At 39.2% G+C, this 135,801-nt stretch overlaps 4 protein-coding genes and 1 long non-coding RNA gene across 7 annotated transcripts; 3 read left to right on the forward strand and 2 right to left on the reverse strand.

Annotated features, from left to right (window-relative positions):
* Window positions 1-1,729: 1,729 nt before the first annotated feature.
* On the forward strand, window positions 1,730-41,148 carry LOC6048879 (putative metabolite transport protein HI_1104). Of its 2 annotated transcripts, XM_038262898.1 has the most exons (5): window positions 1,730-2,008; window positions 2,225-2,396; window positions 34,416-34,659; window positions 39,484-40,385; window positions 40,449-41,148. In XM_038262898.1, the coding sequence occupies exons 3-5, from the start codon at window positions 34,433-34,435 to the stop codon at window positions 40,856-40,858; spliced, it is 1,539 nt and encodes a 512-aa protein (XP_038118826.1). In that variant the 5' UTR covers window positions 1,730-2,008; window positions 2,225-2,396; window positions 34,416-34,432; the 3' UTR covers window positions 40,859-41,148. The 2 variants fall into 2 exon arrangements, with proteins under 2 accessions (XP_038118826.1, XP_038118825.1); XM_038262897.1 differs by having other exon boundaries at window positions 1,730-2,396.
* A 6,055-nt stretch (window positions 41,149-47,203) lies between these two features.
* LOC6048878 (dynein light chain 1, cytoplasmic) lies at window positions 47,204-120,308 on the reverse strand. 2 transcript variants are annotated; one of them, XM_038259336.1, is made up of 4 exons: window positions 119,625-120,308; window positions 107,839-108,070; window positions 95,037-95,214; window positions 47,204-48,569 (listed from the first exon to the last, which is right to left on the reverse strand). In XM_038259336.1, the coding sequence occupies exons 2-4, from the start codon at window positions 107,892-107,894 to the stop codon at window positions 48,408-48,410; spliced, it is 396 nt and encodes a 131-aa protein (XP_038115264.1). In that variant the 5' UTR covers window positions 107,895-108,070; window positions 119,625-120,308; the 3' UTR covers window positions 47,204-48,407. The 2 variants fall into 2 exon arrangements, with proteins under 2 accessions (XP_038115264.1, XP_038115265.1); XM_038259337.1 differs by lacking the exons at window positions 107,839-108,070; window positions 119,625-120,308 and adding an exon at window positions 107,236-107,570.
* Window positions 67,807-68,458, forward strand: LOC119768705. The gene is made up of 3 exons (XR_005278162.1): window positions 67,807-68,002; window positions 68,059-68,275; window positions 68,332-68,458. It is a non-coding gene; the product is annotated as an uncharacterized LOC119768705 (long non-coding RNA).
* LOC119768704 lies at window positions 70,841-71,766 on the forward strand. Its single transcript, XM_038259334.1, has 3 exons — window positions 70,841-70,990; window positions 71,048-71,389; window positions 71,450-71,766. The coding sequence occupies exons 1-3, from the start codon at window positions 70,927-70,929 to the stop codon at window positions 71,683-71,685; spliced, it is 642 nt and encodes a 213-aa protein (XP_038115262.1). The 5' UTR covers window positions 70,841-70,926; the 3' UTR covers window positions 71,686-71,766.
* A 1,049-nt stretch (window positions 120,309-121,357) lies between the features above and the next one.
* LOC6048880 (60S ribosomal protein L17) lies at window positions 121,358-127,044 on the reverse strand. Its single transcript, XM_001865691.2, has 3 exons — window positions 127,020-127,044; window positions 126,475-126,569; window positions 121,358-121,949 (listed from the first exon to the last, which is right to left on the reverse strand). Exons 2-3 carry the CDS (start codon window positions 126,553-126,555, stop codon window positions 121,470-121,472), a joined length of 561 nt encoding a protein of 186 aa, XP_001865726.1. The 5' UTR covers window positions 126,556-126,569; window positions 127,020-127,044; the 3' UTR covers window positions 121,358-121,469.
* Window positions 127,045-135,801: the final 8,757 nt, after the last annotated feature.

A 135,801-nucleotide genomic window follows, 5' to 3' on the forward strand; every position in this document is an offset into this window, starting at 1 on the left:
TTCGTTAAATTTCAACGTGCATTGCCGCAAAAATGTATATTTTCTGCAATTTTTGTTCAAAACTAGTACCTAATTTGTTTAACCTAATGATTGAAAATCAACTATACTGGTGTGTTATGCATTTTACAAAACTTGTTTTTCATTGAAATGTTGATTCCAAGTTGATTCCAAAGATTCATAGAAATCGTTCGAAAAAAAGAACCTGATAAATTTATGTTTTGAACTGGTTTTGCTCCCTAACTTTATGATGTGAAATGCCTTAGTAGGTCATAGTAAAGGCCATAGTAACACCATAGTACACAGCTAAAAAAGTAGTAATCCAGCTGCGTGTAAAAGGCCTGGGTGTAAAATAAATATTGCTTTATTTTATGCAATTTTATGTGATTTTACACCCTGAAATATGTAGCCCATCAGTATGGGAAACCTACTTAACCGAAATGTCAAGCTCATATATGCGTTTATCCTTTCAGCTTTTCATCGGTCTGATGGCCGAGTGGGCTAAGGCGCCAGCACTTACTGTTGGTGCTGGGTTTGAGTCCCGGTTGAAACTTTTTTTTGTGTTTGCAAAAATTGTAGATGCAGTGTGTGATATTAAGTGTTTATTTTGACGAAATTGATGTGCATGCTTTTGCATGCGATTTTACCATCAGATTTTTTGCTGTGTAGGTCATAGTAGGTCATAGTATTTTTTCAAGGTAACTTTAGAGTAGGACGTAACCTTGAGCCTTTTCAAGCAAGGTAATGTTATTTTGCAAAATTACCTCAGAATTGCTTGAATAATTTATTTTAGAATGTTAATACACCCAAAGGAAAAATATATCTCAAAATCTGCAACATTGGATTTGCTGCAGAAAATGTCATATTTTATAACATTTTTTGCAGCAAGCCCGTAGATCATTTTTGCCCACGTGTAAAAATTTCAGCGATCTGCAGTTCTCACCAACACATATAAAGCTGGCCCGTCCCCGAGCAACACTCCAAAGAGAAGCATATGTTGGTGCTCTTTCACTCACTTTTCATCAAGCGTCCATGGCGCGGTGGTAGCGTATCGGATCAATAACCAAGAAGTTGGTGGTTCAATCCTCGTTCTGCTAAGTGTTTTTTTTTTTGTGAAATACAACCAAAAAGTCGTCGGTAATGTCGATAATTGTCGGTAACGGGCAAAAATGTCATACTCCTATATCGCAAAAAATGCATGAGGACAGATTTCATGCAGATTCTGATATACTTTCATGCCGCCATGCATCACAATCATGCGACTGCCAGTTGGGTGTAGTCATAAATAATATCAAGGCATTGCATTGTAAAGGAGATTTAAAATTTTCATTAAATTAAAAAAAATCACATTTCACGATAAAAATCAAAACATAAAACCAAATCACTAAACTAACACCACACTATTTGCATGAAAGCATGCGCTAAACAACGACAACACATCGCACAAAAAGCTGCCGGCTAATTGAGAGGGGCATCGAGGGCAAACTAAGCACCCACCAACCCAACAACCTGCCAACCAAGAACATCCAATTCGCTACCTCCCTATAGTTCTAGCAACTATCAATTCTCTTGCGCTCTTGCCTATTCCCGTTCCCAGTTTCTACACTCCGTTCTGTTCTGTTCTGTGCTGTGTTCTCAGCGCGGCCAAGCGTCAGGTCATCGTGCCGGGTGTGGCACGACGTAACACGGGGTATGAGGGTGGGAGAGAGGGTTGGACAAGTCGTGTGGTCCAGCCAGCAACGGCGGCAGTCTTCGAAGCACACCGACGACTCAGGCCGGAGATCGCGAGCGCAAAAACACAAAAAGTGCTTTTGTTATTTATTGAAGTGCCCCGGACTGATCCAAGCTTAGTTAGTGGCTGATCGGCACAAGATTCGGTTGTGCGTCCTGGTAGGAGACAACAACAACACCATCAACAGGACGGAACGAACAGAGAAATATTAGAGGACTCGGGAGAGGAAGCCCTGATTGCAGCAGACTCTGTCGAGAATAGCAGAGTGGAGCAGCTGAGGTTTTTTTTTAGTGTTTAAGTGTAATACAAAGTAATAACTAGGAAATTAGGCTGAAAATTTGGAGGTGTCCGCAAAATTTGGCACAGTAAATTTAGGCCCGAAATTGAAAGTGAAGCAACAATCGAGAGTTTGCGCGCATGTTGACTGGGAATCTCTCCTGAAAACAAAAGCAAAAGCTGGTATATTGTTATTGATCAAATCAATTGTTGCCATAGCTAAAGAAGTGTGTTCAAAATTCTAACGAAAGTGAACTGAGCTAGAAGCTAGTGTGTGAGCGTGATTGTTCCTGGTGAGAATACTTGTGATTGTGATTTCGTGCAGCAGCAATCTTGGATAGCTGGGGAAGATACCTTTGTCGAAGGTGTAGACAATTACTGGAGGTTAAAGGTGAGTGGTACTTGTTTGCTCATCGTCTCGCGTATTTAGTCATTATGAACGATTAGTTAAAAGTTGTATTTGTGAAAATGATATAAGTTGTTGATAGATTTATCCTTCTCGCCGTTTGATTTGTTTCAATTGGTTTCAAATTACAGTTTTGCTTTTTTTGGCTCTAGCAGCATTGTTCATATTTGAGTTAGATTTTTTCGTAATTTTTTTATAAATCTAAGTTATAGTTATACATCTTAGTTTAAGTACAACTTTATTTAAAGTTGTCCCTCGGTTCTGAGCGATGTCGAGGAGGTAGCAAACAAGTTAAAAAAAACTATGTAAATTTGAAATTTCAAGCTTAGTTTTCAAGAAAAAAAAGTATCGCAAACTGCTTTGTAACAGTTATGCTATAAACAAACATTTTCATATCAATAAATTCATGAAATTCATGTTTCCAGAAATTCAAAATTTGTTAAAAGCCTCAAAGTGCTCTGTTAGATTAAAAGTTGTTAGTTGCTGTTTTTAAATAAAAAATAAATCTTTCAACAATAATTAGTTTTGCCCCCTATTTTTTCAGGAACATTTTTAATGCGGACAAAATCTTGAAACAAAATTTGCAATAGCCTTATTATTATTTACTGTCTTACAAAAATAATTTTTAACAAAAATGTCAAATTCAGTTCCGTCTTCAATTCTAAAAGTATATACAATATACATACGTTAACCGTCATCTGGGCAAACATTAGTTTTTAGAGCACTTGAAAGCATTGCACTGTGCTATAATCAAAACAATTCAAAAAAAAATTGTTTAAAAATGGCAAACAGCTGTCCTAACTCGCCTCATGTGTCCCGATTCACCAAAGACCTATTCAGACTGATGTCTCGATTCGCCCCAGTTGATGTTATCCTTAAAATAAAGAAAATCACAATTTTTGAGATGAAAATATTTTTTTCAATGAAAATATAATTTTTGATGACAAAAATGTCACAGATCTAAATATCAATATTTAAACAAAATTGTGCTTAATCATTGACAAAGCTGTATTTATTAAACTTTTTTTTTAATCAGTTAAACTTTTATCAAATTTTAGATTGGGCATCGAGAAAATCGATAATAGTTATCAAAATATTTTAAATTGGATAAGACTTTGTGGAACTAATTTCTCCGGCTAAACCAGCCGAATATTTTTATTTTTACAATGTTATGTTTAGAGCCAAGAAAAGGTAGGGACATTGTTTTGCACGAAGCTCTATTTTTACATTAAAAAAAACTTTTTTAGGCAACTTTATATTCTTAACCCTCTACAACCTAACCCCACCTCCTAGGTGGGGTTTGATCTAATATAACGATAAAAACCAATTTTTCAACTAAATTTTGGTTCTTCAAAAAGGATTGGAAGGAAGAACTCTTAAAATTTATTTCGCAAAAAACCCTCTACAACCAAACACCGCCTCTAGGCGGGCTTCGATCTAAAAATTCGGCAAAAATCCATTTCCAACCAATTGTTGATCTTTAAAAAACATCGGAAAGAAGACCTCATCAAATTTTATAATTTTTGCTTTGTTTTCCCTAATATTTTTGATATTATATGTAAAAATAAGTATGAAGACAAATTTGTATTGTCCCAGATTATGCCATTAAGCATTTTTAAACAAATTAAATGATAATGGTTTCATTCTAAAGTAAAAAAAATGAGCAAAACATGAAAAAAAATAAAAAGTGGCTGTAAAAACATGAAAAAAAGTAAATAGACAAAAGATAATGATAGGAGGTGGAAGTACAATTCAAATACTATCAAAAACAAACATAAACTAAACAAGATAAAAGCATATGGGTCATTCCACCCGAAGCGGAACAGCACTTGAAAATTACCATCTCCGATTCTGCTCAAACTTGGCAGAGCTGTTGAGACTATCAAAACATGCAAAAATCCCGAATTTCATCCAAATCGGACCACCCCCTCCATTTTTGTACCCTCCCAAAAAATCGACTTTTTGGCGATTTTTGAGCAAAACCCCTATCTTCAAACGACGATAACTCAGGAACCGCAAATCATAGAGGGTCGGTCTTAGACTCAATTTTGAAGGAAATTGGACGTAGAATCCATTTCCGTGGTCAAAATTTAGATTAAAATATGTTTTCTACCTGTATTGCGCAATTGAAAACTTTAAATGGCCGTATCTCAAAACAGCCCTATTTATTTTTTAAATTTGACCTCACCATCATATTCCCCGGCCAATTTTACATAAGAATCACTTATCGACAGAAAGGAATATGTTTCGTTCCAGAGATATCGAATTTTAAAGTTTTGAGTATTTGAGATTACCTAAATTAGCTACACTCGCCGCATCTGCTAGAAGCACTTGGGCGCGTTGATCAATAATTGCTACCTGGTGTTCTGTATGATGAATTATTTTTATTTTTTTATACGATTTTGAGATAATTATTCCCTTGAACAATCTTTTTTTTGTTTAAGAATTATTTATTGGGTAATTTTAAATGCATTGTTTTTGCTGATCTCAGTGTCTTTGAACCATATTAAGTAAATTTTGAACTTTTAATATTTATTTGCAAATGCTACAGCGTTTTTACAATATAATTTTATCATTTTCATATCATTAGGAAAAATATGAAAATAATATAATTTCATATTTTTCCTAATTCCTAATTTCTTCTTTTATTTAAAGCAAGAATAAATGTAGAGCTGGCTGTAGTAGATGAAATAATTCTCATGGGTTGCCATGTGCGGTAGCGAAATAGTGCCATTCAGCAAAAACTTCAAAATCTGCCATAAGGTTTGAAAGATTGATCATATAAAACCGATTTTTTATATTGTGAGCCAGTTTCATCTGAATAATTGATAATTTTTTTTCAATTCTGATACATTTAATTTCAAAAACAAAAACATATTTTTCTGATACATGTGGACACAGCTGCATCGTCTTCCAAGATTTCGAAATGATTGACAAACAAAAAAAATCAAAAACAAGAAACTAAAAAATTTGATCTTAATCAGATCATAAATCAAATTAATCTTTGTGACTTTCTCACATTTTTCAGTTTTATACTTTGGCGTCATCCATAAAGTATGTCACGCTCTAGGGGGGGAGGGTCTGAGCAAGTGTGACATTGAGTGTTTTAAGTATAGGAAAAGTGTGACAAAGGGGGAGGGGGTAAATTTTGGCTGATTTTAGCGTGACGTACTTTATGGATGCAGCCTTTCTTTTTTTCCAGAAATCCTCCTCCTTAATCATGCTTCACGAGAGTTTAATTCATGTTAATTCATAATTTTTAACACGATAATGTATCGTACACTTTTTCTTAAGAAGTGTTATTTACAAGATCAATTGCAATTTCCTGCTAGCTCTGTGTGAATTCCATTCTGCCCTGTATTGCGTGTCATTCTTGCTCTGTCCTGTGGGCTAGCACATAAATGCACCGTATACTTTTTTTTTAATTTAAGATTATACAGCAGTTTCCTACTAATTAACTAATGATTATTTGGGATGAAATCTTATTTCAATAAATAAACAGGTATCAGTTATTGATCAACGCGCCCGAGTGCTTCTAGCATATGCGGCGAGTGTAGCTAATTTAGGTAATCACAAATACTCAAAACTTTAAAATTCGATATCTCTGGAACGAAACATATTCCTTTCTGTCGATAAGTGATTCTTATGTAAAATCGGACGGGGAATACGATGGTGAGGTCAAATTCAAAAAATAAATAGGGCTGTTTTGAGATACGGTTATTTAAAGTTTTCAATTGCGCAATACAGGTAGAAAACATATTTTAATCTAAATTTTGATCACAGAAATGGATTCTACGTCCAATTTCCTTCAAAATTGAGTCTAAGACCGACCCTCTATGATTTGCGGTTCCTGAGTTATCGTCGTTTGAAGATAGGGGTTTTGCTCAAAAATCGCCAAAAAGTCGATTTTTTGGGAGGGTACAAAAATGGAGGGGGTGGTCCGATTTGGATGAAATTCGGGATTTTTGCATGTTTTGATAGTCTCAACAGCTCTGCCAAGTTTGAGCAGAATCGGAGATGGTAATTTTCAAATTTGCATTTTTTCTTGCACACTTCAGGTGGAATGACCCATATATAAAAATGAGACAAGAAAAACATAAAGCATGAGAAGTAAAGTTTTTCGTTGAACAAAAGTTGCTCAAAATGACCTCCTAAACAGGAAAAAAAATTGGCAGTAGAGGGTTAACTTCTTTACTGCAATAAATTTCGTCGATTCAAGATGTCGCTAAACAATACATCATATTTATTGTTAACAGTTATCTGGGGAAGAAAATATCAACATATTGTGTAAAACATTACTTAAACAGTTAACCATATTCATCCTACATGACGGAACTTTATTAATGATTGATTTTCTTATACATTTTGTGCATTTGTTATTTTTCATTATGCCAAAGATCATTAGATTTTCCTACAACATTTTTAATTAACAAAAAATACCAAACAATAACGCTTTTTTAAATATATTCTGTTCATTTCTAAGATTTAAAAATAATTTTCTGTGAAAAATCATTTTTAACACTACAAAACAATCTTTAAAAATCAACAATAAAATAAATGTGTACGTAATTTTGATGCACGTTATTCAGTAACTGCATAACTATCTACCAAAAAGAACCACTTCGAAGATAATGTCCACCGTCGTCCAACTATCGCCATTTTGAAACCAAACAAATTCTTTCCGCATTCCTCTTTTATAGTTTCCCAACGAAAAATAAAAACAAATCCCATAAATCTCAGTGCCATTCGCACTACCCACCACAAGACGCAAGAGTCGCAAAAAAAAAAGTTCTTTAGAACCTTCCTCCAAAACGTTACAACCATCATGTCTCATTAAACTTTTAATATCCGGCGACGCGAAGAACAAGTCACCAACCAAACCTTCCAGTTTGATGTGCTCTCCTGGAATTCCGTCCACATTGCTTTGGATGATTCCTTCGATCAAGAACTCTTGCGAAGCAACTTGTTTTATTTCGCCACGGCGTAGTTGGCAGCTTAGAACAAATGGATTATAGATCCCCAGATCGGCGGCCTACTTCGATGCCGTACACGGACAACTTATGGCCATTAAACAGGATGATTAATAATGTGATTTTTTCGGCATAACACCTCCCAGCTTGAAGAACAGTGTTCCGCCTGCTATGATCTGGAGAGTTGAGATTATTAAATTTCGAGTCTTGGTTAGTGTGAACCATTAGTTTTAATTATCTGACTGATTGAATTTAGTTGTGAGGTTTCAAGAATGTCCGCACCTTAGCAAATACTTTAACTTAACCTTGCCAATGAATTTCGTAATTATTTAATCAGCAATAACTCGTTGCAGGTAAGACAAATGTCTAATGACCTCGGGCAATTAGAAAGGTTCAACTTTCCACAACCTTGCCCTACGGCTGACCATGGCGGGTGAACAATTTAACAGCCCACCTAATGAACCACTTTTGCCGCTGTCATGCCAAGGCACATTCCCACCGTCTGTCACCGATCGTCCGTCCAGTCCAGTGCCCGTACTGGATACACTTACAACATCGCTACCTGTTCAAAAACATTGACATTGATCTTGAATCGCGCCATTTACCATTACGCACAGTAGCGTCGTTGACAAGCGTTAACAACGTTTTTTTTTTATGGCAAGTGCTGCGTCACTTAACGTCACGCCATTATGGCGATACTTCTGACATTTGCACCGTTGGGACGTCCGCTTGTTCTCTAACAAGGTGGCAGAACGTTTGTGTCCCAGTGCAAGTGTGCAAAAGTAACAATTATAATGGCAATACGCGCATAGATTAACCCCGAATATAGGCTGGGTTCGCCCTTTGCACCGCCGTGTGACAGCTCATTAAGTGACGTTTGCGCAAATGAACGAACGCGCGCGATACCATTGATGTGGCTGCTAACAATACCACAGATTTGTGCAACCGGAGCCGACTTCAAACGGAAGTTTAAACTAGAACAACAACATGATGCTAACCTGCTCTTAAAGCTATGCTATACGGGAAGGCAGCTAGTTAACCTGCCATTGCAGAAAAATCAGCTTAAACTCAAAACTTGAGCATAATTTGTTTAGCGTGTAAGGCGCAAATTTCAAGTCAACACATTTGACAGCTCGGCGTCTTACACTCTCACTCAAAGTTGATTACTAGCTTCCCAAACCTATCGTATCATCCGCAGAGAGAACCCATTAAAAAAGGTGTTTTGTTACATCATCTACCCATCTCTGCCGGCCGTCCGACTTCATTTTTTCATTAGATTACTGCTGTACGTACGAATCTCTTTTTGCCGAACACAATTCTTGGCGGATTAGGCGGGCTCGGAACTGCCGTAGACCAAGGTCGTCATTTTTTTCATGATTCATTTTCTCGCACTGAAGTTTATTAAATATGATGATGGCTCAGGTTCTGGTGTACCAGTACAGTATAAACCGGCTTTGGGCGGTTATTATCGAGGTATTTAACGCTGGATTAATTTCCAGCAAAGTACAGAGCGAAGAGATCTAATCGATTGGTCGTTCTGTTCCGAGCGGCCTTACTGCGGATTTCCGGAAGAAATATACATATTATATTGTGTTTACCGGAATCAGTAATTAAAGTTGTGTTCGGTAAACCATCTGTCAAAATAAAAAAATAAATAAAAAATAAATGCTTCAAGACAAGAATAAGCTTTATTACAGATTATGGTTAAATGTAACTGAATTCATTAATAATTGATTTCAAATGACGATTTAAGAAAAGTTGCAGCAGAATTAGTTAATAAACTTCAGTTTGTTGAAAAATCATCAAAATCGGTTATATTTAGATTGGTAGACCATTTGTAAAATTTGAAAAAAAATATAAGTTACTAATTAGGCAGTTTTATTGGATCTCCGTTCAATTTCCCGGGGTTCCAAAATTTCCGTGAAACGGCAAATTTTCTAAAAAAAAATCCCGGGAGCATTTCCCGGGAAAAAATATTTTTTCAGAAAATTGATCTGATACTGGTTCTGATTATTATGTTGCAACAAAATTGTATAGAATACCAATAAAAATGGTCATAATATGTGTGAGGATTAATTGATGACTTGCCTGCTTACGAAAAAACCATACACAGAAAAAAATGTGTTAATTTACACAGCCCGTAATTACTGTTTCTTATGTAAACTCACTCAATGTAATGTTGAAATATGATGTAAAGAGTAAAAAGTCATGTAAATTACTCCAATGTAAATCTAAATCTAATGTTAATCATGAATCTAATGGAAACGTTGAGCATGGAAACTCAAATCTGATGAATTTCTACCTACCCGTGTTCGGCTTCCTGTAAATTGCTATTTAATGTAAATCATATATCCAATGTATTTCTGCCAAACGTTGACTTCAAAACTACCCGAACTAAAAATAGTTATATTTGGTTCTCTTTCTATCGCTCTCATACTTCGCTGGCCCACTGCCTGAGCTTCGACCTGAACAAGTCGATGCTTTAGCCGCTCGATTATAAAATGCGAAGATGGCTCAGTCGGCAGCGGGTAGCAGCAGTAACACCGAACATTCTACCCGTCGTCCATTCGATTCTAGTCCAGCGTTATTCCACTTGGCCGTCGTCGAGAAAGCGTCCCCTACCTGTGAAACAACTTTTTAAAATCATAATTTCCTTTTGCTGCCCGCTTCACTCATTTTAAAATAGAACATAGGCCACACTCTTTTCCTACTGCAATCCAAGTCGAGCTTCTCATTCCCATTGGCCAATCAGAATTAGTTGATTTGAACTAATGTAAATTCCAAAACTAATGTCAATTTTCAAAACTAATGTAAATTTCCAATGAATCTAATGTAAATTTCCAAAGAACCTAATGTAAATGTACATCATTTATCATGATACCTTTTGGTACATGATAAATAATGTAAATTTACAGGAATATTTGTTTCTGTGTAATTTTGATTGCCCAAAAAACAAGATCTATTCCCAGTTGTGAATGCTTCAGAAATTAATATCATCTCGTCGCCATCGTGCTAACTTGTCGTACGTGCATTTTGGGCCAAATTGAGTTAAGAACGCAATTTTGTGCAGCTCACAATGCCTCACCTTTTGACCTTCACAGATCCACAAAATTCGATTTCAATCCTGAGATATTCAACAAAAACCGAAAAAACTCCGTGCATTTTTGTCACTTTACATATGAAAGTAGTTTCAATCTTGTCGTGCTATCTTGTCACTCCATGAAAATTGATGTAAGTGCGACAAAAGGCCAAAGGGATTTCAGGCCAGGAAAGTCAGGATGCGTTTGTCGCACGTACAAGCTAGACTACCGTAAACATTTGTAATTATAACTCGGGACTCCAGCAACCAACTTCAAGCAAACTTCGGGACAATGCACAGAATGGTGAGCCAAACAAAACGTGTTTGTTATTGTTTACATTGCGTGCTCTCGTTTTTGAATATTCAAGGTCAAACATTAAAACGCGTTTTTCTCGGAACGTCAAAATGGCGGGTGCGACAAGATAGCACGACGACGTCGATCTGGGATAAACCGTGACTTGATATTTATAGACGAAATTGTGGGATATAAGATTGCGCTATCCCTGTACCGGTGCTACTGTCAATGCTGAGTGACGCATGTGACGTTCGCAGTCAAGCTGTGGGCCCGCCACATTGTGGTGTGTGTGTGACACAAGCTGGCTCGTCCTCTTTCATCTGTCAACCGCCTGAGTGAACGGTCGTGTAAGCGGGGGCTTCTCGTCGGAGCGGAACGCACAAATGGCGATCCTGCCAGGTTTCCACTGATTTTTTTTCAGTTGGAAGTAAATTTTCTTAGCAAACCTTTCTGCCCTACGAGAAGCCCCCAACAACAGTAAAATAGTGTTTTAAAAGTTTTTGTTGACGAGAGGTGAAAGTGAGAATGGTGAGTAGAGTGATAACGGAGCATTTTGGAACCGCAAAATAGAACGTGATAACAGTATAAAACGGACCTCTGGTGAGATGCCAGAGGTGGACACTCCTTGAGTGTGCAGACGCCAGGGGTGGACACTCCTTGAGTGTGCATTCCGGACGGGAATGCCGTCAAGGAGGAAACTGTTCCGAGATGAAACGGACCCCTGGTGAGACGCCAGGGGTGGACACTCCTTGAGTGTGCATTCCGGAAGGGAATGCCGTCAAGGAGGAAACTGTTCCGAGATGAAACGGACCCCTGGTGAGACGCCAGGGGTGGACACTCCTTGAGTGTGCATTCCGGAAGGGAATGCCGTCAAGGAGGAAACTGTTCCGGTGTTTAACGGACCTCTGGTGAGACGCCAGGGGTGGACACTCCTTGAGTGTGCATTCCGGACGGGAATGCCGTCAAGGAGGAAACTGTTCCGGTGTTTAACGGACCTCTGGTGAGACGCCAGAGGTGGACACTCCTTGAGTGTGCATTCCGGAAGGGAATGCCGTCAAGGAGGAAACAGTTCCGAGATAAAACGGACCTCTGGTGAGATGCCAGAGGTGGACACTCCTTGAGTGTGCATTCCGGAAGGGAATGCCGTCAAGGAGGAAACTGTTCCGGTTTTTAACGGACCTCTGGTGAGACGCCAGAGGTGGACACTCCTTGAGTGTGCATTCCGGAAGGGAATGCCGTCAAGGAGGAAACAGTTCCGAAATAAAACGGACCTCTGGTGAGATGCCAGAGGTGGACACTCCTTGAGTGTGCATTCCGGAAGGGAATGCCGTCAAGGAGGAAACTGTTCCGGTGTTTAACGGACCTCTGGTGAGATGCCACTCCTTGAGTGTGCATTCCGGAAGGGAATGCCGTCAAAGAGGAAACAGTTCCGACTTCCGAGATAAAACGGACCTCTGGTGAGATGCCAGAGGTGGACACTCCTTGAGTGTGCATTCCGGAAGGGAATGCCGTCAAGGAGGAAACAGTTCCGACTTCCGAGATAAAACGGACCTCTGGTGAGATGCCAGAGGTGGACACTCCTTGAGTGTGCATTCCGGAAGGGAATGCCGTCAAGGAGGAAACTGTTCCGGTTTTTAACGGACCTCTGGTGAGACGCCAGAGGTGGACACTCCTTGAGTGTGCATTCCGGAAGGGAATGCCGTCAAGGAGGAAACAGTTCCGAAATAAAACGGACCTCTGGTGAGATGCCAGAGGTGGACACTCCTTGAGTGTGCATTCCGGAAGGGAATGCCGTCAAGGAGGAAACTGTTCCGGTGTTTAACGGACCTCTGGTGAGACGCCAGAGGTGGACACTCCTTGAGTGTGCATTCCTAAAGGGAATGCCGTCAAGGAGGAAACAGTTCCGGCTTCCGAGACAAAACGGACCTCTGGTGAGATGCCAGAGGTGGACACTCCTTGAGTGTGCATTCCGGAAGGGAATGCCGTCAAGGAGGAAACTGTTCCGGTTTTTAACGGACCTCTGGTGAGATGCCAGTGATGGACTCTCCTTGAGTGTGCATTCCGGAAGGGAATGTCGTCAAGGAGGAAACAGTTCCGAGATAAAACGGCCCTCTGGTGAAACGCCAGAGATGGACACTCCTTGAGTGTGCATTCCGGAAGGGAATGCCGTCAAGGAGGAAATTGCTCTGGTGGTTAACGAACCCCTGATGAGACGCCAGGTATGGACACTCCTATAGTATGCTTTCCGAAGGAAATGCTTCCAGGGAGGGAACGGTTCCGTTGTTTAAAAAAAGAAACAGTTCCAAGATTAAACGTGTGAGAAGATTCCGGAAGGGAAAGCCAACTTGGAGAGAACCGTTTCAAGAAAGGGAGCCAGGAGCAAACCGTGAAAGTGGCGATCACAAAGAAAACATACGAATATAACAAAATAAGAACATTTCCATTTGACTCGACAAGCTATAATTATCGAGGAAAGAAGATGGTGCGGGAGAGACGCTTAAGTAATCCGCTGGCTAAATACATTCGATTCAATTCTTCATCCTCGTCGTTTGCGGAATGTTCTGTTTCAGATGTCGTTGTCCTGTTTAAGACACAATAGATGTTTGATGTGGTACTACTTTTATAGTGACCAAGGGACACTACATTCGGAACAGTTGAATTTAAAAAAAATCGAAACTAGAGAACGTGCAACGGATGCTGGTCTATAACCGAAAACTTTATAAGTAGCTGCTTTTCGTAAAAAAACCCATGCTACCAGTTCAGCGCTGTACCAACTAAATCCAATCTCAACGAGCTTGCGACAAAGCAAGATCAGCACCATCAGGGCATCGGAATGGGCTGTCATGAGAAGTTTGCCAGGTGCGTCGGGAGCTTGGACTGAAGGTGCTACGGCGCAAGTGATGATAGAAAAGCTTTTGACGAAGATCCCAGTACGAAAGCGAGCGGTCCTTCACAGTTGATGAAAGTGATGCCAAGCTCTGGTCCAGTTGTCCCAACATCGCCCCTGTTAGAAGCTATGGTACGGGTTGAACTGCTCCGGCAGACTTCTGGTCAAAGTAGATCAAATAAGCGAATACGATTCTATCAGGTGATCAAAACTTGAAGATTCAGCTTTCTGTTGATTGTTCAAGGATCGAGGTTATGCTGGACCGTCGGATGTTCTCTGAGGTGTTTTGACGGTTTTCTCAGCTAGTTTTGCTGATCGCGAACTTGTACTGATACAGATGACAAGAACAGTATAACGGAGAATCTCTCCTGCAGCGGTGGACTTGGTGTTACGAAGACTGCATGTGGTCTTCACTGGTTCACATGCTTGCGTGTTGACACAACACGGGAGACAGCCACGTTTGGAAAATGTGATGCGGAACAAAGTTGCATGATTGTGACCTTTGGTAATGCTGCTGCTGCGAGCCATGTACATGTGACGTCATCGATGCAATTGAGAGCGATCAACGGCGTGTCCACAGTTTGCTCACTCGATAATCTGGAAGCTCGGCTTCTTCCGTTAAAAAGGCTCTGGTGTTAACGGTGGTTGTGGTTGTCTGTCTTTGGCTGACCTTGTCCTCCGGTCTAGTACCGTACTTTCCTAGTCGAACGAATACCATCACCTCCTCGTTATGAAGGCTTGCTGCAAATCGCTAAAGGATTGCTAGGTAAGGTGAAACGTCTTTCCGGAGAAGAGTGAGGACCAGTCGTGTTGCGTTGAACGCCCAAAAACCACTGACATTCGACCATGAGTCCCAGGCGGTAGTTGAGCTGGAGATCGGCCTGATATGACCGGTCTGGTGAACAGACCAAAAACAACCAACTTTTCTGGGTTTTGCTGTTGTGCCATGGTGACAAACAAGCTGTCAACGAAGAGCCTAGCGGGAAAGCCAGCTGACCTTCACAGTGCTGGCAGCGGACCCCAAACTCTGGCACAGGTGCCCCAACAGAAGGTGCAAGTGTTTTCAGCTAACTTAACCTGCGCCAGCTTGCCATGGAATAACTGTGACATCACTCCTCTGCGCAGTTTAAGTCGAGTAGCTAAGCTGTTGACATTTACAAAAACTTTTATTTTTGATTATCGCCGGATAAAATCAAACTCCTCCTTCACTGTGAGTGACAGGACATTATAGCTGCGTAAAAACCGCGGTTAAAAAAATCAGCAAGTTGTGCTCAATAATATTTTGCTTACGAGAATCTGAATGTTTGGCTAAATGTTGGGTACTTAACCGGAATGATATTTGTCTCGATAGAATCGGAGGCGCTGTTGGACGAACGCAAACAAATTTTGGGTATGTCTTATTTGAGACAAATTTGATGACAAGTCTGTCAGACAATAATTGCTAATTGGCCGTTCAGGAAACTTTTTTCTGTTCCAAACATAGGTTTTATCTAGAGTTTTCTTGCTATTGGCCGTTCATCTTTGGGTTTGTGTTGGAAGGATGCAAACATGGTACTACTAAATTATTCACGATTTAGTGGATTTAGGTGCTGTTGTCAAAATTGCTATTACTGACTCCGTCACTCCGATGGAAACTAACTTTGTTTATGTATATGTTTTCCTGGCACGATTCATTGTTCGTTTGTTGTTGTTTAGGTTTTCGTGGCACGGGTGATATACTCGCACGAATGCTAACCAAGATAGCGCGTACCTATGAAATACAGCTTTGGGATGAGATTACTTTCTAACCATGCAGAAAGTTCCTGAAATTACTCAACTACGAATGCCTCGGGATTGGTTTCTTTTTCGGCAGCTGTAGAATAATTGATTTGATATAACTATTTTGCTCGACTTAAAACATTTAACAGGGTGTTAAGTGGGTAATGAAACGGTATGCCTTTATATGATAACCATTGCACATTCTGATAGTGAATGTTTTGTCAAACAATTCTTAGTTTTGGAAAGAAATATGACCGTGGATATTTTTTAATGTAGAAGGAGGATGTGGGATATAAGATTGCGCTATCCCTGTACCGGTGCTACTGTCAATGCTGAGTGACGCATGTGACGTTCGCAGTCAAGCTGTGGGCCCGCCACATTGTGGTGTGTGTGTGACACAAGCTGGCTCGTCCTCTTTCATCTGTCAACCGCCTGAGTGAACGGTCGTGTAAGCGGGGGCTTCTCGTCGGAGCGGAACGCACAGAAATGATAAGTTCAATAAGAACAGTAAATTGTTTAATTCAACTCACTGGTAAGTTCAACTTATCAGTGAGTTGAGTTCTTTCACAATTTTCTTTATTAAAAAAAATGTGCCAAAATTTGAGAAAATGTACACGTTCGCTATAATTTCGGTTTTTTTTAATTTCCCGGTAAACGAAAAATATTTTTTTCGGAAAATCCCGGGAATTTCCGGGATGCGAAATTGGACGCTCTATCTCCGATGAATGTCAGCAATTTAAAAATGGTTTAAAATTTGGTTGAAAAAACCATTTCTTTGTTATAAATATACATGTTCAAATGAACCTCACCAAACAGTTTAGTGAATACAGTCGAATCTCTGGTCGTCAATATCCAAGGGACCGCACAGTGGGCAAAAACGGGTGAAAAAATTGATTTTTTGATGCCGTCAGTTTCTGCCTATCGAAAGTATCATTTTTAATGTAAAAAATACGAGGAATCGATTGGTGGTACTCTCAATAGCGGCAAATGACGGGAAGTGGTCCATTTTACCCCATTTTGCCCTTTTTAGGGTGTTTTTTTTCGAATATCTTCAACTGCCGTAGTTTGCCGCTCTTCAAAAGTATCTTATTTTATGTAAAAAATCACGAGAAATCGATTGGTGACACTCTCAATAGCGACAAATGACGGCAAGAGCCCATTTTGCCCTATTTACCCCTTATTTATGTGTTTTTCGTTAATATCTTGAATTACTGTAGTTTCCTACAGTTTTAAAGTATGTTATTTTATGTAGAAAATCGCGAGGAATCGATTTGTGATATTTTCATTGGCGGCAAATGACAGCAAGGACCCATTTTGCCCCAGTATCCCATTTTATGTGTTTTTCGTCAATATCTTTAATTGCCGTTGTTTTTACACTTTGAAAGTATACTATTTTATGTAAAAAATCACGAGAAATCGATTGGTAACACTCTCATTGGTGGCAAATGACGGCAATGGTCATTTTGCCCCATTTAACCCCTTTTAATGTGTTTTTCGTAAATATCTTGAAATTACATTTTTTCTTACAGTTTCAACGTATATTATTTTATGCAGAAAATCACGAGGAATCGATTGATGGTGTTCTTATAAGTGGCAAACGACGGCAAATGCTCGTTTTGCCCCATTTACCCCATTTTATGTATTTTTTTAATATCTTGAATTGCCGTGGTTTTCCAAACTTTAAATGAACGTTATTTTGCATAAAATCACAAGGAATCGAATGAGAACTTTCTTATTAGCTGCAAATGACGAAAAAAGCTTATTTTGCCCATTTCATGTGTTTTGATTTCCAATACAGTTTACAAGAATGTAGACATGTAGAATGCACAGTACGTTCAAGATATTCACGAAAAACATCTCAAAAGGGAGTAAATTGGGTGAAATGGGCCCTTGTTGCCATTTGTCGCAATTCAGAGTGTTCTCAATCGATTCCTCGAGATTTTCTGCATAAAATAACATTTATTGATAGTTTGGAAAACCACGGCAATTCAAGATATAAAAGAAAATACATAAAATGGGGTAAATGGAGCAAAACGAGCATTTGCCGTCGTTTGCCGCTTATGATAACACCAACAATCGATTCCTCGTGATTTTCTGCATAAAATAATACACGTTGAAACTGTAAGAAATAATGTGATTTCAAGGTATTTACAAAAACACATTAGAAATGGGTAAAATAGGGTGAAATGGACCCTTGCCGTCATTTGCCACCAAAAAGTGTGTCAGCAATCGATTTTTCGTGATTTTTTACATAAAATAGTATACTTTCAAAATGTAAAAACAACGGCAATTAAAGATATTGACGAAAAACACATAAAATGGGATACTGGGGCAAAATGGGCCCTTGCTGTCATTTGCCGCCAATGAAAATGTCACAAATCGATTCCTCGCGATTTTCTACATAAAATAGCATACTTTAAAACTGTAGGAAACTACAGTAATTCAAGATATTAACGAAAAACACATAAATAAGGGGTAAATAGGGCAAAATGGGCTCTTGCCGTCATTTGTCGCTATTGAGAGTGTCACCAATCGATTTCTCGTGATTTTTTACATAAAATAAGATACTTTTGAAGAGCGGCAAACTACGGCAGTTGAAGATATTCGAGAAAAACACCATAAAAAAGGCAAAATGGGGTAAAATGGACCACTTCCCGTCATTTGTCGCTATTGAGAGTACCACCAATCGATTCCTCGTAATTTTTTACATTAAAATGATACTTTTGACAGACAGAAACTGACGGCATCAAAAGATCCGTTTTTTAACTCGTTTTTGCCCACTGTGGACCGTCGAGGAAAAGAAGCATCAGTTTACAGAACGCTGCAAAATGAAGACTCGATTGAAATTTGTTTTTTCTTGCTAACCAGCTATGGGAGAGAATCATGACAACGTCCAGCAAACATCCGTTTTTTCAACACAAAGAAATGTCAAACTCCCTTCAAAGCTTCGTCTCTCAAAGAAAAATGTCTACACAATCCATGAGAAAGTGTAATATTGAAAACCGAAATAGATGTTTAAAGCAAATTGAATCCAAGGGACCGTCGAGGAAGAGACCAAGAGAAAATATCGAGGAATAAAGACAATGGAAGTATGCAGTTTCAAGGGACTGAAGAATTCATCGATACATGGAGCAATATTGATATCGAGAAGATCGACAGCCAGAGAGTCGACTGTATAAGCTATTTGTTTCAAATCAAAAATATTTAAACAAAATAAAATCAGCTAAACGTATCTTGACAGATACGTAATTCATCTACTACTAGCAGACTTCATCAGTGGTCTGTTCTCGACTTCAGTCGGCTGTAGTCATGAACAGAACACTGATGAAGTCTGCAAGTACACGGAGAAAAATCAGTTCCCAAAACCGTGAACAAGCGTTTATGAAATTCGTAACCACGAACATGGGTTTCCAATTCCATAATACGATTTTAAAAACGTATCATGTATTTTGAATACTTTGTTCCGGATTTCATGAACGCTTGTACACGTTTTGAAGAACAGATTTATCTCCGTGTAGTAGACGAAATACGTATAGTGTGAGTTGGTGGAGGATTACCTCTCAATTAAAATCACTAAATTTTAGTTTTGTGGACTGAAAAAAGCTCAGAAACCATTTTCCATTCATAAGTTTTTATGGGCACCCTACTGCGTAGTTTTAAGGCGAAAAACATCAAACAATTCCCAGCAAGTGTCCTCAGCGCGCTGGCACGCAAATCAATGTTTGCTCAAGGAAACAAAACAAATTCCACCTTATTCCAACTATTGCACCATTAGCGGCGGTCCATTTGTCACTGGCTTCCCTCGTCAATTGAAGCGCCGCGCGTAAGACGCCACTCCATTCATCGCGATTGATCACAATCGGCCGCGTGTGGCACGCACGAAACGATGAATTACATTTGATTGGCGCGATTCGCACATTTTGCCAGAGTCCAGTCCTGTCACGATGCCTCATTCTCGAGTTTATAACTTTTCTCGTCAATTTATGCAATTGGCGGTGCCACCATAAGGGCACACATGAACTGCATGCGGGATTGGACTACGGGAGGGAAGATTCTGAAAAGCTAATTTGTTGATGAAAAGGTTGACTTTGATATTTATTCTTCAAAGTATTTTGTTGATTCAAAATGCAAACCTTTTTACTTACTTTGAAAATTCTGATAAATTATAAGTTTCAAGATAACGCAATGTAACGGTTTCTTTTGCAAATCTTGACAAAACATCGATCGAAATACCTCGTTCAGTGACGTGCGTTGCATAATTAATTCACAAGCTCCACTATTTGCATATAATTGATACAAATTCCTAACCATTTGGTCAAACGTGAATTGTTGCACTTGACCATCGCGAATTCAGCAAGGACTCGTAAATTGCAAAAATGAAATTCCAGTCTGCTTTAAATATTTATTGAATATTTTTCAACGCCCATAAAGTGGTGTAAAATGTTCCATGTTGACATTTTCAGCCAAGTGACACGAAATTTATGGTTCACTCGCTGATATGTTGGGGAGAGCAGTTCAGGGCACAATTTAATTGGTTTTGCCATCAGTTTGATGATGTGAGCGCACGGCGGGAGGCTGGGAGTTTTACCCACAATCACCCACATCGTTATCGTAAATTTGGTAACGCTTGGACTCGAAGTGCAAATTCGAATTAAATATGTAGCATAGTTGCATTTGATTATTGCTTGTAAAAAAAAGGCAATTTGCAGCGTGACCTTTGGAACGCATGTTGGCGATGGAGTTTCAACGCAAAAACAGTGCAAAATGAACCCCCGTAAATCAGCTTCATTGGGCAGTGTGTGACGTTGCAATGTTTTCTCTCTGTTTGCATTAAATTTGCTTGCAATTTTAAAATAAAGCATGCTTTAAATTTAAAAGACTCGCAACCCTCTAGAGAATTTTTAATGTTTTCAGTGTTTAGGAGGTCATTTTAAGCAACTTTTGTTCTACAAAAAAAAACTTTACTTCTCTTGTTATATGTTTTTCTTGTTTCATTAGGCAGGTGCAAATATTTTTTTAATGCAGAAATAAATTAAAAATTGAAATATCTAGTCAAGTGATTTAAAATGCATTTAAGACTAGTTCAGTTGTTTTGCAATCAATAGTTTTCAAAAAATTGAAGGAACTTACGAAAAAAAAATCACGAAAACAAAACTTTTTGCGGTACTGTACATAGAAAATTCACAATAATTCAAGAGATTTTAAAATAAACCCAAACATGCTTAAAAATAATTTAAACGTAGGGAGTGCATCTTAAATTAATTTCTGCCGATTGCACTTTAATTTCCGTTGAAAATTTGAACAGCCTTATTAGTATTCTAATTTGAATTCATGATGTTTAGTTTATGTTTGTTTCTGATAGTATTTGGCATATTCTACTTGCTTTGACACTTTTTAATTTTTTGCTTGTTTTCACATTTTGTGCTATAAGACATTACAAAAGTTACTGCATTATTATTGACGCATAAAATATTGGAAAAAAAGTAAAAAACACAGCCAAGGTTGACCCCTGGAAAAAAATTTTTTTGAAAATATTGGCAAAGTCGCATCAAACAAGTCAAACTTATAACTTTGATATTTTATAAAATTTTAAAAGTTCTTCTTTCCAATACTTGTTAAAGATCAAAACATAGCTGAAAATAAATTTTTGGCGAATTTTTAGATCGAAGCCCTCCAAAAGCAACAAAAGTTGCTCAAAATGACCTACTGAACATGAAAAAAATGAAAAAATAGCCATTACAGGGTTAAAAATAGTTCAACGAAAAACAAATTCCAAAATAGAAAAATATGTAGTCCGATCAGCCTGTACGAGGTTTGCTTCAACAAAACTTTTTGTTGAATAAATTGTGTCTTCTCATTTCCACAAAAGTCTTTTGCTGTCACGAAAACTTGCTTTGACGTTTAGCGTTGATCCAACAGAAATCCTGTTTTTAAATCAACCAAATGTTTTGTTGACTCAAATATGCCTCATTTTTCTGCGTTAGTAGAAAGATCCAACTAGTTCATTTTTTTAGTTTTTAAACTTTTGTCAACTACACCCAGACTGGGCATCAGCAAACGAGAGGATAAAGAGCACGGTTCGGTAGTAAAGAGGTATGTACTGTGAACGGACGGAGAGGGTAAATCTCGGAATGACCTATGGAGTATTATCCTCATGGGAATCATTTAATGGCGTCATCCATAAAGTGTGTCACACTAAAATCGGCTAAAATTACAACGGCCTGTGCATGAATGAACGGCTTGTGCATGAAGTTCTTGAAGATTCTGAAAAATAACAAGATTGAAAAATAAGTGTTATTAAAATGAAACTGGATTGAAATTCACCAAAATTCAATAATCTGTCGATTAACTCGTTTTTCCAAGTATATGGTTATCCCGACTTAGATAAATTTCAACGTTTTTTAAAAAAAATCTTAGTGGGTATATCAAAAATATTGAAAATCAGCTTTAACATTTTTGGGTTTCAAGCCATTTTAGCGCAAAATTAATTATCTCGTCAAAATTAAAAAAAATCCCATAGTTTCAGAGGAATTTGATGAAACCTTTCAATACCAAAATGTGGCATCCTAACATAGAAAATTTTCCACAATTTCAAGTCATTCCTTTAGGGGGTATATCAAAAATGTTTAAAATCAAGTTTGAAATGTCCGGTTTTGAAAGCATTGGTTTTGAGACATCATTTTAGCGCAAAATTAATTATTTTGTCAAAATTGGTCAAAATTTTCCCATAGTTTCAGAGGAATTTGATAAAACACATTAATACCAAAATGTGCCATCCTGATTTAGAAAATTTTCCAAAATTTCAAGTCATTTCTTAGGGGGTATATCAAAAATGTTTAAAATCAAGTTTGAAATTTCCGGTTTTCAATGAAAGCATTCGCTTTGAGACATCATTTTAGCGCAAAATTCAAAATTGGTCCAAATTTTCCCATAGTTTCAGAGGAATTTGATAAAATATTGTAATACCAAAAGTCGACCATTGACAAATTCTGCAATTTTGCAATATCAAAACAACACCTTAAATTGGTATGATACCATATTTTGCTCTTGCATAATCCTTAAGACAAATTTTAAAGAGTCCAGGAATACCAATTGGTATTCCTTGGTATTGATACCAGAGAAAGGTATTATTACGCATTTACCTTGTTGTTTCCCCATGCTCGGGTAGATTAAATTTCCAAAAGGTCCTATCTGGATAGAAAATCCATGATTCATAGGTTGTTTTGTAAATTTATTTTAGCAATTTAATTTATAAATGTAGGATTATTTTTTATTCGGAGTTCAATCGAGGAAGTTTTTTTATTTTTGCAGGTTGTGTTTGGATCTTTTTTAATTTTTTTTTCGAAATATGATTTAAGCATACTAAAACAATTATGAAAAAGTCTGTTTCTTAAAACCTTGTATCGTCTTCATTAGTAAAGTCTCACTACAATTGAGTTTTCTCACGCAATTCATGCATTATTTTACGAAATTCACTTTTCGTAAATAAACAATGTAGCACAAAACAAAACTAATTCTTTTAAAGTGTGATAATCGTGGAAAACGGTTTTCTGGCAAATGTGTTTTGGGAGTTCAGGAGCGATTTTTTATCGTGTTTTAAGGTATCTTTCACTTTTGGGGCAATGACTGTCAATAATGGTTCTGAATTCGGAGTCCAGAAATAGTAAATTGAAATGAAAAAAATAATCACTATATGTAAAAAGCTTCTACAACCAACACAAAGAAACCCAATTTTCGATTGAAACATACTGAATCAAGATTTGAATGTTTTTCTGAAACAAACATGGCCGCCAAATGGTCGATCGGGAGTGATGCCTTTCAGAGCCTTAACTCCTCTATTTTTTGTGAGTGAGCGAAGTTCACTAGCATTCAAGCGTAACAATCTGAGTGGATAAATTTATGTTCAAACACAAAATCTAGAGTTTTTTTTTAAAAAAAAAGGTCTTATAAACATATGAAACACAATAGCTTATAGGACCTTTTCAACAAAAAAAAACTCTTGACACGATTATGTTCCATATGACAAAGGTATAACTTGTTTCACCAAACATTGTCTGAGGTATGGCAACATTGAACTAAGCATTAATGTAATAGTTTTATGACTCTGTATAATTCCACAAGTTAAATCTTTCAAACAGCATTAATCATAAAATAAAATCCTCACTGGTTTCCACAATAACAAGCCTCTTAAGCCAGCTCATGTCCTGGATTGAACCACCCAAAACCGGTATCTCTCCCACCACGAAGGGGTCAGTGATTTTGCGACTATTTGCGCCCCCTGGGAACCCCACGATTGCTCAGATCCTATAATACACGCCCGTCCCAAAGTTCCTTTCACTTTTGAGAACCGGCCAAACCTGCTTCCTCCTCCCCCCCTGTTACCTAGAGGGGGTAGTTTAAGCGCAAAGAACAGATTCCCCACAACACTTCCTGGGCTGATTGGTTTCAATTTTCAGCCCACTCACAGTTTATGACGAGCCAAGAGTTCTAGAGCTGACTTGAAATGCAACACCACTTCGGTTGAGTTGTTGTCGGACAACGTGAACTTGCAAATACGAGCATTACGAGAACTGCACTAGTTAGCACCTGTTTGGCGTGATTGAGACACACCTGCTGTACCGCGTATAGGGAGATCCTGTATCACCTGTCCGGCATTGCTATCGAGCCTCCACGCTGCCAACTCCAGCATCACCTGGAGGAATAATTTATTTGCGAGCAGGAAATCCACTCTATAAAGGGGGCGAGATTTTTTTTGCTATCATCACTAAGGAAGGTTTTTTTTTCTGTGTTCACCGAGTGGTTGAGCGACATTCTCTAATTGCTCAATACTGCTGATTGAATCATGGAAGCTTTTGTGTGATATAAATTTATCGTTTTATGATTTGCATTAATTTACGTTTTTAGATCCAGAACGCGGCAGACTAATTGTATTCTTGTGTAGCTAAGTCAAGTTGATTAAATTAAATAAACAGCCGTCAATTGGAAATGATTTACTATCCGGATCTGGTGTCGAATGGTAATGAGTGCAATGATCGATTTGTTTCCAAGTGTATTTCAGTAGGATGCTGAACGCTTATTATGGAGTTTTTTACTACCTTTCTGTTTTTTTTTTATTTTTTTATTTACATTCCTTGTGAACTTTTTCATTTTTTCAAGCGTTCTTGAAATTCTGTAGAGATTATCTAATTTTTTAAGAAGTCACCGGGCATTATTTTAGAAGCAATACCAAATACCAAAAAAATAAAGAGGATATTAAATAGTTAACTGATAACTCCTTATCATCAACACGCAAGTCTAGCCCTCAAATCCAATTCACGACTGTGGCCGACTCGAGCTGGAAATCCTTCGCCAAATCCTGCCAACTCATACCGTTTGACAGTTGGACCGCCGATGGAAATGATTTCCGCATGTGTTTTGCCGCCTAATTAGTCTCAGTTTACTGCAAACAAAGTACGCTTTAAGTAAGCTCACCGCTGCTCCGCCTCCGTCGGCTCTAATATGTGTAAACAATTATAAAAATTATAACAATTCAATTCACTTGACACTGACTGGACAGTTTTGCCAGGCTGCGGTTAGATCGTATGGAGATCTCGTTAACCTCTCCGCACTGTGAGACACTTGAGACACCGATGTGATCGTTAAGTCGCTCAGACCCTTAACAAATCACACTCTAATGGCTAATGGATGGTTAGTTGAGCGACTTTTACGCCCGTTTTAACTATAGCCTGCGAAATGAACTGTATGCGTTGTTAACTGGGGAATTAAGTCCACCTTCAGTCCCAGCTAAGCGTGCGATCTGAAGTTATGAATAAAACACGCGACACTGCTGTTCCGGCCCGCACAATGCCAGGTGGTCAAGTGTCCAGATCGAATTTTTTTATCGCACCCGATGCCAGCCACCCAGGTGTGGACGGATTGCAGCTTGATTAAGTCAGTTTAGTATGTGCTCTATTTGCAAACGTGACCGTTCCCTTTAACCCTCAATTGGTGCAACACTAGAAAAAAATGTTAAAATTAATTAATTAATTAATTATTAATTTTCTTATGATATACCAAAAATACTCTGATTGAAAAAGATGTTGGCAATACTGAAAATTAAAATTACTTTACAATCCTAGAGAAACTAGGAAACATATCCCAAGGGTTCAAACATTCCTGAGTCAGATTGCTCTTGCACTTGACCAGCTAGCCTGTTAGCAATGAACTTAAAGGGTCGTTAAGTCGCGTAGATCCTGTCCAGATGATGTAGGTAGTAAACAGTAGTTCCCGGTAATCTTAGTGACCGAGTTTTTTTTATAACTTAAACATACTAGGTGCATGAAATTATTTTTAATTTTTCGTTAGGTCAATAGGGTGTTCCATGGACGATGAAAATTTTCTAAAAATCATATTTAAAAAATAATCTCACGGGACCTGTTTTTTCGGTCCGATTTATTATGTTATAATATGAAACATTCTTGAAATTGTCCGATCTTTTCGAAAACAATAGTTTTAAATTTTCAAATCAAGACTAACATTTCAAAAGGGCCACTGTTCACGCCCAGTTCACTCATTTTTGACGATTAGTAGAAAAACACTTTCAGACAACACTGTAGATTATGTAACACCACACACACAATCTCAGTAGCCCTTCGTGTACCTTTATGTTCAATGTTTGTAGTCGTTTCAGAACACGAAGTGGTTTGTCTTTTGTAATGTTTTGTAGACTTCCCGGTCACAAAGAACTTGACGAGCTTAGAACTAGACTAGACACTTTCCACAAAATACTTCTGACCAGATGGTCGACCGGGACAGTCACCCCTCCTCAGGGGCCAGTTAAGTAGACACAATAAACCGTTGTTCAATCCCTGATTTTGTACCCTTTTGTGCAATAAAATTGTCCCCAAGTAGATCGCGTTTCACTCACCGGATCATTAAGTTCTCCCCCCGACACACAGGACCACATCCGCTACGATGTGCGTTAACATTTTGGTCCTTCGAGCCGGATTGTGTGTCGGGACCCGCGAAGTAAAGTCAAATCCGCCGGTTTGTGAAGTCCGCGATGGCGCCGTGTAAAAGCCCGTCCAAGTTGCAAATGGCCCGAAAGCCATTCCTACAGCCGCGGTACCCAAAACGCAGAAGTTCCGTCCACTTCTCACCTGCAAAAGAAGATTCCTGTAACGAAAACCGCAGTGCAAGATGAAAGAACTTCCCGGGTGTGCATCCAAAATCCCGCGTCGAAAAGTGCATCAGAAGTGCATCCAGTTCTGTTGGAAGGATTCGCCATCTTCCAATCTTGTCCACCAAGCAGAAACCCGTCCAAACCGCCATTCTGTCCAGGTGATCAAGAAGCCAAGTCCGCCATCGTGATATGGCCACTACACAAGAAGAATCACTCCGCCGTGAACTTGACCGCGAAACCGTTCAAACCGTCGAAACACTCCGAACAAACCGAGACGAAAAGTGTACCGCGAGCCGTAAAAATGAAAACCAAAACAAAACGAGAACTGTCAGTGCGTTACAACTTTTCGAAGTTGATCGAAGAAGGTGTGCCAGTTTCGAATGAGAAAGTCTGCACGAAGAGACTGAAAGTCTGCAAGGCCAGCGGACGCACGTAAAAAAAACTTTCCGTGAAAATCATGTGAAGAAAAAGTGGAAAATTCGTGATAGCGGACGCCATTTTGCGCGAAGAAAATGGTGCCCTTGTAAACAAAATGTCGAACGTTACATTGTTCGGCACACGATATTCCGCCAACACAAATCCTGCAAATAAAGTCTGCGCTAACCCATGCAGCAGAACAGTGTTTCCGACCAACTCGTCAACCTCACAATCACTCTTTACAAACAAACCTTGCTTTCGGAGAGAATAAAGTGAGACGTGAGAAGTGAGCGAAAATGAGTGAGAAGTGCAAACGTAAACAAACCTCGTTAGTTCGCGGGTGCATCGATCGTCGGTGCAAGTCGCGGAAAAATATCTCGATTTGTCACGAAAAGTGCATTTTGTGCGTCGAGAGTCCAGTGACAACACACTTGTTCGTTCGTCGTGTGTGCGGTAGTGTTTGGTCTGCCGTGATTAAAAAACGGCAAAGAAATCGTGCCTCCCAGTGCTGAAGAATGTTGCAAGTGCACACACATCCACACGTAGCTGACCACAGCTGCGTCTGCTCTCGACAATCAGCAGAAACGTTCAGAGGCGTCGCAGAGGCGCCTATTCGGTGGGCTTGCGGTCCAGTTTTCGGTGTTTCGAACGGTCGACTCAGCACACAATACGCTGAAGGCAGGATCCAGCTCTAAGGCCTGAGGGGCGGCGCGTTCGTGGTCGGACGGGCCAGAACAGCCCCCCACCACCATCCTGAGATAAGTATCTTGCTTTTTTGTAGTTTGACCAGTGATTTAGTCGCTTCAAACTCTCAGGATCGGTGCTGCTGGATTCCTTAACTCCTCTGATTTGGACTCGCATCGCAGTCAACCGGACTGCCATCGCAACTGTGATCAGACGGACCGCAGCATTGGACATCCACGGCCTGGCGATCAGACGGATCGTCAACGACAACCAGCAAGTACTGGGCAGCGCCACGAGCTGCCATCTCGCACCTCGCAGTCGGACGGACTAGAGGTCACCACACTCTCCGCAGTCGGACGGACTGCCGGAGACCTTTCACGACGGAGAAGCAACCCTGCCATCGGACGCGGCGAGCGTTCCCCCAAGAAGTGGCTCACTCGGAGCGCCGAGAGCCAACCAACCCTGCTGTCGGACGCAGCGCGCGTCCCCGAAGAAGAAGAGGCTCCTCGGAACGCCGAGCGGGAGCATCCCAGTTTCCTGCGCAAGTAAGGTCAGCGCACCATGGCGCTGGAAGTCAAGTTGGTTAGCGGCGGGTAGAACCAGTCTACCGCGTTGTTCAACCTCCCCCACCGACGTCACCTACTCCCAGTCTGCTCACCTGGAGCAGATTCCCCATCCAACACCGGTTGGAATCCCGGCCATGCTGAAGTGTACAGCAGCATCGGTCCGGCCGTCTTCGGCCACCTTCCTCTCTGGGCTCGCGGAGATGGATTGAAGTCACGAGCAATCGGGTGACGTCATGGTCAACGGGGACACCTGGTCCCACACTCCAGCCACAACATGGTGGCACTTTCCAAGGCCTCAACGGAGGCAACCAACGGCCACACAGCTGGCACTCAAGCCCTCACTGGAGGCACCAATGTCCACACCTGGTGGAACCCAAGTCGGCCACAACGGTGGCATCCCACGTTGAAGCGCGGACGGCGCAGCAGATCATGGCGGGCGGCACCAAGGCCCGGGCACTCTTCAGGGGCGGCACCCAAGCCGCAAACCACCACACCACGGTCACGAATCTGCACAACTGGTGCAGCAAACGGCGGGCGGCGCACAAGCCGCAGTACATCCACACACTCACATACAGTCCACACACACACAAGGGCAGCACAGTCGCTGCACTCTCAAGTGGTGATACAGCCACGACGAGCGGCAAGAGGCCGCACTCCTACGACCCACGATGGGCGGCGCACGAGCCGCTGACACCAGCTCACCCGAGCAACGACGGCGATGGTGACACGATCATCGCACGACCGCAGCACAGCGGTCCCCAAGCGGCACGCAAGCCGCTGAAACACCACGCTTACCCCTACGTTAGAGCGGTGCACGAGGCACCAGTTCAGCGAGCCAAATGCTGAAAGCGGAGTTCCAGCACCGAGGCATTTGGGGGTGGCGCGTTCGTGGTCGGACGGGCCAGAACAGCCACCCCGCCACTTCCCCAAGATAAGTACCTGTCGATTAGTTTTTCACACAGTAGCTCAATCACCACAAATCACAGGTCCTGCTGGAACATCCCTGGAATGCTAACCACTGGCAACGAACCCGGTCGAAGGTTTCGGCCAACCTCACAACATCAGCAACAAGTTCAACGATCAACGTCTGCTCAACGAGGAGCGGAACCGGTGGCATCGCGCCTACCAACAACATCGCCTACGACCGCGCCAACTAGGCGCCGAAGTTTTCAACGGTCGCACCTACACAGCGTGGTAGCGACATCCGCCGCGCCAGCGCAAGGCGCGCAGCATCTCCAGCAAGTGAGCGAAGCGATCGCTCTTGCCAAAGTCACGGCAATCGAGGACACAGCAACAAGGCACGAGGAGTGGCGCGTTCGTGGTCGGACGGGCCAGAACTGCCGCTCCACCACCACACCAAGTTAAGTACAGCAACAATTTTAATGTTTCAACCAGAAGCTCAGCGCTTTCCACCCTCAGGTTGCTATTCCTCCTCGATTCGGCCCATCGTCAACAACAAGCAGCAGAACATCGCCGGCGTGAACCCAGTCAACAGCCCAAAAGTCAGCAAAATACTTGACGAAGAAATTTAAAAGAAAGAGCTGAGATAGTAGTTTTAAGAAAAGTAGGGCTGTTAGGATTTAATTTTGTTGAAAGCCTTCGGCCTTTCAAGGCGGGCGGTATGTTCACGCCCAGTTCACTCATTTTTGACGATTAGTAGAAAAACACTTTCAGACAACACTGTAGATTGTGTAACACCACACACACAATCTCAGTAGCCCTTCGTGTACCTTTATGTTCAATGTTTGTAGTCGTTTCAGAACACGAAGTGGTTTGTCTTTTGTAATGTTTTGTAGACTTCCCGGTCACAAAGAACTTGACGAGCTTAGAACTAGACTAGACACTTTCCACAAAATACTTCTGACCAGATGGTCGACCGGGACAGTCACCCCTCCTCAGGGGCCAGTTAAGTAGACACAATAAACCGTTGTTCAATCCCTGATTTTGTACCCTTTTGTCACATCCGTGGAACTCTGAACAAATTTCTGCTCAAAAAGTGTGACGAGAAATCAGTTCATTAGTGTTCTACGATAAATTTGTCCTGGATGATTTCTCAGCTCACTACGATCTCATAAAAGAAAATGTATACCAGTTAGACTGACATTCGTGGCAACGAATCAAAACAAACGAGCTCATCACGATTTGCACCTTTTTATCAACTAAAAATTGAGTGAAAATGTGTTTCCGTTAAACTGGCCATCACACGCAATGTTAAGCGTTATGCGTTTTGCGTCTTCCATAAATAACCATCTTAACAAGAGTACAGATTGAAAGTTAAAAAAAACTTGGCCTGGTGACATCAACTAAGACAACAGACGTGATCACTTGGAGGCACATTTAAAATTGCTTCATTGAACCACTTGTTTTCAAATAACTACCGTACCTTTCAAGCGTAATGTTTATTTCAGTTCAACTTATGTCTTCTTTGTACAAGATTCATAAAAATAATGCTCGTAACAAATCCAACTATCCCCAACCACTGGAAAATAATCCATTCAGATGGCACTTCTCTGGTTCTCGATCAAGCGATGTTCACACTAAACATTTTTCATCAGATTTTTTTATGGAAATCCGTTTCTTCTAGGACGCAATGGAATATGAACGAAAATGGTTCCTGAAGGTGGACGGAAATTTGTAACCATTAGAAAATTGCTTTTTTGCATGGCCAGCTACGATGTTGTTTTCTTTTATGTGTATAACAGTTTATGCCAGTTTCTATCAGTCAAGGGGTTCTAAAGTTGTGTTTCGAGTTATTTGCTCAGGCTGGAGAAAAAATCGTGCTGTTGATCAACCCCTCGGTTAAATCTATTATAAAATCTGTTATAAAAGTTGGAGCTCTCCACCGCTAGAGGCAGCACTGTATAAATCCCTCTTTTTGAATCTCAAGTTCTACCGATGTGGTGATACTTAGAAAACATCAATTTTCCTGCTTTTTAAGCCTTTGCATGGCAATATCTCAGCAACTAAAGGTCGTATCAACAAAGTTCAAAAAAGCAAAGTATAGAGAATTTTCTCAGCTTATCAAAAATATTTTTTGCAAGAGTAGGCAAACATGTGCACTAGTTTAAAAAAAATGGAAAACTGCGAGTTACCTAAAAATGGCCTTAACTTGAAAACGGTGCCTCTTATAAAAATTTCATTGAAGTACTTTTTGATTGCAAATTCGATTTTACATCGAAAAATGAAGTTGAAAAATTTTTGCGCCCAATTTTTAGTGTTGATTCAAAAATGTATAACTCGGTCCAAGATTTTTTGCACAACCTGCAAATTTCTGAAAAGTTGGCACTTGATGTCCCCTTAAACATATAAAAAATAAAAAAATAATATAGTGTTTTTTTGCAAATCAAGTTTTAGTGATAAAAAGTTAAATTAAAAATCACCAAAAAATTTTACCGTGTATCATTTTTTCAGTGTAGTCCTTATCCATACCTATAACTTTGCCGAAGACACCAAATCGATCAAAATATTCCTTCAAAAGATAGAGATATTTTATTGTTCAAATATCATTTTTGTATGGGCAGCTGCCAAATTTGTATGGGAATTTATATGGACAAACTAATGATGCAAAATGGATTCTTTGGGCATACCGAAGGCACCAAAAAAGTTTCAGCCGGATTAAAAAATACAAACATTAAAATTAAAAAAAAAGCTCGATTTCGTAGAGAACTGCTTATAAGCTATTATGTTTCATATGTTTATAGGACCTTTTAAAAAAAAACTCTAGACTTGTCGTTAACCAAATAAATGTAGCTAGCGACCGTCACTATATTTTGTGACCTTGTGAGATCTCTTCGTGTGTCTCGTGATTCCCAGCGATGTCATTCTCTCTCTCTATCACTCATGTGCTCTCACTGCAGAGTCTGAAATTTGCAATGAAAGAAGGCGAGACGGTGATTAGGAACCGATCACGCATGACGTTCCGTTAAACTGCGAATGTGAAATTGGTTTTTTGGCGGCTTTTGTGGTTTACGCTGCTGCGGTAGGATGATCTTGGAAGCGGGAATGAGAGAGAAAACGAGAATGTCGAACGCGAGTGTGAAAACAGAAAAACGTGTTCGGTTTCGTTCGCCGCTGAGAATATTAATACGGAAAGAAGAGCAGCTGTATTTGGGGTGTGAGTATTCAGGCTTAATAATTGTGAACTGATAGTTTGATATTTTTACAACACTGGTTAAAACCAAAGAAACTCGAGCTTTTTGTGATTTTATTATTGTTAGGATAAATCCAACCAACAAATTTCTGCACAGGCCCAACTCAAGGGGAATCATGAACTGTGAGATCTCCAGAATCACGTGCACCTTGAATTTCAAAAATATTTAAACAGGACCGAATGGTTTTTCTCCAACATCCTACAATTATGAAACAGATAATTTTGAAACAGCGTTTTGCTTCTCTAGAAAAAATTGTCTTGCAATGCAGTATTTAGTTAAAAAGACATACGAATCGAAAACTGAACAAATGTCTGTGTGTATGTGTGTGTATGTATGTATGTGACCAAAATTCTAACTGGGTTTTTTTTTCAGCACTGGCTGAACCGAATTTGATCAAACCAGTTGCAATCGAATTGGTAAAGGTCTCATACATTGCTATTGAATTGTTTGAAGTTTCGATAACTAGTTCAAAAGTTATGTATAAAAATGTGTTTTCACTTATATCCGGATCTCATTTATATGCATGTAAACGATGTCCGGATCCATCATCCGACCCATCGTTGGTTAGGTAATCGAGAGACTTTTCCAACGAGTTCACAACATTGAAGATCTGGCAACCCTGTCACGAGTTAAGACCACTTCAGTTATATCTGTGTACTATTTTTTCTGGATCTTAAAAAAATGCTCAAATATGTGTCCAAACCACTCATATTAACCATTGTTGGTAAAAAGTGAGGAAGGCATCAACCACATAGGTGGATTAAGTTAGTTTTTTAATGGAATTTGGTACAATAATTGAATATAAAGCACCATGCGTTGCCAGCAAAATTGACAGGAAACTAATTTCGATGGAGAAGCATGGTACTTTAAGTTTGATTGATGTACCGAAATCCGATTATTTTTATCAAGAGAATCTTGTAAATGAATATTCACCATTTTTGGATATGTTCGGTAAACGATCACTTCTAGATTATTTTTTTCTGAAATGGTTTATAGGACCTTTTTTTAAAAAAAAACTCTAGTCTTGTTACTTAAAAATAGTTTCAAAAAAATAATGAAAGGTTATGTAAGCCTGCTCCAAAATAGATCTTCAATTAGATTTATTTAATCAGTCAACAGCAGCTTCCTCTCTCTTCCGCTGAAATCGTGATTCGCGTGCCGCCAAAAACAGTCACCGTCATTCTCCATTCAACAAACTGATTTACAAACTTAATGAAGCAATAAACCGTCAATAGTTAATCGTCATGTAATCAATTGAACTTGCTGAATGCACCCAGCCAGCCAGCGTGTGAAAAGTTCGCGCCATAAACTTATAACGGTTGGCGTTGGCGACGGCGGCGCGCGTGCTCATCTGGTAGCTCTCTATACGGGAATTAAAATGCTCTTTACATTGCAAATCAATTCACAATCGATAAGAAGACTTACCGCTGACTGACGACGACAACTGTTTCGATTTCGTAATTGATGCCCTGCCCTGCTTGGTGCGCTAGGTGTCGTGTCATGTCACATCAGTTCCGGAATGGCATTAATAATTCATCGGTCACGATATTCACTTTAGATGTAATTGATCGATGCATTCTGATGAATACTTTTGAAAATATGCATTGTCAGTGAATTTGGAATATATAGGCTTGAATCAAATAGAAGCAATGGACTTAGAAATAATTTTAAAAAATCTTTTACAAAATTAATATTGGTCTCGTAACACTGCAATAAGGTTCATTAGCTTGCACAGCTACTCATGAGAATGTGAGCTCAGACACGATTTAGCCATGCTGGCAGCTTACGACTAGTAATTAAATCGTTAGTGGGCGAGTTAATCGGATCTACGCTGTGATCTCCAAGCCGACCATCTAATGCAAGTTACGCCTATTAAAAATGCTAAACAAGAAGATTCCACACCTGCGATTAGACCTAATTGAATATTATAAAACAAAAATCTGATTGTGTAATATCCTCATAATTACAGCTTTGATAACACCGTGACAGCACAATGACTCATCAAATGTCTTGCCTTTTCCCGACATCTTCCACAGATAAAGCCACTTGAAAAATGCAAACCCTCGCGGATAAGCTACGCTTCCTGTACAAGCCGTACGTCCTGGCGGTGCTGACCATCGGCTACATAGCTGGCGAGCTGGGCCACTACCTGATCGGTGTGACGTCCAAAGCGACGGCCATCGAGCTGGACTATGGAGATCACGCGTGTCAGCAGAACCACACCGAAGTCGAGCGGCATCTGCTGTCCAAGCAGTGTGCCGACGTTATCCTCGAACATGAGTAAGTTTAAAAAGAGGCAGAGCGAGGGAGAGAGAGAGAAAAAAAAGAGAGGGAGTGGATATGAATAAAAGCTTTCTTGAAGAACGCGAATGCTTTGCGTGGGAGGGAGAGCTTTTGGCGGAAATTAGTTTAAGCTTTTGGTAGAAAACGCAGTGATGCGAAAGGTTCAATAATTTCATTTTTTTGCTGTTGTTATGCCTATTTCGTGATACCTTAAAACACAGAAAAAAATCAATTCCCGTAATCGTGAATTAATTTCACGAATTTGAGATCCACGAAGGAATTTATTCATGAGTATGGTGCATTTGCACCATAAACGTGAATATATTCCTTCGTGGTTCTCATAATCGTGAACTGACTTCACGGTTTCGAGAATTGATTTTTTTCTGTGAACGGGGTGACTTTGATAGGTTTTGAGATTTCATCGCAGAATGAAGAGTACAAACAAAAAAACGGAAATATATAGAATAGAGTGCAACAAAAATTACTTTTTGGCGGGCATTCAGGGGTTTGTTCAGGTGGGCATACTGAGCCTAAATCCCAAATATGAGCTTGATTGGACGTAACAGGAGCTGGCGCTCCGCCCTTCAATTTTAAATGGGATTTAACCCGTAAAAAAAGATTTTTTCAAAAATGTCACTTTTTGAGGCATTTTGGCCACCAATGCGTTTACCAAAAACATCACTGGCGTGTAGGCCAGATCCTTGCGCATCTTTTGGTATATATAACAATGAAGTTTGGAGCATCCTGGAGCTCGGTACAGACCTTCAAAGTTTGGCATTTTTTTCGAAAAATCGACCCCGGCAAAAAAGATATGCGTCGCACCTCGCGACGCCCGAGACGCCATTTGATTTTGCTGGGACCGATTTTTCGAAAATATGCCAAACTTTGAAGGTCTGTACCGAGCTCCAGGATGCTCCAAACTTCATTGTTATATATACCATATTCATTTACAAGATTCTGTTAAATGATCACCACGGTCCCGGGTTAAATCCCATTTAAAATTGAAGGGCGGAGCGCCAGCTCCTGTTACGTCCAATCAAGCTCATATTTGGGATTTAGGCTCAGTATGCCCACCGGAACAAACCCCTGAATGCCCGCCAAAAAGTCATTTTCGTTACATCCTAGTATGGAATCATACTGACCGAGATAGAGAATGGTTCAAGATACTTCTAGAAGAAGTTTTCATTGAATTTTGAAAAGTTGAAAATGTAAGTTAACTATAATTAAGAAAACGTTTTCATATTCTCAAAGTGTCATGATTTTCTCATTGAACATGATTTCAAATCGGAATACGGAATGCATTTTCGGATTCTTCGGACAATTTTCCACTAGGAGTTAAGGTAAACGAAGTTAGTAATTCGCAATTTCGCAATTTTCAGTGTAAGAACGGGCCTTGACCGATCTTATGCTCTAGGTTTCCAACGAACACGCACTGCCCTTACACCTACATCTCGCCCTTGCTCTGAGTCAGTACGAGCAACACGCTAGAACACGCTTTGAGTGTTCGTGCCAGGCATGCACACCTTCTTTTCCGGTTACGCATTTTAACTCGGCCGGGGGTGGTACATTACGTAGGGTTTGATGTAAGTATAAGCGCCTAACCATTTATAGTGTGCCTATCAATTTTCATTAAAGCAAGAACTGTTTTATTTTTAGTTTGAATTCAAAAACTAGTTGTTTTTTTTACTGGGCGTTGTTTTTCTTCTGAAATCTTTCCTAGTGTTGAGTGGTGTTTATCTGTTGCTATTTCTTTTGTCGCGGTGTTTTGTTACAATTTTTGGGCTAAGCAAGTTATAAAAGTTTACCAAAAGTACCGTCAGTGGGGGTGACTATGGGTCAAAAAACGAAACACCTCTCGAAATTTCTTAACAACAAAAACAATTTAAATAACATCGAAAATCTTTTAACGTAGATTTGTTCTTAGATAGTTTACTAACATTTTCCCAAAATATGGTCGATTTTGATGAACACTACCTTAAATGCCAATTGTTTGAAAATTGACCCAATCTCACCCCTTAGAGGGGGTGACATTGAGTCAAATGAAACTAAAATGATGCTGAAATACAAAGATATGGTAAAAACAAGTCATCCAACAGCGTTTCTTGTTCGAGGGAATCGTATTGACACGCTACAATGTTTGAAGTGGAGATTTTCAAACATTTGGGTAGTTTTCGAGCAATTCTAACAATAATATTAGAAAAATGATTTTTCGAGAGGTCATTTTTGGCCAAAAACGTACCCCAACTTTAGACATCTGCCAAAATAACAGGATATGTTCTAGGAACGAATTTATACTAGCGAAGTCATCTTAAGATGTCCCCTAAACAACCCTTTTAACAGAATTCAGTTTCATTGAAAAGAATCTGAGAAATGGTAAAATCCGTAAAAAATCACTTTGACCCAATCTCACCCCCCAGACCCAATGTCACCCCCACTGACGGTACAATAGTAATATTTGTGTTAATCCTTTAACCATTCCATAAATTTAGTAAGGGCTCAAGCCTCACTTGTTTGAAAAAAAAAAAATAGACAGTAAAAGAGAATATATTTTATAAAAATCAAGAATCAATAGTAAGAGAATGATGATTGTATTTTAATGAATAAAAATGAGAAGCTGGATGTAGTACATATAAAATTAGACAATAGTTAATAAATAGAGATAAAAAACAAGCTTAGATTATAGTAATGATAATTTATAGGACAGATAAAGAATTATTCTAATAAATAAATTTGCTATAAAATCAAAAAAGATTAGGCAAATGATGAATAGACTTGATATTACTAGTACATTAAGAAAAAGTATAATTTTAAGGGGGAAAAAACAAAGATTGTTACAGCAGTATCAATTGGTAAAAAAGTGTGGAAAAGCTTTGAGAGATAAAAGAATCAAATGTTAGTAAAATCAAAAACAAATTATGGATATTAAATAGAAGAATCAGTGAAGAAGTCAGAATCAGTAGAGCAAAATAAAAATAAAAAATAGGTGGTAGCTGAGAATGAAGAGAAGAGAAACCCCCTTTATGCGATGTTTCAGGTACATCCACAGCAGTTGACTCAACATACTGTGAATCAAAACAATACCGTCTACAATCACCCTTTCCCACATTGTCGCGCCCCTTTCTTTCAGCCGTCTCGACTCTGACCCGCGGTGGTCAAAGGTTTACGATCCGTTTCCACAAGGAACCAGAGCTATACTGTTCTGATCAAGATAATTCGGATGATCTAACAGAACTACGGATGTAGTTTGTTGCGCTCCTTCCAGGATGTTCCTTACCTGGACGTCAACCGAAGAGCACGCAACAAGATCAGTGCCATTGCATGCTCTTAGGTATCAATCCTTGGGCTGCAAGGTAAACGAAGCTAGTAAATAATAAAAATTGAGTATTTTTGAAACATAATTTAATAAAACATCCAAATTTGAAGGCATTTTCAGCAAAACAAATTTCATACAAAATGTGAAAACTTTTGATTCGTGCTTCGAATTAAGTTTAAAATTCAATATGAATCGATAATTTTATAAACAAAACTATTTTAACAAATTTCGGGCAAAATTCTGACTATTTAACAATTTTACCTAACATTTATATGTATTTTGTTAAAAAGCTTATAAACATTGTTAACTAAATATTAGGGTGGCTTGAAGTTGTATGGGAAAATTTCAAAATGGACTAATTCAATCAGAACAGGTATTTTCCGGTTCCATTTGGGCCCCCAAACAACCCTCGGTAGATATTTCGAAATCTTAATTTTTAACCTAATAAGGAAGCAACCTAGCAAAATGGTGTCTTTGGAAGAGTTGTTCTATATGAAAGTGGTTTTTATTTAAAAATATTGACATGCAGGGTGAAAACCAAGCCCTAACTTCTACTGGTGACCTTTTTAAAGCATTGGTATCTTAGGAAAAGTTGTTAAGCTACTTATTCCAAGAAATTTTGATATGGTTGGAAGACAGGGTAGCACATCTACAGGGTGTCAAAACATTTCAAGCTTCTTTTGAGACACTAGTTAGGGCTTTGTTGACACCCTGTAGGTGTGTCACCCGCACGTCAATATTTTTTAAATAAAAACCACTTTCAAATAGAATAACTTTTCCTAAGACACCATTTTGCTAGGTTGCTTCCTTATTACGTTAAAAATTAAGATTTCGAAATATCTGCCGAAGTAGGGGAAATTCTCGTATGTTTGGCAGGTTTAGCTTTCGCTCCTAACTCCATCCAATTTGCTGATTTTCACTGTTTAAACAAATAATTTTGCAAAAATTTTGATAGAAAATTGCTTGCTCACTTCTTATTGAGCTATTTATCACTCGATTTCAGTTGAAAACGCTTTTAATTAGCTTTAATTGAATGTCAAAGTCCTGACCTGCCAACATTAGAGGCACGCTGGAATTAGATGCTGTTCCCCTACTAGCAGTGTTGGCAAGAAATATAATTTTCAGCACTTATTTTCAAATGCCTCTTTTAAAAACTCTATTTCCAGAAGCAAGATAGGACCAAACTTTCTTTGGGAAAGTTTTAGAGGACATTCAGGACTATAATTCAACGGTGTTAATTTTTAAATTGAGTGAAAAATGAAAATTATAAAAATCAAAATGTAAAAAAGAGGGATTTCTCATAGAAATTTTCATTTAAATTTGAACCTTTTTTTCGGAAAGCCGGGTCAAATTTAATCGCTTCCAAATTTTGGGGGGTTGTTTGGGGGCCCAAATGGAACCGGAAAATGCCTGTTCTGTAAAATCGAAACATGATGGAAACGCATGATGTTTTTTTTTTATTTATTCAAACAATTTTTTTAATTTCCATGCCTTACCGTTCGTTCCAGATGCCACCAGCAACTTCACAACGGGACGCTGTACTGCGAATGGAACTACAACGGGCTGGGCCTCGAGTACCAACTGCTGGCCGGTCCGAGCTTCATTGCCGTGTTCACGGTGATGGGCGTCGTGTTGGGCTTCGCCGCCGATCGCTTCAACCGGGTTCGCATGTTGACCGTCTGCACGCTGGTCTTCGGGCTGGCCATCATCTTCCAGGGTACCGTCCAGGAGTACTGGCAGCTGATTCTGCTGCGTATGGTGATGGCAGCGGGCGAGGCTGGCTGCAATCCGTTGGCCACCGGAATCATGAGCGATATCTTCCCGGAGAGCAAGCGCGCGCTGGTGATGGCCATTTTCAACTGGGGAATCTATGGCGGGTATGGGATTGCTTTTCCGGTGGGTCGTTACATTACGAAGCTGGACATTTGGGGTCAGGGATGGCGCATCTGCTACTACGGAACCGGAGTGCTGGCTCTGTTGATGGCCGTTTTGACTGGGACTACGCTGAAGGAACCGGAACGGCAGAGTATCGGCGAGGAAAATGAAGCGAAGGTCAAGGTTCCGCTGGTGAAGGTGCTGATGCAACCGCGTGTCATCCTGCTCATGATTGCGGCCTCGATCCGGCACTGCGGTGGAATGACCTTCGCTTACAATGCTGATTTGTACTACAACATCTACTTCCCCGACGTGGACCTTGGCTGGTGGCTGTTTGCCGTGACGATCGGAATCGGCAGCATTGGTGTGGTGATTGGAGGCATCGTTTCGGATAAGTTTGTGGCCAAGATGGGAATCCGGTCGCGTGTTGCTTGCCTGGCCATCAGCCAACTGATTGCCACTCCGTTCGCTTTTGGATCCGTGTACTACGAGCCATTGTGGGCAATGATCACGCTTGGAATCAGCTACTTCTTTGGTGAGTTACCAAGCGTCTCCACCGAGTTTGAACTTTTCTAACTCCTTTTTTTCTCTCTTGCAGCCGAAATGTGGTTCGGAATCGTGTTCGCCGTGCTGGTGGAAATCGTCCCGCTGCAGGTCCGCTCGACCACCATCGGCGTGTTCCTGTTCGTGATGAACAACATCGGTGGCAACCTGCCCATCCTGGTCGACCCCCTGGCCAAGGCAATCGGCTACCGTGGCTCCGTCATGTTCTTCTACGCCGGATTCTACGGCCTCAGCACGATTCTGTTCTTCATCACGATGTTCTTCATGGACGGACCGGTCAAGGCGACGGCCCCGGAAACGACCGAGCGCAACCAGGTCGAGATGGGCCACGAGAACAACACCTTCCAGCCGGACGACTTTATCAACGGAATCAACGGCGGTGCGCCCAAAACCAACGGACACAACATCCTGAACGTGAGGCCCTCGGAAAGTAGCAGACTGTAGACCAAATCGCAGCACGGAGCGTAGGATTAAGGCTAGGATATTGAATGCGATGAGGACGAATCTCGCGCGGCAGAGAGCCTTAACACGGACGAAGCTCATGTTCAATTTTACAGTGGTACCTCGAAAGTTTTTTTTACACAACAATTAATGTTAGGAATGAATCTCGTGCAGGCAAGAGTGCAAGACGACGTGACTTTACGCGTAGTTGATTTTATTTATAACCGGTGATACATTAGACGTGTTTTAATTAGAGACGAACAATTCAAGCAATAAATGCAGCCATTTTAAATAAGACTTTTTTTATTTTTCGAATTCATCTCCCAAAACAGTAAATTTCAATTATAATTGCTACTTACTTTTCCTTTCAATGCAACTAACCAATCGGAAAGCAGTAAACATTTCAAGTGTCCTCTTCAACCGACTGCTTGCTTGCTTGTGTGTTTAATTGGAAAGCGCACTCGCCCTCAGCAGAACCGCCACCCAACAATTAGCATCAATTTCCTCCCCCGCGTTTTCCGTTCTAACGGAACCCACTTCAATCGAATCAACCGGTGGAAACCAAATAACCCTTGCTGGACACACACACACACTTTCCCCGAACTAGGTCCAGCCTCCTTTGCAACAAGAGAAAACGAGAATGATGACTGAAAAAGGAGAAAAAAGCGTCGAGCGGAAATCGAAAACCAAACCGGTGCCGATTGCAAACCAAGAGTCAAACACGCCACGTGTGATGGTTTCTGGGACAGACAAACCAACGTTAATCTTTTTTTAACGTTCAGTTTGAATGATCGGAAACTTGGATGCACGTGCTGATTTACGTCTGATTATCTGTGGCGGAGAGGAAAAGCAAAATAAAAACTAACTTAATCCACCTATGTGGTTGATGCCTTCCTCACTTTTTACCAAAAATGGGTATATGAATGGTTTCATCTTTTTTTTATATCCAGAAAAAAAGAACACCATGTATAACTTATGTGGTCATAACTCGAGACAGGGTTGCCAGATCTTCATTGTTTTGGACTCTTTGGAAAGGCCTTTCAATAACCTAACCAACGATGGGTCAGATGATGGATCCGGACATAGTTTACATACATTTAAGTGAGATCCAGCTTCAAAAATGTACATGAATACCACTTAAGTGGTCATAACTCGAGACAGGGTTGCCAGATCTTCAATGTCTTGTACTCATTGGAAAGGCCTTTCAATTACCTAACCAACGATGGGTCGGATGATGGATCCGGACATAGTTTACATAAATTTAAGTGAGATCCGGCTTCAAAAAAGTACATAAATATCACTTAAGTGGTCATAACTCGAGATAGGGTTGTCAGATCTTCAATGTCTTGGACTCATTGGAAAGGCCTTTCAATAACCTTACCAACGATGGGTCGGATGATGGATCCGGACATAGTTAACATACATTTAAGTGAGATCCAGCTTCAAAAAAGTACATAAATATCACTTAAGTGGTCATAACTCGAGACAGGGTTGCCAGATCTTCAATGTCTTGTACTCATTGGAAAGGCCTTTCAATTACCTAACCAACGATGAGTCGAATGATGGATCCGGACATAGTTTACATACATTTAAGTGAGATCCGGCTTCAAAAAAGTACATAAATATCACTTAAGTGGTCATAACTCGAGACAGGGTTGCCAGATCTTCAATGTCTTGGACTCATTGGAAAGGCCTTTCAATTACCTTATCAACGATGGGTCAGATGATGGATCCGGACATAGTTTACATACATTTAATTGAGATCCGGCTTCAAAAAAGTACATAAATATCACTTAAGTGGTCATAACTCGAGACAGGGTTGCCAGATCTTCAATGTCTTGGACTCTTTGGAAAGGCCTTTCAATTACCTAACCAACTATGGGTCGAATGATGGATCCGGACATAGTTTACATACATTTAAGTGAGATCCGGCTTCAAAAAAGTACATAAATATCACTTAAGTGGTCATAACTCGAGACAGGGTTGCCAGATCTTCAATGTCTTGTACTCATTGGAAAGGCCTTTCAATTACCTAACCAACGATGGGTCGGATGATGGATCCGGACATAGTTTACATACATTTAAGTGAGATCCGGCTTCAAAAAAGTACATAAATATCACTTAAGTGGTCATAACTCGAGACAGGGTTGTCAGATCTTCAATGTCTTGGACTCATTGGAAAGGCCTTTAAATTACCTAACCAACGATGGGTCGGATGATGGACCCGGACATAGTTTACATACATTTAAGTGAGATCCGGCTTCAAAAAAGTACATAAATATCACTTAAGTGGTCATAACTCGAGACAGGGTTGTCAGATCTTCAATGTCTTGGACTCATTGGAAAGGCCTTTCAATTACCTAACCAACGATGGGTCGGATGATGGATCCAAACATAGTTTACATACATTTAATTGAGATCCGGCTTCAAAAAAGTACATAAATATCACTTAAGTGGTCATAACTCGAGACAGGGTTGCCAGATCTTCAATGTCTTGGACTCATTGGAAAGGCCTTTCAATTACCTAATCAACGATGGGTCGGATGATGGATCCGGACAGCGTTTACATGCATATAATTGAGATCCGGGTATTTGTGAAAACACATTTTTATGCATAACTTTTGAACTACTTATCGAAACTTCAAACAATTCAATAGCGATGTATGGGACCCTAAACCAAGTCGAATGCATCTGGTTCGATCAAAATCGGTTCAGCCAGTGCTGAGAAAACTCAGTGAGAATTTTGGTCACATACATACATACACACACACATACACACACACATACATACACACATACACACACACATACACACACACAGACATTTGTTCAGTTTTCGATTCTGAGTAGATATGTATACATGAAGGTGGGTCTAGGAGCTTTTAATAGAAAGTTCATTTTTAGAGCAGGATTATAGCCTTACCTCAGTGAGGAAGGCAAAACTGCTGTTCGCACATTTGCTACATCTGGATCGAAATGTGTGTTTTTGACGTTTTTTAAGTTTTTTTATTTCACTTATACGACTCAGTTTTCATTTAATAGCTTCTATCTCCAGTGAGTGTTCGGCATGTTTGAATTTTTTTGTTCCATTTTCTACTTTTGTTTTTTTTTGTCTGCAATTTTTGCTTCCTTTTACACAAAAATACTGTAATATTTCCATTTATATAGCTAATAAGAAGTACATAAATTGATTTTTTGTTTTCATGAAATTTAAATCTGCTGCTTCATCTACATTTTTGTTTCTTTCACTTCGCTTTGTGTTCGTGAGTGCGTGCGTGCCGTTGTGTCTGTCTGTGTCTCTCTTTGAGTAGTAAGTTAACAAACTAGTCGTTGGACCTTGCGGCGTGTGCAGTCCAGTTTTCGTCTCCGGTTATCAACTGTGATGCGTTTGATTTTTTTTTTTGTCTGTGCTCTAATGGAAAGAAATTCATGCTTGCGAGTAAGTTTGGGGTGAGTTGTAAAGAGGCATTTTTTTTTGCTTAGATTTCCGCTAGAGTTTGGACGTGTCATCATTTTACTATTTGTTGTGATTTTTTGGAGCTGTTGCTGGGAACTTAGCCAAACTCAGAGTGAGAGCAAGTAAAAGTTTTGAGAAATTGCCTCGGTCTTCAACGATTTTAAATCAATTTTATAGAAAAGAAGAAATCATCCAAATTGTTAATTCGTTCGTTCTGTGTGTTGAGTATGAGAATGATAATTATCTTAGTTTCGATTTTTGCAATCTAGTGACGATCGAGCCCTTTTTTGCGAATTTCCCTAAATATTCACAAATGTATTTTTCAGGTTATCTGAGAGAGACGATTTTATCGTTTCACCTGAAAGATCCTGAAAGAGGTGCGTCATTCTCATTCTCTCATTTAATATAAGATCATTTGATTGGCTGGCAAGTCAACCAATTGACACCCAGGATTCTTATTTAGGGTTAATTCTCACCGGTAGATGTCTCTACCCCAACCAGCAGAGATTAGGATTTCTATAATCTAGAAGACTCTGCAATCGGGGTACTCAATTTTGACAAGTATTTCGAGGGATTACCTACAGATATCGGGTCTCTTGAAGATGTTTCTATCATAAGAACACAGTAATGTTATTTTCAAAATCATTCAAATAATGATCACAGAATTCTTTGAGTTCATTGACTACGGCACGGTTTGCTTGTCTATTTAACTCGGGACGTGCTCTCAGGCAAGGCACTCAAATTGCCATGCCACTTACAGTTGACAAGGCAATTCAAGTTACAACAAGCGTCTATATAGAGAAGAAAAGCAACTCGCGACATAATTTTGAGGCTAGGAATTTTGACAGGTATGATTTTCATAAAGTATTCGCCTCCTTTTCTCTCCCACAGAAAACTGGGGACAATATAGCTGTCAAACTAGGCCAAACTGTTAAAGTCACTCACAAAATGAACTTTGAGTGATTTGAGTTCATTTCTGACGTCACGATTTTCTTCTCTAATAGGTTTTACAGCGTGACGTCACGAGCGCACACGCTCACACATTTTGACTGAGACACACGTGCAAAAAATGCTGTCAAATTTCTAACCTTAAAATTGAGTCGGCGTAAAACCTAATAGGCAAGGAAACCGTGACGTTGCAAATGAACTCAAAGAACTCAGTATTCAATTTGTGAGTGCCATTTCAGTGGTTTGACAGGTGTCAAATCGGGACTTAGCATTTTTTTTTTTTTTTTGAATTTGAATTTGCTTCCGATTGCCGAAACGTCATAAAGAAATTTTCCGTATTTTTGCCAGTGGCCTTGTGCGTGCTTCTGGCCGTGTTCGTGTACGTGCACCTGACCACGAAGGTGCCTGTTCCTGGTCGTTCCCGTGGCCGTGTCCTTGCCGTGCTCCTGACCGTGTTTGTGTCCATGCGGTACAGAACAATTGGAACAGAATTCAAATTTTAAATGAATGACACCTGTCAAAAAAGTTTATTTAGTTTATTTACCTTTGAGGTTAAGTTCCAAGCTTTTCTTCTGTATAGTGCAGCGATTCTCAACCTTCTTCTAGGCTGGTACCCCCTGCCATGTAAATCAAGTAGGCCCGGTACCCCCGTTGAGAATCGCTGGTATAGAGGAGTAAAGCAACTCGCGACAAAATTTTGAGGCTAGGAATTTTGACAGGTATGGTTTTCATAAAGTATTCGCCTCCTTTTCACCCCCACAGAAAACTGGGTACAAAGTAGCTGTCAAACAAGGCCAAACTGTTAACATTTTGGCCTAGTTTGACATTAACATTTTGGCCTAGTTTGACAGCTACCTCGTTCCCAGGATTTCTGTGGGAGAGAAAAGGAGGCGAATACTTTATGAAAACCATACCTGTCAAAATTCCTAGCCTCAAAATTTTGTCGCGAGTTGCTTTTCTCCTCTATAGAGGAGAAAATCGTGACGTCAGAAATGAACTCAAATCACTCAAAGTTCATTTTGTGAGTGACTTTAACATTTTGGCCTAGTTTGACAGCTACCTCGTTCCCAGGTTTTCTGTGGGAGAGAAAAGGAGGCGAATACTTTATGAAAATCATACCTGTCAAAATTCCTAGCCTCAAAATTTTGTCGCGAGTTGCTTTTCTCCTCTATAGAATGAGAACTCAGTAAGCCCAAACGAACACAGTGTTAGAATTCAACGAAAATTGAGTAAAATTTACTCAGATCTGATTTAAATTCACTCAAATCTAACAGTTGACAAAAACTAGGTATTTTCCCCTTTTTCGTAGCCGTTTTGACAGCTCGCATTATTGCGCCAAAGTTCTTTGTCGTTTTGGTCATGTCTGTAACATAACAACCTCCTTTTTAAAAAAAAAAACTTAATTTTCCCAAATTTTAAGTGATTCACGGACTAAAGCTATGAACAGAAATCGTCCGTCGAACGCAACGTGGGACGCAGAACTTTGCGCCGGTCAGCATAGCTTGCCTGACATCGACCATTGCAAAAAGCAAACTTTGTAGAATGTCGTGCTGACAGGAAAAATAGAACTGGCGCAAAGTTCTACGTCCAACGTTGCGTTCGACGGACAATCCTGTTCTAAGGTTTAGTCCTTGGATTAGTGCAAATTTGGGAAATTAAAACACAAAGAAAAGTGCAGGTGATTATGTTACAGACATGACCATAACGACAAATCAGTTCTGTAACAGTTTTCATTATCATTTTTTTTTTCAACTTAGAACATAAGATGTACAACAACATGAACATTTAATGTACAAAACTACACAAATTTGTGTAGATGCAAGATGAGAAATCTCAAGCATGTGCGACCGTCGATAAACAACGCTGTCTTAAAATGGGAATTCATTTTAGTATGTCTCTCGTCATTACTAAAGTTTAAAAGTGTATTTTTTTTAACTGTTTGCATTTTTTTTTTTTTTTTTCAAAAGAGAGTTGTTGTAAATCATCACCGATGATCCTATCGCAAAGGAAGAAAAATCGCTGATCGAAGACGATAACGATAAGATCGTCGTTGACGACCTTGACCTACACACCAACGCCGATTTACATTGTACACACACCATTCAAACGGACAGGGGCACAGCGGGGACATTTTCGCGCGAGAGTTATTCCGATTAGTAGGACCATTCCAAATTGATCGCACGAGCAAGCGGAAGGACGGGAGATTCGCTGAGAGTGTGAGTGTATGTGGGTGATGCGACATGAATGGTTTGGGGTTTCAAGAAAGACACCAAAGTTTACGCGATGTGAAAAGGCGGGGAAGGGAAAGATGAGAGTGAAATGAAAAGTGTTTTTTCTTTGTGTTTGTGTCCTCCAGTTATCGTTATTTTTTATTAGTTCAATGTGGCGACTAAGAAAATTATGAGAAAAAAAAATCAAAACAGTTACCGATCGTTTACGCAGCTTTCAACACGCATCACACTTATTTGTAAGCCTGTGTGTTTACAAAACAAAAAACTATAATATGGTTCAATAAATTTGCTCTAAACCCAGGTATTTCATTCGCAAATTTTGCTTGGAATATAATCGAATCCTCTTCTGAAAAAACTACTACCTTTCCCACTGGCTGTCTGTGTCTATACATAATGTGCTCCTAAATCGTTTTTGTTAAAAGATCTATAGCCGTCTCTCCCTCTCTCTCTAACGCTGTCTGTTTTCACCGAGTGTGTAGGTTGGCTGGTTCTTCTGTGTCTCATTCGAAAGGATTTGCTTAAGTTTGAGTTGAGTTGGTTGAGAACTAGACCCACGCGTTCCTTCCGGAAGCCGGAGCGCCATCTCACACACAGCACAGCTCTCTCGGATATCACATAGCTCCTGGCTCACACCATCCGGGATGTTGTTTGTGGAGTTGTTGTTGTTGGGCATCATTAATTGTAGTAATAATCATTAATAGTAGAAGTAATAGTAAATAGAATGTGTTCCTGCTCTGCTGCTGCTGTTGCTTTTTCTGCTTTTGCTGCTGTGTTTGTTTGCTACCCTCCTGACTTCTGCTGCTTCTTCTTCTTCTTCTTCCTGTATACACACAAAACGCGCTACGCTCCCCTAAATCCTTGTCTTGTTAAAGCACGCGCTTCCTTCACCTCCTCACTCCGCGTTGACCGGCGCCGCTTAACCGCTCTTAAATAAAAGGATGGCCACCTGTCCCAGGTAGAAGTAGATAAAGTGACGCGTTTCGTGCGTGACGTACGAGCCAAAGTTCCGGCCGACGATGCAGTGCCAGGTGGGGTTGTACTTTTTGTCAAACTCCTTCTTGATATACGCGGCGATGTCCTGGGGACGAAAAATTCAAAGGTAAGTTATGTGAGTTTCAAAAATGCTGACCCGTTTGTGACGACCAACGGCGGCTAAGCCACAGAAAACAGAGAGGCTCCGCGTCTGTTTTCTGTGGTTGGACCTAAAACAAAGAATGTTGTCCTACATTTGCGACAAGGAATAGCTTCATACCAGCACTTCCGGTTGCCCACACAGACAAATTGGCAAGGGAATGATTTGAACCTCTCCCAACAGATAGACAGAACGGCTACAGTCAGGGTCGGTAATTACCGCCCGAGCCCGAGTGTTACTTTTAACCCGATTTGCCAATTTTCCGTTAGCACGATGGTTCTGGGAGAGACAGCAGCAGCATCCGGCGTCGCCGCGATGTCACGAGTGCCTTTTTGTCACCCTGGTCAAGTGGCGTGCAGAGGTGACGTTCGTGATGTTTTTTGTACCGTCCTGTATGTCCTTTCAGGCCCGGTTGCCATAACCAGGCTTTGCTTTTTTTGATGCTTTTTTTTTAATTCAGCGAAATGAGTGGCTTTTGCGCTGCCGCGCTGCTTGCCGTATCGCGCGCTGGGTCGGGCCTCCTCTCCACAGCCTGAAGAGGTCGTTAGAACCGTGATTATGACTTTTAATGACATTCATCAAAGAGGACAAAACACGGGCACGGGCAGCGTTTCGCTTGGGGCGTTTAGCATGGTTCCAAATTATGTTGAACCTAGTTGCTTGCAGATTAAAGGGGAAAAGTGGATATTCCAGTTGTGTGATTTGAATCCAATACTCGCGGAACCGCGGATATTCGGGAATGTTGGCCCTCGCGCTGCCTCATTTCAGAATTACAGAGCTCTTGCGTCCCAATTTCGAGGTCACTGGTCATTGTCTGGCCCCGCCTAAACATAGATGCTTCTCCAACGACCCCCTTACGCATCACACTCGTTTAGTTTACGGTATGTCCACGCTTCCTTCCTCCTTCTGATAATTTATTGAAATGGTCCGTTAGTAAAGTCTGTCTCATGCCATTGTCTGTTTGTCTGTGGTCTTAAAATAATTGCTTTTAAGTGTTGTTCTTTGGCATGAAACAACGAAAACAAATTAATATGAAAAACTTTTGCTTGATTCCTGAAAGTTTCCACTCAACAACTTTATCTCCTTTCTTTCTCGCGCCGGAAAGGGCAATCGATCACGCATCACCCTGACATCGTTATCAAACAGTCCTATCCTTCTACCCCAGCCTACCACATATAACCAACCTGTACCTACAAACTATACAACCGTACGAACCCAACTGCCATCATTCTTCATCCTAGCGATTGAGAGACAGTGAGTTCAAGCTCCGTTACGCCACAAGAATATAGAGCAAAGAACTCCAACGGCGAAAGACTACCACAAAAAAGCCACCCACTCACTCCCGCGCACTCGTAAAAATGGATGGCAGTTAATTTGCATAAAAGAGTCGATATTGTAACTTTCACGATAAAAAAAGACTCTGCACGCGGTTATATGGAGCAGGGCGCGTGATCGATCGATCCCGGTGTGACCAACCCCCACCTACTCGGGAAATGCGGTCGTCTTCCGAACAATGTGTTGAAAAATGGAAAGATAAGCAGCGGCAGCTGCACCGTTGAGCAGCGATTCGTCCTTGACGTTGTGCGCAACTGGTTCCCTTGGCCCAGCGCGCAAAACGAACATCCCGGTGCACCACAGCATGTGCCGGCATCGAGTGGCGGAAGCACTTTCCCCTAGCCAACGAAAATCCACTTGTCGGAGGAGGTCATTTGAATACATGGAAATCATGCTGAACCAGGCAGCGAAAGAGACTGAGCTCCGAAACTTGTTATCTCCCTGGTTTGGCTCGACTAGTCGACGAATTCCGGGAAAGGTCTCCCCATTCAGAGGGTGGATTGCTCCAAGCAGTGCACACAACGAGCACATCATGGTTCCAGCGATGAAGTGCATTGCCAGAAACACATATTGCCACCCGGAGCTACAAATGGAAATTATCGAAAAGTCAAACGGAATTCCCGGAACAAATGATGACCAAACGAGGGTCAGTCATAGATTGAAGCACATGGTGCGTTGAAATGGAACACGACGTACTCCAACTAGCATCGGCATCGCCAGATTTACTCAAAAACTTAGCTGATGAGTTGTGTAATTTATTTGTTTATGCAAGCAAAACAAACTCATCGTTGTTGTTATGCTTTTTGGTAGTACCACCCTCAACGCGGGGGATGGGGTGTGGCGCGCTCGTTTTTTATTGTTTTTCGTCAACCTTCATCCCCACCACCCATATCGTCACTCACTTTCCGATTGATGGCCAACTTCACACAGTCCTACCGAGGCAGGATAAATGGAATGCAGTATGGCAGCAACTCCATTTGTTTTTTTCCCGGGTGAAATTGCCGACTTCTGAACCCAGACTGACGGCTTACTTTTGTTCACTTTGTGCGGCACGGCATATACTTGCTCTTGAATTGTTGTGCTGGGTCATGAAAAATTCCATAATCGATTCAATTGGGGGGGGGGGGGGGGGTAAGGGGGGATGGATTGTTTTTTTTTTCTTTGAAGAATTTGATTGATGGGGGACTTTCAAGGTCAGCAAGAGTGGTGTTTGTTTGTTAAATTGTTTCATATGTTATACAAAGAAAAGATCACATAAGCTACTGTGTTTCATGTGTTCATAGGACCTTGTCAATGAAATAAACTCTAGAATTCTTGTAAATGAGCAACATTCAATCTCATCAAGCACTTAAATTTTTCTAAACATAACATACAGCAATGCACTACAGTCCAGACTCGATTATCCGAAGCGTCTGGGCTGTATGTTTTCATGATTTTTCCTCTAACAAGTAATTTTTATATGGGGAATCGTTTGAGATTTATTTGGCAAAATTTCAAATGACTGGCATTAAAGGTAGGGGAACAGCATCTAATTCCAGCGTGCCCCTTATGTTGGCAGGTCAGAACTTTGACATTTAATTAAAGCTAATTAAAAGCGTTTTCAACTGAAATCGAGTGATAAATAGCTCAATAAGAAGTTAGCAAGCAAGTTTCTATCAAAAGTTTTGCAAAATTAGTTGTTTAAATAGTGAAAATCAGCAAATTGGATGGAGTTAGGAGCGAGTGCTTAACCTGCCAAAGATACGAGAATTTCCCCTAGTTCTCATCCAATCAAACCGTCCACTTTAACGACTCCCAGGTCTTTTGTGGTCTCTATTGCAAGTTTCTGCTCGAACCTAGGAATCCGGAGGCTTAAATAGGGATAGCACCCAAACCTAATTTTTACTCCAAGGAACCTTCCACACTAAAGCAATTCTCTCAGATTTCGGTCATTATATTTTTTTTGTATTTTTTAATCCAGCTGACACTTTTTTGGCGTCTTCGGTATGCCCAAAGAAGCCATTTTGCATCATTAGTTTGTCCATATAATACAATTGTAGGTATGGGTACGGACTACACTGAAAAAAATGATACACGGTAAAACATTTTTTGGTGATTTTTAATTTCACTCTTTGTCACTAAAACTTCATTTGCAAAAAAAACACTATTTTTTCATTTTCTGATATGTTTTAGGGGACATCATAAAATACCAACTTTTCAGAAATTTCTAGAATGGACAAAAAATCTTCAACCGAGTTATGAATTTTGGAATCAAAACTGATTTTTTTCAAAAAATCGAAATACTGATCGCAAAAAAAATCAACTTTATTTTTTGATGTAAAATTCAATTTGCAAACAAAAAAGACTATTTTCTAAAATTTTAAATCGAGAAAAACATTTCAAAAGGGCCAAACATTCAATATAACGCCTTTTTGAAATGCTAGTCTTGATTTAAAAAAAAAGTATGTTGTTTTCGAAAAGATCGGAAAATTTCACGTATGTTTCATATTTTAACATTGAAAATCGGACCATTAGTTGCTGAGATATCGAATTTAGAAAATAGTGAGTTGTTCGGGTAAGACTAAGAAAACATCAATTTTCCTGTTTTTAAACCTTTGCATGGCAATATCTCAGCAACTAAGGGTCGTATCAACAAAGTTCTCAAAAAAAAATATTGAGAATTTTCTCAGCTTTTCACAAATATATTTTTATATAGTGAGCAAACATGGGCATTATTTAAAAAAAAAAAAAGAAAAACTGCGAAAATTTAAAAAAAAAAAGTTACCTGAAAACGGTGCACACTTAATCAAAATTTTACTGAAGTACTTTTTGATTGCAAATTCGATTTTACATCGAAAAAAAAAGAAGTTGAACAATTTTTGCGACCAACATTTCGATTTTTAGAAAAAAATGTAATGTTTCGAAAAATCATAACTTGGTCAAAGATTTTTTGCCCATTCTGGAAATTTCTGAAAGTTGGCATTTAATCTCCTCTAAAACATATAAAAAAATAAAAATAGTGTTTTATTGCAAATCAAGTTTTAGTGACAAAAAGTTAAATAAAAAATCACCAATTTTTTTTTTACCCTGCATCATTTTTTTTTTTTTCAGTGTAGTCCATTAGGGTGTAATATGGTTGTATGGAAAAAAATAAAGTTGTCCAAATTTAGTGAGCACAGCACTTTTTTAGTTCCTTCTGGTGTCCTAAACAACTCCCCAAAGTTTGGGACCTATTGGTTTAGTCCTCACTTTGCGCAAAGCGATTCAATTTTCCATATAAATTTGTATGGGGAAAACCATTTTTTTGGATTTTGGTATTTATCAAATCCACGTTTCATATTATATCAAAACCGGACTCATATTCGTATGCTCCGGAATGTCCTCTACATTTTTCCCGAAGAGAGTATGGTGCTAGCTTGCCCCTAAAAAAAGATACAACGTGTTCAAAACTCGTCTAAAACGTGTTTTTTGCTCGAAAATCACGTTTTAGACGAGTTTTGAGGACGCTATATCTTCTTTCAGGAGCAAGTTAGCACCATACTCTCTTCGGCAAAGTTGTAGAGGACATTCTAGAGCATCTGAATATGAGTCCGGTTTTGATATAGCATGAAACGTGGATTTGATAAATACCAAAATCCAAAAAAATGATTTTCCCCATACAAATTTATATGGAAAATTGAATCGCTTTGCGCAAAGTGAGGACTAAACCAATCGGTCCCAAACTTTGGGGAGTTGTTTAGGACCCCAAAAGGAACTGAAAAAGTGCTGTGCTGGAAAATCGATTTTGATATTACACCCTAGTAGTCCATATCCATACCTACAACTTTGCGTTTTTTGTTGCAAATCAAGTTTTAGTGACAAAAAGTTAAATAAAAAATCATCAATTTTTTTTTACCGTGCATCATTTTTTTTCAGTGTAGTCCATATCCATACCTACAACTTTGCCGAAAACACCAAATCGATCGAATTCGAATTCGATTTTCGAATTTTCATACATCATTTTTGTATGGCCAGCTGCCAAATTTGTATGGAAAATTCTATGGACAAACTAATGATGCAAAATAGCTTCTTTGGTCATACCGAAGGCACCAAAAAAGTTTCAGCCGGATTAAAAACTACAAAAATTAAAATTCAAAAAATAGATCGATTTTGTAGGGAACTGCTCATTTCTCTTCGTATTTTTTTTATTTTTTTATATGTTTTAGAGGAAATTAAATGCCAATTTTTTTAGAAATTTCCAGGTTGTGCAAAAAATCTTTGAGCGAGTTATAAATTTTGGAATCAATGCTGATTTTTTCAAAAAATCGAAAAATTGGTCGCAAAAATTTTTCAACTTCATTTTTGATGTAAAATCAAATTTGCAATCAAAAAGTACTTCAGTAAAATTTTGATAAAGTGCACCGTTTTCAAGTTAAATCCATTTTTAGGTGACTTTTTTGAAAATAGTCGCAGTTTTTCATTTTTTTAAATTAGTGCACATGTTTGCCCACTTTTGAAAAAAAATATTTTTGAAAAGCTGAGAAAATTCTCTATAATTTGCATTTTTGAATTTTGTTGATACGACCCTTAGTTGCTGAGATATTGCCATGCAAAGGTTTAAAAACAGGAAAATTGATGTTTTCAAAGTCACACCCAAACAACACACCATTTTCTAATGTCGATATCTCAGCAACTAATGGTCCGATTTTCAATGTTAAAATATAAAACATTCGTGAAATTTTCCGATCTTTTCGAAAAAAATATTTTCAAAAATTTTAAACCAAGACTTACATTTCAAAAGGGCCAAACATTCAATATTACGCCCTTTTAAAATGTTAGTCTTGGTTTAAAAATTTTGAAAATATTTTTTTCGAAAAGATCGGAAAATTTCACAAATGTTTCATATTTTAACATTGAAAATCGGACCATTAGTTGCTGCGATATCGACATTAGAAAATGGTGTGTTGTTTGGGTGGGACTCAGAAAACATCAATTTTCCTGTTTTTAAACCTTTGCATGGCAATATCTCAGCAACTAAGGGTCGTATCAACAAAATTCAAAAATGCAAAATATAGAGAATTTTCTCAGCTTTTCAAAAATATTTTTTTCAAAAGTGGGCAAACATGTGCACTAATTTAAAAAAAATGAAAAACTGCGACTATTTTCAAAAAAGTCACCTAAAAATGGATTTAACTTGAAAACGGTGCACTTTATCAAAATTTTACTGAAGTACTTTTTGATTGCAAATTTGATTTTACATCGAAAAATGAAGTTGAAAAATTTTTGCGACCAATTTTTCGATCTTTTGAAAAAATCAGTATTGATTCAAAAAATTATAACTCGCTTAAAGATTTTTTGCAAAACCTGGAAATTTCTGAAAAGTTGGTATTTAATGTCTTCTAAAACATATAAGGCTGGTACAAATATTTTTAAAAGTTTTTGTCACCCCCCCCTTCAAAATTGGCCCGAAAAATCAGGGGGCAAAAAAATATTTTTACAATAAACTTCAAAATTTCAATGAAAATTCAAGTGCAACCCACTGAAATCAAATTAAAATACATTCTCCTGCGTTTAAAATCATTTTTAGCATGTTTGGGTTTATCAAAAAATCTTAAGATTTTTTGAAAATTTTCGATGCAAAATCTTTTTTTTCGATACAATTTTTGTTTTTGTCAGATCTTAGATTTTTTGAAAACTAATGATTGCAAAACAACTGAACTAGTGTAAAATGCATTTTAAAACACTTTTTTCATTTAAATGTGAAGACTATGGCTTGTTATTTAAATTTTTATATTTTTTTATTTTTTTGCCCCCCCCCCCCTTGACCGCGGCCAGGGCCGAGGGACAAAAACTTTTTTAAATATTTGCATCGGCATAAAAAAAAAATAGTGTTTTTTTGCAAATCAAGTTTTAGTGACAAAAAGTTAAATAAAAAATCACCAAAATTGTTTTTCACCGTGCATAATTTTTTTTTTCAGTGTAGTCCATATCCATACCTAAGACTTTGCCGAAAATGCCAAATCGATCAAAAAAATCCTTCAAAAGATAGATTTTTGAATTTTCATACATCATTTTTGTATGGCCAGCTGCCAAATTTGTATGGAAAATTATATGGACAAACTAAGGATGCAAAATGGCTTTTTTGGGCAAACCGAAGGCACCAAAAAAGTTTCAATCGGATTAAAAAATACAAAAATTAAAATTTAAGAAAAAAGACCAATTTCGTAAAGAATTGCTCATAGATTACATGCAAAGTTATATTTTTGTTATCGATGTCTCTGGTCCTTTAAAACACCCTTGAAATCTAATAAAAGTTTTAAAAATACACCCTTCAAAGGCAAATCTGGAACCTTGCGTTAATTATTTTCCCAACAGAGCCAAGAAAAAGCGTCCAAAAAGGGGGGAGCAAATGAAAACGTGCTTCTGCGAGCTTTTCCTCATTTTGTGTTAAAAGCGCGCAGCTCTGTCACACACACACACAACGGGCAGAAAAAAAATGTTTAGATAATTGGGAGTTTATTCATTCCCACCCACGCGTTTCCGCCAGCCATCCCACGCGACCGACTTCCAGCCAGCGTCGCGCTGTGTCAATTTCTCGTGCTTTTTCCTTTCATTTCGTGTCCCAGGTCGCTTCCGGGAAGCCTCCCGCACCGGAAGTGTAACGGTCCTACGAGAGGAGGTTGAAGGAGGGCGGAAATTGTCCTCCAAATTGATACGTTTCCGCGAAGCGCAAGATTCGTTGTTGATTTATTTGGTCCGCCGTCTTCACCAAAGGCAAACAATGAGCAGATTTTTAGGAGGAACTTCAGAGTGCTGCCCCGAACTCGTCGCTACCCAGAGTGTCTCCGTTTCAGAGTTAGCGAGAATTCAGTACGGTATCCATGGTGCCGAACATCCGGCGCTGTTTCCACGAAAGAGTGTATCTTGGTTGAAAATGTTTTCACAGAGTTCGTTTTAATTTTTTTTTTCTTTTCTCTGAAATCGAGCTGATGTTTTATGTTAACGAATGATTTCATCAATATTTGCTGCGATCTACCTTCTGCCGGCGCAAGTGTTCGTAATGGAATCATAAACTTCACCTTGTGATTAAAGTTAGCTGGGACAAGTTCCTGCTGGCCGTGCCAGACTTCGCCTCCGTCACCATGCCTCCCTCGCATAATTCAGTTACAAAACTGTTACGATGTTGTGTGAACTTTGTCTCTCGGCAATCAAATTATCCCCGTTGTCGTGTGACAATACACCGCCGGCACACGAAGGAAAAGGACAACTTCCCGTCCCGTCTGTTCCGGGTGTTTTGCGTGACAAAGAGTTCCCACATATAATTACACGACCGGCGGTGGTGGTGGAGGCTTCTTTCTCAGCCATCATCGTCACTTACCGGGGAGCCACGGCGCGCCGTAGTCCTGTCAAAGGTGTCAAAACGGAGCAAAACTTGCAAACATGACTAACAGCCAATTAAAACTAATAACGAAGTTGACGGTCGGTGTTTTTATCATACCCACCCTCACACCCATCTCGGTGGTTATGATTACTTGGGGTCCAGGGGACTTGAAAGAGGGGGTTCGTCACGCACGGTTTCCGAGCGACACGTGGAGCAGGATCCCTGCAGGCAAGGGGTTTTCCGCAAAAAGTGATAAACTTTTTCCCTTCGATTTTGCACGCACCAAGTTGGAAAAACGGTTCAGGTGATGTGACCAGGGGTACAATGAATTATGTTTTATTTAAGATATTTTTAATTAGGATTTTGTTTACCACAGGACAATTTATAAATTTACCTATTTTCTGAAAAATTGCGCGGAAATGTATGCTTTAACTTTGGTTGGCAATTGCAAATCAACAGTTGCTCCTACTCGTCAATAACTCGAAACCTGTGACTGGATACATTTCTTCAACCGTGACAAATAAAAATTCATTGCGTAAAGGCCACATCGAGCGGCATCCAAGTGCCTGTCACATCTGATATGAAATTGTTATTATCACATCAAAGAATCACACTCGCAAAACCACAGCAGAGGCGCACTCGAGTGGAAAATTAAATTCGAGCATGACTTATGTTCATCATCGTCATCTTCATCATCCTGTGCGGCGACCTCTCTCTTCAGTCTGTGCCATCAAGGACGGATAAAAACTTCAAGCCTAACGAACCTGGAAAATGCACCGGGAAGCATTTCCTCCATCCCCCCGACTTTTGTTTCGTATTTGGCACGTATGACCTGCTCTTGCCTTTTTTGCGCCTATGCTCTGGTGGTTTCACGGGATAGTTTTCCCGTGCTGTTGCTCACCAACCGCCAGGATCACACCTTCATGTGCCGCCTCTGCCAAAGTGAAAAGTTTTTCTCCCTCGACAGAACGCCCTCTGTGTGACGATGACACTTCACTTTTTGCGGACTGGACACTACTTTTTTCCTACTTTCGATTTTTTTTCTGTGAAGAGGAATGTAGAGTAGACGACCTTAACGTAACATAACCTAACCTTACTCAAAGTTTGTAAGGAAAAAGGTTGCCACAGAGAAAGCTAACGTGCGAGAGATGGTACATCGTAACACACACACAAAAATCGAACCTGCGCATGTCACCTCTTTGCAGTGTTTCTGCCAGGTGAGTTGTAGAGTCGAGCTTTCAAACATACAAGGTTGTTACGGGAGAGTCGAAAAAAAATCCGCGCCATATCCGCGCCGACTTAAAATCCGAAACCGCGCAAAATCCACGCCATATAAAAAAATATCGCGACCAACATTTAAGACATTTCCTTTTTTAATGAAGAAAAACTAATTCAGAAAGTATTTCGCAATTCGCAATTCGCAATTTCGCAATTTTCAGTGTAAGAACGGGCCTTGACCGATCTTATGCACTAGGTTCCCGACGAACACGCACTGCCCTTACACCTACATCTCACCCTTGCTCTGAGTCAGTACGAGCAGCACGCTAGAACACGCTTTGAGTGTTCGTGCCAGGCATGCACACCTTCTTTTCCGGTTACGCATTTTAACTCGGCCGGGGGTGGTACATTACGTAGGGTTTGATGTAAGTATAAGCGCCTAACCATTTATAGTGTGCCTATCTACTTTTATTAAAGCAAAAACTGTTTTATTTTAGTTTGAATTCAAAAACTAATTGTTATTTACTGTGTTTTGTTTTCTCCTGAAATCTTTCCTAGTGTTGAGTCGTGTTTATATGTTGCTATTTCTTTTGTCGCGGTGTTTTGTTACAATTTTTGGTCCTAAGCATTTTATAAACGTTTTTCAAAAGTACAATAGTAATATTTGTGTTAATTCTTTAATCATTCCAAAAATTGAGTAAGGGCTCGAACCTCACTTGCTTATGAAAAAGGTGAAGTTTCAAAACAATGGACAGTGAAAGAAATATACTATGTAAAGAATCAATAGTAAAAGGAAGATAGTAATTTATGAAGTAGATATAGAAATTAACAATAGTTAATAAAATGAGGTAACAAACAAGCTTAGATTGTACTCAGGGCAATTTACAGGAAGATGAGAAATTATTCAAATAGATAAATAAAGAAAAGGCACATGATAAACCAAATTGACATCGCTGCCAAATTAAGGGAAAGCAGAAAGTTTGTTACAGCAGCATCAATTGGTAAAATAGAGTGGAAAGCGTTGAGAAATAAAAGAATCAAATGAGGAAAATCGAAATCAAATGGAGGATAGTAAACAGAAGCCGCGTTAGAAAATCAGTGAAACAAAATAAACAGAAGATAGGTGGTAGCTGAGAATGAAGAGAAGAGAAACCCCGTTGTGCGATGTTTCAGGTACATCCACAGCAGTTGACTCAACATACTGCGAATCAAAACAATACCGTCTACAATCACAAATTACTTTCCTTTCCAACATTGTCGCGCCCCTTTCTTCTAGCCGTCTCTACTCTGACCCTCGCTGGTCAAAGGTTTACGAGTCGTTTCCACAGGCCACCAGCTAGGTTACACCTTGTCATCATGATGACTAAACCAAGCCAACGTGGAGGTAAGAAAATAGGACACTTGCAAGGAACCAGAGCCATGCTGTTTTGTCCAAACAGCACTACGGATGTAGTTGGGCTCTTTTCGGGATGTTCCTCGCCTAGGTGTGTCAACCGACGAGTATCATCAGTATCATGTACACCCTTGGCCTGCAAAAAAAAAAAAAAAAAAAAAAAAAAAAACTAATTCAGAAAGTATTTGATAAAAAAACTCGTTTTATGGTTAAAGGCTCCAAAAGAATGAAAGCAATAAATCCATTTAAAAAAAAATCCTCAAGAGACGGTCAAGGCAAGGGTCATGAAAAAAAATCGTGGTTTGTGGATGGTCCCAAAGAGAAAATACAATCTTTAAAAACCTAAAAATTTTACTTCAAAAATATAACCTCAACATTCGCAATTCGCAATTTTCAGTGTAAGAACGGGCCTTGACCGATCTTATGCACTAGGTTCCCGACGAACACGCACTGCCCTTACACCTACATCTCACCCTTGCTCTGAGTCAGTACGAGCAGCACGCTAGAACACGCTTTGAGTGTTCGTGCCAGGCATGCACACCTTCTTTTCCGGTTACGCATTTTAACTCGGCCGGGGGTGGTACATTACGTAGGGTTTGATGTAAGTATAAGCGCCTAACCATTTATAGTGTGCCTATCAACTTTCATTAAAGCAAAAACTGTTTTATTTTTAGTTTGAATTCAAAAACTAGTTGTTATTTTACTGTGTTTTGTTTTCTCCTGAAATCTTTCCTAGTGTTGAGTCGTGTTTTTATGTTGCTATTTCTTTTGTCGCGGTGTTTTGTTACAACTTTGGTCCTAAGCATTTTATAAAAGTTTTTCAAAAGTACAATAGTAATATTTGTGTTAATTCTTTGATCACTCCAAAAATTGAGTAAGGGCTCGAACCTCATTTGTTTGAAGAAAAGGGTGAAGATTGAAAACAATGGACAGTGAAAGAAATATACTATTTGAAGAATCAATAGTAAAAGAAAGATAGGGGAAATTCTCGTATCTTTGGCAGGTTAAGCTCTCGCTCCTAACTCCATCCAATTTGCTGATTTTCACTATTTAAACAACTAATTTTGCAAAACTTTTGGTAGAAACTTGCTTGCTCACTTCTTATTGAGCTATTTATCACTCGATTTCAGTTGAAAACGCTTTTAATTAGCTTTAATTGCATGTCAAAGTTCTGACCTGCCAACATTAGAGGCACGCTGGAATTAGATGCTGTTCCCCTAGTAATTTATGAAGTAGATAAATAAATTAACAATAATTAATAAATAGAGGTAACAAACAAGCTTAGATTGTATTGAGGGCAATTTATAGGGCAAATGAAAAATTATTCAAATAGATAAATAAAGAAAAGGCAGATGATAACAAAATTGACATCGCTGCCAAATTAAGGGAAAGCAGAAAGTATGTTACAGCAGCATCAATTGGTAAAATAGAGTGAAAAAGCGTTGAGAAATAAGAGAATCAAATGAGTAAAATCGAAATCAAATGGAGGATAGTAAACAGAAGCCGCGTTAGAAAATCAGTGAAACAAAATAAACAGAAGATAGGTGGTAGCTGAGAATGAAGAGAAGAGAAACCCCGTTGTGCGATGTTTCAGGTACATCCACAGCAGTTGACTCAACATACTGTGAATCAAAACAATACCGTCTACAATCACAAATTACTTCCCTTTCCCACATTGTCGCGCCCTTTCTTTTAGCCGTCTCGACTTTGACTTTGGTCAAAGGTTTACGATCCGTTTCCACAGGCCACCAGCTAGGTCATCATGAAAACCAAGCCAACGTGGAGGTAAGAAAATAGGACACTTGCAAGGAACCAGAGCTATACTGTCTTGATCAATTAGATCTAACAGGACTACGGACGTAGTCAGTGACGCTCCTTCCAGGATGTTCCTCGCCTGAGCGTCAACTGAAGAGGTATCATCAGCATCATTCGCACTTGGCCTGCTTCAAAAATATAACCTCAACATTAAATCAAAATCTAAAATTATAATATGATAAAATTTTAAATTTCGAAAGTCTAAATATTTAAAATCTAAGATTTTTTATGCAGTTTGTAATCCAAAATCCTCGCTAAAATTTAACTCCAGAAGAAATTTAATTTCTGATATTCAAAATAATGTCTTCTCATAATTTCAAAATCTCTAACATGAAAAAGGACTTAAAAAATTGTGGAATTCAAGAATTTTAGAATTCAAGAACTAAGAATTTAATTTTAGAATTTTAAAATTTTAGAATTTTAGAATTTTAGAGTTTTAGAATTTTAGAATTTTAGAATTTTAAAATTTTAGAATTTTCGAATTTTCGAATTTTCAAATTTTCAAATTTTCGAATTTTCGAATTTTCGAATTTTCGAATTTTCGAATTTTAGAATGTTAGAATTTTAGAATTTTAGAATTTTAGAATTTTAGAATTTTAGAATTTTAGAATTTTAGAATTTTAGAATTTTAGAATTTTAGAATTTTAGAATTCTAAAATTTTAGAATTTATAAGCTTAAGGATACTGAAATCATTTTAGATTTGATAAATTTTGTTCTATATTGTTTTGAATTTGATATATTTTAGTTTTTAAATTTTGACTTTTTAATTTAGATTTTTTTTAATCTTTAAATTTCCGATTACCCAAATTTTTTGCATTTTGAATTTCAGATTGCTAAAATTTTTAATTTTGAAATTTCAGATTTTGAAAATTACGATTTTAGAAATTTTGAAAAAAAATATGTATTTTGATTTTTTTTTTGTTATTATAAAAACTATTTAAAATTTTTTATTTCGAGTTTTTGAATTTCTGAAGCTTTGAATTTGGAATGTTCTAATCTTTTTATTTTCGCCAAGAATGTTTAAATTTAGAAAAAAATTCTACCGATTAAATTCTATTCCAAAATTCGAAAGTGGAGGCCAGCTTCTGTTACGTCCAATCAAGCTCATATTTGGGACCCACCAGAACAAGCCCCAATAAAAATTTTTGTTACACATTCTAATGACTATATCTTTGGGAAAAGTTTGTAATATTTGATACAAAATTAAAAATTGAATAAATTCAGTATTAAATTAAAAATAAATAAGGTTAAAAATCATTACTCAAAACTTAAAAGAAATTAAATATTCAAAGCCGGAGATGTTAAGAAATGACAAGAAACATAAAAAAATAATTTCTACATAATCTTTATCTTCATTTTTCGACGTTTCGTACTAAGAAAATACAAACCAACATTTTCAAAATTGCCATCCGCGCGAAATCCGCGCCTGAGCAAAATTAGCCAGCAAATCCGCGCGACCCGCGCCGTCCGTAACAACCCTAAACATACTCCTTTTTCCAGTTGTCACCTAAAAGTTTGGGACTGTTCGGAGACCCAAAAACGGGGGAAAGAAAACGTTCCTGTTCATGTTCAGAGAATGCTCGTGCGGCGAAAGTTTAATCGAATTTTCGCTAGTGGTAGCTTGATTGGTAGCAACGAGTTTTATGCGCTTTTTATAGGTTTTTTTTTTGTGAATGCTAGACTATTGACATGCGATTTCGCGTTTTTCTCGGTGGTTGGAGATTGGAAAAGTTTATGATCAAATCGGAACTCTAGGGTAGTGCGCTGAGAGATATAAACGGAATGCATAGATTAATAGCCAGCATAAATATCGCGTCAACAAAAAACAATTTGAATGATATTGCATTGCTCAAAGAAATTCTCCTCAACAAAATCGATTCTTTGCATTGGTCATCGCCGACGTGCCTACCGAGGTACGATGCTGTTGAGAGGATTGTTAAGTTTATTTTATTTACATAATTCAAAATTCAAGAACGCCTTTTCCATCCCTGAACCGCAAAGTTTACGCGGAACGTGAATGTGCATTTCACAGGTGCATAGACATACTGTTCAGAACTATTTCAATCAAATCGAATTGCATGCTGCATACCTGATCTGCACATCCTCACACTTTTCCCCGGCAACCAGAGAGGATGCACGCTTCCGGTAAGCCATTAAAAGCTGATTTAATTATATCTTCCCCCGGGAAAGCACCCCGCTCCTGGACAATCGATATCCGCCCGCACCCCTTCTCAACCGGAAGGCCCCCTCCTCCAAACCAAGCCAGACAAAGTTTCCACACATTTATTAAAGTCCACAGGTCGCGGGGGCGCGCACGCGGTGAAAGGTGCAGGAGAGCACAACTTCCTGGCTATTTACAAAACCCGGGAACGACCTTTTCCCGGTGGCGCGGTTTTTCCTCGTGCTCGCTGTGAAAGTTGTGACGACGAGTTGTGGGGAATGCGCCTGCAGATTTATACAATTTGCGGAACCACAAAGAAGGGATCGCGCCGCTTTTGTGTTCTCTGTGTCGGCGATGACAACGAATGGCGCGCAACTTTTTGTGTGCTGGGGCTTGTAACGAAAGTTGGTCCCCCTTCGTGGGATGGGTATTAACAACGAGTCTCCAGGTATATCAACGGTATTACGTGACCCCAACCCGGAACCGTGGCGAGGAACTTTTGCGGGAATTTTGATGGTTTTTGCAAATAATGTAATGCACAATAGTTCCCGGATATAAAACGATTTACAGCACATGAGCAAAGTTAGCCGTGGTCGTAAGTCTTGTATTCTTCGTCAAGAATGTGCAAACTAACGCAAAACATTCCTGAGAGCAAGCACAACTTTCTTAACAAACTGCCTTTTCTTCTTTTCCAGGAGTACAAAAAGCGAAAAAGTTCCACGTAACCGGAATCTCCCTGGTGGTCCCTAGTTTGCCCAAAACAGCTTAGTGGCCATTTAACAGAAGCGCTTGCCAAGATTGCTTTCATAACTTTTCCAAGAAAAAAAAATCTCAACAGCAACCTGTTTGAATAATTTACTGACCCAAAGTTAGATGTTTGTGCGTCATTAAGATTAACGATTCCTACAATAAATTTCACGTGTTTTTTTCCCCTCGGCAAGATTATTTTCGGTTAATCTCTAATCCAGGTGACAGGGACACGCGAGTACCATCCCTAGTGGTGACCTCGGTATCCGGGCCAATCTGGCGACAAACAGATCTTGAAACCAACCCATCCCTTATCTCGGATAGGCCTATCATGTGGACAAACAAAGTGTGTGACAAAATTGTGCTCTGCTGAATTGCTTCCAGCGCAGATGAGTCCGATTCTGCTGTATTCAAAGAGGAAACGCAAAAAAAATTATTTTGATTGCCAAATCGAATCTCATCCTAGCAGAGAGATTCAAACAACCAAACTTGACACAGCTTGAATCGGAGATCCTGTCCATCTGGTGGCAGACAGCTTGGCCTCCCACAAATGCTGGGAAATGGGGTGACCTTGGGAACTGTCACCAGCTGCTGCTGCTGCTAGCCGGACCATCCTTTTTCACACTGGATGGGTTTTGGAGGCCGGCGAACAAGGCAAGGATTTTCATTTTATTTTAACCCAAAAGCCAAGCAACCAAAAAGGGCAACATTCCAACCTGCCTGAGGGTAGGGTAGGATTGTGGTGGAGTCCACTTAGTGGTGCTTGGGGGCACTAAAATTTGGTCACCCGAAAGCTACGGCTTTCGGTTTGGATGCTCTATTTTTAGTCACCTTTTGAGTCGACACGTCTCCGTTTTCGTCAGGGCAAAGACTTCAGTAAAATTACAGCTGTGAAAAACTGGATGTCGTTTAGACATGAATACCGACGGAGCACCATCATTCTATCAAGTCTTTAGATGGAATTTCATATGGTGTAGGGGTAAGCGTGGTTGCCTCTCACCCAGTCGGCCTGGGTTCGATCCTGTTGGCATTTTTCGAGACGAGATATGTCTGATCACGCCTTCCGTCGGACGGGGAAGTAAATGTTGGCCCCGGACTAACCTAAAAAGGTTAGGTCGTTAGCTCAGTCCAGATGTAGGAGTCGTCTCCCTGGGTCCTGTCTCGGTGGAGTCGCTGGTAGGGCAGTTGGACTAACAATCCAAAGATCGTCAGTTCGAATCCCGTTCTAGATGGCTAAGGTGTAAAAAGAGATTTGCAATCGCCTGAACAATCAAGCCTTCGGACACCTAGTTTCGAGTACGCTGAAAAAAAAATAAAAGTACCAAATTCCTAAATTCTATGAATTTTGGCTCATTTCCTTATTAATTAATCCAAAAAACCCGATTACTAAATAAGGAAAAGAGGCAAAATTTCTAGAAAAAAGGAATTTGTTACTATTTTTTTTATTTCAGTGTAGGAATCTCGCCAGCGAGAACGCCAAGGCAATGCTGTAGAGCGAATAATTTGATTTTGATTTTTTCATATTCAGAAATGTCCCTGGGAGCCTTTGGCAACACTATGAACACTTTGGAGGTCTGCACCGTAACAACACAATACTCACAGACAAACAGACATGAAAGTTCGAACAATTTTTTGTTCAAAAAGTGGGACCAGTTTAAATTTGAATTTTATTTGCTCACTAACGACATCTATCTACGATTCCTAGAATCTCTGTCTCCCCAATGACAGAAGGACATGTGTATGTATGTATGAGTATATGTTGACAGATAACCAAAGCTTGTTTATGATTACCAGCATCAAATAAACAATCGGAAAATCACAGCTGCAAGATCAGTTTTTTTCATTTCGTCACTGGCCAAGTATGACAAAATGAAAACATGTGGCGTGCCGTAGACAACACCGATCATAACGAAGACACTTGGTTCCGCTGAGAGAGCGGAGCCGCGAGGTGGTTCCGTGCGGCCGTTGCCATGCTCATACTGACGAGGTTCAGGATATTCCTTTGGGCGTCTGAACACGTTGCTGGGAAGTTCTGGACCAGGTAGCGTCAAATGAACAAAACACGTGAAAGGGACTGGAAACTCCACCCACCAGCAGACTTCGCCAACATCAACGGAGCAACAGACGTGCCAAAGACAACGAGGCTTTGCAGCTGGTGGCAAGCTGCACCGGCCACAAAGAAACTGCACTGATGGAACCACCCGCTTAGACAAACAATCACTCTGCACAAACAAGCGCAGCCCAATCCTTCGGACAAACAGACACGGCTGCACGGAACCACCTCGCGACTCCGCTCACTCAGCGGAACCTAGTGCATGGTCTTCGTTATGATCGATCCGACGGGAAGCCCCAGAAAAACGACTTCGATCCGAAGATTTTCGAAAATAAAACAATTACAGTGAATAACTCCACGCGTTGTCGCCTTGTCGGCAACCAAAACAAAATAAAAATGCCCCGTAAAAAATTTGACAGTTCTCCATCTGACGAGATACCCAACGAAATCGGGTGCCTTCGAAAACAACCGACAAGTTAACCAACTTAGTGGGGATTCGTTGGTTATACTAATTTGGTTGACTTAGCAATCGACCGATTAAATCGGTTTAAGTCGGGGGGTTTCTAACTCAATTAAATGTTGTGATAAATCGGGTAACCAAATCTGAAATAATTTACAAACCCATTCTACTCAGACTAAGTTGAGTTTCGTTATGTCAACAAAAAAATCTGATCAGCTGACTACAGTGATTAGAAGAAATTAGTAAGGTAGACATCTGAACCTGTGCGGTCTCCGGCTGAATCGTAGTCCGCGTAGCTAACCCGCAGCCAGGTAAAGAGGAAAAAAGCCCAGATTTGTCCCCGACTGACAATCTCTCTATCCCATAGATTTGGACACCGGGACGGACGGCGTTAGGCTGACCGGGAACTAGAAAGGGAACTCCAAGTGTCCAGCGGAAGCTTTACGAGCTCTCCGGAGCTGAATCGTGCTCGGCGTAACTCGCCCGCCCGCTGCAAGGTGAATAGTGACACTCCAAGTGGCCGACGGAAGTTTTCCAAGCGGTCTCCGGCTGAATCGTAGTCCGCGTAGCTAACCCGCAGCCAGGTAAAGAGGAAAAAAGCCCAGATTTGTCCCCGACTGACAATCTCTCTATCCCATAGATTTGGACACCAGGACGGACGGCGTTAGGCTGACCGGGAACTAGAAAGGGAACTCCAAGTGTCCAGCGGAAGCTTTACGAGCTCTCCGGAGCTGAATCGTGCTCGGCGTAACTCGCCCGCCCGCTGCAAGGTGAATAGTGACACTCCAAGTGGCCGACGGAAGTTTTCCAAGCGGTCTCCGGCTGAATCGTAGTCCGCGTAGCTAACCCGCAGCCAGGTAAAGAGGAAAAAAGCCCAGATTTGTCCCCGACTGACAATCTCTCTATCCCATAGATTTGGACACCGGGACGGACGGCGTTAGGCTGACCGGGAACTAGAAAGGGAACTCCAAGTGTCCAGCGGAAGCTTTACGAGCTCTCCGGAGCTGAATCGTGCTCGGCGTAACTCGCCCGCCCGCTGCAAGGTGAATAGTGACACTCCAAGTGGCCGACGGAAGTTTTCCAAGCGGTCTCCGGCTGAATCGTAGTCCGCGTAGCTAACCCGCAGCCAGGTAAAGAGGAAAAAAACCCAGATTTGTCCCCGACTGACAATCTCTCTATCCCATAGATTTGGACACCGGGACAGACGGCGTTAGGCTGACCGGGAACTAGATTGAAAAGGCGATCTCCAAGTGGCCACCAATGACGAGTCCGTGGACCGTACGGCGTAGGAAGAGGAAGATGCGGAGGCTCAATGAATATGACGAAATTTTTCAAAGTCATCTCAGCTTAATTGAAGCTTCAGCGGACTTAACTGAGAGCATTAATATGCCTGCAGATGGATTCGAAGATATTCCAATGGGCGATGCGAGCGGATACGAAAGCCAACCACACTGCCAGGAGCCAGGAGAAATTGAGAACATTTGCGAACATCAACCAGAGAATAGTAATGATCCAGTGGATGATAGGCCATCTGTACCACTGAAGTACCGTTTGGCGCACTTTGTTTCGGAGTTTCAGTTAAGTGTCCAAGCGACCGCGTCCCTGCTCGGTATACTTAGAGATGAAGGCCTCGATCTTCCAATGTGTCGAGCTACGCTACTTGAGACTCCACAAGTACCGATCGTTCCAAAAATTGAACCGCCTGGGGAGTACATGCACTTCGGAATCCAAAGCTGTCTGTCACGCTTGTCTGAAGATCCAACGGTTTCTTCAATGGAGGAGATCAAATTGGACATTAACATCGATGGACTTCCGATTTCCAAGAATGGAAGATGTGTTTGGCCTATTCTGGCAGCGTTCCCAGATGTGAGGGAAATATCTCCGTTCGTAATCGGATGCTACTCTGGTGTGAAGGAGCCGTCGGATTTCGACAGTTTCCTGTCGGATTTCGTATCAGAAGTCAACTAACAAGAGATGGCGTTGAAATGACACGAGGTGGAATTACTCGACGGCTGAGTTTTAGCATCCGGCTATTCATCTGCGACCGTCCAGCTACGTGCAAGATTACCAGCGTGGTTTCACATGTCAGCAAACATGGATGCCCAAATTGTAACCAGATTGGACACCGGGTCGGACAGGTAACAGTTTACTCTCCGATCAAGGGAAGCGCTCGAGACGATCACTCATTCCGGACCCGTTTGGACAAAGATCACCACAAAGCAGAATCAATAAGTGGCGTCGAGCGAATCAGCGGGTTGGATATGATCAAACAAATTGGTGTTGATCCCATGCACGCTTGTCACCTTGGGGTTACCAAGCGAGTCCTGGAGAGTACGGTTGGGAAAGTAAAGAAAGCAGGGTATGTCGGCACCAGGTTGCGTAAAGTTGGTCGGGAACAAGCAGGACAGTTTTATTCCAGTTTAAAATCTTTCATCCCTTCCGACTTTTCTCGACAGCCAAAGCCGTTTGAAGAACTTCCCAATTTCAAAGCAACGGAGTTTCGTCTTTTCGATTCCTACGTTGGTCCTCTCGTGACAAAAAAATTCTCCGCTCAGCAACATCTGCACTTTTTGCATTATTATTGTGCTTTAAGACTACTTTCAATGCCGGTTCCGACGGTAGACCAAATCGAAACTGCTAAAACGCTCTTGGGCACATTTGTCGAGAATTTCCAAAGCCACTACGGGGAGAACAGTTTGACACACAATGTACATATGCTCCTACACCTGCCTGAGTACGTAGAAATGTACGGAAATCTCCCGTCAATCAGCGCCTTCAAGTACGAGAACTTCATGCAGCAGATTAAACGATACATAACGAGTAAAAAACACCAAGTCCTGCAGCAGCTTCACAAGCGTCTTACAGAGCAGCATCAAATCGCAAAGAGGAGCTGGTCTAAGAGGGAATTAACTGATAAATTTAAACTGAAAAAAACCTTCTTGGATGTGGATTTGCGTACCGCACGTGTACCTTCGAAGAAACAATTACTATTAGAGCAAATAGTAAAGATGATTGTATTTCGATAAACGGATTGCCCAGCAAAGTGCTTGGTTTCGCCGAACTGGATGGAAGAAAAGGAGCCATCATCAAAGAATTTGCCAACACAACGCCATTATTTCTGGACCCAATTGACTCAAAAAAATCGGTGTGTGTTATGCTGAAACAATTACTGAAGAACTAAAATTTGTAGAGCTTGACTCAGTGTTCCAAAAGGCAATGAAAATTCCATTTGATAGTGGTTTCGTTATTATTTCGTTGTTACACCTTGGATTTGATTAAAATTGATTAAAAAAACTATATATATATCTTTTATCCTATCTTCAATTACGCTTTGGGACCATCCCCCCCCCCCCCCTTCATCCCCCCATACAAAAGAGATCTTTTTTGTATGGAGCGTGGACAACCGCCAAATCCGCCTAATGTGTCCACGTGGTTTATGGATGGTTCCCTTTGGGGCTTCCACACTTTCCAGATCTTTCTCAACTCAGTTCAATCACGTTGCGCCATGGTCCCGATTCATCCCAGTTGATAATAAATCTTGTAGTAAATAATATTATAAAAAAATAATTTTACAATAAATATATTTCATTGATAACCACCTTTTGAAAAACTACCCTGGATTGACAAAATAAACTTTACTTGCTATGACCTTTTCAAAATAACTGCTTGAATCCGAAGCTGTCAAATTCTTTTGTGACGTTTGTTCTTTTTCACGGAATTTTCGTAGCGGTCGGACGTACTTTTTTCCCGATCGGGCTCGAGTCGCCGAACGGTCTTAAAAATGGCGGAACTGAAAAAGTACATCGAGCGGGAGTTTCTCCGCATTCGAGCTCAGCAGGAAATTGGTAAGTTTTATTTCTATTTTGATATTCAATTTCTAACTTTTGATCATTTCGTTTCAGTTCAAAATCAGGTCCAAGAGTGCTTAGCTCACCATCGAACGGCTCGAGACTTTCAAATGGAAATGAAGAACGAAATCTCAGCGATTCGACAGGAGCTGGCTCACCTCAAGAAAATTCCTGAAAACAGGGTTTTCCCTGTGGGTTCTGTGGAGGATCTGGACCAGGTGCGGCGCAAATTCCGATCGCACGATACGAAAGAGAAGCTCGTCGGTGAAATTGAATATGTCCTGGAGCGGGTCTCAAAGGACAAGTGGCTGAAAAAGCTTATACGGGACGAGGTCGTGCAAGAATTCCGAGATGCCAAGACGATTCGCGATATGAATTTCATTCAATATGTGATCAGTAAGTTTCTTTTATTTTTTAAATGTTAACTTTTATTTAGTATTCGAATAATATTTTCAGGAAATATCACCCAGACGAGCGAAACCGCCTTCACAGCAATGGTGTCAGCGGCGAAATCGCGCCTGTACTCGGCGCGGTACCGAAAAGGGCAAAAGGAGAACCGCAAGAGACCGGCCAAGAAGCCGCGTCGTGTGTTGGAAGATAGTGAGAACGAAGAGGACGATGAAACGGAAGGAGAAGATGGGAACAAAGACATCCCGTCGCCGGCTTTCTCCCCTTTGAAGCAAATTCGCTAACCAAACCCGACAAATGGGCCCTACGAATGTACCGAATCGTACTTAACACTGTTGACTAAATAAATGAAGTTGAATTCTATCGTTCCATGTTTTATTTACATCTGAAATGAATTATTTAGAAGGTTTTGAACTGCTTTCCAACAATTGTAATCAACCGATCAATCGACCGATTTCGTCGGGTTTAGATATATATACTGATAAGACTAAAACAACTGTTCCATAAACCGATTTCGTCAGATTTCGTCGGCCGATTTCGACGGCATATATTGTACCCGACGCTTATGTAAAGTTTACACAGAAGTCTGTTGCCCGGTCGGCCGATTCGTTGGCCAACGAATCGGCCGAAACCACTCGACTAGACCCAATTTAGTTATGCGAAAAGTCGGATTTTTTTTTACGGGGTGAAAGCTCAAAGCTGTCATTTTAAAGAACGGTCGCTGAGCACAATGGCGCCTCTGGTGGTGAATCCGGAAAACAATTACCATGCTTTTCGATTTTTTGAAAAATGACCGTTACAGTTTTGGGACAAGTTAGCGACCTCGACTTTCATGTCTGTTTGTCTGTGACAATACTCTACCAGGTAATGGATGTTATGTTATACATGACCAATATGACAAAACCAGAGTTCGGAAAACCACTCACACTCACAAATCGAGTAGGCTTCCTCACAGAAAACACTCTCGATACTCACCGTGAGTGTGAGGGCTGAGTAAATTTACTCATATTTGAGTAAAATGAGGATGTGAGTAGGCCGTTTCCAACAATTTGTTATTTACAAAATCATTGACAACATCAATCCAAAATCAAGTGACTTTATGAATCGGTTGTACATTCGAGGTAGCGTCAATGTCTATAAATCCGAAAGTTCTGTGTTGGTATTAATGTGGTATCAATATTTTTTTTGTCTGTCTGGTATTTTTTTTTTTCATTGATTTAAAGAAACCTTGGATTGTCAAAGTCCAGCGGATGGGCAATTATTTTCATAATTTTAAGATTGGCGACCGGTCGAATCCGTTGAGGATAGAAAAATCGCAGGATAAATCGGAGGCCACAGACGGCGGCAGCTTCTGCGGGTGGATTTTGGCAGCCATACCAAAAGAAGATGGCCGTGTTGCTGTGGGTAATGGTCACTCCCTTCGACAGCTGTGCAACTGTGGCCACTCTCGGTCGCTGACAGTTCTACCAATATGTCTTGCCTAAGAACCAGGAGTGGAGCCTCATGGGCTGCCGGTGGCCCTAGCCTAAAGCTGTCCAAAGCACTGTATCGGCCTTTTTTAGTTTTCAGTGAACCTCCAAGCCAAAGTCACCGGCAGCTACTGCAACTTCTTCGGCGTGTCCCGATTCTGAACCAAACCACATTTGTACAAAGTTCGACGACCGGCAGTGGCCACTTACCTCAGCTACACGGCTTTCCACTGCTGGTAAAGCTGTTAAAATTCACCCGCAGAGGCATCCCCCGTCTAAACAACCTCCGACCTATCCGTCGGTAGGACTGCTGGAAGTTGACAACAAACTTTGTGATTAAAAAAAAATTAAATCGCTGAAAAAAAAAACAGATAAAAATCAGGATATGAACCACCGTCATAAAAAAAAATTCTAAATTCTGGAGCAACACGAGAAAGGGGCGGATAAGCATTTTGACAGTTTGAACTGTTTTGCTTATTCTCAGGTTAATTTTAACTTTTTAATAAAAAAATAAAGTGTTGAACAATAGATGGCCTCGCTAGCAACCTTCCAACAGTGCGGGTTTTTTTTAAAGTCACCTGTTGTCTCGTAATTTGCAAAAATAGTTCCAGCTGTCAAAATGCTTATGCGCCCTTTTCAAATGTTGCTCCAGAATTGATAGCACTGCGCCTCTACCAACAGGACTACTTTTTCGCTGTTCAGTTAACAAGAAAATCACCGATGTAGAGTTTGACATCTCGAAATTTGTTTTCTAAAATAGCCCTCATGAGCGCTCAAAGCCCTCTTTGTGAGTAAATGAGGAAGGCCCTCACACTCACCGAGAGTGATGAGTAATTTACTCGCAGGTAACTTAGTTTTTCCTCATGGTTGAGGAACTCGTGAGTGAGTTTCCGAACTCTGGACAAAACACTTAGAAAAAAGCTCTTGAAATGAATTCTTTAACCCTTAGACAGTCGCGTACGTGTAATTTGTAAATACTTAGTACGGACACTTGTAAGAAACGCCAAAACACACGACTGCCGATGGTTTAAGTTAAGTTTATTCGTTTAATTTATCTTCATGTCTCATACCAAAAAACTAAAAAGTTTGATGAACAACAACAAAAACCATCCACATTAACAACGCCCAGATTTTCTGCAGTCTAGCTTACACGTCTCTACTCGAACCAAGGGATCCAAAGACTTAAATGGGGTGAGGATCTAAACCTTTTTTTTTACACCAATGAACCTTCCGCCTCAGGGTTTGAACTGACGACCTTTGGGTTGCATGTCCAACCGCCGACCAGAGGCTCCACCGGGAGCAGGCTTGGTTTGGCGTGTTGTGTTGTTAGTGACTTGTTGCGTTGCAGACCCCTTCCCTAACACTGACAGGAACTTCAAGTACCTACCACGTAGCATTTTAGAAACACGTGTCACTTATCGTTTTTCTGGATTGACACCTCATCAGAAATAGAGCCTCTTTGTTTAAAAAAAAAATCATATGGTTCGGTAAATGACCAGGGAGAACCTCCCTGAATGAACTGGCCACTCCAGGCTGTGGCCAATATCCTTGCAAATTAGTTCCAACCCCATTGTCCCAAATCATTTCGTTATTCCGGTGAGCCTCCTGGCAATCTGCATGAAGAAAAAAATCCTTTCAAGTTTGTGCACAAACTGTGTCTTTCAAAGTGTGTGTGCTTTTTATTGAAGACATCAACTCTGCTTGGGACGTAAGATTCAAGTACCTAGAATGTCACACCGAGGGCTTGCGATGGTAACGCCCGACATCTTCAGAAATTTTGGATTGTCCCCGTAGACAGTCCCCCTAGTTCGTTGTGAAAATTGAACAAATTTCAAGTACTCTGCCCACCATTGAAAAAACGGCTAATATCCACTTTTGGCTAAAACGAGATATTAGCACCAGGTGGTAGAGGATGTTCCAACGCATCTTCTGGAACTTGAATTTTACTGAAATAGTGCTTAGACTTGGCTGCCGATGCGAAAAACCAAACGGCTAATATGCCACTCTTATGGGAAATTGCCTTGACGGAGATTTTGTCACAAACACTAAAACGCGTTTTTCTCGGAATACTTGATTTGGCATAATAGCCGAATTTTCAATTATGGGCAGTACTGCCCCACAAGTGAATTTCAATGTCAAGAACCACTACCTTGATTCTCAACGCCCGGTAAGTCTCGGCACTATGACACAACACTACGTTTTTTTCCAATATTTACAAACTAGTGCAAGTCACATACATACTCTTATACGGCGTGGTCGTCACAATCGTTAGTTTGGTGGCTACAATCCCGCACGTCTACATACCTGCAAAGAAGGGAAAATAAATAATTAATAAATGGAAACAACTTTGACGTGCGCTAGCGGGAAAATAAATTGTTACGAGCTGGCTATTTTCGCCAGCAGACGGACACACGCGATAATTCAATGTTACCCGTTCAAGGTTCACATCGAGTGTACCCAAGAACAACAACCCCCACCCTTCGAAACTAGTAATTTTGTAAGCATCCGGAGAAATTTGTCGTCAGCGCCAAAAATCATAAATTTACTCAAGGCGCACGAATGCATTCAACTCCCTTTCGACGGTACTACGATCCAGTAATCAAATGAGCTACATTCATCACCTCTTCAAAAAGGCAGCTTCTTAATCAAATTTTTCAATTGACGCCTCGGCTTTCACAAGGCACAGCAAAACGCGTTTCATTCGATTCGAATCGATACCGGAGCGAGCTGAGCTGCCTCCTCCATTTGCACGTGCCAAGGATTACACGCAATACTCGCTGCTTCCCTCTCGAGATTCACCCAGCACACAGGTGGTGCGCTCATCATCACTTCGATTCCTCCCGCGAGCGTGGGAGGAAGGTACAACCTGTTGCTTCACCCACTTGTAAACTTCCGCTCACTTGTGGAAGCAGCTATTATGGCGCGTAACATGATAGGATTCTTTCCTGTATCGGGGATGACGAACTTCGTCATCGGAAGCACAGACAAAAGGACGCCGCCACTCCAGATCGTCGAAGCCTCACAGTCATCGAGTAGGTCGATATCATCATCCAATTCAGCACGTATGGTGCGCACAAGTGGATCACACACAGAGAGAGAAAGCTGGATTAGGCTGAAAAGGACGCTGCAATCGAGAACGAGTTCAGTGTAGTCGCTCATACATCCCAGCGAAGTCATGATGCACGCTAATGTTGGTTATAATCATAAATGTCAAAATCAATCGCCAAATTGATACGGCGACGACGGTGAGGACACATCGCTGCTGGCGGGCTCCTCTTGTCAGACAGAGAGAGATGTCATCTCAGGCGCGTACCGTGTTGAAAGGACACAAAATTTGGCCGTAACGTGGCACGGGCGCGGTTAACGACGTGAGGAAAACTGAAACAACCACGTCGTCGTCGGCATGTTGCGGCGTTGTGACAACCATCAACGTCATCGTGTTACATGAAATTTAATGATGCACCGTGATGTACCGTCAGTGGGGGTGACATTGGGTCTGGGGGGTGAGATTGGGTCAAAGTGATTTTTTACGGATTTTACCTTTTTTCAGGTTATTCTCAATGAAACTGAATTCTGTTAAAAGGGTTGTGTAGGGGACATCTTAAGGTTCCTAGAACAAATCCTGTTATTTTGGCAGATGTCTAAAGTTGGGGTACGTTTTTGGTCAAAAATGGCCTCTCGAAAAATCATTTTTCTAATATTTTTGTTAGAATTGCTTGAAAACTACCCAAATGTTTGAAAATCTCCACTTTAAACATTGTAGCATGTCAATACGATTCCCTCGAACAAGAAACACTGTTGGATGACTTGTTTTTACCATATCGTTGTATTTGAGCATCATTTTAGTTTCATTTGACCCAATATCACCCCCTCTAAGGGGTGAGATTGGGTCAATTTTCAAACTATTGGCATTTAAGGTAGTGTTCATCAAAATCCACCATATTTTGGGAAAATGTTAGTAAACTATCTAAGAACAAATCTACGCTGAATGATTTTCGATGTTATTTAAATTGTTTTTGTTATTAAGAAATTTCTAGAGGTGTATCGTTTTTTGACCCATAGTCACCCCCACTGACGGTACGGTTGTGGAGGCTATAAGAAATTAAAATCACGAGTGAATCGATTGTTTAGCCAAAATCGCACAATTAATGGCAGATTTGAGAATATAAAACGGAAAGAAGGAAATATTCTGACATACTGAATCCTGGACGATATATCACAAAATGGTTGAGAGCATTTTACTCACAGGTTCATTCTGAAAAAAGTTAACTCGTGCAAATTCAAACTTTTCGAAATCAGCGCGCTTTTTTCTTTGCTTTTTGGGTGTTTTTGTAAGAGGTATTTGAATAAATAAATAATTTGATCTAAAATATTAAATTAGACATAAAAAATCTGTTAGAAGACTTTTTCAAAATTAAGCTTGATACTTAAATTATTTTTAATGAAAAGATCAGAAAATTTCACAAAAGTTCCAATTTTTAACATTGAAAATCCAACCAATAGTTTTCGAGTTATGGTCAGATGAAAATGGCAGAATAGAACACAGAACATGACACATAGAAAAAATATGTTCATCGATTCGAATTCTGCATGAGTCTGTATCTCAGAAACTAGGTAAGGCCGTAGTAAATATTTTTCGAAGTTTATGTCCCTCGACTCTGACCAAAGTCGAGGGGAGGGGGTCAAAAAAAATACAGGCCACAGTTTTGACATTTGAATGAAAAAGGTGTTTTAAAATGCATTACACATCTATCCAGTTGTTTTGCAATCATAAGTTTAAAAAAATTCTAAGTTTTGACGAAAATGTTCGTGGTGATTATTGCATTCGATCGTAATATTTTGATCGTAATTTCTCGACTCACGATCGAGATTTCTCGATCGTAATATCGTAATACGATCGTAATTTGTCGATGGTAAGTCGTAATTTATCGATCAGTCGATCGTAATTTCTCGATCTACCATCGACAACCGACGATCGAGAAAATCTCGATAAGTGTTTTAAAGAATTCAAAAATTCCAAAAAATTCAGAAAAAATCACAAAAATTTAAAAAAATTCAAAAAATTTGGAAATTTTATAAATTTTAAAAATAAAAAAAATTAAAAATTTCACAATCTTCAAAAATTTACAAAATTTAAAAATTCTACAAACTTCAAAAAAATTCACAAAAATTTCTAACATTTCCAAAATTTCAAAAAATTCAAAAATTCCAAAGATTTTAAAATTTTTCAAATTTTCGAATTTTTTTAAAAATTCCTCAAATTTTAAAAATTTCTAAAATTTTAAAAATTTATTTTTTTATTAAATTTCAAAAATTTTAAAAATACAAAAAAGATCAAAAATTTCAAAATTTCCAAAAAAAAATCAAAGGTTCTAAAAACTTCAAAAAATTTCAAACATTTCCAAAATTTCCAAAAATTTCAAAAATTTAAAAAATTTCAGAAATTTTAAAAAATTTAAAAAACATTAAAAATTTCAAAAAATTTAAAAATTTCAAAAAAATTTTTTTTAAAACATTCCAAAAATTAAAAAATAAACCTTTTAAAAAATTCCAAAAAATTAAAAATTTTAAAAATTCTAAAAAACACATTTTTGCATCAGTATACTTTCCGCCGGACCATGCAAATAAACAGTCGTATGAACTATTCTTTAAAACAGTAGAAATCATAACATCAAAAATGGAACCGGAAGTAAAACTTCACATTTATGGCGACTTTAATCAAAGCAAAGTCGAATTTATATCTGACCAAGAAAATGAAGCAATTCTTCTCCCTGTCATTGGGGAAAATGAAACATTGCATTTTCTCTTTGACAATATTGCAAATTATGGACTTTTCCAAATCAATCATGTAAAAAACCAAAGAAATTCATTTTTAGACCTTTTATTCACTAACTGTATTGAAGACTTTCATGTACAAGAATCTGTAACCCCCCTTTGGAAGAATGAAGTCTTCCATACAGCAATTGAATATTCTATTTATGTCCATAAAAACACTTTGCCCATTGACTGGGAATATGAAGAAGTCCTGGAATACAATAAAACAAACTTTGTAGAAGCCAAACGTAAACTACTTGCAATTGACTGGCAAAATTTATTTAATAATGAAGGAAATGTCGACGAATTAGTAGGAAAATTCTATACGGAAATTAACACTATAACATCTGAAACCGTACCTACTAGAAGAAGACGACGTAATAACACAGGCAATAAATACCCAGTGTGGTTCACTCCACAACTAAGAAATTTAAAAATAGAAAACAAAAAGCCTACAAACTATACAGAAACAATACAAATGACACAAATCTTCTGAATTATCTGAATATTTCCGACCAATTTTTTTCGGCACTCAATTCTGCCAACGAAGAATATAATAGTAAAGTCGAATCTGAAGTCAAATTATGCCCGAAAAATTTCTTTAATTACGTAAAATCCAAATCCAAAAGTAGTAACTTCCCATCGCAAATGCAACTGGACGAAAATGTAGGCAGTAACTCAAAAGAAATTTGCAATCTTTTTTCAAAATTTTTCAAAGAAGTATACACCTCATTTTCCGAAGAAGACCGCGATCGCGACTATTTTTCATATATACCAGAATTTCCAAATGACGTCTCAGTCAATTCTTTGTCAGAAACGGAAGTACGCCAGGCATTGAAGGACTTAGACTCATTAAAAGGACCAGGACCCGACGGAATAGCACCTGCATTCCTAAAGAACCTTGCAGAAGAATTGACATTTCCACTGCATTATCTCTTCAACATGTCAATAAATACTGGAAAATTCCCACAAACATGGAAAAAGTCTTTTTTGGTGCCTATTTTCAAATCAGGCCCAAAATCAGACATACGTAATTATCGCGGAATTGCCCTTTTGTCTTGCATTCCTAAACTTTTCGAATCTATTATAAATGAAAAATCTTTCAGCAAGTAAAAACCGCATCACATGTAAACAGAACGGCTTTTTAAAGGCCGCTCTACTAGCACCAACCTTTTAGAATTTGTAAATTTTACACTGAATGCAATGCATAATCGCAATTTCGTAGAAGCAATTTACACAGACTTTAGTAAGGCATTTGACAGAATCGACATACCATTATTAATCTTCAAACTGCAGAAAATTGGAATTCAACCGAATCTTTTGGAATGGCTTAAGTCATATTTGACTAAGCGCGAACAAATTGTTCGCTTCCAAAATATACTATCGGAATCAATTCACGTCACCTCTGGGGTTCCGCAAGGATCCCATCTAGGACCTCTTCTTTTCATCTTGTATGTAAACGACATTTCCTTCATTCTTAAAAAAATTAACGTACTTGTATATGCAGACGACATGAAACTGTATATGGAAATAGGAAATGCCAACGACAGTCATGTATTCCAAAACGAAATTAATCTTTTCTACACATGGTGTAGTAAAAGCCTACTCCAATTGAATGTAAATAAATGTAATTCCATTGCCTTCAGCAGAAAACATGAAACACCAAACATAACAGTATTATTAGGAAACCAACCAGTAGAAAAATGCAAAGTAGTACGTGATCTAGGTGTCATCCTAGACTCACAACTAACTTTGTAGAACACTATAACACAATAATAAACAAGGCAAAAGTACATTAGGCTTTATAAAGCGCTTTGCATTCAACTTCCAGGACCCGTATACTATTAAATTACTCTATATAACGTATGTCAGGCCACTCTTGGAATACTGTAGTATCGTCTGGAATCCATACTATGCCGTACACCAAGCACGTATTGAATCTGTCCAAAAACAATTCTTACTGTACGCACTACGTAAACTTAACTGGACTGCATTTCCTCTCCCATCGTATGAAGCACGCTGCATGCTCATAAACATACAATCATTACAAGAACGTCGTAAATTTGCCATGCTCTCTTTCATCAACGACATTATTTCTCAACGCATACAGTCAGCAGCATTATTGTCAGAAATACGCAATAGTATTCATGAACCAAGCCGTACTCTTAGACATTCACCACTTTTAGAATAACTGCATACACGACAAATTATTTAAAAATTCGCCATTAAATCAAATGATGCGCTTTTATAATGAAAATTCACAGTACATACATTTCGACATGTCTAAACCGGAACTACGAAAAAATCTATACAATAGAAATAATATCTAGTATGTAAGAAAATTGTAAGTAGTCTACATAAGCTTGACGAATAAACAATATTTGACTAATACAAACTAGCTGTTGAAATAAAGAAAAACTTCAAAAAAAATTACAAAAAATACGATTTTCTTTCAACCTTGCACAAGACCAGTTTGCAACGAACTTTGCAAAAAAGATTTAAAAAATAAGAAATTTAATTTTAATTTTATTGAATAGGGTAGAGGACCCAGAAATCGCCCACTTTATAGTGGCAATCTAAGAAATTTGATGAGAATTTAATGAAAATTTATGGTTTTTGGTTCTATTTGTTGTAGAACGATGATAAACTTTTTGATTTTAAGTTTCCACAAGGTTTTTATAATTTACATGTTCATTTTTGATAAAAAAAATGCGTTTTAATAAAGTGCTCTGAAGAGCCTATTTTCGCCCCCCTAAATCCAATTTTCGCCCACCCTTGGAACCAGTTTTCGCCCACGACAAAAATCAAGAAATCCAATGAAATTATGACACAAAGCTAAGCAAATATGGTCTCCTATTGATACACAACATGTTCGCGAAGCTCAATTTCATTGATGTGCACTTCTTTTGTCGTAAAATAAATTGAAGTTCAAAAAACCCTAGGAGTTTTCATTACAGATATCTTACTAATGTTGAGGTTCTTTGTATATACTAACTAAAACCAAAACATGTTCTCACTCTCACTAAAAAAAATATGACTAAATCAAAATTTGTCCCGATTTACCCAATATAAGGGCACAGAGTTACAATTAGCTCCATGTTGTTGTTGATTTTGTTAGAAGAGCTTTAACCCTATAGGTTATTCGCTCCCGAATTGACTCAATATAAAACTTCGAGTACCTCTTAAAGCACTTGTGTAACTACTTTTCCATCCTCTGCTTAATTTCTCCTCTGTACCAGTAAACTTTTACTACATTTGAACTAGGTGTCCCATATCTTAGCTTAGGTTAATTTTTAAACTGATGTTTATACCAAAACCCCCTTATGATTGAAAGGAATAAAAATGATTATTTATCCTTAAAAAATAATCTAGAATGTTCCAAATATATTTTCAAGCACATTTCGCTGCGATTAGATAAGTTTTTATGGTAAACGAAAACTGGTTCTAGATAAAATCTTAAAACACAATACTAGATTTCGCCTTGGACGAAAATTGGATCGCATGTTTTTTCATGACCCCAGAAATCGCGCACTTTATTTTATTGAAATAACCTTTGGTAAACGTTTAAAACAGGTAAATCACTAGATTTTCATGAAATTCAGACATACAGTGAACTAATGAATTATTCATTTACATTATTTTTTGCAAAATTGAGTTGTTTTCCTTCATAAACATTATTACCCGCTGTAGGCTAAATTGACAAAAAAATATTGCGGCTGCAGTAAGGCATTTTTTGAAAAGCTTATAAAAACTAAATAAACAATAGAAATTCATCAGGAAAGTTTCAATAAGTACTAGAAATGAATGAATATGTGAACCTGCATAATAAATTCAACCAAAAAATGGTATAAGTTTGCTAAATACAGATTGAATCCAGTAGGTGGGCGAAAACTGGAGCAGGGCGAAAACTGGGTCCTTTACCCTATTATGCAGTTGAAAGCAAAAATAAATTGGGTTAATTTATTCGTTCAATTTATCTTCAAATTCCGTATCAAAAACCATGAATTTTGACCCATATTGCCCAAATGGTATGGTTCGTTCCACGCGCCATGACTTGTTGCGTTGCATACCACTTCCCAAACACGGACGGGAACTTCAAATACCTAAAAGTAGTGTGCAACAAAAATGAATGACACTGCAGATAGAGCTTCAAGACAAAGTTCCTTGTCAAGACATGATTTTTTTTTTTCAAATACCATCATGCACTATGGTTCAGAAGACAGCTTTTCAACAAATTAAAATTTTCAACAAATTAGAAAATTTAAAAAAAAATCTAATTTGAACGGTGGCATTTTTCGAGACGAGATTTGTCTGACCACTCCTTCCGTCAGATGGGGAAGTAAATGTTGGCCCCGGTCTAACCTAAAGGGTTAGGTCGTTAGCTCAATCCAGGTGTAGGGGTCGTCTTCCGGGGTCCTGCCTCGGTGGAGTCGCTGATAGGCAGTTGGACTAACAATCCAAAGGTCGTCAGTTCGAACAATCAAGCCTTCGAACTTCGAAATTTAAAAAAAAACGTACTTAAGGACATTAACTTTTAGTGATAAAAAATTATCGGATTTTTTTTCGTGTATTTAACAGCCGTTTCTCATGGATAAATCGGCATAGGCACTTTACTACATGTATGAACATAATTTTACGTCATTTGTTGTGTATTTGCCGAGCTACAAAGTCGGGTATCTTTTTCAGTGATTCCTATAAATTCCGCGGCTTCTGGAGATTTAAAGACTCTGAAGTTTGCCAGCTCCGAATCTGATATTTCCAATTTTGCCGACTTCAACTCCAGATCCCCGAACAGACCCAACGCCGCCATCTTAGATTTCACACAATAAGATCACTTCGACGTCGTCGTGCTATCTTTTCGCACCCGCCATTTCGACGTTCCGATAAAAACGCGTTTTGATGTTTGACCTTGAGTAAACAAAAACGGAAGCACGCAATGTAAACAATAACAAACAAGTTTTGTTTGGCTGACCATTATGTGCATTGTCCCGAAATTTGGTGGATGTTGGTTGCTGGAGTCCCGAGTTATAATTACAAATGTTTACGGTAGTCTAACTTGTACGTGCGTCAAACGCGTTCTGACCGGAAATCCCTTTGACCAGTTGTCGCACTTACATCATTTTTCAGGAAGTGACAAGATAGCACGACAAGATTAAAACTAGGGGAAATATACCCATTTTAATCACACTAAGCCGTTCGACCCATTCTCATCACTTATGCCATTTTCCGCTATTAAATCAACATTTTCAGATGTATCAACAATGGAGAGTTGCTTGCTCACTTTTAGTTGAGCTATTTATTACTTCAGAATTGTCAAAAACACTTTATAAAAGCTGTAATTCATGATCAAAGTGCTGATAGGCCGATAATAGAAATAGGCTGAGAAAGGGCATAGTTCCCCTACTTTCATATAAAGTGACAAAAATTTACGGTGTTTTTTCGGATTTCGTTGAAAATCTCAGGATTGAAATCGAATTTTAAGGGATCTGTTAAGGTCAAAGAGTGAGGCATTGTGAGCTGCACAAAATGGCGTTCTTAACTCAATTTGGTCCAACATGCACGTACTACAAGTTAGCACGACGGCGACGACTTTGGAGTATTTTTGAAGTCAGAGGTCAGAGACAGAAATTTCGAAAAAAAAGGAAATTTGAAGACTTCGAATAATTACATCCAAGTTAGTGTTCGTCATGAGATAATGATAGGAATTCAAGAAGTGTGCAGTTGGCGTACATGGCGTTGGAACAGTTTGAGATTCTAGAGTCGGGCATCAACAGCATTGATTTCGATCGTCTACTAATTTTATCACTAAAAGAAATCAACCTCGTTTAAGCACTAAGCAAAGTATCGTTAAAAACAAACTTGACCGAATTAGGTAACTTTTACCGTGCTCTCTTTTAGACCCCAATATACCTATCCATTTAGATCGCCAGATTTCCGAAAAAAAAGCCCCGCCCGTAAGACTAAAGAGAAACCCGATACCATACATATCCTGGCACCTCAACAGCCGGACCGGACACCATTCATCGTGTCCTGACTCCTGACCACCCCCGCCAAAAGGCAGGGGGAGAAGAAGGTGATAAGTAGGTCTTTGCGCGCTAGCAACTTTTCCCGTTAAAAAAAAAAAAACGAACTGTTCCAACTAACGAAGCGAATGATACCACACGGCCACGGCAGGAGAAATAAAAGCATCGTTCTCGTGGCACTTTTATTATCACGATTAGCTTTTCCACGTGCCCGGCCACGTTTCATTTCCCCCCCAGCTCCGCTGGCACCACCAGACAACTTCTCATTAGGTCGGAGCGGGTGTTGATGGTAACAATACTGCTCTTCGTTGGCCCGTGACAGGCGCTTTCCGTTTTATCGAAGGTTACCTATATATCCTTTGGGTGCCCCCCCATCGAAGGCACTTCCACCTGTGCTACTTTTGTCGTCGACCTCTGTCTCGAAGGCACAAGATTTGTGATAATTCTGGCGAGGAGGCGAAATCGACCGGATCCCGGACCTCTTCACGGTAGAACGAACTTCACAGGTGTAACAGCATTCCAAAATTGGATGTGTTATTCGAGGAGAGATTTTGAGAAAAAAGTCATGACTTCATAGTTTCACATTTTTTTGGATTTATGTTTCAGTCGATAATACTTGAGTGATCAACGAATCTCGAGATGTTTCGTGCATGACGTAATTCAACTTCCCGCAAGCCAGAGATCGGTGAAACTCTATTTCAAAAGTTCCTCCCCCTCCAAAACCTTCTAATCCACAACTTCCCACAACGAATAGCTCCACCAAGAAGACGCCGCCGCCGACTGGGGTGCCATTGCGCTAATGAACTAATTTTCATCCGGCTGTCCTCATTATTTTCGAGCGGACCACGGTTCGGTCGCAGCTGCTAAAAAGGCCATTTCAATGCGACGACGGCCAATGTCACAATTACGGCATTTCTACCGGCGGCGTCGTCAAGAGTAAGAGATGATGACGACGCCGTCGATGGACGCGTGTTCTGGCGCGTTTGGGAAAACTTGTTGGGGCTTTGCCTGAAGAGGGGGAGAGTCGGAGGCAAGATTAGCGAGCGAGTTAAGTCAGTCTAAGCGCATAAAGTATTCCCTCCCGTATGAACGTCGATCGGAAGGCATGCCGGCGGATTTAAAGATTTCTCGAAAACCGTTATTTTTTGACGGAAACTGACCTGACAACTTTCAGTCATCGTACTTCCGGGTCAATTGCCAAAAATGAGCTTCAATGATTAAGTCTAGCAATACAGTTTTAGTGACCATAAAAGTTGTATTATTTTCCTTTAGTTTTTCCAAGATTTTATTTAGTTCCTCATTCCCTAGTGTTGGTTTCAGTGATTTAACCAAATGTTTTCCTTTACAAATCGAAACTGCTTGTACCAGCTGCAAACACACGCATCGAAGTCACACTGCCGTCATCGGCAATTCCTAGACAGCGGGCAGTTTGGTCTGACCTAGTCCGCACGCACAACCCTAACCTCACTCGAGCTCAAGTGTTACGACATGGACTACACAACTGGAATATACCATTTTCCATTTCCTCAGAATAAACGAACGACTCTCGCCACAATTTTCTTGACCTTAGTGCAAAATATAAATCAAGCATCCGCTCTAGCTCCGGCAGCTGGCCTGGCCTGAAACCGGCAAACGGAAAAATTAGTATTCCGGACGACGGGGTGTGCGCAGTAGTTGTGGTAGGATGTGGCAGGAAGTTGGTATCGGAAGGGTTATCTCGCTGGAAGATGCCCGCTCGGAATGCCAAAGTTCACTGCGGGTCGCAATTAGGGCGCGACTTTAACTTTGCTTTAAGATTTGCAGGAAATCTCCAGAGTCTCAAGTGTTTTGAATCTGAATCCTGGGAAAACAAACTTGAAGAAGCGTTGCCATGCGCCGACAATTGCATTTTCCGGGAATCCCAGGATTTTCCCATTTTTCAGACAACTCGAACACGCCCGCTGCAGCTTTGCCGACAATCCAGAACAGCCGGTCGGTCCACCCGCGCGCCGGGAACGATGATATTTCAAAATACGATTTGTTCAATTTGTTCAGCGGCGAAGAAAAACTATTTCCTACCAATTTCCACCCCCACGTCGGCGTCTGGTTCCGGGGGCTGGGAATGCAGCAGATCCCTGCCACTATGGAAAGGATTTGTTTTATATTGGAAGTTGTTGGCAGTGGCAAGCAGACGCAGATGTGCTGTTTGAGTCGGTGAGAAATAACGGCCAATTTGAAATGTGATCGTAGTTCCAGAACAAACCGCTTGGGATGGTCAGGTCATTAACGTAGTCTGCAATAAAGAACTTCGAGTCATAACAATTAAAGTTATCTCAATCCCCCATTTTGGTTAATATTTAGAAAAGTCCTTACGACACTTTGGCCAAACTATTAACTCTGTGACCTACTTTAATGTTTTCAAAGAGTTGTAGGGACACCTCTCGCAATTCGCAATTTTCAGTGTAAGAACGGGCCTTGACCGATCTTATGCACTAGGTTCCCGACGAACACGCACTGCCCTTACACCTACATCTCACCCTTGCTCTGAGTCAGTACGAGCAGCACGCTAGAACACGCTTTGAGTGTTCGTGCCAGGCATGCACACCTTCTTTTCCGGTTACGCATTTTAACTCGGCCGGGGGTGGTACATTACGTAGGGTTTGATGTAAGTATAAGCGCCTAACCATTTATTGTGTGCCTATCAATTTTCATTAAAACAAAAACTGTTTTATTTTAGTTTGAATTCAAAAACTAGTTGTTTTTTTTACTGTGTATTGTTTTTTCCTGAAATATTCCCTAATGTTAAGTCGTGTTTATCTGTTGCTATTTCTTTTGTCGCGGTGTTTTGTTACAATTTTTGGTCCTAAGCATGTTATAAAAGTTTACCAAAAATACAATAGTAATATTTGTGTTAATCCTTTAACCATTCTATAAATTGAGTAAGGGCTCAAACCTCACTTGTTTTTAAAGAAAAGGGTGAAGAATGAAAACAATGGACAGTGAAAGAAATATACTATTTGAAGTATCAATAGTAAAAGAAAGATATTTATGTATGAAGTAAGAAATTAACAATAGTTAATAAATAGAGGTAACAAACCAGCTTAGCTTGTTTTAGGGCAATTTATAGGGCAGATGAAAAATTATTCAAATAGATAAATAAAGAAAAGGGTCATGATAAACAAAATTGACATCGCTGCCAAATTAAGGGAAAGCAGACAGTTTGTTAAAGCAGACAGTTTGTTACAATTCGTAAAATAGAGTGAAAAAGCGTTGAGAAATAAGAGAATCAAATGAGTAAAATCGAAATCAAATGGAGGATAGTAAACAGAAGCCGCGTTAGAAAATCAGTGAAACAAAATAAACAGAAGATAGGTGGTAGCTGAAATGGAAAGAAGAGAACCCCCGTTGTGCGATGTTTCAGGTACATCCACAGCAGTTGACTCAACATACTGCGAATCAAAACAATACCGTCTACAATCACAAATTACTTCCCTTTCCCACATTGTCGCGCCCTTTCTTTTAGCCGTCTCGACTTTGACCCGCGGTGGTCAAAGGTTTACGATCCGTTTCCACAGGCCACCAGCTAGGTCATCATGAAAACCAAGCCAACGTGGAGGTAAGAAAATAGGACACTTGCAAGGAACCAGAGCTATACTGTCTTGATCAAGTATGATCTAACAGGACTACGGGCGTAGTCAGTGACGCTCCTTCCAGGATGTTCCTCGCCTGAGCGTCAACTGAAGAGGTATCATCAGCATCATTCGCACTTGGCCTGCAAAGAGTTGTAGGGACACCTCTCAACTAGAAAATCAACATTTTAAAGAAGTGAACCACACAGTCACTATCGTAAATTTGGTGGATTCATGTTGTTGTAGCGGTAGCCTAGAAGTTCTGTATTCCTGAACACTTCGGTTGATCTATCACCTTACCAAAGTTTAAATCTATTTGTCTATGCTGTTACTTCGGTCCGGAGCTTTGTCTGGGAAAGCATGCCCCAACACAACCGAGACTGCTGGGTACACATTTGCATCCTGTGAAAGTGCTGCAGATAAGCTGATACCGACGGAAAAGTTTTATTGGAAAACGTGCACACAAGAGGGAGATGATATTGACGCAGCAAGAGAAAATCTCAACTTTCCCCTCCTGAAACGATTTATCGCAGGCGTGAACTTCTCCAATCCAATTCAATAAACTTGAATCATACGGCCGACGTGCAGCTAGCCAATACTTCCCGGAGAGCAGGTCGTCTAGCAACCGGAATTTGTTAGAACCCTCAACGTGTGACAGCCACTCAACCTCTCTCTCTCTCTCGTCTGGGCTTGTCACAGTGATTTCGTCTCAAAATTCGAATGAATTTTTAACAATCAACATCTCCACTTCCGGGGAATGGATTCGAGTGTCCTTCTGGGATATCAAAGGCGCTCTCTAGCTTGCTGGAGAGGGTCAATTTGTAACAATCGTGGCAAAGAAGTGTGCCAATCGAAAGGATTGGTGGCAACCCGGTCTAGTCTGGCAGGATGTGACGTACCCCTGCCCTTGTAATGCGGAACACAAGCAGGTTCGGAGTGGGTCGATTTTTGGAGGGTGGTTCATGCAAAAATGAAGAATTGGGATTTTTTCAATTTTTCCCCAAACTCGTTGTAGGGATCGCGTGCCGCGGGAACACCCCAAACAATTGGCTGGTTGGTCTATTTTTAGTTGTTTTGTCAACCGATAGCGAAAGTTGATGGGACTCGGGTGCGGAACCATCCTTGCTTTGTACGAGAGAGCAGGATAATTGGCGTTTCACAAAATTGGAGAAGCCAAAAATAGTTGGGCAATCTTTTATGTGACGCGTGATTGATTTTGCCTGAAAAGAATGTAACTTTGAAACATAATTATCGCTGATAATGAATATTTTCGACTTTCGCTTTGTTCGCCAACTGGGTTTCCTTGTTAGGATCTCTTTCTTTTGCTAGTAATTTTATCTCTGATTTTGCTATAAATAACTACAGCTTTGATTCGCTACCAATCAATTGATTTGGATTCCAATTTACAAGCGCACTACCCAGTATAACAACAAAGAGTACTACCACGTACTTATAAGAGACGTAGACGCAGACGTACTTATAAGCTACCAAAGGTGGCACTGTATCATTCTACTTTGCTACCAAAATGCTACCAATTTTATGGTAGTCATGATAGGATGATTTTCCTTTATTTTGCTACCAATAACTAACCCTTTGATTCACTGTCGATCTCACCACTGATGTTATTGAAAGTGTAGTGTATTTCTGTCAACAACCTTGTATACTAGCACAGAGTGCTACCAATTAGGTGTGAAAGACCTGCTACCACAGGCTTGAAATTAGTTGGCTTGCTTAACCACTGACTTCATCGGAAGTGTAGCCAGCTCTTTTGAAATCTCAATGCTTTTACGGAGAGTGCTACCAATTTAGTTGGAAACGTTCTTCTTTGCTACCAAAGTCACTCAAGGTCATTCCATCGCTACCGAACACATTTAAAATAAATGATTTGTTGTATGTTACCAATTTCATTGCAGCTGCTCTAGCAGAAAGCCCTAGGTCGCCTTTAATTTTAACCAATCTGGTTGGTTACCAATTTCAATGCAATTTTCCTCTTAGCTACCAAAACAAAATAAAACGAAATCGAATGGTGGTAAGTCCAAGTCTGAACTTGGAAGGTATCAAAAGGAAACGGCGGTAGAAAATGCCAATTGAATGGTTTTGTTTCATAGTGCTACCAATATTTGATGGATAAACCAAATCGAACCGTTGGTAGCAGAGACACAGAAATCATTTTGGCGAAATTTAAAAAAAAAACTGTTTGAAATCAATTCAACTAAATATCACTTCCAGCTATCGCTCGAGCCTGGAAAAGTCCAAAACTCAATAATCTAAATTTCCATTTAGCTGAGATAATAAACCTCCATCCTTTATGGCGGCCGCCACACTCCAAAACCGACAGAAGCCGCGCACATCAAAAAATCTGCTTTAGGGCCGGCAACACAACCATTCGATGGGGACTCAAGCCATAAAAAACCGAGCCGAACTCTCGCTCGCCGTAGTCGTCGGCACACCATATTTTTAGATTATTCGATAAAACGAAATCGGAAAGTTTGAAAATTAATTCCATTGAAAGATTCGCTAGCGCCTAGGTAGCCATTTCCGATGCCATCTTGAGAGAGGCACCAGAAATCCGCTTTTCACGCTTTCAATCCGATAGAAAGCTCCCCCTGACTTGCGTCAGCACCGCCGTGAAAAGTGTGGGGTAAAAGGATCAGACGAGCCCCATCTGGGTTGCAGTGCAAACGGTGAAAGTCAAGGCAAAGCAGTGCGATGAGGTATAATTCCCGGGACTGCCCCAAGATGCTACGGCACTGTATACTAGGATGTGCTCGCCGCAACGGCAGATGGTGGTTCGCGCTCGGCGCGAAGAAGGCGGAAAATCTGCTGTTTGCGATTTTTCTTCTCGGTGCGGGGGCGTCAAGTGCTTTGTTAGAATTTGCGAGAAGTGCTGAACTGGAAGTAGGTTATTCATTGGTAGCACTTGCAATTGAATAAATTACGGGCAACAGTAACAGTCTAACTAGTTTTATGATTTAACAACACATTTGGCTACCACTTTCGTTCGAGGTGATTCCGCTACCAAAATTGGCTCACACCAAAGCACTTCATCCTCGATAACATTATGTTGCTGTTCGAAAAAGAGGTCACTTCGTTACCAATTTCAATCAGTTCATCCCATTTAGGCTACCTACATTGCTACCAAAACCATTCAAGAAAAAATGCTGAGTATCGCTAACATCGGGTCATCTCAATTCACTACAAATCTCGTTACCAAACCTCCTCTAGACCATTCTAACTTGTTTTCGTCCTCTTTAGTTTTCGAGGTCAGCCTTCTTCGTTACCTATCCTATCGAAACCACGACCTTTTAGTTACCGGTACAAAAATTAAATTTTTGATTTTTTTTTTGCTTCCGATACGAGTCGTGACCATGCCAAACTGCTTCCAGTTGTCCTAATATCAATCGAATATAACCGAATTGCTGTTACCACAACTTAGCTACCAATTTGAAATCATCCCAATAAACTGTCAAATAAATTTACTTCGCTACCAATGAAAATCGTTCAGTCGAATTCAAAATCTTTTATTTATCAATATGAAAATCTAGTGTAGAAATTACTTTGCTACCAACCGCTACCATCCTGCTGATATCGATCGAATTTACCCGTATTTATGTCAATCGGTGTTGCCACTCAAATAAACTACCGAATTGAGGTCATCCCAGAAAAATTGTTGTTCAAATAATTCTATTGACTTTGCTACCAATTCATGTCGTGTTTACTCCTAATAGTTACCAATTTTACTGATACCGTTATTAGTATGTTATGATGGAAACAGTCGAAAATACTCGAATTGGCATTGTTTAGCTGGTATAACAAGCTAAAACCGACTTCAATGCATGTTCAATTTACTTTGCTACCAATGCAAATCGATAAGATCACACACAGTTACCAATTCTACCGATATCATTCGAATGTATTCAAAATTTAACTGACCAGGTTCTCAGAATGTCCGATCATAAACTCAGCTGTTGAAACAATGATATTTATTTTAATATAAATCTACCAAAAATCGTCATGTGTACAATAGTTTTAGCTACCAAATTACTGTAATCATCATAGAGCGGAATCATCTCAATTCGCTACCAATTGCGTCTTAGGCCAGTTACCGTGATGTCAATTCTAGTCAAGATTTTTTCAAATGAGCTACCAAAACTAGCCTACTCTAATCTTTTCGATCGTGACCATTTTATTCCATTTTAACCTTTTTTTTGTAAATATTCACTTGGCTACCAATTCAATTACACAACTTGTTGCTACCAATTTCGTCTCACATGATACTTCGTGAACCTTTGTGATCTGTAGTTATTCTTATTTTTATTAGACTCTTTAACTCAATTTTAAGCTTTAAAAGTAGCTACCAATTAGCTACCAAGCTCATTCAAGATCTTCCCACTTCGCTACCAATTCCAGACGAGGCCATTTTGCTGCATTTTATTCCAATTTTAACCTTTTTTTGTAAATTTCCACTTGGCTACCAATTCAATTGGACAACTTGTTGCTACCAGGGTTGTTAAAATATCAAAATATCAGCTCTCAGCAACTATAATTATCCCGCCTGAATATTCATGCCTCAAATACAACCGCTCTTCTCTCTTCATTGAAACTCTCAGCGCCGAACATAGCCGAACACGTTTTCGTGTTTACCCACTCGCGATTGACATTTTTCTCATTCTCATTTCCCGCTTCCACGATCATCCTACCGCAAAAGCGTTTAACCACAAAAGCCGCCACAAAACCAATTCCGCAAACGCAGTTTGACGGGACGTCATGCGTGGTCGGCTCCTCATCGCTATCTCGCGTTCTCTCATTGCAGTTTTCGGAGAGATTGAGAGACTCAGCGGTGAGAGTGCATTGTCGAGGAAAAGAGTAGGAGTGATAGAGAGAGAGAATGACTTCGCTGGGAATCACGAGACACTAGAAGAGATCTCACAAGCTATAGTGACGGCCACTATACTCTCGGATATTTTTGGAGCAGAGATAATCTATTGATAGCTTTTTTATCACTCATTTGCAACACTGGTTGCTACCAATTTGGTCTCACACGAAACTTCCTGAACCTTTGTGATTTGTAGTTATTCTTATTTTTATTGGACTCTTTATCTCAATTTTAAGCTTTAAAAGTAGCTACCAATAGAGGAGAAAAGCAACTCGCGACAAAATTTTGAGGCTAGGAATTTTGACAGGTATGATTTTCATAAAGTATTCGCCTCCTTTTCGCTCCCACAGAAAACTTGGGAACGAGGTAGCTGTCACACTAGTCAAAAAGTTAAAGTCACTCACAAAATGAACTTTGGGTGATTTGAGTTCATTTCTGACGTCACGATTTTCTCCTCTATTGGCTACCAAGCTCATTCAAGATCTTCCCACTTCACTACCAATTCTAGACGAGGCCATTTCGCCCTGTACCCAGTGCCATATGCTTTTGTTCCGTATAAAAAGCCACCCAAATTTGCTACCATTTCTAATCGAGTGCATTCCGCTTCGCTACCAACAATATAATCTTGCGTTCGTTTCTAATCAGCTTCGCTACCAACCCAGTACAGCTACCACGACTACCATTATAAATACGCTTAAATTCTAGTCGAGATTATCCCACTGCGCTACCAAATCTGAATTATCTTTCCGCTCGTTACCACAGTATTTTGCTACCACTTTCATTTTTTCGGATTCACATTACTGCCAGTTGAATTGCACTAAATTTGGCTACTTCAAGTTGTTGCCATACTTTCCTAATCCTCCACAATTTGTGATCAGTCCTCTACGCGTCCGTTACCAACGCTACCAAAACGCCATCAGTCTTCCTCGCCGAGTGTTGTACACACAAGATAATCGTTGAGGTCATTTTTCACGCGGACACATGCAAAGTGGGCAGGAAATTTACCCCCTCTCTCTCTCTTCGAGTGTAAAAGGTAGGGCAACTCAAGGAATCGGGACTGAAATTTTTCACTGTACATTTTCGCCGGTAAGATTCCAGCGTGTGATGTATGGGAACGAATTTCTGTGGAAGAGCTCACATTCCACTCGGGCGGACTCAGATGTGGAGCGCGGCGATAAACGATTAGTTTTCCGAGGGGGGCGGCCGGGTTTCACGGGATCGATTTTCCACACGGCAAAAGGGTGAAAAGTTTTTCATTTCAACTCCGTTGAACCTGCTGTTCGCGCGGTGTTATCTCGCAACCCTTTTTGATGCATTGACGGCGCCACCGCGAAACTTTCGACAGTTTGTGTTTGATGTTAATGTTATTGCACCCTTCTTCCCCGCTTCGCAATCAACGTAACGCTCCGAGCACACGGTGCAAACAGCAGCACAAGTGAAAGTTCTAAAAATAATTTGAATTTATTACAGGCGCATCTCACCCGGCTGCCGCACCCCCCTTAGCCGACAACTTGAATGACGACCTTGTGCGCATTGATTCAGAGCCCAACCAAACCAGACTCGAAGGGATACCAACCGCTCATCGGGTTGCACAAATTGTGCAATTTGGTCTGCGCCGCACCCCACATCAACCTCCCCAGACTCTCGCGATTGCAATTAGATGAAATTCACACACCGCACCGCACCGCGAAATGAGATTGACCCCGAATGCACCTCACAAAGTCGCGAGCGGTGATGGTAATGCATTTCTTTCTTTCAACACTATTGTGAGTTGCGTTCACATCGCGCGGTCGTGTCGTCGCTGTGCGAATAATTTTGCCACCAATTAGTGGAGCCACCACCTACCTTTTCGATGTTGTACTTTTCCAGGGCTTGCGTCGCACAGTCCACCGCGTCCTGCTGCATCTCCTCGCCCATGTCGGCGTTCTTGATGACTGCCTTGCGATCGCTCATTTTGGTGCTGGTTCGGGTGTTGCTGCTGCTGCGGGTCGACCGGCTCGGGGACGATCTGGAGGGTGATGCCCTGGGAAAGGGAGAGAGCGGAAGAGGGTTACACAAATTGTTGGATTTATTTGGAAAAGTTTACGATACTATCGAGAGGGTTCGATCAATCGAACTCTCGTTCTCTCGATGGCGTTCCTTCCTAGCTGCGATGCTACCAAAAGGACCTGATGTCAAGTGTATGTGCACCGAACACCCTGTTAGTGCATCTCCAGCGCGGGTAGCAAACATCGAAGCAAATCAAATTTGCACCCGACGTCAACCCCACCGCGGTACCTGTCGCGGTACCAAATTTGCTCTCAGTTCTTCGGGATTTCACTTTGCTACCCGCTATTTGGCTGGTTTGCTACTGCGGCAAATGGAATGATGCACGGAAAACTGAATCATGCACGAAAAAACATTTTTTTTTATGTTAAAAAAAATTATTTTTTTATGTTTTTTTTTTATGTGCAAAAAAATAAAAAAATATAAAAATTTAAATAACAAGCCATAGTCTTCACATTTAAATGAAAGAAGTGTTTTAAAATGCATTTTACACTAGTTCAGTTGTTCAAAAAATCTAAGATCTGACAAAAACAAAAATTGTATCGAAAAAAAAGATTTTGCATCGAAAATTTTCAAAAAATCTTAAGATTTTTTAATAACCCCAAACATGCTAAAAATGATTTTAAACGCAGGAGAATGTATTTTAATTTGATTTCAGTTGGTTACACTTGATTTTTCATTGAAATTTTGAAGTTTATTGTAAAAATATTTTTTTTTTGCCCCCTGATTTTTCGGGCCAATTTTGAAGGGGGGGGTGACAAAAACTTTTAAAAATATTTGTACCAGCCTAAAGAAATTTAGAAAAAAATCAAAAATTAAAAAAAATAAAAAATGTTTTTTTTTAATTTAAAAAAAATAACAAAAACATTCAAATCTAAACAAAAAAGAATGAAAATTCAAAAAAAAGCAAAAATAAAAAAAAATAAAAAAAAAATCTGCAAAATTTTAAAAAATTAAAAAAAATAATATTTTTTTTAAATTAACAAATTTAACGAAATTAAAAAAAAATTAAAAATATTTTAAAAAAATGGAAAAAATAAAAAAAAACTTTTAAAAGATTGAAAATATTGAAAAAAAAAATCAAAGAAAAAATAAGCTATTTCAATTTATGGGTCATTCCGTCCCAAATGACCACGCGTCCAACATCGACCTTCACCAAATCTGCTCATATTTGGCATGGGGGTTGTTTTTGCCCCAAAAACAAAGAATCCCAAGTTTGGTGACATTTGGTCCACCCCGCGCCCGTGGCACCCCCCTCTTTTCTGAGATTTTGAAAAACCTCATTTTAAAATGCATTTTGCTAAGAGAAAAGTTTACAAAAAGTGAACTTTTGGGTATGCATATTTGAAGATTTTTTGACGTAGATTCGATTGGCGTACTCAAAATTTACGTACAGTGTTGCCAGATATGAAAATTTTGCGCTTTAAGTTTTAAAATGCATTTTTAACCCTTTGGACGAGCACTTACGGGAAAACTGACAATTGCATTCGATTGCTGAGAGTTTTTTACATTAAATTCAATCAAAACCTCAGGGTAAAATGAATATTTCTTGAGATATCACATTTTTAAGTTTGAAAGCTCTGTATTGCATAGCAAATGTTTTACTTAACCATCAATTTACAACAGTACATTGCGTGAGAGCATAGTAGGCCTTGAAATTTTAATATTTTTTTTTCAATATCTTAACGGAAGCAAGTGAATGTCCCAAAATTGAATTTATGTATGTATGTATGCATGTATGTATGTATGTATGTATGTATGTATGTATGTATGTATGTATGTATGTATGTATTGTATGTATGCATTTAAACACCCGTCTTGGCAGGAGTTGGCGTGGTTCACGGATATAAGAAAATGACAAAATGTTTAATTTCGAGCGCATCAACCGGAATTTTCTAGTTTTATGGCCCCAGAAGCTAGCCTGAAAATATGAGCTTATTTGGTTAGAGTTGGTGGGTCCAATTTTTACCTAAAGTTAGAATGGAACTTTAATTAATTTACTATGGGAATTTTCACTTTTAACATCTTCTTCGACAAAGTTTCCCAAAACGCTATCAAATTTTCTTATAGTCAAAATTCTCAAAGATTTTGATCCGGGGAACAACTTTGTAGAACATCGCAAATCGCTAGGAATTGATCCCGAAAATATATAGGTTAATTTTTAAGCATGTTTTTAAATTTTGCCAAAATAAAAACTCCAAAATCCTTCAAGTAAAAATTGGACCCACCAACCCTAACCAAATAAGCTAGTATTTTCAGGCTAGCTTCTGGGGCCATAAAACTAGAAAATTCCGGTTGATGCGCTCGAAATTAAACATTTTGTCATTTTCTTATATCCGTGAACCACGCCAACTCCTGCCAAGACGGGTGTTCAAATGCATACATACAATACATACATACATACATACATACATACATACTTACATAAATTCAATTTTGGGACATTCACTTGCTTCCGTTAAGATATTGAAAAAAAATATTCAAATTTCAAGGCCTACTATGCTCTCACGCAATGTACTGTTGTAAATTGATGGTTAAGTAAAACATTTGCTATGCAATACAGAGCTTTCAAACTTAAAAATGTGATATCTCAAGAAATATTCATTTTACCCTGAGGTTTTGATTGAATTTAATGTAAAAACTCTCAGCAATCGAATGCAATTGTCAGTTTTCCCGTAAGTGCTCGTCCAAAGGGTTAAAAATGCATTTTAAAACTTAAAGCGCAAAATTTTCATATCTGGCAACACTGTACGTAAATTTTGAGTACGCCAATCGAATCTACGTCAAAAAATCTTCAAATATGCATACCCAAAAGTTCACTTTTTGTAAACTTTTCTCTTAGCAAAATGCATTTTAAAAATGAGGTTTTTCAAAAATCTCAGAAAAAGAGGGGGGTGCCACGGGCGCGGGGGTGTACCAAATGTCACCAAACTTGGGATTCTTTGTTTTTGGGGCAAAAACAACCCCCATGCCAATATGAGCAGATTTGGTGAAGGTCGATGTTGGACGCGTGGTCACTTGGGAAGGAATGACCCTTATAAAAAAGCAAAAAAATTAAGCTATTTGAACGCATTTCAGAATTTTTGTATTTTTGAATTTTAGATTTTTCATTTTTTTTTTATTTTTGAAAAAATAAGCTATTTAAACGCATTTTTGCAATTCCGTCGTGAAACTACTCACTTTTCCTGTCATTCTTGAACGACGAAATAGCCTACTTTTCTGTACCAAAAATAACAGAATCGAATAGCAACACTTTTCAAAATAAATGCGGAAAAGTTCTACTTTTCAGCACTCAAATGGGTGCTGAAAAGTTGAACTTTTTAGCACTTGTTTAGAAAAGTAACACTTTTCAACATTTTTTTTATTTAAACGATTTATTGACAAAATACATGAAAATTTGACATAAAATTTCACTCAGTGTGTGTTTTTTGGAATTGCAAAAAATGTTGTATGGAACTCGTTGCAAAACTTGATTTTTTCAGCACTCTTCGTATTTATCCAACTCGGTGAACCTCGTTGGATAAATGTACGACTCGTGCTGAAAAAATCCTCTTTTTGCAACTTGTTGCATAAACTACTATTTTGAATTTTTAAATTTTATTTTTTTTAGAATTTTAGAATTTAATTTTTTTTAAATTTAAGAATTTTAGAATTTTAGAACTCTAGAATTTTAAAATTTTAGAATTTTAGAATTTTAGAATTTTAAAATTTTAGAATTTTAGAATTTTAAAATTTTAGAATTTTAAAATTTTAAAATTTTAAAATTTTAGAATTTTAGAATTTTAGAATTCTGGAGTTTTTTTTTTTTTTTTTGAAAAGGTCCAATAAACCAAATTTCGAGTTTTTGCTTTTTGGGTGTTTTTAGAACCGCCTTGAGTCAGGGGTATTGAAAAACACCCAAAAAGCAAAAGCTGAAAATTTGGTTTATTGGTCCTTTTCAAAAAAAACTCCAGAATTTTAGAATTCTAGAATTTTAGAATTTGAGAATTTGAGAATTTGAGAATTTTAGAATTTTAAAACTTAAGAATTTTTGAATTTTTAAGCTTTTGAATTTTTAATCTTTTGTATTTTTAAGCTTTTGAATTTTTAAGCTTTTGAATTTTTGAATTTTACAATTTTAAAATTTTACAATTTTAGAATTTGAGAATTTTAGAATTTTTTTGAATTTTTGAATCATACACAAGAGCAGATATACAAAAATCTCCGAAACACGCATTCAAAACTTTTCCCCCGGCTTGCCGGTACTTGTCGGGTATCAGAAAATGAGTACCCGACAGGTACCGACGTATATTTTTCTTCTACAGATGAACTTGAGATCAAATTTGACACCTGCTTTGCTACGCGCGGTGGGATACTCGGGGGCAAACTCGAGAGCAAATTTGGTGGGAATCAAATCGGGTAGCAAATGGTTTAACTTTCGACATTTTCGAAAAATTAAATTCTTTGAAATTTTCAATAGGATTAAAAAGTTTAATAAACTTTTGGCATGAATCAACACATAATTATTGATTTTGAAGGTAAATAAGAGCAAAAAATGATAAAAACCCATATTTGCCCCCCGCGGTGGGCTTTCGGTGGCAAATTTGCTACCCTAGCGGTGGGGATGACGGAGTTTTTTCAAGGTGGCAAATTTGATCTCGGTATTCATGAGCCGAGTGCAAATTTGATTTGCACCCCAGCGCTGGAGATGCCCTTATGTTATTGACAGATCTGTTAGAAATCAGGAGGATATCTAGCAAAAAGAACATCAACCAAGACACGGTGGACTGTCATGGTTTTGATTCGCCGAAGGTCAAAACGAATCCGATAATATTAGCCCACTCGAGTAGGTGGAAAATTCTTAGAAAGGCCAGAGGCTAAATTGTGTAACCTAAAACAACTCGTGCTAGATCCGGTAAAATCTCCTATCCATTTCCTTTGCCTAATCTTCGCTAACGCGGAGTTCGTTGACAACACACTCTTATCAGCATTCAACAAAGCCATAAAACAAAACTAGGCCTAAATCACCTTGACCTGGGGTGCCGTTCCCTTTCGTTCCTGTGACCTATTTCGCTCTAACGACGACGACCACCCCCGACCGTCCTAAAGCAACTCTCGTCAATTTGCCCCAACTTGAACCTCGGATCCACCGACGACGACATTGAGCCTGCCACCACCTGCGGCGCCGGCGCCCCCAAAGGCATCGAGCCCCCTGGGCCTGACGACGGGTAATTGATCCGAGACATGCAAAAGTAATTTAGTCTTCATTTTTCGACTTTGCTTCTTCACGTTGAGAGCGAAAGTGCCCTCCAGAGTGGGTGGGTGGGTAGGCACCTTTTCCTTCGTGAGTAATTTTGCTTCACTTTTCCTCTCATTTGCTAAGTGACTAAGCGATTCCACCCGGTTGATTGATGTTGGCTTGTTGTTGGCTGCCTCGAACACCACCATCATGTGTGAACTCACGCAGTTTCGCTAAAAAGCTTCGGGCGCATCGCCGACGAAGGGGGGAGGCCGTTGACTCTCCGAGCTGCGGTTGCTATCACTCACTTGCGAACCCGATGAAACGAGGCCTGCGCGCTTGTTTGGCGGAAACTAGGTTTTGAGGGTACTAATTCGACAGCGGGTTTCAGGGAACGGGGGTGGGGCTTTAATTTGGTTGGTTCCTCGGGATGGGTTTGAGGGGGGAAAGTTTAGTTCACTTTGGCATGATACTGTCAATGCTTTTTATTGAATGTTAACAATGCGAATCGCTAACTCGCCACCTTATCGTAGGATTTGGCTTTTTAAGATATTGTGTACTAACAATAAAGATGTCGTTGATGCGAAAGTCACTTTCCGATCAATTAACGAAAAATCAAATCAAAAAAAAAATCCAAAAAACGTCCAGAGATTTTCGGGATTTCAGCGGAGCGGAGATGTTCCTGTTCAACGGCGGGACGATCAGCTGGAGCTGTCGTCACAAGCAAGCGCATTGTCAACGGCGGAAGCGGAGTTCATCGCGCTGGCTGAAGCGACTCGAGAATGCGATTACTGGAAGATCTGGACGAGTACGGCGCTGTGCCGGTCATCAAGGACAACCAGAGCAAGTATTTTTCAAAGTTTATGTCACCCTCCTTGAAAATCGACCCAAAAAATTAGGGGGCAAAAAATACTTTTTCAAAAATACAAGTACATCAACCAGTAGAGCAGCTTTTTGCGAACAATTCTGTTAAAATTGACTTTAACCAAAAGTTCTTCTAATTTCTTTTACAAGCATTTTACAAAAATATTTTCCAAGTCTATTATGGTCAGACGAGACCGCATTGGAGCCCACGCTATTTCTATTATCGGCTAAGTTCTTTTTTTTTCTTTCAGCGCTTTTTTGTGTGTGTGACTATTGCTGCCATTTGTGAAGAAATTTTGAGCGAACACTCACGAAAAGTGACATTTATAGAGAAAGTTTCCTGGCCTCACTGGTTCGCTTTTACACGCTCTGTCCCACTAAGAATTTTGGCTCGAGCCTCGAGTCGATCTGGCTCGAGATCGAGCCTGAATCGAGTCGAGGCTCGAGCCAAAATTCTCAGTGGGGTGGTGGTGTGTTGGTGCCAAGCCTTGCGTTCTTTATTTGCCTTCGCTTTTCGCTCGCTTTTTTCGTTAACCTTCGCCGAGAATAGGTAAAACGTCAAGTGACTTAGGGCAATTGTGTTTTTGATGTTCGGGATTATTTTTCAAGTGAGTGCCTAAACCATGTTCAAAACTGGAGTTTTTTTTTAAAGTTCCAATAAACCAAATTTTCCGTTTTTTTTTTTGCTTTTTGGATGTTTTTTAATACCCCTGGCGGTTTCAAAAATATACAAAAAGCAAAAACTGAAAATTTGGTTTATTAGACCTTTAAAAAGAAAACTCCAGAAAAGAACATGTTGCCCGTAGTTGAAAGCAGTTTTATATCTGAAGCGCTGTGAAAACGTTAGCGCAAGTGAAAAGGTGGTTATGGCGACTTTCGTTGAGCGGTTGACCGTTGAGGTCTCTCTTGTGTGTGGATGTGTGTGCAATAAAAGTGATGAGAAATCTGAAATCTCGAAAATATTTGGACGTAATATTTGAACTTCGTATAAGGCTGGTACAAATTTTATTTAATGTTGTTGTCCCCCTCTCCTTCAAAGTTGTCCCCCAAAATCAGGGGACAAAAAAAAGATTAAAAAAAAAATCAAAATTTATATGGAATTTAAATACAATCAGCTGCGTTTGAAATCACTTTTAGCATGTTTGAGTTGATTTAAAAATCTTTAGATTTTTTGAAACTTTCGATGTTTAAGTTTTTTTCGTTAAATTTTTTGTTTTCGTCACATCTGTCATTTTTTTTTTTTGAAAATTAATGATTGCAAAACAATTGATCTAGTGTAAAATGCATTTTAAAACACATTTTCTACTAGCATTACATTGTTTTGGTAGAATCGTGACAACACCTTAAAATTTAACTTTTTAATTTAAAATCCCATAGAAATGGCGTGTATTTTTTCAGAAAGCTCGTCTAATTTTCTACAAGTTTGTCTTCGACCACTTTTTTATACGAGGCAACGGCTTTGAGATACAGAAATTTTTAAATTACAGAATATAAAAATATCTAAATAACATACGCCCTTCTCAAATGTCATTTTCGAGTACAATTGGCTCCATAAACATATACACAAAAGTACCAGAAAAAATCCTGATTTAAGTTATTGCTCTAAAAAAAAAACAAAAAACAAAACTGAAATAAATATTGTTTTTGTTGTTTGATTATCCGAAATTCCATACAAACATTGGACAATCGAGTCTGGACTGTATTTCTAAACTCTTAACGAGTCATTATTTTCTCTATGAAAACGAGTTCGAATCGGTAAACGCAATGCATTTGTGAATTTTATGAACAATTTTTACTAAAGGAGCCATTACACTACCGCAAACAAGCAAGCTCGCACTTATACGTGTTTTACAGTTTGCAAAACTCGCAAACTTGTTTGCGGATTTCGTTTTCGTTTTCGTTTTACGGAGCAAGGTGGGGGACGCGGCCTCAAGTCAGTCCAAGTCCGGTTTCTTGTGGAAAAAAGGGTAGTGGCCGAACTAGTATTGCATACCAAATGAACACCACCGGAAGATATAGGGGATCGGGAGGGGGGAGGTGAAAGAAAATTAGTGTTGATGTGAGTAGTAAGAACTTGGATGATTTGAGCAGTTACGGTAATCTAAGTTTAACACTGAATAAAGAAAATCTGAAATTGTGATTCAAAGTAAGAAGGCCCGGAATAAATTAAATTATTAGTTAATTAAATAAGAAAATGTAACTAATCGGAGATCTATACAAAAGAAACCTATGATGTATTCCAAATTTAAAGGAAATAAAAAATACTAGAGAAAAAAGATGAAAACTAACTGCCGACCTGTCACGTCCGTCAATAGTCTTGTCGTACATTACAACTAGAAACAGATCTGCCAATGAAATGTTACACTTCGTTCAAATCAACTAATCATTTAAGTCCAATTATTCATCTACGGAAAACTATCTAACTTTAATCAACAACCTAAACTAAACTGTCTGAAAGTAAATTTAATCTCAAATCCCCGAATGTTTTATTATAACGCCAAATAAGGTAAAGGATCTTGTTTTTAAACCAGTCTTGTCGCTTCCAAAAACCAATAAACATAAATGAACAGTTCATAAGTTGAACACTAGTAATTAAGACGACTATTTCATGCCATTCATTTCATTAGGGCATAGAGCTTTGAAAACAAGAGTGCATCTCTATTATACCTTATGTAAACTGTCATTTGAGTGAAGGAGACACACTCCTGTTCACAAAACCCATGCGCCGTTTTGAAATGTTAGGCTCCATTTGATCGTCAAGGCTCCAGTAGACCCTCGATTCGCAACAATGGTCGATACAACCATAATCCGAAAACCGTTAGTTCAACAGATTAACGAATTTTGTCCGATATCATCGCACTATTGATTGACCGAGACTCTATGGAAATTTTGACATATCAAAATGCTACGTAGGGGAAATCTACCCATTTTAATCCTAATAAGCGGTCGTGTTTGAATGATGCTGGATAATATAGAGTCTCCCTTGAATTTTACTAAAACCAAGTACACCAACGAGTAGAGCAAGTTTTTGTGAACATTTCTGTTTATTTTCACTTTCACTAAAAGTTATTCTATTTCTTTTTCCAAGCATTTAACAAAAAAAAATTCCCAAGGGTATTCTAATCGAGGCGAATGCATTGGGCCACGCCCATTTTTCTAATATCGGCTTAGTTCTTTTTTCTTCCAACACTCTGTCGAGTGTTGCCATTTGCGCTGACAGTTCAAACGAACACTCACGAAAAGTGGCATTTATAGGGAAAGTTTCCTGGCATCGCTGGCTGTGCTGCTGGTGGTGTTGACGGCCAGCCTTTGTTCTTTTTTGCCTTCGTCTCTCGCTCGGTTTTCTTCAGCCTTCGATTGGAATGCAAAGTGAAGATTGAAACGTCAAACGACTTGGCGCTTGCTAATTTATTACATTTTTCGGGATTATTCTTCAAGTGAGTACCTTACTAATGATCAAAAGAACATGTTGCCGGTAGTTGGAAGCAATTTCATATCTTAAGCGCCGTGAAAAAGTAAGCGAAAGTGAAAAGTTAATTTTGGCGATATTCATTAAGCGTTTGAGGGATTCTCGTGTGTGTCATTGTGTGTGCCAACAAAATGATGAGAAGTGGTCTCGCAAAATACAAATTATGATCAAAAGTTCATTAAATGTGATCTTTTTGGCCAGTAAGTGGCATACATTAGCGTGCTTACTCGAGGCGGTGCTGTTGCTGGTAAGTTTATAGCCCAAATAGTATTTTTGGAGCTTTAATCGAGCATCAAACTCTCCATATGACGAAGATAGGTGTTTGATTGGAAAGGGTAGATTTCCCCTACAATGCCTAGAAGAGGCCTCTGTTTCTGTTGTGAGTAAGCGCTGGTTTCAGAGTTCATTTTTCAATTTAAAAGGGGTGGGAGACGACTAATTTGCTTCATGAACTCCTACTCGGCCTTGGGACCACCTCTTAAGACACTGATGGCTCCTAGCTAGGAATTAAACCTAGACACAGCGTCGAGGCCCGCTTCGCATGGCAAAAATGTTGGCTGGGGGGAAGTGATATTATCACGAAATTTTATTTTAAAGCCAACATTGCTAACGGCGTCGAGGTCCTTACTCATGCCCAAGGAACTCGCAAACTTGTTTGCGGATTTGGATTTAAAAGTCCTTTTTTGAATTTTTGAGTTAAAGCAATTTTTAGGTTTAACTTTCACAAATCAAAAATTGTCTCTTTTAATTTTTTAAATAGTGTCCATCTATGTATTCATCTCTAATAAAAAATATACTTGAAAAATTGAGAGAACTCTCTACTTTCTAAGACATTTTTTTAAATTTTCTCAACTTTTTGAAAATCTAAAAATTTTTCAAATATTTGAAAATAATATTTTTGAATTTTCAAAATACCGACTCACAAGTTCATTTTAAGCGCTTTTGTATAATATGTCATAATTTTCAAAATCTGAAAATACAGGCAACAAGAAAAAAAAGTCAAGACGAAGTTTGTTCAGGATTTATTAAATTTATGCCAACCTAGGTCAAGCAAAACAATATGAATGGGCCAATAATGTCGAAGTGATAACAAAGAGTCTATCCTGCTCACATCAGTTGATGTTTACGTTATAAGGCTAGTAAGGAGATCGGAGGGAAAGGGGTCGAGAAACAGCTTTACGAACAGCAGAACAAACAATAGGGAGCGTTTTCTTGGGGCTTTTCTTCACCCTCTCTGGCTTGCTTTTGCTGCCGCTGCATCCCATTTGAATTTTTCTTGACCGATTCCTTCCGAAGTGCATACACCGCTATATAAACGAACAGAATAGACTCTTCGTTTACACTTCGACATTAGCCCAATTACATTTGTCTCCATGCCATAATTACAAACAACACACCAAACCAAGCCTACTCCGGTGGAATCGCTGGCAGCGGTTGGACTCGCAATCCAAAGGTCGTCAGTTCAAACACTGGGGTGGAAGGTTCCTTGGAGTAAAACGAGTTTTGGGTGCTCTCCCCATTCAAGCCTTCGGACTCCTAGGTTCGAGCAGAAACTTGCAATAGAGACCACAAAAGACCCGGGGGTCGTTAATGTGGATGGTTTGACTTTGAGGTTTGTTATGTGGTTCATCAATCGAATCAATTCTTGCGGCAAGCATATCTATTTGTCTGTGGTCATATGTCCCTCCAAAAAATGTTGATTCTTCTCACACCAAAATCTAAAAATTTCAACTAATGTCAAGTGTTACCAACTTCACGAGAACCTTCCACAACAACTGATCCAACTGGACCATCAAACATCAACCATCCGCGGACCAACAGCGGAGAAATGAAATCGACCCAGCAAGCACAACGCAACTCTCTAGCCTAGGACCGGGCCACAAGTCGGAGTGGCAAAAGAAGAGCAACGCAGCACCCAATTATGCCGGGAATGACCTTGAATAGTCGCTGGGGGGAACCCTGGTCCAACGGTGCTCTCTCCAGGGGGTTTTACTTTGGGATCTGTGATAATCCTTGGATTTGCTCTTTTAAGCAGGTTGAAGTAAGAAGGTAAGGTTTGATTTTAAATACGCAAAGGTCAATAAGTTCTACGAGAATTTCAGAATTCAAATGTAAATCAAAGAAAATACAACAGAAAGTAGATTGATTTTGTTAAATCAATAATTTCAGCTTCTAATTTGTGTTCAATTATATAGACTTATGACGAAAACAAATTAAATTGATGTCGAATTTGAACATGAATTTCAAGAAGGTAAAAAAATTTACCTTTTTCCAAAATAATTTAGAGAAAAATCGAATGTTTGAAAGAAAAGTCCACAACAGTTCCAGAAATTTCGATTTTTTGACTCAGTTCGAAGAAAACTTTCAGTCAGCAAAAAAGATGAAACGAATCATTACAGGACCTTCCCGGAATCGATCCGCCACCGAACCGGAAGCGGCGCGCTTACCTGGCGTGTGCTACTGCTGCCTTCTTCTACCGGAACCTAATCCGTGAACGGAATCCTCTACCAAGCTCTTGGTCGCGAATATCCTTCGCAAATTTGCACCGTTTTTATAATCACCCAATTCGAGACACTTCCGGCCCGACGTTCGTCAATCCGCGATCAATATCCGGAGTAGAATCCGTGTCACACACCGGGGGGGAGAGGCGAAAAGTAAAATTCGTGTCACTAACGCGCGCCGCAAGGACTGCTTTGCTCCGAAACTCGTTCAACTTTGATCTTCTTCGCGCGGCAGCGGTGTGTGTGCCGAAGCTTGGCCCTGGTGAGTGGCCGTTTCTAGCAGGCGGTTTCTAGCGGTCGAATGTCGCGTGCGAAAATTGTTGACAGGACGCGCGCACCGCGCCAGCAAAACAAACGGGAACGGGCCGAAAGTGGAACGAGAGTGACAAGAGCCCGCGCGGGTTCGGGCCGAACTGGTCGAATGACGTGCGATGTGACGGGTTGGAAGTTGCGCAACTTTGCGGTGTGACGCGACATAAAGTATGGTTTCAAATCGACCGTTGGACTTGAACTAAATCTGCAATGTTAAGAACACGAAGCAAAACCTACCAGCGAATTTTGATCTTGATGTGCTCGGAAAAGGTGGCCTTTACCGTTTGGCTCATGAATTCATCCTATGGAGCCTGTTGCTGCTTCGATACTCGGGGCGCAGGCTCGGTGTGGGTGGCAGCGCTGGCTGGCTGATGGCAATGATTGATGGCGACGAATTCTAACGTGGCAGTTTTGTTGTAGCGGCAGTTCTATTGTGACGGCGGCAGAGTTGTTGCATTGGCGAAATTGACTAGGAGAGAAAAAAAAATGAAATCTGAATTGACGTTTACTCAATCATTTGATTAGGATTTGTTGTGGAATCCTGATAAATTTGATTGTTTTTACTTGTCAGAAAATCGTTTTGCAGGATTTACAGAGAATCCAAATTCGCAAAATTCGGAACGACTGACAGCTATCAAAAGCTTGAAACCACGTGTTCGGAAACTAGTTTTGCCAGTTGAGTTCTTTTTAATTCGAATACGTTCGAATTAGCGGGTATTCGAATCAGCGGGCATTCGAAGTAGCGAAATTCGAATTAACGAATCCGTTCTGTACGTACAAAAAACAGATCACTGTACCTTTGAAAAAAAAAACTCGAAATATTATGACTAAAATAGTATTAAGGGGTTACATACATGTAAATCGGCAAACATGTCAGAGGTGGGTTTGAGCACACACTTAAACTTTTTTGAAATCTGTTTTCAGGGCATTAAAATATTACTTTTCATCTATTAACATAACAAATTTGAAGACATTTGGTTGTAGCTTTGCCGAGATATAGCTATTTGAAGTTAGCAGTTGAGCAATTCTCTACCAAAACCGGAAATGGATTTTATTTGTATTTTTTGATTTGGCTCAAACTTTGTGGGGGCCTTCCCTATGACCAAAGAAGCCATTTTGCATCATTAGTTTGTCCATATAAATTTCCATACAAATTTGGCAGCTGTTCATACAAAAATGGTACGTAAATATTCGAAAATCTGTAACTTTTGAAGGAATTTTTCGATCAATTTGGTGTCTTCGGCAAAGTTGTAGGTATTGTTAAGGACTATTTAGAAAAAAATAGGTACACGGAAAAAAAAAATTCCCGATTTTTTATTAACTTTTTCACAAAACTCAAATTCCCAAAATACGTATTTTTGATTTTCGAGATTTTTGATATGTTTTAGGGACAAAATCCGCAACTTTTGAGCTATAGAGAAACATGGTCAAAATCTGCCGCCGAGTTATGATTTTGAAAAACTGGTGATTTTGGAAAAATCGAAATTTCATACATAAAATTTTTGACCTCATTTTTATGCAAAATTGAATTTGCAATCGAAAATTACTTTACAGATTTTTTGATAAAGGGCCCCGTTTTCAAGATATAGCCACCGAAAGTTTGATTTCAGCGAAATATTTGCAGTTTTTCGATTTTTAAAAATAGTGACCATGAGTGACCATCTCTAAAAATATTTTTTTTGAAAAGTTCAGAAAATTTGCTATAAAATTGTCTAAGAGACATCGAAGATTGGACCCTCGGTTGTTGAGATACAGCGGCTTAAAGAAAAAGAAACACGAAAATTGAAGTTTTCTAAGTCTCACCCAAACAGCCCACGATTTTCTAATGACGATATCTCAGCAATTAATGGTTCAATTTTCAATGTTAATACATGAAACATTCGTGAAATTTTCCGATCTTTTCGAAAAAAATATTTTGAAAAAAATTAAATCAAGACTAACATTTCAAATGGGCATAATATTCAATGTTTGGCCCTTTTAAAATGTTAGTCTTGATTTATTTTTTTTTTTCAAAATATTTTTTTCGAAAAGATCGGAAAATTTCACGAATGTTTCATGTATTAACATTGAAAATTGAACCATTAGTTGCTGAGATATCGTCATTAGAAAATCGTGGGCTGTTTGGGTGAGACTTAGAAAACTTCAATTTTCGTGTTTCTTTTTCTTTAAGCCGCTGTATCTCAACAACCGAGGATCCAATCTTCGGTGTCTCTTAGACAATTTTATAGCAAATTTTCTGAACTTTTCAAAAAAAATATTTTTAGAAGTGGTCACTCATGGTCACTATTTTTAAAAATCGAAAAACTGCAAATATTTCGCTGAAATCAAACTTTCGGTGGCTATATCTTGAAAACGGGGCCCTTTATCAAAAAATCTGTAAAGTAATTTTCGATTGCAAATTCAATTTTGCATAAAAATGAGGTCAAAAAATTTATGTATGAAATTTCGATTTTTCCAAAATCACCAGTTTTTCAAAAATCATAACTCGGCGGCAGATTTTGACCATGTTTCTCTATAGCTCAAAAGTTGCGGATTTTTGTCCCCTAAAACATATCAAAAATCTCGAAAATAAAAATACGTATTTTGGGAATTTGAGTTTTTGAAAAAGTTAATAAAAAATCGGGAAATTTTTTTCCGTGTACCTATTTTTTCTAAATAGTCCTTAACAATACCTACAACTTTGCCGAAGACACCAAATTGATCAAAAATTCCTTCAAAAGTTACAGATTTTCGAATATTTCGTACATTGCTGCCAAATTTGTATGGAAATTTATATGGACAAACTAATGATGCAAAATGGCTTCTTTGGTCATAGGGAAGGCCCCCACAAAGTTTGAGCCAAATCAAAAAATATAAAAAATAAAAATGGTCGAAATCGGCCGGTTTTGTAGAGAATTGCTCAGTTTCAAAAAACGGGTGCCACCGTGGGTGCCACGATATCTGAACATTGCTTCAACCAAATCGGCTCAAAATTTTGGTGAAGACTCGTTAAACCGGTCTCGTGTGCATGACGAAGGCCGATTTTCAAAAAGTTTATTTTTAAAAAAGATAAAAATATTTTTCTGTTTTTCATATAAAAAATCGCCAGTTTTTGATTTTTGTGTTTTTTGAAAATTCCAAATTTCAAAATCGGGCTTCGTCATGCACAAGGAATATGTCTTGGGAGTCTTCACCCAAAATTTCAGCTAATTTGGTCCGTCCCATCTCGAGATATCGTGGCACCCGTAAATTAACTTGGTGTTCAGAGAAAAAACGCTCAGAAAGTTAGACAGTTTGCTTTGCGCATGGCAAAACTCTGAGCTTAAATCGTCTCTAACTCAGTTAAATCATGAAATACCTTCATGAAACTTTCAAACACTTCTGAAAATCATCTTTTTTTTTTTTTTTTTTTTTCCTTAAAACTGGTTTTTTTATTTAGCACACATAAAATTGCCTAGCTACAACATTGTTTGTATCTTTTATATACAATACTAGTAGTAACTAGAGTGGAAGAACCTTAGGCATTGGTTGGTTTCAACAAATGTTAAGGTGTTTTTGAAATTGTATGTTAACGGCAGTTTTGTTATTCCACCTTATTTCCCTAACATTTTTCTGAAAACAATATAAACTTGGGTTTTTGAAATGGTAAATGTTGTAACTAATTGCTTCTGAAACTAACCATAATGCCGCCTTTTTCTGATAATTCATCTTTGTGATACCGTGATACAATATTTCTTCTGGCGAGTTTAGTTTTAGTTTGAAACGATTCTTAATAATACCTTCTACCCAATTCCAAATCACTCCTGATTGGAGACAGTTTTTGATTCTGTGCACATTAGTATCTGGATTGTTACATAGATCACAGTTCCTATTACTCACCAGGTTAGTGTAGTTAAACAATTTAACTTTGTTGGAAATTACATCATTAAATGTAAGATACAATGTTGAGCGCGCGTTTGTACTTAGAAAATTCTGGTTTATGTTTTCCCATATGCACTCCCATTCAAAGTTTGGATATTTTGCTTCTACTTTTGGTTTTGTGTTCAGTTCTTCAATCAATTTCCAATACAACGTGCGATTATTATCTGGGATTTGATCATATTCACGTTTTGCTCTGCTAATCCAATTTCTGCTGTTTACTGTTAACCAACTCGCATTTTCATACTGCAGCATGAAATGATCGATTTTTCTACCAGATTTATAAACTAGGTTTCTGATAAACAAGGCTTTACACTGGCTTTCTGGATCAATTAACTTAAGCCCCCCTTTAGCATAGTCTAAATACAATTGATTGCGACCAACTTTGAAAATGTGTGATTTCCACAGAAAGTAACCAGAGATTTTTTTAATTTGAGCTAAATGTTTGTTAGAGGGAGTTAGTACGTGTGAAATATACCAGAGTTTGGATAGCAAGTATGTGTTAAGCACAAACACTCGTTCAAGTAAGCACAATTTCCTTGCACCGTGCACTCTGCAGGCTTGTGTGAATATTCGAATTAGCAAATCGTAATTAACTTGGACCATGTCCTTCCACCTATCTTTAACTATAAGTCCTAAAATTTTTAGTTCTGATCTTTCTGGGATTCTTTGTGGTCCTATTTTACAGTTGTTTAGCCTTAAAAAGGCGGATTTCTTAGAATTTAGGGTAATACCGGCTGCTGTAGAAAACTGGGAGACTAGGAACATAACTAAATCAAACTCTTCGTCGTTTCTTACCAGAATCGTCAGATCGTCAGCATATGCAGATACCTTGAAGAAGGTATTGTTGATCATCATTCCCACGAGATTATCGTGTAGTCGTCTAATGAGTGGCTCCAGGTAGAGCGAGAAAAGCAGCATCGACAGGGGGCATCCCTGTCGCACCGACCGTGCAATCTTGAAGGATGCTGTCAGGAATCCGTTCACCAGCACTTGGGAGGAGGCGTTCCGGTAGAGCTGCTTTAACAATGCTATGAACTGCCCCGAAACTTGAAAACGTTCCAAGGTTTGCCACAGCATGTCATGGTCCACAGAGTCAAAGGCTTTCTCCAAGTCGAGGCTGAGCAGCGCGAACTTGACTCTTTTCGTTTCTTCAGCCCTTGCGATGATTGTCCTTAGACGATCCAGATTGTCCACACAGGATTGGTTGTGAACGCCAGCAGTCTGGCCATCGCCCAGCAGCAGATGCATGCAGGTGGAGAGCCTAGCAGCCAAAATTTTAGTCAAAATCTTGTAGTCCGTGTTCAGGAGGCTGATTGGTCGGTAATTGGAAAGGTCCGACTTATTCCCTGTTTTCGGTATCAACGTGATAACACCGCTAGAGAAGTTTTCTTGCAGCGGCACGCGTCCCGCAATGGCACCGTTGTACAGCTTGAGGAGGTCGTCCTTCAGCTCATCGAAATGTTGCTCGTAAAACTCGTAGGTGAGGCCATCTGGTCCAGGTGCTTTTTTTTTTGCTTGACCTCTGGATAATCGTTTTTAATTCATCTGCTTCAACCGCAGCGATCAGCTTGTCATTGGCCTCTCGTGGAAGAGATTTCGAGACATGGTCCAGAACAGCGTGGCTAGGCGAGAGTCCTTGCCGTTTCGCAAAGGTTTTCTTGAAGTGGTCGTATACGACTTGCTTGTTATTGCCCGACTCAGGTGATACTTCCAGTAACGGAGAGTTAAATCCTCTTTTTACGATCTTCGACATCTGGTACATGCTTAACCGCTCGCTTTCGAGCAGTGTTGCTGGCTGGTGACGATTCCGATAACTAGCGAGACGGCTGTGTTCGGCGTCTACAAGCTTTGTTTTGGCGACTTCGATTTCATCTTGCACATTTTCACCTTCGGCTTGTTTCTCCGTCAGCTCCTCCAGCCGCTTGTGAAACCGTGCTTTCCTCGCGCTGTTCGTTTGATTGAACTGGACAGCTTTTCCCTTGTAGAAATGCTTGACTTTGTTCTTGAAATCATATGACCACCATTCCGAAAAGCTGTTCGTGTACTTCCTGCGCTGTTTGAGCTCAACTAGAGCTTCCCGGAAGCCCGCTGTTGTTTCGGGATCCCTTAGAAGGTAATCGTTGATTTTCCAGTAACCTCTTCCTACCGCTGGCGTGGCATCGTCCCGAACGATCGTGTACGTTGCTAGGATTGCGTGGTGGTCTGAGAAAGCGACAGGTAGAGTTTCGAACTTCGTAATCCGTCCAGCGAGGGTTTTGTCGGTGTACATCCGGTCCAGCCTAGACGCCGACTCGCCTCTGTGAAAGGTGAACCGACGACCGGGTAGTCCCACGTCTCTCAGTTGGTAACCGCTCACAAGGGCTTGGAGAGCCTGAGAGAGGGGTTTGTTTTTGCTCTTACAATCATCCGCTTCGAGAATGCAGTTGTGGTCACCTCCGAGGAGAACGTGGCGAGTTTTAGGTTTATCCATGTGTGCAATGATACGATCTTCGTAAAGATCTTCACGTTCCGCCTTGGCTTGAGATCCCGAATGTCCATAGACATTGATAACATTAATGCTATCAAAGGCAATTGAGGTGATTCGTCCGTTCGGGTCCATCAGCGTCTCATCGAAGGGTAGGGTTTTTCGAATGAGAATCGCCGTACCAACATTGGTGCTACTTCGGTTGACCACAGCATGGTGGGTGGGGATGAAAGAGAAGTTACTGAAAGCAACTTCCTGCAACAGGGCCACGTCTACGTCATGGCGGATTACAAAGTCCTTTAACAGGTATTTTTTGGCCTCAATCGAAATTGCATTCAGATTGATGCTGCAGACTTTTCTGACAAAATTCATTTTGAATCTTGGAAATAGGGTTGGTTTAGGGTGTCGTTGGTTTTAGGTGAGATTTGCGTGATTTTTGGTTTAGCTTACTTCGTCTTGGATCTGCCTCCACTCCCACCGCCTGGCTTGTTGTCCTGCTTAGTTGAGTCTGCGGCAATCGCCTCCAGCGCTCCTGCCAATTTCTTCGACTTCGACTTCGAGCCCTTGACCTTGGTGAAGCCATCGGTGTCAACTTCATTCGCCGACTCATCGCTTGAAGTCAGCACACGTTTGGCTGTCCCTTCCGTCTCGATACCCTCCATCACGAACTGCGGCGTAATGTACTCGACTTCGTAGTGTAACCCTTCTTCGAGCGACCTCTCTGGACTTGCACCCGCAGATTCGAGCTGGATGTCATCCGGATCCCCTCCGTGCTGCTGTAGAGCGGCCTCCATCGGCGCCGGCAGTGTCGGAGCGTCAGCGAGCTGTTGAATGCTTTCAACGCCGACCAACTTCTTGGATGAGACCAGGGTTGTCATGTTCAACACGATCGGGCTCGTGCTGTCATTCCCTTTATACCCCTGCTTGCCTTCGCTGTCCTTGACGGCGTCGGAGTACAGTGTTCCTTGACCTCCCTGCGGCGTCACCGGCTCCACGATGAGCTCGACGGTCCGCTGATACCCCCCGGGAGTTTGCGGTTCCACGATGTCCATCTGCGGTGTTTCCAGATCCTGGTGCTTCTTTTTGCTTTGCGGGCAGTCAACCTTCAGGTGACCTTCCTTCTTGCACTGGAAGCACTTCTGCTTCAGACCATCATAGTAAATCCGCCCCTTGCGGTTGAGGAAATACAGAGCAGCTGGGATCTCCTTTTTGACGTCCATGTATACTCCACGGATTCCGGTATACAAGTCGAGCTCTAGTTCCGCCGGGAACTTTTCTCGAACGGTGCGCTTGACGACTCCGTACTTCCCCAGCACCAGAGCGATGTCAATGTCCGGAACCTCCGGAGGAAGGTCGAACACCCGAACGTAGCGTTGGCACCCTCCCATTACTCCCATACGTACTTCCACAGTGCTTCCGTTCGAATACTGGAACAGGTGACATTCTGGGTTCTGGAGAAGGGCGTCCTTCATGGCACGTTCTGATTTGAACTTGATGCAGAAGCACCGTTCGTCCGAGATTTTGTAGCTGGTTTCCATAGTCTCCCTGTCTGCATCAAGAGCCTTGATGAAACGTGCCATTTCCACGAGCGACGGGTTGCTTGCCCCTTGCGGGAATCGGAACACCAACGTGTTCCTAATCATTCCGTCGGCCATAATCCGTCCGCTGGTTCGATACCCGGACGCTAAAGACAATGGGCTGCGTAAAACAGCAGAACAAAGGCTTGCTACACAATAGATGTGTCCGCGTTTTGTGTGCTCCGCGTATTGAAAAACACGACTAATCGCTCTGAGATCGGAGCGTAAACTCATATAAGTTGATTTAATAAATTTTCTGTAATATGAAATTTTGTGATTTTCTACATGTATGTAACCCCTTAATGTGTAACTGCACGCAGAAAAATGTTTTGTAATATCAGCCTGTACGAGGTTTGAATCAACAATTTTTTTGTTGAATATAATCAACAAAAAAAAAAAATGCATTGAAACAAACCTTGATTTTCTCAATTCCACAAAAGTCTTTTGTTGTTTTGAAAAAGCTGCGTTGACGTTTAGCGTTGATTCAACAAAAATCATAATTTTCAAATCAACAAAACGTTTTGTTGATTCAAATATGCCTTATTTTTCTGCGTGTGTTGATTTGAAATGGCATAAATCCAAAAAGAAATGCAACAGAACACATGCAACATAAACGTTAAAGAATGTTGCGTTATTCCTGACTGTATGATCACGGTGTGGCTGATACAAGCTTAGATAAATAAAAAATACAGCAAATGTATTGAATTTAACTGTTTACTAGGGTTTTTTTTAGAGTTTTTTTGTTTTTGAAAAAGTTCAAAAAAAATTGTTTTGCTTTTTAGGTGTTTTTGAGTGTTTCAAAGCAAAAAAATAAAATTTTGTTTATTGAAACTTTTCAAAAACACTTCCAGACACAGGCTCCAGAAGTCTATGTCACACAACAAAATATTATACATTCAGCACATGACAGTTCATTCAACTAATGTTATGTTTAATACTCGGAAAAATGGTTTAAACACTTCCGTGGTCTAAATTTACATTTCAGAAAACGACTGGAAATCACAATCGTTTAAATAATGTATAATAATAATGTTTGATATAATATTATTGGAAATCACAACAAAAAATACTCATAAGGCTGAATCTCAAAACGCAGAATCTTAAAATTGAAAGTACGGAATTAATTTTTTAGTCCAAATTATGTGAAGAGAGGGAAAGCTAGGGAAAAGCCTTGAAAATAAAGCAGAAAATTTCAATTCTACAAAAATGTAAAAAATATAAATTCAACAAAACAAATGTTGAAAAATGAAAACTTAAATTCAATAAAAATATGGAACGTGATAAAAATTTAAATTCAGAAATTAAAAAAAAAACCGAGCCGATTCGTTATACTAAAATCCGCTACTCTAACTTCTGCTTATTTGAACGTATTCAAAATGAAAAGTACTGAATCCAAAGAGTATTTCTGAAGTTTTTTTTTTAATAGGACCAATAAACCAAATTTTCAACCGGAGCGTTTGGTATGGTATGTCCACGCATCCTTCCTCCCCTGTTGATTCTGAGAAATGTGATCCGTTCTCAGAATCCTCTCTGTGGTAAGCACAACGCAGTAGGGCTGGCCGCTTTAATTTTTGTAATACATTTTCGGTTGTTCTCGAATCTACTGCAATTATTAATAATGACAAGAAAAGTGCTTGGGGCGTAATCTTATCACAAGACTTTCCAGCATGCTGTCATCGGACTGGCTGCTTTCGTGTTAGATTAGATTAGAAAGGACCAATAAACCAAATTTTCTGTTTTTGCTTTTTGGGTGTTATATAACCCCTTACTCAAGGCGGTTTCAAAAACACCCAAAAAGCAAAAAAAGTGGAAATTTGGTTTATTAGACCTTTTAAAAAAAAACTCCACATCTAAATTCTCTCTGCTCGAACGCTTGCTAAAAAGTCTAAGTTGAGTTGTCAAACTAATGTTTACATTTCAACCTTTTTGTTAGCCGATTTCCGTAATCTGATTCGCAATTTCTAATGCAGTTTTATTCGAATTAACAAATCCACGCTGTATTAAAAAAAGGAAATTCCAGCAAATTAAAACGTTTTCATTTCAGATATTCAAAACTACAAATCTAGAGATTTTTTTTAAAGTCATATAAGCTTTTGTGTTTCATATGTTTATAGGGCCTTTAAAAAAAACTCTAGTTATTTACAAAATTGTATAATTCCAAATTTAAAAAAAAATGTATTACGCAGAAATTCTAAAAGTTTTAAAAACTAGAAATTGGGAAATACAAATTTCTATATCTCTGGAAGGCATCATTCCTGATCGGCCATTCGGCGGCCATGTTTGTTTGAAAAAAAAACATTCAAATCTCGATTCAGAATGTTTCAATCGAAAATTGTTTTTATTGTGTTGTTTGTAGAAGCATTTTACATGTCGTGATTATTTTTTCATTTCAGTTTACTATTTCTGAACCCTGAATTCAGAGCCATCCTTGACCGTCATTGCCCCAAGAATGAAGGACACCTTCTACGACCTTATGATGGCGGCTCTTGAGAACTTAAAATTTAGAGAATTATAAAAATTGAGACACAGTAAATATAACAATTAATATTTTTATAATTTGAATCCCAGAATTAAAAAAAATAATTTGAAATTTACGATTATTTGTTTTTCATCTAAGCCGTTGCAAATATTTTTCAAAGTTTATGTCAAACAACTGTTGGAATATTGTCATTTTCTGTTCTCTGTTGGCCAGCAAGGTCTAGGACAAGGTCCAGGATGCTAACTTAAGGAGGTATTAGACTACACTGAAACCCCGATGGTTTAACACCAACTGTTGTCAAACGAACGTGGTCACTTTTTTGTTTGACTCCCCTTTTACACTGAGTTCACACACACTACCAAACATTTGTTGTGATAGTGTGCGTGAGCGCCGTGTGAAAAGTGACAGTTCGTCACTTGTCACTTGTACAAACTTAAAAAATGTAAAACGAAAAAGTCTGCATTTGTTTGCAGACACGTCAACCTACATACATTTTGCTTTGATTGCGAGTTTGGCAAACTGTCAAACACGAAAAAGTGCTAGTTTAATATCACCTTTAGAAAGTATTTTTTCGACTGTGTTTATGCATGTATTCAAACATTGACTGAACTGAACGTAATATTAAAGCTTTAATTACCAACTGAATTGTCTACATTGCGGCGCCTTTTGCCCTCTATAAGCGCCATTACCTATGCACCAAATACCAAATCACTCTCTGGGGAAAGTGGTTGCGGATTGAAAATTAGATCACAGTATATGACTTTTTTGCAAATCTTTTGGAAAAAATCGTGGTTAAATCGACAAATTTTTGTTTTGAATATTAAATATGATTTCTATACAACAAGAGCAAAATTTGCCACAGCATAACTTCAGACGTCTACTGGTCGCAACATTATATTGGTTTTCACTGTTGCCAAACATAGAAAACAGTCAAAAAGAGTAGAACATCTTCTTCGAACGGTTTATTGCACCGGAATGTGTCCATCAAACGTCACTTGCTGTCTTGACTCTTCTATTATAATATTATTTTCATGACACGCGAATCTTACCCTTATTCGGCATATTTTTCGTTCGCGCTAGTTTTAAAGACGACTTTTTCGAAAGGTTGCACCAATTTAGTCAATTTTTAAAATCATCACAAGCAATTTATTACCGGCTTGCCGCATTGAAGTAACACAAGCAAACGCACACATACAAAACGAGCCAAAGTTCATTGTTTAGTCTACATTGAGGCGAAGCCCAAAAATAGCTCGCTCGCTTACAGGCGCTTGAAAAAAAGAGCAAAAAATATGTCGTCGTGTCTGCGCTAAGCATAGTGGAGCAAAGACTTTGAAAACCACACGAAACGAATACGGCAGCAATAAATTTTATGCCATCGAAAATTATACGCCAGATAGAAACGACTTGCCTTTCTGGTAGTTGGCTGACATTCAAGAAGCGCCAGGAGTCATGCAACCTATCTGTACGATGCGAATAGTCTACCATTGGCAAAGCGCCGGAATTTGTGCAATCTACATGACTTCAAGTGGTGTTCAAAATACGACAATGCAACAATATACAACGGTTTTTGTTTTGCGAATGCTGAAAGCGTTTCAAAACTTACCCTCGAGTCCTGAACGGCGTGATGCGCACCTATCCAGCGTGGTTCTCTAGCATTTAACACGACCGGCAGGAGCCTTCAGCCTGACAGTGGCACGCACACACCTTCGACCTCCTATCGCGAAACTCCGAAATCACGAAACAGCTGAACGGCAAGGACGAATCCAACGGTCCCGATTAACAACCAGCACGGTCATCGAAGGAATCAAGAAAGAGCGACTTCTCACCACCAACAGCCAAACATGCTATCGAAAATCTAGCGCGCCGAAATGTATGCAATACTGCTCTTGCTCTCGTCGTGCGTACGATTGCACGCAAACAGGCGTAAATTTTGCGCTCCCTCTCTTGGGAGATTTTGCAAAACAGAAGGTTTTCCTTCACTCACGTGCTGCGACCACTTCTATAATTCTTGGTTCACTTCTCGTCTTTTCACGGCCACCGTCTCCTTGGCCCGTTCTTGAATCCCATCGATTGCGATTCTTTATTGTGCACAACAAATCGCCTGAAGTTATACTCAAGACTGTTGCAAACCCCGTTCTTCGCTGTTCACTGTCGAAACGTAAATCTCCTAAGCTTTCGCACCTTCACCAGGCAAAACTCCACCAAAATCCGAAATTTCACTCGCAAAAGTGCACCAACTCCGCAGATCGGGACGAGATTTTAAAACTGCGAAATCATCACCACCGCGGTCGATGCACCAATACAGGCGCCGCCAATATGTGCGAACATCCGGAGCGGCCGCCGGAACAGCCGAAGACATCGCATCGTCGGCAACAACAAAAACAAACGGAGCGGCAGAGGAGCTAGAGATTTGGAGAGATGGTTCCGATACTGGGAGAGAAAACACGTGGCGCTCGCACGAGAGAAACAATTGCGCGCGCTATTTGGACCACGAGGTGACTGAAACATCTCGGGCATGTAATTTGGTTCTTTCCATTTCTAGTACGCACTTCAATGTACAGATTATGGTCCTTTGTGCTGTATTTAAATCATCAGTTCGTAGATGTTAGAGAGGATCTACTAACATCACGTTGCTTAAACATTTCAACTGGTTTTGACGCGTTACGCCAGTGCCGACGGATGAGAAACTGCTTCACCTTCCAAAACGGAGACCGAGATCTTTTCTTGCGACTAGAGAAATGTCTTATGCATACGCTTTTTAGGAAACATTTCGCGTCATAAGCGGGCACTCAACGGTGACTTTTCGTTGTTGTCCAGCACGTACTCGACAACAGCTGGCTGAACCGGTTTGCCCAACTCCCTAAACATTTTGTAAGTTCACTCATACGCACACACTAGAAATGCCTACATTTCTAGGTTGGAACAGTGCCTGTTCCTCAATCCCGGAACTAGTAACCTCACCTGAGCAAAAGATCATTTTGGCGATAGAGGCGGCGGCGTCGGTTCGGCAACTTCTATTTGCAGTGCAGGTGCCACAGCAACTTTGGTTCATTTCACAAGTAGCTCGCAGAGGGTCGGCTCCACGCAGTACGTAAAACAACTTCTTTTCTTAACGCAAGGTTCCTCGTGTAACACTCAGATTTTTCGTTACAAACCAAACGGGTGTTATCGTTGCCTACTGCTACGGTATTCCTTCGAAACAAGATCTAATAGTTGAAAGTCGAGTTTACTAGCTTCTACTTGTCGTCCGCAATAGAAGAGTAAACTAACGGGAAACCAATGATAGGGACGTTTTCTCAACTTTCTCCGAAGTAAACAAAAACGCACCACAGCACCTTACTTTTCTTACGCCTTCCAACTTTGTATTCTCGGAACTTCTTTCCTCGCATTTACAGCACACTTCCAGTCCAGAAAACTTAAGCCTTAAAAAGAGAACCCCAACGACCGCTTACTCGTTGCGCATCATCTTCTCCTTTTGCCGCTGCAGCTTCTTCTTGGACAGCTTCTTCTTCGCCGGTTCGCTCTCCGCGGTCTTGGTCACGACGTCCTCCTTCTCGGTGAGCGACAGCTCGATGTGACACGGCGACGACATGTACGGGTTGATGCGACCGTGGGCGCGGTACGTGCGGCGGCGCAGGCACGGCGCGCGGTTCACCTGGATGTGGTCCACCACGAGCCGGTCAACGTCCAGACCGCGGTAGTCGGCGTTCGCCTCGGCGTTCTTGAGCAGCTGCAGCAGGAACTCGGCGGACTTTTTCGGCCAGCGACCGACGGACGTGTTCCAGTGCTTGGCCTGGGCGCAACGGCCGACGCCCCCGTTGAAGCGACGGAACGGCACGCACTCCTTCTTCTCGCAGACGTTCTTCAGGAACTTCTGGGCACGGCGCAGCGGCATCTTCTTGATGGCTAGCGCCGTTTCGCGGGTGTTCTGGAAGGAAAAGAGATGAAAAAAGTGTTATTTTGAGGGGGGAAAGCAGACAAAATTGTAGTTTGAAGTGTCAAACACCTAATATGAATCAAATTATTTAAGAAATTTTAAACCTGTATATAATAAGCCACTTCGAAGATTTTTTTACTTCTCTTACACCAAATTTTGAATTGCAATTTTAGCAAAACAAATACATTATTGAATGCAATTTAATAATCATATTTTTTTTTTTGCTGAATTTTTGAGTTGTTTTGATAAGGCTGGTACAAATTTTATTTAAAGTTTTTTAAAGGGGACAAAACAATATTTTTTCAAAAGCTTCAAAATTTCATTAGAAATGTATTAGTACAATCAGCTGAAATAAATTTAAAATAGGTTTCCCTGCGTTTAGAATTACTTTTTACATGTGAGCAATTCTCTACCAAAACCGGAAATGGAATTTATTTGTATTTTTTGATTTGGCTCAAACTTTGTGGGGGCCTTCCCTATGACCAAATATGCTATTTTGTGTCATTGGTTCACCCATACAAGTCTCCATACAATTTTGGCAGCTGTCCATACAAAAATGGTATGTAAATATTCAAACAGCTGTAACTTTTGAGTGAATTTTCTGATCAATTTGGTGTCTTCGGCAAAGTTGTAGGTATTGTTGAGGACTTTTGAGAAAAAAAAAATTGCAGATTTTTTTATCAACTTTTTTTTCACTAAAACTAAATTTCCCAAAATACGTATTTTTTGATTTTCGAGATTTTTTGATATGTTTTAGGGGACAAAAATTCGCAACTTTTGAGCCATAGAGAAACATGGTCAAAAAATTTGCCGCCGAGTTATGAATTTTTGAAAAAATAGTGATTTTTGGAAAAAATCGCATTTTTATGCAAAAACAACAACATGACATTACTTTTTAACTCAAAATTGAATTTGCAATCGTAATGCATTCTGCTAAAACGCTCAACCAAACCACAATCGAAAAGTACTTACTGGGCGTAATATTCAATATTTGGCCCTTTTAAAATGTAAGTCTTGATTTAAAAATTTTCAAAATATTTTTATCGAAAAGATCGGAAAATTTCACGAATGTTTCATATATTAACATTGAAAATCGGACCAATAATTGCTGAGATATCGTCATTAGAAAAAGGTGAGATTTAGAAAACTTCAATTTTCGTGTTTCTTTTTCTTAAAGCGGCTCTATCTCAGCAACCCGAGGTCCAATCTTCAATGACTCTTAGACAATTTTATAGCACATTTTCTGAACTTTAAAAAAAAAATATTTTTAGAAATAGTCACTCATGGTCACTATTTTTAAAAATTGAAAAAACTGCAAATATTTCGCTAAAATCAAACTTTCGGTGGCTATATCTTGAAAACGGAGCCCTTTATCAAAAAATCTGTAAAGTACTTTTCGATTGCAAATTCAATTTTGCATCAAAAAGTAATATCAAACTTGTTTTTGCATGAAACTTAAATTTTTTCCAAAAATCACTATTTTTTCAAAAATTCATAACTCGGCGGCAGATTTTTTGACCATGTTTCTCTATGGCTCAAAAGTTGCGGATTTTTGTCCCCTAAAACATATCAAAAAATCTCGAAAATCAAAAAATACGTATTTAGGGAAATTGAGTTTTAGTGAAAAAAAAGTTGATAAAAAAATCTGCAATTTTTTTTTTCCGTGTACCTATTTTTTTCTCAAAAGTCCTCAACAATACCTTCAACTTTGCCGAAGACACCAAATTCGCAATTCGCAATTTTCAGTGTAAGAACGGGCCTTGACCGATCTTATGCACTAGGTTCCCGACGAACACGCACTGCCCTTACACCTACATCTCACCCTTGCTCTGAGTCAGTACGAGCAGCACGTTAGAACACGCTTTGAGTGTTCGTGCCAGGCATGCACACCTTCTTTTCCGGTTACGCATTTTAACTCGGCCGGGGGTGGTACATTAAGTAGGGTTTGATGTAAGTATAAGCGCCTAACCATTTATAGTGTGCCTATCAACTTTCATTAAAGCAAAAACTGTTTTATATTTAGTTTGAATTCAAAAACTAGTTGTTATTTTACTGTGTATTGTTTTCTCCTGAAATCATTCCTAGTGTTGAGTCGTGTTTATATGTTGCTATTTCTTTTGTCGCGGTGTTTTGTTACAATTTTTGGTCCTAAGCATTTTATAAAAGTTTTTCAAAAGTACAATAGTAATATATCTGTTGATTCTTTGATCATTCCAAACATTGAGTAAGGGCTCAAACCTCACTTGTTTTAAAGAAAAGGGTGAAGATTGAAAACAATGGACTGTGAAAGAAATATATTATTGAAGAATCAATAGTAAAAGAAAGATAGTAATTAATGAAGTAGATAAAGAGATTAACAATAGTTAATAAATAGAGGCAACAAACAAGCTTAGATTGTATAAGGGCAATTTATAGGGCAGATGAAAAATTATTCAAATAGATAAATAAAGATAAACAAAATTGACATCGCTACCAAATTAAGGGAAAACAGACAGTTTGTTACAGCAGCATCAATAAGTAAATAGAGTGGAAAAGCGTTGAGAAATAAGAGAATCAAGAAAATAAAATCGAAAACAAATGGACGATAATAAACAGAAGGCGTGTTAGAGAATCAGTGAAACAAAATAAACAGAATATAGATGGTAGATAGAGAGCCTGGAGCCTATTAGAGTACGGACACCTCAAACCAAAAGCACCAATCGAAGCACGAGAACTTTCAAACGGAGGTACCAATCGAGCAAAAGACAAAGGATTTTGCTCGATAGGCACCTCCGCTTGACAGCTTCCGCGCCTCGATTGGCACTTCAGGCCTGAGACGTCCGTTCTCTTACAAGCTCCAGGTTCTCTAATGGTAGATAAAAACGGAATGAAGAGAAACCCCGTTGTGCGATGTTTCAGGTACATCCACAGCAGTTGACTCAACATACTGCGAATCAAAACAATACCGTCTACAATCACAAATTACTTCCCTTTCCTACATTGTTGCGCCCCTTTCTTTTAGCCGTCTCGACTCTGACCCGCGGTGGTCAAAGGTTTACGATCCGTTTCCACAGGCCACCAGCTAGGTCATCATGAAAACCAAGCCAACGTGGAGGTAAGAAAATAGGACACTCGCAAGGAACCAGAGCTATACTGTTCTGATCAAGATAATTCGGATGATCTAACAGAACTACGGATGTAGTTAGTAACGCTCCTTCCAGGATGTTCCTTACGTGGACGTCAACCGAAGAGCACGCAACAAGGTCAGTGCCATTGCATGCTCTTAGGTATCAATCCTTGGCCTGCCAACTTTGCCGAAGACACCAAATTGATCAGAAAATTCACTCAAAAGTTACAGCTGTTTAAATATTTACATACCATTTTTGTATGGACAGCAGCCAAAATTGTATGGAGACTTGTATGGGTGAACCAATGACGCAAAATAGCTTATTTGGTCATAGGGAAGGCCCCCACAAAGTTTGAGTCAAATAAAAAAATACAAAAAATAAAAATGGTCGAAATCGGCCGATTTCGTAGAGAGTTGCTCATGTTTTAGATGATTTAAAAATCTTTTTATTTTATTTTTTTTAATGAAATTTTTGTTTTTCAAATCTTTTTTTTTAATGATTGCAAAACAACTGAACTAGTGTAAAATGCATTTTAAAACACTTTTGCCATGCAAATGCTGAAACTATGGCTAGTTATTTCAATATTTATTCCAATATTTATGTTTTTTGTTAATTTTGCTGCAATTCGGGATTCTTGCATATTTCGATGGTATGAACCAGCTCCGCCAAATTTGAACATGATTAGAAAAAGTCGATTTCGAATTTGTCCTTTTTAGTGGGTGGAATGACCCATATCTTATTTTTCTGCGTGCGGGTATATTTCTCGGGTAAGTTTTCAAAAGGTCTTATAAGTTATGTGTTTTAAACAGTTTGCAATCGATAGTGCAAGTTTTTTTTTCCATCGTCCCCTTAATTTGAAATTTCTCAAAATTCTAGCCAAAAAACCTACGGAAAAAGTTTATTTATAATTTAGATCGTGTTGAATTCGTTCATCAAAAGATACATAATATAAATTTATGTATTCTAGGTACTAGACCTTTCCGTCGGTGTTAGGGAAACACACAAAATGCTTGTCAATTCTCTGCATTTAAAAAAAGTTTAATTCCAGATTTTTTTTTTGCTTTTAAAAAGGTTTAGTAAAAACTATTTTCCCAATGTTGACATTCAAATATTATTGCAGAATTAGTCTCAAATTGAGTTGTGCGAAAATCGTGCCTTTCCGATTTGTCTGAAGGACCCCTAAAGAAACTTAATCAAGGATTAAAACATGTTTAGGCGTTTTGGGCAACTCAAGCGTGAAACCATGAACTTCACAGAAAGTTTAACTCCATGTTGCACTTTTAACATCTCGATAAAGGATTTTTTACTGCAATAAAGAAACATCAATCTTAGAATGGAAAGCAACTCCAACGAACGGAATGACAGGTAGCTTACGAACTAAAAAAAGTACCCCTTCCAGAAAGACTCACCTTGAAATGCACCCGGAGGTTCGATCCGCGTGACTTGCACGACTTCGCTGGATTATCAGGTTCCTTGGCGTAGCGTCCCATCTTGTTGGATTTCTCTACAACGACAAAAAAACCGTACAAACTCCGGATTAGCTTTGAGGTTACCGACAGGAAAACAAAAACAGGGTTTTGCACTGGCAGCGAGAAAATTGGCCTCGAATGCTCCGTCGGGTTGTCGGAAAGTGGCCTCCGAAACTGAAAAGTGTGACTTCCGTGCGGTGACGAGTTCCCCGAGCCCCATCCATCAGTGGTCCCACACCCCTCGCCCAGCGGGTTGGCATTTGTTGACAGTTCGGCTTCCACGCACCGCACCGAAAATAACACCAAGTTCAAAGTTGCACTTTTTTCGGGCAATTCCGCCCGCACGGCGGCCACAATTTCACTCCCCGGACGGCGCACAACCCGTGGAACCGTTTGGTCGAAGCCAAATTCACTGGCACTCACAATTTATCGCTAAAATTTAACTATTTTTGCGGAGCGCGCACTCAATGCGTTCCACCACTAACCTTACAAGATGCCGGAAAGAGAGATTTTCTATTTCGTTTTCGCTGTAGTCTTCTCTCTTTTCGGCCCGGAAACGAGAACTGTCAAATAGGGGGTGCCATCTAGGTGGTCAATCCGAGAAGCACGCGCGAAGAATGGCCTGCAAGTAGGCAATCCGCAGTGCATGAGAATGAGCCAACGAGTAGGCAACACGCCGATCGAAAAAATATCAACTGACTTCGGCCAGCGAAACCACGTGAGCAGTTCTCTAGGATTTCGGTCATTCGATTTTTTTTTTTGTATTTTTTAACCCTCTAACGCCCATGGTTACTCCAGAGCACCACTAATTGTTGCCTTTAAAACTAAATTTCTCTGCAACTATACATTTTTTCAACCTCGTTCAACCTGCGTTAGTTTATATAGAATGTTAGGTTATAACCAATAGAATTTCATCCAATTTGGTCGATCCAGTTACGAATAATGTAGAAAAACGTAAAAAATCTCGATTTTGCTCTGGGCGGGAAGGGGTTAATCCGACTGAAACTTTTTTGGTGGCTTCGGTATGCCCAAGGAAGCCATTTTGCATCATTAGTTTGTCCATACAATTTTTCATACAAATTTGGCAGCTGTCCATACAAAAATGATGTTTGAAAATTCAAAAATCTGTATCTTTTGTAGGAATTTTTTGATCGATTTGGTGTCTTCGGCAAAGTTGTAGGTATGGATACGGGTGGCCACCAGATTTCGATTTTCAATTTCCCGGTTTTTTCCCGAGACCAGAAGGAATTTTCCGGAATTTTTTTAAACCAAATTACAATAGGTCTATTCCCGTACTGCAGAATTCTGCAATTCTGCACGAAATCGGCAGCAGAGCGTTTCCGTACTTTTCTGCAACATAAGTAACTTTTTTCCCAGGCAGAACTTCTGCAATGAGAGAGACAGAAGATGCAGCAAAACCGTTCCCGTACTTTTCTGCAAGCTCTCTCTTCTATTTCTTGTTGAAAAGTGACTGCAAGTTGGTGTGATGGATGTTGAGTACACGCTTACATAAAGTTTGCAATTTTGGTGAAATCAAGCATTTTATTATTAGTTGTAATATTTTTTTTAATTATCACTAAATTGAATTAGTCTTTTGAAGAGACGTTTGTATATTTTGAATTGATGATTTTTTTGGGTAGTTAGTTTTTTATGTCTGGTTTTATTGAGAACGATTTTTTGTGTTAACGATTTCATGCTTAGTTCATTAATGTAAATGATATAGCGATATTTTTTAGTGTTTCAATGATAACTTTTTGAATAGACTAAATATGTGTGTTTAAATAATAGGTAAATTTAATTGCCAAATAATAATTTGTACCTTTAACGGTGCTACCAATTTGTATTCTTATTTGAACCAAAAAATGTGATGTAATTTAGTCGAATTCTTAAATTTTAGGAAGTTTAAATTCTAAAATTCGGAAATTCTTAAATGCGCCATCTTGAATCACAAAAAGTACATTTTTTTGGAGTCGTTAGAAAATCAGGTTTAGAGGATTTAGAGATTGAACATTTTAACGAGTTCTTCGGAAAATAGAGTACGAACTGTTTCTATATTTTTAATATTTGAGTTTTAATTTTTTTATGTACAGAATTTTAAAATTTTACTTATTTTAGTTTTTTTTTAGTTTCTTAATTTTTTATTATTTTTTTAAACTGTAACTTTTGGATTTTTGGTGTTCTGAACTTTGAAATAATCAAACTTTTGATTCATTTATTTCGAATTTAAAAATATTTGAATTTTTAAGTTTAGGAACTTTTAAGTTAGAAACCTTTATTTTTTATTTCAAATTTTGAATACTAAGATTTTTTTGAAATTATCAATGTTTAATTTTTAATTATTTGAATTATCAAGCTTTGAATTTCTGATTTATTTTTTTTTTCAGAAATAAATATTTGCATTTTTAAATTTCTCTAATATCTGATTTATTTTTTTCAAGTTCCTCAATTTGAATTTTTTTTTTATATTTTTACTCACGAATTTCTTAATTTTCAGATTTATAAATTTATGAGTTTCAAAATTGTAGAGTTTGTGATTCATTTTTTTATTTGTCAATTTCGCTGCGTCACCGTTGTTCTTCGATGTGAAATCCAATCATAATTGATTTATGTTATCTTTCAAACATTTTGCTATTAAAACATGTATTTATGGTCTATATAAATTTATTTCATTTCATTTTTCGAGACGAGATTTGTCTGATCACGCCTTCCGTCGGACGGGAAGTGAATGTTGGCCCCGGACTAACCTAAAAAAAGGTTAGGTCGTTAGCTCAGTCCAGGTGTAGGAGTCGTCTCCCTGGGTCCTGTCTCGGTGGAGTCGCTGGTAGGCAGTTGGACTAACAATCCAAAGGTCGTCAGTTCGAATCCCGGGGTGGATGGAAGCTACGGTGTAAAAAGAGGTTTGCAATTGCCTCAACAATCAAGCCTTCGAACACCTAGTTTCGAGTAGTAATCTCGCAATCGAGAACGCCAAGGCAATGTTGTAGAGCGAATAATTTGATTTTTGATTTTTGTTGCGACGAAGTCCACCGTCAAATATTACCGCAACGACTCACTGTCCACCTGATGTCAACGGAATCGAGAGACGCGACGCTCTAGCTGCCAACTGATTGCAGGACAGTAGTTGTGACCATGAAGTGCTTAGCAAATCGTTTAACATGCTAAACTAATTTATTTAATCTATTTGCTTCCTAAAACGTGTTCCAAAACATATACTTATGTAAGATGCGCATATTTATATTTTCTCAATTTATTGTAAATTAATATTGGTCATCTAGGTTGTTCGCCACAAACCCTGAAATTATTGACCCACATTCCTTGCCGTCAACAACGGCGCACTAAAAATTGTAAGAACTACCGACTAATAATTAACTATGAATATTGCTAATAAATCTATTTCCTACAGCTTGAAGCTGGCCATATTGAAATTGCCTGCTGTCGAGATTTAGTGATTCCGAAGAACCTCATTCTTATCCCAACAATTTTGATAAATTTACCTTCTATATTAAACCTTTTTCTTTTTTTAATTATGTTTTTTAAACGTACCTGCCATTCTCATTTCTTAAATTGTTTACCTAATGTAAAAGTTTTGAGTTGTTTCTAATATAAAATGTCTACCTAAGCATTATTAATTTCTAGTTTAATGAATGGTACATGCTTGATTTTTTTAGATAAAATGTTGATTTGCATAAAAAATAAGTCCCCGTTCTAGAGGTAAACTTCTTTCAATTACCATTTTTGTCAATCGATTTTTTTAATTGTTTTGAAATAATTAAAAAAAAACTTCAATACCCAATTTGAGTAAATCCACTCAACTGTGTACAACATTGCAGAAATAGTACTGGAACGCGCTACCCAGGCAAAAGTATTGCGGCTTCTCTCCTTGCAGAACTTCTGCAAAAGAGAGAGATGAAGAGAGCGAGTTGAAAAGTACGGGAACGTGCTGCAAAAAAGTGACTTATGCTGGCTGCAGAATTCTGCAGAAGCTGCAGAAATTCTGCAATTCTGCAAGTACGGGAATAGACCTAATGTTTTCATTTTTTTCATCATACTTTTTGAACGCATACATTTGGTTCAAAGTTTGAATTCCTCAAGAAAGCTTTCAAATCTTGAGTAAAAAGTAAGTAAGTTGTAAACGAAGCCGTTTTTATCTGTTATCAATCAAACATCTAATTTTCAACTTATTGGGTTTTTTTCATCAAAAATCGTTTTTATTTTTTAAAATGAGATAAATTATTAATAGAATTTATAATTTTGTAAAATAGATTTACAAAAATACATTGTTATCAACATTAATGTAAATGCTCGTTAATTTTCTTTGAAAAAAGGTTTTGTGAATTCAAAAAGAACAATTCTTCCAAGAATTATCAATTTCTGTGATTTTTTTTGGTAAAATTATGTGAGTACTTTCTTTTCGCAATTTCGCAATTTTCAGTGTAAGAACGGGCCTTGACCGATCTTATGCACTAGGTTCCCGACGAACACGCACTGCCCTTACACCTACATCTCACCCTTGCTCTGAGTCAGTACGAGCAGCACGCTAGAACACGCTTTGAGTGTTCGTGCCAGGCATGCACACCTTCTTTTCCGGTTACGCATTTTAACTCGGCCGGGGGTGGTACATTAAGTAGGGTTTGATGTAAGTATAAGCGCCTAACCATTTGCAGTGTGCCTATCAACTTTCATTAAAGCAAAAACTGTTTTATTTTTAGTTTGAATTCAAAAACTTATTGTTATTTACTGTGTATTGTTTTCTCCTGAAATCTTCCCTATTGCTGAGTCTGTTTATCTGTTGCTATTTCTTTTGTCGCGGTGTTTTGTTACAATTTTTGGTCCTGAGCATGTTATAAAAGTTTACCAAAAATACAATAGTAATATTTGTGTTAATCATTTAACCATTCCATAAATTGAGTAAGGGCTCAAACCTCACTTGTTTGAAAAAAAGGGTGAAGATTGAAAACAATAGACAGTAAAAGAGAATTTATTTTATAAAAATCAAGTATCTATAGTAAGAGAATGATGAGCGTATTTTGAAGATTAAAACTGAGAAGCTAGATGTTTTAGATGTAAAATTAGACAATAGTTAATAAATAGAGATACAAAACAAGCTTAGATTATAGTAATGATAATTTATAGGACAGATAAAGAATTATTCAAATAAATAAATTCGCAATAAAATCAAAAAAGATTAGGCGAATGATAAGTAGACTTGATATTACTAGTACATTAAGGAAAAGTATATTTTTAAGGAAAAAAACAAAACAAAGTTTGTTACAGCAGTATCAATTGATAGAAAAGAGTGGAAAAGCTTTGAGAGATAAGAGAATCAAAAGTTAGTAAAATTAAAATCAAATTTTGGATATTAAATAGAAGAATCAGTGAAGAATTGGGAATAAGAAGAGCAAAATAAAAATAGGAGATAGGTGGTAGCTGAGAATGAAGAGAAGAGAAACCCCGTTGTGCGATGTTTCAGGTACATCCACAGCAGTTGACTCAACATACTGCGAATCAAAACAATACCGTCTACAATCACAAATTACTTCCCTTTCCCACATTGTCGCGCCCCTTTCTTTTAGCCGTCTCGACTCTGACCCGCGGTGGTCAAAGGTTTACGATCCGTTTCCACAGGTCACCAGCTAGGTCATCATGAAAACCAAGCCAACGTGGAGGTAAGAAAATGAGACACTTGCAAGGAACCAGAGCTATACTGTTCTGATCAAGATAATTCGGATGATCAAACAGAACTACGGATGTAGTTAGTTGCGCTCCTTCCAGGATGTTCCTTACCTGGACGTCAACCGAAGAGCACGCAACAAGGTCAGTGCCATTGCATGCTCTTAGGTATCAATCCTTGGCCTGCTCATTATGTGAGTACTTTCTTTTTAACCAAAAAAGTCTTTTTGCATCATTAGTCCAAACAAAAATGGATACACTTTGGCAGCAGTGCAGGAAAAGTGTCATACACGCAGAAAAATGTTTTGTAGAATCAGCCTGTACGAGGTATATATATTTTGTTGAATATAATCAACAAAATGTTTGCATTGAATCAACTCTCAAATTTTGTTGTTTCAAATCGGGGTTTTTTGTTGCTTCAAAGCAGTTCTTTGTTGATCAAAATTTGACAGAAAGGACGTCCAAATAAGATTTTTGTTAAAATAAGGTCGATTTTTTGTTGAAACAACCCAGATGTTTTTTTCAACATAAGGTTAGTTTTTCAGTAGAATAAAAACAAAAAAAGAATTGAAATAAAAATAGTTATTTTTTATTGATATTGGCATATAATTTTATTTTATCGCATCGAAAACAACTCAATCTGCTCCTTCAAGTGTTGCACCTTATTCGGTCCGAGTATCTTTTTGCTCCTGGTGTCGGAGCCACCGCCGCCTCATGATGAACCGACGAGTATGTTAAGTGGCCTCCCGCGTTTAAGTTGCCTCTGGCGTTCCGATGAAACGTGGTTGCTGTTTTGTTTTCCGCAGAGGTCTGCAAGGCTTACCGAGCATGTTCCGTCGAGAAGTTGGGAGGGTTCGTGAAATCTGCCAAATTTGTCCTCGATGGTATCACACAGAAAAACTTCTGCCTGAGGTGGTCTAGCCGGTGGAGATGACCCGTACTTTGCGCAATAACTTCTCGCATTGTATAAAACTTCGCTTTCGGCAAGCGACGGGAGCAAACAAACGAACAGAATTGTCGCACGGAATGGAAACTCATTCAACAGCGACTGATCAAAACCAAGAAAAACTAAAGATTTTGACATTTAGCGGGCACGTGTGAACAACAAATAATTTCATTTAAATCAAAAAACACAGTTAAGTTGATTCAACGCCGTTCATGTTAGAATCAACGCAATAATTTTGTTGATATTTTCAAAAGGATTTGACAAAATACACAGAGTAGATTCAACTCGAAATTTTGAGTTGTTTCAGTTGGTTTTGAGATCTGTTTCAAAAAAAATCTTCAAGTGAGAACTACAAAATATTTTGTTGATTCAAACAGGCCTGATTTTTTTGCGTGTACAAATGTAAAAAAAAATCGATACCTTGAAACTTTCTTTTTAGAATAATTTTAATGAAAAAAAAATTTCTAAAAAACCCAAAACACATAATGGTAAAAACAATTAAAAAATTACCGTGCTGTGATTTTTTCAACAACACATAAGGCGGGTACAAATTTCATTCAAAGTTTTTGCTGCCCCGAAAAATCGGGACAAAAAATTATTATTTTTTTCAAAAAACATCAAAATTTTAATGGAAATTTAAGTGAAATTTAAAATGCATTCCCTTGAGTCTAGAATCATTTTCAAGCATGTTTGGGTTGATTTAATAATCTTTTGAATTTTTTGAAAATTTTCGATCTTAAGTTTTTTTTCGTTAATTTTTTTGTTTTCGTCAAATCTTACATTTTTTTAAGACTAATGATTGCAAAACAACTGAACTAGCGTAAAATGCATTTTTTAACACTTTTTGCATTCAAATGTTGAGACTATGGCTTGTTCTTTGAATTTTTATATTTTTTTCAGATTTAAACATACACTCAAACCCCGATGGTTTGACACCAACTGTTGTCAAACGAACGGGGTCACGTTTTAGTTTGACACCCCTTTTATACGGAGTTCACACACACTAACAAACGTTTGTTTTGATAGTGTGCGTGAGCGCCGTGTAAAAAGTGACAGTTCATCACTATTTAGTTTGACTTTGACCAACCAACGGGGTACAAACTAAAAAAGTGTCAAACGAAAAAGTGACCAACCACCGGGGGTTGAGTGTACTACACATACTTTTTTGAAGTTGTAGCTATTTTCAATTAAAAAACAATTCTATTTTATCTCTAAAAAAAACAAATGGTTGAGAAAATTCTTTACTACATTCTTTTTTGAACATTTTTGATCCATTCTTTTGTTGCTGAGATACAGGCCAAGAAAAATATTTTAAAAGAGTGTATTTTGTGTGATAATTTGAAGGAAAAGTCTTGATCTTTAAATTTAGAGAGATATTTAGTGTAATGTTGTTTTCGTACCATGAGATCCATATTTTCCACTTACAAAAAATCCTAATTTAAATTTTATGCAAAACTAATATTTTAGCAAAGATGGGGTAAATGTCCACCATTACGGGGTTTGTCTTCCGGACCCCCTGAGACAGCTCTTGGTACCCCCAGGGGTACATGTACCCCAGGTTGAGAACCGCTGATAGAGCAAACATTTTGCTTTATAAAAAAACAAATTCGCCTTGTAAAAGTATCATATATAGGATACAACAGATAAAAAATCCATAGCCAAGAAGCATGAGTCTATCACACAAATTCATACATAGATTTCGCAAATTCTTCATTTAGAATAACAGGAATAATATTCTTATTGAGAAAAGAACATATTGAATACTTTAAAGAGGCTTTTGTCAAATTTTAACGAAACTTAAATTTTTTTCCCGGTTTGTCGGTCGAATTCCCGAGTTTTTCCCGGTTTTCTCCCGGTGGATAAAAATCCAGGTTTTTTCCCGAGGTGGCCACCCTGGACTACACTGGAAAAAAATGATACACGGTAACAAAAATTTGGTGATTTTTTTTATTTAACTTTTTATCACTAAAACTTGATTTGCAAAAAACACTATTTTTATTTTTTTTTTTTTGATATGTTTTATAGGACATAAAATGCCAACTTTTCAGAAATTTTCAGGTTGTGCATAAAATCTTTGAGCGAGTTATAAATTTTTTAATCAATACTGATTTTTTCAAAAAATCGAAATATTGGTCGCAAAAATTTTTCAACTTCATTTTTCGATGTAACATCAAATTTATAATCGAAAAGTACTTTAGTAAAATTTTGGTAAAGTGCACCGTTTTCAAGATAAATCCATAATTAGGTGACTTTTTTGAAAATTGTCGCAGTTTTTAATTTTTTTAAATTAGTGCACATGTTTGCACACTTTTGGAAATAATATTTTTGAAGAGCTGAGAAAGTTCTCTATATTTTGCTTCTTTGGAGTTTGTTGATACGATCTTTAGTTGCTGAGATATTGCAATGCAAACTTGGTATCAAACTTTATGGTTTTTGATACCGAACATGAAATTTGACATTTTGGCAGTAGTGGCCACAATCCGGAGTTACCGGAGGCCCCGAGGATGTTCCGATGGGGGGACATTTGCCGAACCGTAAGAGTTGGGGCAATATGGGTATCAAACTTTATGGTTTTTGCTACTGGAAATGAAATTTGATATTTTGGCAGTAGTGGCCACAATCCGGAGTGGCCGGAGGCCCCGCGGATGTTC

Source organism: Culex quinquefasciatus, chromosome 3 (assembly GCF_015732765.1).
Source record: "Culex quinquefasciatus strain JHB chromosome 3, VPISU_Cqui_1.0_pri_paternal, whole genome shotgun sequence".
Classification (NCBI taxonomy): domain Eukaryota; kingdom Metazoa; phylum Arthropoda; class Insecta; order Diptera; family Culicidae; genus Culex; species Culex quinquefasciatus.

What these genes read in the sequence shown, in the direction of transcription:
- LOC6048878 (XM_038259336.1), bottom strand. Translation starts at nt 107,894, where the DNA reads ATGAGCCAAACGGTAAAGGCCACCTTTTCCGAGCACATCAAGATCAAA. An exon ending in ATCAAGATCAAAATTCGCTG is followed by an intron (nt 95,215 to 107,838) that starts GTAGGTTTTGCT and finishes TCCCTTTCCCAG; the next exon opens with GGCATCACCCTCCAGATCGT. An exon ending in AAAAGTACAACATCGAAAAG is followed by an intron (nt 48,570 to 95,036) that starts GTAGGTGGTGGC and finishes TTTCGTCCCCAG; the next exon opens with GACATCGCCGCGTATATCAA.
- LOC6048880 (XM_001865691.2), bottom strand. Translation starts at nt 126,555, where the DNA reads ATGGGACGCTACGCCAAGGAACCTGATAATCCAGCGAAGTCGTGCAAG. An exon ending in ACCTCCGGGTGCATTTCAAG is followed by an intron (nt 121,950 to 126,474) that starts GTGAGTCTTTCT and finishes TTTTCCTTCCAG; the next exon opens with AACACCCGCGAAACGGCGCT.
- LOC119768704 (XM_038259334.1), top strand. Translation starts at nt 70,927, where the DNA reads ATGGCGGAACTGAAAAAGTACATCGAGCGGGAGTTTCTCCGCATTCGA. An exon ending in TCGAGCTCAGCAGGAAATTG is followed by an intron (nt 70,991 to 71,047) that starts GTAAGTTTTATT and finishes ATTTCGTTTCAG; the next exon opens with TTCAAAATCAGGTCCAAGAG. An exon ending in TTTCATTCAATATGTGATCA is followed by an intron (nt 71,390 to 71,449) that starts GTAAGTTTCTTT and finishes TAATATTTTCAG; the next exon opens with GAAATATCACCCAGACGAGC.
- LOC6048879 (XM_038262897.1), top strand. Translation starts at nt 34,433, where the DNA reads ATGCAAACCCTCGCGGATAAGCTACGCTTCCTGTACAAGCCGTACGTC. An exon ending in GACGTTATCCTCGAACATGA is followed by an intron (nt 34,660 to 39,483) that starts GTAAGTTTAAAA and finishes CGTTCGTTCCAG; the next exon opens with ATGCCACCAGCAACTTCACA. An exon ending in TGGAATCAGCTACTTCTTTG is followed by an intron (nt 40,386 to 40,448) that starts GTGAGTTACCAA and finishes TCTCTCTTGCAG; the next exon opens with CCGAAATGTGGTTCGGAATC.